Source organism: Suncus etruscus, chromosome 1 (assembly GCF_024139225.1).
Source record: "Suncus etruscus isolate mSunEtr1 chromosome 1, mSunEtr1.pri.cur, whole genome shotgun sequence".
Lineage (NCBI taxonomy): Eukaryota > Metazoa > Chordata > Mammalia > Eulipotyphla > Soricidae > Suncus > Suncus etruscus.
This window is the reverse complement of record NC_064848.1, coordinates 138,055,604-138,178,227: the sequence shown is the minus strand read 5'-3', so window position 1 is coordinate 138,178,227 and position 122,624 is coordinate 138,055,604. Positions and strand designations below refer to the sequence as shown.

At 43.7% G+C, this 122,624-nt stretch overlaps 2 protein-coding genes across 3 annotated transcripts in view; one reads left to right on the top strand and one right to left on the bottom strand.

Annotated features, from left to right (window-relative positions):
- Nucleotides 1-1,396: 1,396 nt before the first annotated feature.
- TNPO3 (transportin 3) lies at nt 1,397-111,839 on the top strand. 2 transcript variants are annotated; one of them, XM_049774308.1, is made up of 23 exons: nt 1,397-1,793; nt 35,300-35,500; nt 36,453-36,526; nt 38,446-38,602; nt 51,735-51,878; nt 53,462-53,637; nt 55,012-55,150; nt 57,419-57,565; nt 62,766-62,873; nt 64,885-64,976; nt 68,943-69,082; nt 71,042-71,233; nt 75,930-76,021; nt 79,291-79,367; nt 81,490-81,550; nt 85,209-85,349; nt 88,736-88,852; nt 89,719-89,813; nt 93,381-93,537; nt 95,722-95,889; nt 100,844-100,956; nt 108,527-108,618; nt 110,725-111,839. In XM_049774308.1, exons 1-22 carry the CDS (start codon nt 1,674-1,676, stop codon nt 108,585-108,587), a joined length of 2,772 nt encoding a protein of 923 aa, XP_049630265.1. In that variant the 5' UTR covers nt 1,397-1,673; the 3' UTR covers nt 108,588-108,618; nt 110,725-111,839. The 2 variants fall into 2 exon arrangements, with proteins under 2 accessions (XP_049630265.1, XP_049630266.1); XM_049774309.1 differs by lacking the exons at nt 1,397-1,793; nt 35,300-35,500 and adding an exon at nt 35,970-36,143.
- Nucleotides 111,840-118,105: 6,266 nt separating this feature from the next.
- Nucleotides 118,106-122,624, bottom strand: part of IRF5 (interferon regulatory factor 5) — a 22,382-nt gene continuing 17,863 nt past the window's right edge. The window contains exons 3-9 of the mRNA XM_049774790.1: nt 121,748-121,937; nt 121,144-121,211; nt 120,348-120,381; nt 119,949-120,218; nt 119,387-119,779; nt 118,998-119,116; nt 118,106-118,445 (exon numbers count right to left, since the gene is read on the bottom strand). Coding sequence (XP_049630747.1) covers nt 118,194-118,445; nt 118,998-119,116; nt 119,387-119,779; nt 119,949-120,218; nt 120,348-120,381; nt 121,144-121,211; nt 121,748-121,937 — 1,326 coding nt within the window. The 3' untranslated portion in view covers nt 118,106-118,193. The remainder of the gene's footprint in view (nt 118,446-118,997; nt 119,117-119,386; nt 119,780-119,948; nt 120,219-120,347; nt 120,382-121,143; nt 121,212-121,747; nt 121,938-122,624) is intronic.

The following is a 122,624-nucleotide window of genomic DNA, read 5'->3' as shown; positions in this document are numbered from 1 at the left end:
ACCTTGGGAAAATTATATTATTTATTTTTTATTCCATAAAATGGTGATTTATTTGAGAGGATTAATAAGATGTCAAAACTAGAGTGCTTTTACAACATGAAATAGTAGCAGTTATTTATTATTGTCAGGATAGCAACAACATTGGGAAATCCTTTTAACATTTTTCTATCTTTTGACCAAATTTCTCCATAGTACGAATTCCCGAATTCCAAGATTTTTCTTTTCTTTATTTGGGGGGGGGGCACATCCAGAGGTGCTCAGGGGTTACTACTGCTCTGCACTCAGGAATCACTACTGGCAGGATGGGGGTGGTGGTAGTGAGAGACTAGATGGAATGCTGTGGGATCAAACCCAAGTCAGCCATGTGCAAGGCAAGTGCCCTACCGTATGCTGGGCTATCTTTCGGGCCCCCAAGATTTTAATTTTCTTTTGTGAACTGAGAATTGTTAAGAGTACTTATTCTCTTATTGGATAGGAAAGATCTATACAAAACTCAAAAGCATAGAAAAATGACTGAAGTTCAGCGTATTTTGAGCAACAGAATGTTTGTGCAACCCTTTGAAATATAAGTAAGACCTTAGTCTTTTTTATGACTGAAACCACAAACATGCTTATAATCATGGTACTTAAATATATTATATATCTATATATCTTTATATATATGTATATATTAATATTTATTTTTATGCATCATTATAAGCATGTTTGTAGTTGTGTGTATATATATATATATATATATATATATATATATATATATATATATATATATATATATATACCTTAGTGAAAGGGTGGGTGCAAAAGGGGAACTGATTAGTGATACCAAGCAGTGCTTTGCTTTATTTCAACCTGACACAGACATCAATGTTGTCAACATAGCAGTTTAATCGCATGCTGTCTCCTTCACTTTAATGGGGACTGAAGCTGTCCTCAGATTTCCAGTGTCGCGAGCTGGGCCCTCCACGGAGAGTTGAATCGACGCCCTCTGTTGAGTCAAAAAGGGAAGGACGCAGAAGTAAGAGGGAAGGGACGGAAGCACTCGACTCTCTTGCTAAAGAGCGCGGACTCGGCCTTGCTCCGGCAGCTCAGGCACGGACTAAGCTCAGCGTTCACTCCAGCAGCTCCAGTTGGGCAGCGAGCAAACCACCACGCAAAACTCCACCAGCGGCGGCCTCCACCCTCTTCCGCGGCTCCGGGCTCGGCAGGAGCACTTCCTGGAGGGGCGGGACCACGGCGCAAGGCATGCCGGGAAGGCGGAAGTTGGCGCGGCGCCGGGCGGAAGCCTGTCCACGGCATCGGTGCAGCCGCTTCCGGTCCGGGTCAACGTGGTTCCGGGACGCAGCGCGCGTCGCGTAGTGTGGGGCCAGGCGGCGGGAGCGGGCTGGTGCGTGGGTGGGTGGGTGAAGGAAGAGCGGCGCCCCTTCGGACTCAGAACCCCGGAGTCTCCGGAGAGGCTCGTGGGAGGAGCCGAAAGAGCCAGGAACCCGAAGCTCCGCCCCCCTCCGTTTCCGAGGGGCCCATTTGCGCGGGGAACCCCGGGGCCCCGGTAACGGCCAAAGAGGAGATGGCGCCAGTCCGGGAGCGGCCGTGGCCGAGCCAGTGAGGAGCGCGCAGGCAGAGCGCCGCCGGAGCAGCCTCGGGACCGGAGCCGCCGCCGCCGCCGCCGCAGCAGCATGGAAGGCACCAAGCCCACCTTGCAGCTCGTGTACCAGGCGGTGCAGGCGCTGTACCACGACCCCGACCCCAGCGGCAAGGAGCGCGCCTCGTTCTGGCTGGGGGAGCTGCAGCGTTCGGTGAGGAGGGCCCGGGAGCCCGGGTCGGGGCTGGGGGACCGAGAGGCTCGAGCCGGCCCCGAGCCCCGGCTGCTGCCGCCGCCGCCTCGTGAGGGCCTGCTTCCTCGGGGCGGGGCTGCGCGCGGGGATCGCAGCCGCCGCTCGCGGGCAACTCGGCGTTGCGCCGACCCGGCGCGGACTGACCCTCTCCGCGCCCCGTAGGAGCGCATTTGCAGGTCCCGCAGCTGCACTCGTGCCTAATGCTGCTGCTGCTCCTCCCGCCCGGGTCGGCTTTGCAAGTTTCTGCCCTTGCTCCTTAGGCGGTGCCTGCTGGCTAGTGGACGGGCCGGTGGGTTTTGTCCTCTTTCCTTCCCAAATCCAGGCTTCCTCTCCTCACTTTGGGGACCATGCTCTTTACCTTTTACCTCCCTCGCAGTCCTTGGAGTCCTTGGGGCTGTGTCGGGCAGTTCTTCCCAGTCGTACCTTAACCCCCCCACGCGGTGGTTTTTTTTTTTTCTCTTGCACTCTTAATTCTAGAGTTCATTATTCTCGAAACTTCTCGGCTTTCTCAAGTCTTACGGACAACTGACGTTTCCCTGGTGTTTTGCAATGCAGCATGAAATGAATTCAGCAAACCCACCTTTCGCCAGCCCCCTCCTCCACTTTCATTCCCCCCCCCCCAATCCAGAAATCATTCGGATTTCAGAAAAATCTTGGCATTTGATGGCTTCTCCAGCGTTGTGATTTTCCCCACCCTTCAGGTTTTGGAGGTTCTTGATAAGCTCTCAGTTGCTCGATTAGTCCAGATAGTTGTGTGAGCATCTAGTGAGGGATTTAGTTTTGGGGCCCACACCCGGCGGCACTCAGGGGTGGGTGACTGACTCGTGGCACTTGTGCTCAGAAATCACATCTGCCGTGTCCGGGGACCATATGGGATGCCGGGGATCGAACCGGCCGGGTTCGTTCTGGTTGGCTGCCTGTAAGGCAGACACCTACTGCTGCGCTTATCTTTCGCTCCAGCCCAAGTGAGGGTTTTTCTTTTTCTTTTTCTTTTTCTTTTTTTTTTTTTGGTTTTTGGGCCACACCCGGCAGTGCTCAGGGATGACTCCTGGCTGTCTGCTCAGAAATAGCTCCTGGCAGGCACGGGGGACCATAAGGGACACCGGGATTCGAACCAACCACCTTTGGTCCTGGATCGGCTGCTTGCAAGGCAAACGCCGCTACTTCTCGGGCCCCTTCAAATTTTCGTGCTCACCTGTGCTGTACTTTCAGTTCTGTGTGATTGTGATGTGCTGGATGAACATGCTGACTTTGCCTGATTTCGTGTTTTATGCTCCCAAGCAAATCATCTTCTTTTTTTTGTTTGTTTCTTTTTTTGGTGGGGGCGGGTTTTGGGCCACACCCGGCAGCGCTCAGGGGCTACTCTTTACTCTTCCGCTCAGAAATCACTCCTGGTAGGCCTTGGGGACCATATGGGATGCCGGAATTCGAACCACCATCCGATCCAAGGCAAATGCCCTAGTTCTGTGCTATCTCTCCGACTCTGTTTCTTGTTTTTAACTCATAATTGACCTTAAATGTGTCTTCTGGCCTTTAAATTAGCTTCTTTGCATATTCTTTATATTTGTAATTTGGGAGGCCGGAGGAATAGTTCACTGCATACCAGGTAGGGAAAACGCATGCTTTGCACGTGGCCCGCTCTGGTTTGATCCTCTGCTCTGGTTTGATCCTCTGCATCCATTATGGTCCCCAGATCAACTGCAGGAGTAATTTCTGAGCCATGAGTAAACCTTGAGTTTCAGTATCAGTGTGGCCCCAAAATAAAGGCAGGAAAAGAAAGCTGAGAATCTGGATAACCTCATGGGAAGTTAAGTGTTCAGCTTTTGTAGTTTGGGAAGTTCCTAGTACTTTGAAGTGTAAATAGAAGAAATGTTTCATCATATGGAAAGTTAACTCTTTTTGGACTAAACTGCTTATTGTCATGCTATTTTATTTTTTAGTTTTGGACCACGCCCAAGGGCTACTCCTACCTTAGCCTAGTCGGTGGAGATTCAGTCAGGTCTGTTGCATATAAATCTGGCACTCTAGCTCCTGAACCATCATCTCTCGGTTTTTTGTTTTTTTTTTTGGGTTTGGGTCATATCCGGCAGCACTCAGGGGTTACTCCTGGCTCTATGCTCAGAAATCACCCCTGGAAGGCTCTGGGGGCCATATGGAATGTTGGCATTCAAACCACCGTCCTTCTGCATGAAAAGCAAACGCCTTACCCCCATGCTAACTCTCCGGCCCCTGTTCTTTTTGTTTTTAGGCCACACCTGGCAGCACTCAGGACTTACTCCTGGCTCTGTCCTCAGAAATCACTCCTGGCAGGCGCTGGGAGCCATATGGGATGCTGGGATTTGAACCACCATCCTTTCTGTTTTGGCTACATGCAAGGCAAACGCCCTACGGCTGTGCTATTGCTCAGGCCCCCAGTGTGTGTTGTATTTTAAATCAGTATTGGAGTTCTTACCATTTACAAGTAACTGTTCTAGGCATTGGCTTATAGAATGAATCAGGCAATAACTTTGCTTGTGACAGAGGGAATTTCTGATAATGTAGAGCTTAAGGCATTGTTATTTTGCTGGGAGTCTCTTGTAACTTGCTACAATTTTCTGTTACAACCTTGTATAATCTTCACTTTTCTATCAAGGTCACTGAAGAAACAAATAGCACACTTGAGATAGTGACTCTGTGAGGGCTTAACTTTAGAATGAGACTATTAAAATTAAAATGTGGGGGCTGGAGAGATAGCATGGAGGTAGGGTGTTTGCCTTGCATGCAGAGGGTTGGTGGTTTGAGTCCCGGCATCCCATATGGTCTCCTGAGCTTACCAGCAGCGATTTCTGAGCTTGGAGCCAGGAGTAACCCCTGAGCACTGCCGGGTGTGACCCAGAAACCAAAAATAGGGGCCGGGCAGTGGCGCTAGAGGTAAGGTGCCTGCTTGCCTGCGCTAGCCTAGGACGGACTGTGGTTCGATCCCCTGTGTCCCATATGGTCTTCCAAGCCAGGAGCGACTTCTGAGCGCATAGCCAGGAGTAACCCCTGAGCGTCACCAAAAACCAAAACAAACAAACAAACAAAAAACAACAAAAAAAACCCCCCAAAACAAAAATAAATTAATAAATAAAGTTAAATTAAAATGTGGTAATATGGTGGCTTCAGAAGGCACAGTAACGGGGCTTGAGCCATAGCACAGCAGGTAGGGCACTTGATTGCCTTGCATGCAGCTGACTGAGGTTCATTGTGGCATCCCATATGGTCCCCTGAGCCTGCCTGGAGTGATTCCTGAGAGCAGAGCCAGGAATCTGAGCACCTTCGAATGTGTCCCAACCCCTCCCCAATTATATATATTTAAATATACATAATATATAAATATATTATTTAAAATATTTATATTTAAAGTGGCCAAATTGTTAACATCCCTAGCTTGGGAGAGAGTTAGTTACTCTAACACTTAAGTGAACTTTGGAGTTGTCTTGAGTGGAGTTTCCTGTTGAAGGGATATAGTTGGAAGACAAAGATCTGGACCATAGTCTCCTGAGTCCCCCTGGGATTCTACATTGGACAAAAATACTCAATAGTTCTTACATGTTAACCTACTAGGGCAGATAACTTGTTTCAGGGAGTTGGAAAAGGGAGTGGGACTTAAACATGGTCACTTTTTTTTGTTTGTTTGTTTTTGGGCCACACCCAGCAGAGCTGGATGTGCTTGGGGCTGGGGAATCACATAGGTTGTATGAGTGTGATGTTTGGTACTAGGGCAACCAGTATTTGATACAAAAGTGTTGGACATGAGGTATGGGGGAGAGAAGTGCAATTGTATATTCCAGCATGGGCTCTTGGATATGAAAGGTATGTGTTCCCACTTTATATACCCTGTACAAATTGTTAAACCTTAATTTTGGTGTAGCTGAGTGGGTTGCCCTTTAGCGTGCTAGGGGCCTCAGAGTCTACGTCCAGTTACACTTAGCCTGACTCTGGGCATGGTGGTCTCGTGTCCTGGCCAGGCATTGCAGAGCCACTGGCCAGTGAGCCAGGAGGTGATACCAAGCACTGAGTTCAGGGTTTTCACATGCCAAGTAGGTGCACCTTTTAGGTAGAGAGGGCTTATACCTGGCTGTTTTTAGAGCTGACTCCTGCCTCTATCTCAGGCATTGCCCTAGTGAGGCTTGGGAGACCATATGGGCTATTGGGAATTGAACAAGGCAAATCTCTGTCCACCATACTGTCACTCTGACCACAAGACTTAAAAACTTCTAAGAAAAGTTATAAAATAAGGGCCAGAGACATAGCACAGCAGTAGCAGATAGCACGGCACTGACCCAGGACTGACCTGAGTTCAATTCCTGGCATCCCATGTGGTCCCCTGAGCCTACCAGGAGCAGTTTTTTGAGCATAGAGCCAGGAGTGACTCCTGAGCACTTCTGTTTCTTTTTTTTTTTTTTTTTTGGTTTTTGGGTCACACTCGGTGGCTCTCAGGAATTACTCTTGACTCTACGTTCAGAAATCGCTCCTGGCAGGCTCGGGACCATATGGGATACCGGATTTGAACCACAGTCCTTCTGCATGCAAGGCAAATGCCTTACCACTATGCTATCTCTCCAGCCCCATTTGAGCACTTCTGGGTGTCACCCAAAAACCAAAAAATAAAAGTTTACATAGCCTGGGCCCGGAGAGATAGCACAGCGGCGTTTGCCTTGCAAGCAGCCGATCCAGGACCAAAGGTGGTTGGTTCGAATCCCGGTGTCCCATATGGTCCCCCGTGTTTGCCAGGAGCTATTTCTGAGCAGACAGCCAGGAGTAACCCCTGAGCACCGCCGGGTGTGACCCAAAAACTAAAAAAAAAAAAAAAAAAGTTTACATAGCCTAGGATGAAAAAAAATATATAGTGTATATTATGCATACCAGTTGTGTATGTAGACATCACATGAAAGATGAGAATCACTTGTCTCACCATTTATTTATTTATTTTTTTTGAGCCACAATCGGTGACACTCAAGTTATTCCTGACTCTGTACTCAGAAATTATTCCTGTCAGGCATGGGGGATCATATGGGGTACTTCGGATAGAAGCTGGTTTGGCTGCATGCAAGGGAAATGCCCTACTTGCTGTGTTATTGCTTTGGCTCATCACCTAACCTTTCTGACAGTTATATAATGTCCTTTTGTTTTGGTTTTGGGACAAACCCAGCAGTGCGCAGGGCTTACTCTTAGCAGAGTGCTCAGGGATTACTCCTGAGGAGGAGGGCCATGGGGGATCATATTGATGCTGGAGATTGAACCCAGGTCTGCCACTTGCAAGGTAAATGCCTTTTCCATTGTACTATTATTCTAGCTCCAGTATATATATATATATATATGTTTTGGTTTTTGGGCCACACCCGGCAGTGCTCAGAGGTTACTCCTGGCTATGCGCTCAGAAATCGCTCCTGGCAGGCTCAAGGGACCAGATGGGATGCTGGGATTCGAACCACAGTCCTTCTGCATGTCAGGCAAACACTCCCTCCATGCCATCTCTTTGACCCCTTATATATATGTATATATGTGTATATATATATATATATATTTTTTTTTTGTTAAATTAGTATACAGTATGAACCTTATAGTAAACCCTCTCCCCCAGTTTTGGTTTTGGACCACACCCGGAAGTGCTCAGGGGTTACTCCTGTGCTCAGAAATCACTCTTGGCAGGCTTGGGAGACTAAATGGGATGCCAGAAATCGAAGCCGGGTCTGTTCCAGGTCAGCCGCATGCAAGGCAAACACTATCTCTCAGGCCCATAAATTTTCCTTTTTAAGCAACTTTTCTGGTGATAATCATTATTTTTAAAACAACATTTTCTGGGGCCAGAGAGATAGCATGGAGGTAAGGTGTTTGCCTTGCATGCAGAAGGTCGGTGGTTCGAATCCCAGCATCCCATATGGTCCCCTGAGCCTGCCAAGAGCTATTTCTGAGCATAGAGCCAGGAGTAACCCCTGAGTGCTGCCTGGTGTGACCAAAACAACAACAACAACAACAACAACAACAACTTCTTTATTTTCTGTATATTTATAGTAATTCATCTGAAAGTATCAATACACGTTTTTTTGGGGGGCACATCTGGTGACGCTCAGGGGTTACTCCTGACTATGCGCTCAGAAATCACTCCTGGCATGGGGGACCATATGGGACGCTGGGAGATAGAACTGTGATTCGTCCTAGGTCAGTGTATGCAAGGCAAATAGCCTACCGCTTGCACTACTGCTCTGGCCCCTAATACACTTTTTTTTTTTTTTTTTTTTTTGGTTTTTGGTTTTTGGGCCACACCCGGTGGTCCTCAGGGGTTACTCCTGGCTGTCTGCTCAGAAATAGCTAGCTCCTGGCAGGCACGGGGGACCATATGGGACACCGGGATTCGAACCAACCACCTTTGGTCCTGGATCGGCTGCTTGCAAGGCAAACGCCACTGTGCTATCTCTCTGGACCCCTAATACACATTTTTTGTTGGTTGTTTTTTTTGTTTTTGTTTTGGGGCCCACCCTGCTGTACTTAGGATTTACTCATGCCTTTATACGTAAGGGTTTTTGGTTTTTAAGGGTTATTTATTTGGTATTTAGGAGTTTTTTAGGGGTTATTCCTGGTTCTGCACTTAGAAATCGCTCCTGGTAGGCTCGGGGGACCATATGGAATGCTGGGATTCAAACCGCCTTTTGTCCTGGGTCAGCTGTGTGCAAGGCAAATGCCCTACTGCTGTGCTATCTCTCTGACCCTTGAACTCAAGGTTTATTCCTGGTGGTGTTGGGGAGAAATTTGGTGTACAGCACACATCCTTTTTTCTCCCAGTCCCCTAAATGCAGAGAGTTCAGACCCTGTTAATTTCTTAAACTAACAAAGCTTATATCCTACTTTGCCCTAAGCTGATTGGCTGAGGTACATTATAAATAGTCCATTCCCACTACTCTCCCTGAAGTGGCTTGTGGATGGCTTGAAACTGAGTGCTCTACTCGCCGAGGAACTGACATCACTGACCTCATCTGCATCTGGTGCCTGAATAGGGACCTGAGAACAGGGACCTCAGCACAGAGATAAAAACAGTGAGTTGGGTAACAGGTTTCTGAGGTACTGGAGAGATAATAAAACTGGGGTATGGGACAAGTCTGTCTGCCAGGCAGGATGACACACATGGTCTCCCCTACTGAATCATTGCTAAGGTGATCTTCTCATATCAGACTGAATATGCTGTATCCTTTATTAGAGTATATATGGCCCTCCTGAGTTGCTTCATGCTGCTCTGGCACATTTACCAGCATTTCTCACACTGGACTGAATGTGCCATTCCTTTATTGATTGGATTCTGCTTTTTTTTTTTTTAAATGTAGACCTGGAGATAATATTTCCTGGAAGCAGCTCCAGCCCTACCATAAAATTGTCTTTGAGATTCTTGGTGCTCCCATGAGGGTACCTTGGAGACCAAAATTTGGAAAAGGATTAAGGACAATATTTATAGGGTATATAAGGGGATTCTTTTGGGGTACTTGGGATATTGCTAAATCTGTCACCTAACTTTTGGATTGTACTGTTAGAGAAGAGGATCCAACTGAGAATACTACCCCTCAGCTCCTCCCTTGCCCACACCCCCAAAAAGGAAGGATTCTCCTTGGCACATACCCTGAGAGGGGAGGGATGTCTTCTCAATCTAAAGGCTTTCTTAAAGCCAATAATTTACTATTCACTAGTGGCATTAAATGGGAGAGACCCCCCATCTCCCAAGTATAATTTAATATCTGTACATCAGATGAGGAATATATATATGATGAGCCAGCTACTCTCTTCAGACTCAGAGTCTGAATATGGCTCAATAGAAATGCTTCCCAATAGAGACTATCCTAGACATAGTTTCAAACAAAGCTGATGGTTAAAAAACCCTTATGGATCCAAAAATAGGTCTATTTCATCTATTCCTCATGAGCTTTGCCTCTTCTTCCCCATCCATGTGGAGGAAAATCAGCCTCCACCTTATGAAGGCTTGAGAATGAACTCAGTCACTTTAAAAAAGGTCTGTGCTCGGGTTGGAGAGACAGCACAGCAGTAGGGCATTTTCCTTGCATGTGGCTGATGCGGGGCAAACCCAGTTCGATTCCTGGCATCTTATATGGTTCCCCGAGCTTGCCAGGAGTGATTTCTGAGCACAGAGCCAGGAGTAACCCCTGAGCTTTGCCGTGTGTGGCCCAAAAACCAATCAATTAATAAATAAACTGCTTTTAAAAATAAAGGCCTGTGCTTCATACAGACCTACGTCTTTCTACTGCAATGCATACCTTATTGGTTGCATTGGAATGAAAGTGCACTTTGGACCATCCCCATGATTTTTATATGGTTGCTAAAACCTGTCTAAGCCTTTCTCAATATATATAATGGAAAATGACAGGACCAAGACAAAATTCCATGCCTTAGCTTGTTCTGGGAGAAAATTTTCAGGGGTTCGATTGACTTATGAAATGCTAATAGTTGAGGGAGAATGGAAGAACACAGACGAAAAAGCAAGCTGCCTTGCCTTGTGCTGTTTTATTTTATTTTATTTATTTTTGGTTTTGGGTCACAGCCAGCAGCGCTCAGGGGCTTCTCCTAGTTCTACACACAGAAATCGCTCCTGGCAGGCTTGGGGGACCATGTGGGATGCTGGTATTCGAACCACTGGTCCCTTCTGCATGCAAGGCAAACGCCCTACCTCCATGCTATCTCTCTGCCTCCTGCTTTGTACTGCTTTAGCTCAAGTCCATAAGGTAGCATTGTGGACTTGGGAGATTGATACAGATGCTAAATTCAAAACAGAAACTATTCAGCGAGTCTCTGAGTGATGTGCAGAATTTGTTGGGAATCTGACAGGTGCAATTCAGAGACAGGTTATGTGTAAAGAGACTGAACAACATTTATTGAAACAATTGGCTTTAGTGAATGCTAATGAAGATTGTCAGGTTATCTTGTTGCCCTATCAGTGAAAAGGAGGATGTTATGGGATACTTTGAGACATGTTGGACTGTTAGTTCTGTTGAACCATCAGGTGCATGTGGACGCTATGCAGTGCAGAGTCAAGCTCAGGATAAATGTTTCAATTGTGGTAAACCAGGCCATCTCTAGAGGGAATGCAGGGCCCCTCCCAGCTTAGCCCCTTTGAGAGCACCCCCTGGACCTTGTGCAAGGTGCAGCAGGGGAAACTACTGGGCAAGAGATTGCCCCAATAATCCAGTCTTGGGAAACTAGAGAAGGGGCCAATCTCAGGCCCCACAGATTGATCGGGACACTCCCAATTTCACCCCCCACCCCCCAACCTGGATTTATAGAGCCTCTGATCAATAGATTCACTGCAACCCAACATCAAGAGTGCTGCCTTGGATATTCCTGGGCCTGACATCTTTAAGATAGCACTGGTCCTGTGCCCCTTCAAATTAAAATCTGGCATAAAAGGGCCAATTCCACCAGGCACTGTAGGCCTACTCCTAGGGGAGAAGTAATCTGACTCTTAGGGAATCATCCACGTTAGAGTAATTTCTCTGATTATACTGGGGAAGTACAATTTCTTCCTTTTTTTTTTTGGAAGTAAAATTTCTGTACCAACTGTTGGACCTTTGAAAAGGGAGAGTACATTGCCCAATTCTTCCTCCTTTTTGTTATCCCTGGCCAATCCACTTACCCCAGGATTGGAGGTTTTGGTAGCACTTAATCCCTTGGTAGTCTGTATCTCTGATCTTAGAGGACGAGCACCTACTCAGAATTCTTGATATCCATGGGAAGGAGTTTAAGAGAATGAATGACACAGTCAATATTTATATCATCTCTTCCCAATACTGGTCCCACAACTGGGCCTTGTAGGCAATAACTTACGGCACAGAGTAGGCACATGCTGCCTTCTGTCCAACAGAGTGCCAGGTGGCTTTAATTCTTTGGTCCAGAGTATCATTTGATGTCTTTCATACCCCTCTCATGTTTCTCTAGCTCTCTGTTAACGTATAATGTACTTAGTGTGCATTATATTAATATACTTTTATATTAATATACCTTTATATTAATATTAAGTATATATACTTTTATATTGATATATTTATTAATACATTATATTAATATACTTAATACTTTATGTAGTATGTAATATCCTTTAATTTATGTAATATGCTTATGGCAGAAAGTATAAACCATGAGTAAGAGAGAAATGAACAGATGCCAAAAATATAGGATCTTAAAATTGTTGAATGAATTTTTTGCTGTAGGCATCTCTGGTGGGACATTTGGAAAACTCAAGATTTGTTTTTATCTAGGAATTTCATTTGTTTTTGTGGCTTCTCTTACATATCCATAGTTATTCAAAAATAAGTAGTATTAGCTTACAAGATGCAGTTTTCAGTCTTTTTTTTAAAAACGTAAAATTGGGGCCGGGTAGGTGGCGCTGGAGGTAAGGTGTCTGCCTTGCAAGCGCTAGCCAAGGAAGGACCGCGGTTAGATCCCCCGGTGTCCCATATGGTCCACCCAAGCCAGGGGCGATTTCTGAGCACATAGCCAGGAGTAACCCCTGAGCGTCAAACGGGTGTGGCCCAAAAACCAAAAAAAAAAAAAAAAAAAACGTAAAATTAATAAAATTTTAGGTCTACACTCAGTGATACTGGGGCTTACTCCTAGCTCTCTGGTGGAGGGTGGTGGGTGGAGCTCTGAGGATTATCTGGTGTGGAACCTGGGTCAGCCACTTGAAAAGTATGTGCCCTGCGTACTCTATCTCTCTAGCCCCTAGGGGATTACTGTTAGAATATGTATAAGTTAGAGATGCAGCTGACCTGGAATGGACTCCACATCCCATAGCCCCTGAGCCTGCCAGGAGTGATTTCTGAGTATGGAGCCGGGAGCAATCCCTGAGCACCTCTGGGTGTGTCCCTAAAACCAAAAAAAAAAAAAAAAAGAAAAAGAAAAAAAATTCCTCTGCTACTCTTAATTCTTTTATTTTGTTTGTTTGTTTGTTTGTTTATTGCGACACCCAGTGAGGTTTAGGGGTTATTTCTGGTTCTGTGCTCCTGGTTTGGGGGAACCATATGGGACACTGGGGGATTGAACTGCAGCCTGTCCTAGGTCAGTTGCACGCAAAGCAAATGCCCTACCACTGCGCCACTGCTCTGGCCCCTCTTGATTCTTTTATTTTGGGCCATACCCAGTGGTGCTCAGGGGTAAAATCCTGACTCTGCAATCAGGAATCACTCTTAGTGAGCTCAGGGACCCATCTGGGATGTTGGGAATCAAACCTGAGTCTGTCATGTGTAAGGCTATGTGCAAGGCAAATGCCCTATCTACTGTGCTCTTGCTCTAGCCCCTATTCTTGATTCTTTTAGTCTAGTTTTAAAAATCATATTTTTTTAAATTTGGGCCATACCCAGTAGTACTCAAGGGATCATTCTAGGCTTTAAGCTCAAGGTGACCCCTGGCAGTTCTGGGGGGATCATGATATATATATAGTAAGCACTTCTTATGCTGTTTTTATTTTAGTCGAGGGGTCATACTTAGAGTGCTCCGGGGTTCCTCCTGCCTGTATACTCAGGAATTACTCCTGGTGGTTGGTACTCAGGAGACCAAAGAGGATGCCAGCGATCAAACCGAGGCTAGCCAGGTGCAAAGCAGTTTCTCTACCTGCTATACTATCATTTTTTTTTCTTCTTTGTTTGTACTATTATTTTTAACACAATTTCAGTCATTGACTTGATTATCTGAATATCTAGGCTTAAAAAAAAGCACTATAGGGGCTGTAGAGATAGCATGGAGGTAGGGCATTTGCCTTGCATGCAGAAGGTCATTGGTTCTAATCCCAGCATCCCATTTGGTCCCCTGAGCGCTGCAGGTGTGACCCCCCCAAAACAAACAAACAAAAGTACTATGTTCACATTATTTTTGGTCAAGTGACTCTTAAAACAATCCTCTTTTTTTTTGTTTGTTTGTTTTTGGGCCATACCCAGTGATGCTCAGGGGTTACTCCTGGCTCCACGCTCAGAATTTGCTCCTGGCTAGAGGAACCATATGGGATGCCTGGGGATCAAACTGCAGTTTCGTCCTAGGTTAACTGTGCAAGGTAGATGCCCTACTGCTTGTGCCACCTCACTGGCCCCAACAATCCTCTTTTGAAAGGAAAGTCTTCTAGAACATAGAAAATACTTTTATTTTTTGGTTTTGGTTACACCCAGCAGTCCTCAGGATTTAGTTCTGGCTCTGCTCAAGGATAATTTCAGACAGGTCTCGGGACCATATGGAGTGCCAATGATTGAACCCAAGTCATTCTCATGCAAGACAAAAACCTTACCCACTGTAGTGTTGTTTTGGTTCCAGAAAATATTTTTTAAACTTTCTGTGGATCAGATTATTGAACATAGGAATATTGTATACCCAGGGCCAGAGAGATAGCATGGAGGTAAAGCCATTTACCTTGCATGCAGAAGGTCGGTGGTTCAAATCCCGACATCCCATATGGTCCCCTGAGCCTACCAGAAGCGATTTCTGAGAGTAGAGCCTGGAGTAACCCTTGAGCGCTGTCGGGTGTGACCCAAAAACCACAATCGGAAAAAAAAAAAAAAGGAATATTGTATACCTGAACTATTGGAAGTTGGTATTATATAAGTAAATGACAACAACAACAACAAAAAACACTTTTCCTCTGCAAGGTAAACGCCTTACCCTCTGTGCTATCACTCAGGCCCCTGGATCATCTATTAGGGTTAGGGTAACAGTGTCCTGATGATCATTGTGACAAATAGTATGGCTATCTAATTATAGATAAAGTCACTTATTTGCATGGCTACATTCTAATTTGGACAGAGCATATATAGATAGCTTTGTGGCCTTAGAATATCATACCCTACGAATAAGAATTTGTGATGATGTTTCTTTTGTCATGGTGATCTGTTATCTGGTTAGTAGTCAATATTCATTTTGGGGTTAGTTTGTTTCTTGTTAGGCCCTGGATCAGAATTGATGGTCTGATACTGTCAGGGTTGGAGTGATAACATCACGGTAGGGCATTTGCCTTCCACACATGGTCAACCTGGGACAGACCCAGGTTCGATCTCCGGCATCCTTAAGCCTGCCAGGAGCGACTTCTGAGCACTACTAGGTGTGGCACAAAAACTAAAAAAAAAAAAATGTCAATACACTGGTACTATTTTCCTTTTTCTTTTTTTTTTATGCCACACCAAGCACTCTCTGGTTATTTAATGGCTCTGCATTCAGGAATCACTCCTGGTGGGCTCAGAGGGCCATGTGGGATACTGGGGATTGAACTCCCATTGGCTACGTACAAGACAAATGCCCTACCTACTGTGCTATTGACTCCAGCCCCTATATCTTTGTTTTTTTTGGATCACACCCAATGATGCTTAGGGGTTACTATTGGCTCTGCACTTAGTAATTATTTCAGCAGTGCTCAGGGGACCATATGGGATGCTGGGAATTGATTGAACCCAGTTGGGAACATGCAAGGCAAATGCCTTACCTGCTGTACTATCTCCAGCTCCCTGCTTTTTTTTCTTTTTTTTTTTTTTTTTTTTTTTGGTTTTTGGGCCACACCCAGTAACGCTCAGGGGTTACTCCTGGCTATGTGCTCAGAAGTTGCTCCTGGCTTGGGGGACCATATGGGACACCGGGGGATCGAACCGCGGTCCGTCCAAGGTTAGCGCAGGCAAGGCAGGCACCTTACCTTTAGCGCCACTGCCCGGCCCCCTGCTTTATTTTCTAATAACACTTTTCTAGTATTTTCCAGATAATTTTTCATTTTACTAATACTGATTAGTATATGGGAAAATTTTTTTTGTAGGGGGCATATGGTGGTGCTCAGGGCTTATTCTTGCCTTTTGAGCTCAGGGATCACTCCTGACAGGCTTTTGGGGGCCTTATGGGGTGACAGGGATTGAACCCACTTGTTTACAAGGCAAATACCCTACCTCTCCAGCCTCCAGAAATAGAATTTGAGGGCGGGGCACACCTGGTGACTCTTAGGGGTTACTTCCTGGCTATTCACTCAGAAATCGCTCCTGGCTCGGGGACCATATGGGATGCTGGGGATTGAACCAAGGTCCGTCCTGGATTGGCCGCATGCAAGGCAAATGCCCTACAGTGCTGTGCTATATCGCTCTGGCTCCCAGAGATAGCATTTTATGGAAATTTTTTGGTACCCATACACAGTGGTGCTTAATGTTTAATCCTGGCTCTGAGTGAGCTCAGGGATCATTCTTGGTGGTGCCTGGGATACCATATAGGGTATTAGGATCAAACTCAGGTTGACTGTATGCAAGGCAAACTGAGGTTTTTAAAAATTGTTAAATTAGTCACCATAGAAAGTCTACCATTTTGGGGCAGGAGAGACAGCATGGAGGTAGGGTGTTTGCCTTGTATGCAAAAGAACAGTGGTTTGAATCCCGGCATCCCATATGGTCCCCTGAGCTTGCCAGGAGCGATTTCTGAGCGTAGAGCCATAGTAAACCCTGAGTGCTGCCGGATGTGACCCAAAAAACAAAAAAAGAAAAAGTCTTCCATTTTAACTTCAAGGATACAATTATTGGGGCCAGAGTGATAGTATGATAGGTAAGGTGCTTATATGCAGTCAACTCATATTAAATCCCTGGCATCCACATGGTCCCCCAAATCCACCGGGAATGACTGCTGAGCACCACCGATGGGTGTGGTCTCAACCCAAAAAATATGACAATAATGATGATGGTGTCTAAGTCACACTCTGCAGTGCTCAAGGATCACTCCTCAAAGTACACAGAGACTAAATGTGGCATCAGGAATGAACTTGGGTTGGCTGGTTGCATGAGGCAAATGCCTATCTCCTGTACTATTTCTCCAGCTTTTACCATTTAAACTCTTTTATGGACTGCAATTTCTTGGTAGTAAGTATATCACATTGTTGTGCAGAACTTTTCATCTTCTCAAACTAAAATTTAATCACCATTTGCTACATGAGTGGAATCACTTGTCTTTTTGTGACTGGATTATTTCTCTTAGCATTTGGCTTTATCCATAGTATACCATGTGTCAGAAATTCATCTCTTTTTGAGGTGGAATAATAATATACTGAATGCACCAGATTTTAAAACAAAATCTCTTGTGGTGCTCCCACACTTAATCACAATCACTATTACTATCTCGAATTTGACAGAACAGAAAAGAGGGGAGCTAACACAACTGAAGAAAGTACTAATCTAAGCCCTTTGTTTTCTTTCATTTTTACATTTTAAAGAAAATGCATCATGTAGTTGACATAGTTGATCATAATACATTTGTTTCCAGATAAGTGAAAGCAAAGTTGTTGGGAAAAGGAAATAAAAATAAAAAGGAAGAGAAGAAAGTAAAAAATAAAAAGAACAGGGGCCGGGTAGGTGGCGCTGGAGGTAAGGTGTCTGCCTTGCAAGCGCTAGCCAAGGAAGGACCTCGGTTCGATCCCCCTGCGTCCCATATGGTCCACCCAAGCCAGGGGCGATTTCTGAGCACATAGCCAGGAGTAACCCCTGAGCGTCAAACGGGTGTGGCCCAAAAACCAAAAAAAAAAATAAAAAAATAAAAAAATAAAAAAAAATAAAAAGAACAGTAGCAAGCACATTAGTGAAAATTATTGTATCTCCAATTAAGTCATTAATATAATGGCAAAAGGTTTATTAAGCTCTTTTGTTAAATGTCCAGTCTGTTAAATATGGGGTGTTCCTACAGGGTTGATAGAGATTCACAACACTGTTAACTGATACCACAAACTTTAGGGACATGTGCTTAGCTGCCAAGGACCATACGGGAGAGGATGCCCACACGCGTTCCAAAAAGCCTTGGGGATAAGAACCCCCAAACCAGTGTACCTGATGTTTGGTCAGAGGGTCAGTGATGAGGCAAGGCCTTCTGGAAAAAGGCAGTTTTGGGTAATGGAAGCAGCAGGGTGGCTTCAGTGGGGCGGGGTGGGGGGTTGGCCCACCCTCCTCTCCCATCCCTTCTGGAGATGCCAGCTTACTGCTTCTTGGGCTTGTGTACCAGTGATCATTCATGGCTTGGTTTACATCTCGGAGAAAATAGTGTTTCTGTGGAACTGTCCTGGTTTGAACATGGCGACTCAAAATAAGTTATTTTGAAAAATAGGGTTTTTTTGGTTTATTTATTTATTTTTGTTTTTTTGGGTCACACCTGCAGTGCTCGGGGTTACTCCTGACTCTATGCTAAGAAATCACTCCTGGCAGGCTTGGGGGACCCTATGAGATGCCAGGATTCAAACCACCGTCCTTCTGCATGCAAGGCAAATGACCTACTACTTCCATGGTATCTCTCTGGTCCCAGAAAAATATGTTTGAGGACTGTTAATGTGGCTCAGTGTCAGAATACATGACACTTGTTAAGGACTTGAGTACAGTCCCCACACTACAAAAATAAATAAGTTAGGTAGTGATAGTTTATCTTAGAAATCCCAGATCTTATATATTTCTTAATACCCCTCAATTAAGCTGTCCATGAAAACTGTCATAAAGAATCTTGGTGTAGGGACAGTAGTGATAGAACCAAAGGATGGCTGGCTCTGGATTCAATCCTCAGCACCACATAAAGTTCCTGAGCCCTGACAGACGTGATCCCTGAGCTCAGAGCCAGGAATAAACCCTGAACACCATTAATAGTGGCTTCTCCTGCCCATCCTTTCCCTCCCCAAAAAAGTCTCTTAAAAATTCTTGGTGTGGGGGGCCAGAGAGATAGCACAGTGTAGGGCATTTGCCTTGCACATGGCCGACGTGGGATGGACCTGGTTTCTATTCCCGGCATCCCATATGGTCTCTCGAGCCTGCCAGAAGCGATTTCTGAGTGTAGGGCCAGGAGTAACCCCTGAGTGATGCTGGGTGTTGCCCAAAAACCAAATCAAACAAAAAATTCTTGGTGTGGGGGCCAGAGCAATAATGCAGTGGGTAGTGTGCTTTTGCCTTGCACATAACTGATCCTGGTTTGATCCCCTGCATTCCAAATGGCCCCTCTAAGCCCCACCAGAAGTAAGCCTTGAGCATCACTGGTTGTGATACCCCCCCTCCAAAACTTTAGTGTGCTATCTAGCAGTTTGTTTCAAATTGGTAAAATACTTATGAAGGACTAGAAGAAAATTTAACAAAGTAGTTGACCAACTTTACATTTTACTTTTTCGGGGCCGGAGAGATAGCATGGAGATAAGGCATTTGCCTTGCATGCAGAAGGATGGTGGTTTGAATCTCAGCATCCCATATGGTCCCCCGAGCCTGCCAGGAGTGATTTCTGAGCATAGAGCCCAGGAGTAACCCCTGAGCGCTGCCGGGTGTGGCCCCCTCCAAATTTATTTTTACTTTTTCTATACCTATTTCATCAAAGTGGTATTTAAAAAAAATCACTTAGATGAAATAAGGGTATTTAGAACATTTCTTTTAATTTCTTTTTTTTCTTTGTTTCTATTTATTTATTTATTTATTTATTTAGGTTTTTGGGCCACATCCGTTTGACGCTCAGGGGTTACTCCTGGCTATGCGCTCAGAAGTCGCCCCTGGCTTGGGGGGACCATATGGGATGCCGGGGGATCGAACCGTGGTCCTTCCTATGCTAGCGCTTGCAAGGCAGACACCTTACCTCTAGCGCCACCTTCCCGGCCCCCGTTTCTATTTATTTTTATTTTATTTTGGTTTTTGGTACTACTCAGGGATTACTACAGGCTTTGCACTCAGGAATTCTGGTGGACGATAGGGACAATCTGGAATGACAGGGATCGAATCCGGATCAGCCGTAATCAGGTAGAACCCGGTTCTATCTCTTGCTATCAATCCTATTTTGATTTTTCTAGTTATATTACTATAGGATATTTATTTTAAATATTGGAACTTTTACGTGTAGGTTTTTTAATTTTACTCAAGTTTTTTTTTTTCTTTTTTTGGTTGATGGATTATACCAGCTGTGCTCGGGGCATACTCCTTCCTGGCGCTCAGAGATCACTCCTAACAGGCTTGGGAGATCATATGAAATGCTGGGTAATCTGCATGCCAGGCAAGCACCCCACTACTGCACTATCACTCTATCCATCTATGTCATTTTCAGATCTTACTGAAATATTTTTATTTCCAGAACGTTGTTTTGTCTTTGCTAGAGTTCTTCTGTGAAGTATTTAAAGTAATTCTGCTTTTAATTTGAGTTTTTGTATAGGATTAACTAGCAGCCCTAATCCTCTTCTAATTCTTCATTCAGCTAATGAATCCTTATACTCCTTTCTATCTGGCTGTGTGATTACAGTGTTGAGTGCCTGCTCTGTGATTTCACTCGATTCAATGGTTTTAGAACTGTTGATGTAGACTTGAGTCTTGGAGCAACAGTGCACCATTAAAGCAAAAAAGGAACAACTGCTTTTAAGCTCTGCTGTGAGGTATAATGAACAACTTAGCGCCTATTAGTGAAAGGAGTGCTGGGCCATGGACTGCTTCATATTCATTATTTTATAGTCATGGAAATACCTTTTGAAAAGACTGATAAAAAGGCTGTTCTGCTATTGCTTTGTGAAATGGAAGATTGGAATTAGATGTTTAAATGGAAAATGTTCTCTTGTTGCATTGCAGCCTCTTTGAAATGTGCTGCTAGTGGGAGCTGCAGCTTCCTCCTGCTGACTCTGAGCCCCAGGCTTCGGTTGAGATGGTCCTTTGAGAATGTGGAGCTTAGTCCAAGCCTGGATTTCAGTGGGTAGCACCTGGCATCTGTGGCTAGAAAGTCCTATGAAGTGTAAGTGCTTTATTCTCTCCTTGTAAAGAATTCTTTCTCTTCAACCTTCTTTCTGTAGCATAGCAGAGGGAAGAACAGTTAGTGAGCAAGACGCTATAGTATACAGGATATAGGCATTTGTATTTTCCTTATGATGAAGTGAAAATTCAAACCAGTTTGTTGTTTTGGGATGCCAAGGATTCTTAGAACTAAAAATGAAGTGGAAAAATTTGACTTCTTTACAAAACACTGGCACTGTTATCCTGGGTAATATTTTTTTGTTTGTTTTGGTTTTGTTTTTTGGGTCACATCCGGCAGTGCTCAGTGGTTACTCCTGGCTCTACACTCAGAAATCACTCCCGGCAGGCTCGGGGGACCATGTGGGGTGCTGGGATTCAAACCCCACTGTCCTTCAGCATGCAAGGCAAATGCCTTACTTCCATGCTATCTCTCTGGCCCTATCCTGGGTAATTTTTAATTAATAATTCACCTAATTGCTATGATATTCAAGTTTGCCAGGGTTTCCTTTTGCCTTTTTTTTAGGCCACATCTGGTGATGCTCAGGGATTACTCCTGGCAGCGCCTGGGGACCATATGGGATATGGGAGATTGACCCAGGTTGGTCAAGTGCAAGGAAACACCCTATCTGCTGTACAGTTGTTTGGCTCCCTACCAGAGTTCTTTAGGAATCACACTTATATTCTTTTTGTTTGTTTATTTTGTTTTTGTTTGGGGGCCATATTGGTCAGTGCTCAGGGATTACTCCTGGTTCTGCACTCAGAAAATCTCTCCTTTGAGGCTTAGAGAATCATATGGGATGCCAAGGATCAAACCTGGGTCAGTGGTGTGCAAAGCAAACACCCTTCCCTCAGTGCCACTCCAGGCTTTGTATTGTGTTCTTATTCAAATAGACAAATATTTGAAAAGTAAGACACATTTGACCAGTGTCTTCTGTGCTGCTTCTTGGAGACTAGAAGACAACTTCCTAAAAGACAAGGCAACTCTTGTTTTACTTAATACTTGCATAAGGAACAATTTGGAAATTTTTTTTTAGCTTCCCATAGAATTGTCCTAGGAAGTTCAGATAACACACAAGTTATTTGATTTGAGTGTGCAAAGTTAAATTTTCCTACTTTAGAAGATTTGGTAACTTTTTTTTTTTTGTTTTTGTTTTTGGGCCACACCCGGCGTTGCTCAGGGGTTACTCCTGGCTGTCTGCTCAGAAATAGCTCCTGGCAGGCTTGGGGGACCATATGGGACACTGGGATTCGAACCAACCACCTTTGGTCCTGGATCGGCTGCTCGCAAGGCAAATGCCCAGATTTGGTAACATTTAAAGTAAGCGGATTCCTTTAAAGTAGGTAGATATTCCTTTAAATTTCTCACATTTTAGGGCTGGAGAGATTGTATGAATGAGAAGGGTACTTGCCTTACAAGCAGCTGACCTGGATTCAATTTCTGGGACCTCATATAAGTCATCCAGTCATGCTAGGAATGATCCCTGAACTCAGAGCCAGGAGTAGGCACTGAGGCTCATAACAAAACCACTCCTATTTTTGGGGGTGAGTCTTAATTTTTTACCTCCACTAAAGTTTTTCTGAAAATTTATAATCAGATTTTTGCTAGGCAGATGTCAAACTTAACACTCAAACAAAAACTGTCTCCAAACTCCCAAAGTACCAGTTCTTTTGTTTGTTTTGTTTTTGGGCCACATCCAGTTACGCTCTGGGGTTACTCCTGGCTATGTGCTAAAATATATCACTCCTGGCTTGGGGGACCATATGGGACGCTGGGGGATCAAACTGCGCCCCGTCCTAGGTTAGCCATGTGCAAGGCAAACGCCTTAACTGACCCACCAAAGTACCAATTCTTAAAGCGAACAAAATCTTCATTCTGGGCAAGGCAAGTGAAATTTTACAAGTGGAGAATGTTTCATCCTCTCAGAGGCTGTTTTCTTTATTCTAAAGAACATATTAACTCTCTTGTTCTCAGAACATTCTGGATTCTATTGTTAGTGCTGATCCTTAGTTCTTCAACTAGTGAGAAGATAGACTTCTTGTTTAGGAGAGTGAAGAGGTGGGGTTTTGTTTCTTTGTTATTTAGAGATGATGTCCTTTTGTCATTTCAATTCATATTATTATTATAATTATTAATACTACTATTTTTTTTTTTTGTTTTTGGGCCACACCCAGCAGTGTTCAGGGGTTACTGCTGGCTCTATGCTCAGAGGCACCTTTCTTGAAGGTGCTTAGGGAACCATAAGGGATGCCAGGAATTGAACCCGGTTGGCCAAGTACTATTGCTCTGGCCTCATATTTATTTACCGTATTTTCCGGCGTATAAGACGACTTTTGAAACAAAAAAAAAAAAGTCAACCGCCGAGTATATCCCGAAAAATGTTTCAATACACCGCTAAATGAAAATTGTCTGAATATTGCCACAAAACGAATTTTCCAACTCGATCCTGCACCAATCACTGCAAGGTTGCTCCTATCGCCTCTAACTCAGCCAATCCAAGCAGGCTTTTTATGCATGCAAATTAGACAATGTTCTGTACTGAATCTACATTGTAAAAAGCCTGCTCAGATTGGCCAGAGTCAGAGAGGAAGTCTATTACAGTATAACCTTTGAACCTTTGCTTGTTGTGATTGGCTCACTGTGTGGTACATCAGCACAGGAACACATGCAGCACAGGAACGTTCTGTCTGATACAGACAAGGGGGATCAGATGGGATGCCAGGGATTGAACCCTGGTTAGCCACAGCTTTGAACTTTCCTTTATACTCCCAACCCATTCGACCACCCATCTCTCTGGCCTCTCTGAGGAAATATTGACATTTAAGGCAATGAATAGAATGAACTTTCTGCTCTTGAAGTGAACATGGTACCCCTTTCCCTTTGAGGAATTTTATTTTATTTATTTAGATTTTGGGACACACCTGGCGATGCTCAGGGGTTACTCAGGAATTACACTCAGGAATTACTCCTGGTGATGCTGAGGATCAAACCTGGATCAAACTGTGTGCTAGGAAAGTGTCTTGCCCACTGTACTATTACTTTTTATTGTAACTATTCCTAGAGATTTACTCACATATCTTTCATTACTCTTTATACCCTCCTTATTTCCACCCAGAATTAGTTTTCATTTGAGGAAGTGCTTAGTTTTTCCTTTGTCAGTGACTACGTCCATCCCATGGGACAATGGTGTCAAGCGGAGGGGCCACATGTTTTGGCTGTGGTTACAATGCCTGTAATCTCAAACAGCAGAATTTGGGGACTGTGTTCTGGGGGTTGAACCTCAGCCTCTGTTGCAGGGTTGGTGGTTTTGCCTCAGGACCCAGCAATGTAATTGGAATGCCTGGGTATGATCTTTGTTATTTTGTCCTGAAGGGTCACACCTGGCAGCGCTTAGGGGTTATGCCTGGCTTTACATTCAGAAATTGCTCCTGGCAGGCTTGGGGGACTGAACTGAACCATCGTCCTTCAGCATGTGAGGCAAACGCCCTACCTCCATGTTAACTCTCCGGCCCTGTAACTTGATGTTTTTTTACTTTGAAATTTCTCAGTCATTATCTTTTCTCCTTTATTTTCTAGGAATTAACTTATGAATGACAGACTTTTCCACCTTTCCACCATATGTTATTTGCACTCTTCCCATTCATACCTTTTATTTTATTTATTTATTTATTCATTTATTATGGTTTTGGGGTCATACCCAGCAGCGCTCAGGAGTTACTCCTGGCTCTGTGCTCAGAAATTGCCCCTGGCAGGCATGGGGGACCATATGGGATGCCAGGATTCGAACCACCGTCCTTCCACATGCCAGGCAAACGTCTTACCACTGTGTTATCTCTCTGGCTCCTATTTATTTATTTTTGGTTTTTGAGTCACACCCGGCAGTGCTCAGGGGCTCTATGCTCAAAAATCGCCCCTGGCTGGCTCTGGGGACAATATGGGGCTCTGGAATTCGAACCACAGGTCTAATGTTGCAAGACAAACGTCGTACCACCATACTATCTCTCCGGCCCCCATACCTTTTATTTTTGACCTTCTATTTTGTTTTTGTTTTTGTTTTTGGGCCACATCCAATGATGCTCAGGGGTTACTCCTGGTTATGCGTTCAGAAATCACTCTTGGCTCAGAGGACCATATGGGACGCTGGGGATCGAACCCAAGGTCCTTCCTGGGTCAGCCATATACAAGGCAAACACCCTACCATTGTGCAATCACTCCAACCTTCTATTTTTTGAACTTGTGATTCATCTTATTTCCTGTTGATCTTTTTTCTATCAAGCATGGCAATCTTGGTGCTATTTTTGAGGGAGGCACACCTTGCTGTGCTCAAGGGTTACTCCTGGCTCATCACTTCTGGCAGGCTTGGCACCATATGGGAATGCTGGGGATCAAACCCAGGTCTTGTTTGCTACTTAACCCTTAGGTTTTGATTTTGATTTTTTAGGTTTTGATTTATTTGATTTTGTTTTTATGCCACACCTAGCTGTTCTCTGTTCAGGGTTTACTTTCTGGTTTTGTGCTCAGGAATACTCAGGGCAGACCCTGGATACAATATGGAATTTCAGATCAGATCAGATAGCCCACATGCAAGGCAAGTAAAGTACCTTGTCCTTTGTATTATGGCTTTGGCCCAGTCCCATTTGATTCTTAATTAATTTTGGTTACTGTAGTTTTCCATTCAAAATGGGGCTGGGGTGGGGACTACGGCAGGGCAGAGCACACCACACCTACCATTGCCCAGGGTTTGTTTTGATTCTCTTGTATGAGCCATTTAACTTTCCCCCACTATTTATTTAGAAAAAATTATAACTTGGAAGAACTGGCATGAGCACTGATTTGTCCTTTTTAATTTGGCAGTACCCAATTTTTTCTCTTTTTTTCTCCTTTTTTTATTGTATTTTTGGCCCACACCCAGTGGTGCTCAAGGGTTACTTCTGACTCTGTATTCAGAAATCACGCCTGGCAGGCTCAGCAGGCTACATGGGATGCCAGGGATTGAACCCAGGTTGGCTGCATGCAAGGCAAATACCCTACCCACTGTGCTATTGCTCCGGCCCGTGAACTGCAGAACTTTATAATGTGAGGGTGTGTGTGTGTGTGTGTGTGTGTGTGTGTGTGTGTGTGTGTGTGTGTGTGTGTGTGTGTGTGTGTGTGAACTTTATAATGTGAGGGTGTGTGTTTGTGTGTCTATGTATGCTGTCTTACCCAGTAGTGCTCAGGGCTCAGGGGTTTATTTCAGGCTGGTGGGGATTGAACCTGGGTCAGCCACATTCATCTTAGGTAAGAGCCTTCTGGCTATCCTAACTCTCTTGGACCCTAATGGGTAGTGTTTTTAAACATTTTTACATCATTTGTAAGAACACCTTAGAATTTTTTTCTAAACTAAAAATGGTCTTACTCTAGTGGTCGTTCTCTTAGTCTGCCAGGAGTGGTTTCTGAGGCAGAGATAGGAGTAACCCCTGAGCACTGTCAGGTGTGGTCAGAAACAAACAAACGAAAAAACTGTCTTATTTACAATAAATTGAACATTGATATTGTAATGCATTAGCGTAGCTGGTAGAATTTCAGGTTCAGTTATAGATTTCTAGTGTGCTTTTTTTTTTTCCTTTTTGATGGGGATCCTCAAGGTGCTCAGGGATCTGAGACTATTCCCAGCTAATATTTGGCCTGAACTCAGGCCTTGCAGTCTGCAGCTTGAGGATGCAGCAGATTTTGGGGCCTAAGGATTGCTCAGTCTCCTGTCCTCAGACAGTCAAGATGGAAAGAACAGCCAATTTAGTGGAAACTTTATTTGTAGAAGGGAAGGTTAAGGAAAATGGGACTTGGAGTTTTCTAAAGGAAAGGTGAAAAGTTTTTATCTTCATAACTAAGGTATTGGGTGTGTAGGTATGTATTTTACTTGGGTTTAAGGCTTGCAAGATGGCAAGCCAAGGGTTTTTAAAGATGGAGAGACCAGGATGTTAAGAGAATTATCTTTTGCATATAGCCCTGCACTCATTGCTGAGGTTTCATATTGGACAATTTTTTTTTTTTTTTTGGTTTTTGGGTCACACCCAGTGGTGCTCAGGGGTTACTCCTAGCTGTCTGCTCAGAAATAGCTCCTGGCAGGCACGGGGGACCATATGGGATACCGGGATTCGAACCAACCACCTTTGGTCCTGGATCGGCTGCTTGCAAAGCAAACGCTGCTGTGCTATCTCTCCGGGCCCAACACATAAGCATTTTTAACTTCTATATACTTGGCCTCTAGATGACTAGCTTTTAAAAATTGTATTTTTTTTATTTTTAATTTTTTATTTTTAATTATGAGAACAAAGATGCATAGAAAGAGGACAAGGTAAAGTTACAGTGGAAGGACAATCACCCATAAACAGAATTCTCAGAAGAAGTTCCCATGCTGATATCTTAACTTTGAACTTTCAGCCAAAGAACATTAAGATAAATAAAACAGAACCCATGTACTATTACTTTATCCTTCAAATCCCCAGATTGTAATTATAATATTTCTTAGCAGCACAGAAAGCAATATAAAGCCATAAAACTTATGTAACTCGTTAAACTTTAAACGCATAGAATTTTTGGGGGGGGGGTTTGGGCCACACCCATTTGATGCTCAGGGGTTACTCCTAGCTATGCACTCAGAAAGTGCCCCTGGCTTGGGGTGACCATATGGGATGCTGGGGGATCGAACCGAGGTCCTTCCTTGGCTAGCGCTTGCAAGGCAGACACCTTACCTCTAGCACCACCTTCCCGGCCCCGGCATAGAATTTTTTTACATTTCCATGCACATGCATATTAGTTTAAGTTAACCTTGAAAGTTTAAGTGGGTTTTTTATTTTATTTTATTTTTTTTGGATTAGAGTCAAAGGAGCACAGTAAAAACGGTGTTAGAGTGGCAATTATTGTTTGCATAGGCCTACCAAAATATGAGGGACATGGAAAGGAAAAACCTTGGCCTAAATATAAGGAGACCCTACCGCTGAAGTTTCCTGGCATAAGACCAACTTTAGGCTCTAGGTAAGCTAGTTTGTCCAATCCAAGACATTGTCTGTAGTGCCAACACACTTTTATTTTTCACACAGTCTCTGTTTTTGGTTTCATGTTTCTGTATTAAAGATCCTGGAATCTGCATATTCTACATTGAAATCAGGATGTGGAGCGTCCTCTAGCTTGCCACAAAGAGCAGTGAGTGCAGTTCAGTAGAGAAGGGTCCACTATGACAATGATAGTTGAAACTGATCACTCTTGACAAGAACTGGGTGCTGAAAAGGGATAAAAGTGATATGTGTGGTACCCCTTCATTAACATTGGTGCAAACTACAGTGTGAAAAAGGAGAGGAGGGAGAAGGGGAGAGAGATCAAATAAGACTGCCCCATGCAGCAGGTTTGGGAGGGAAAGTGAGAGTGAGAGTGGGGGAGAGAGGAGAGAGCAAGGAGAGAGAGGAGAGAGATAGAAGATTATGAGAGCCAAGAACACCTTTGGGTGTGATATCCCCCAATTGCATTTTACCTAATCAGGATTTACCCAAGGATTATGCATTTGTTTTTATTTGTTTTGGGGCCACACCAGTGGTGCTCAGGGATTACTTCTGGCTCTGCAGGAATTCTGGAAGTGCTTGGGGGATGCCAGTGATCTAATTTGGGTTGGCTCTGGGTTATGCACTTCTTTGAGTTATATCTCTCTAGTTGCCCAAGGTATTTTATTTTCTTCTCTGATTGTAACATTAAGACAGTTTTGCAGGGAGAAGCCAAAGATATGGCTCAGGATAAAGAATGAACTAATGGAGACTGGAGAGGTGGTGTGTTTGTCTTACATGTGGCTGACCCAGGAGGGACCCTGTTTGATTCCTAGCATCCCATATGGTCCCCCAGCCTGCCAGGGGCGATTTCTGAGTGTGGAGCCAGGAGTAACCCCTGAGCGTTGCTGGGTGTGACCTAGAAACCAATCAATCAATAAAGTTTAAAAAAAAAAAGAATGAACTAATGAATGAAATACTGAATGAGGGTTGGGACAGTCACTTAGGGTCTACCAAGTCCCTAGTCTACACACCTAGTACTGCCTACCTCCACCCTTCCAACACTGATGATACAAATTTTAAATTGAGGTGGTTCAATTTCTTTTTTTTTTTTGTTACTTGTGTATTTGGTACAAAAAATTATTGTGGAAAAAATAAAAACATATACATTTAAAAGTCTAAGAGAGCAGTCTGTTTTTTTTTATTTTTTATTTTTTTATTTTTGGGTCACACCTGGCAGCGCTCAGGGTTACTCCTGGCTCTATGCTCAGAAATCCCTCCTGGCAGTTTAAAGGGACCATATGGGATGCCGGAATTCGAACCACCATCCTTTTGCATGCAAGGCAAACGCACTACCTCCATGCTATTTCTCTGACCCCTCATTTTTTTTTTTTAAAATATCTGTGGATCAACTCTGATCTGTGAAACAGTCCTGGTTTGCAAACTGGCACTGATCTATAGATCTATTGCATTATTGTATAACACCTGAAATTCTACATTCATTGAACAAGTCTCTCATCACTCTCTCTTCCCAGCCACAGAGACTGCTTTAGCCTACTTCATATAAGTTGTTTTTGGAGGAGTGGGAGCTCACATTGATAGGTGTGCAGAAGTTACTACTGGTGGTGCCTTAGGGACCTGTGTCAGAACCCAGGGCATAAGCTTCAAATTGTCAAAGCTTGCACACTAGTCCCTTGTAAAATCTCCTTGGCTCCTAGGTTTTAATGACTATTGGGAAAGGGTATTAAGTCTGGTCAAGCACTTTTCCTGCATTAATTGAGTTCTGTTATTCCTCCTTTATTTATCAGTTGGTGAGGTACTGCTAGGGTTAGTTTTTTTTTGGGGGGGAGGGGCATTCTTAGTCCTAAGAGATATTTATTAGTCTATAGTTTTCTTGTATTTTTGACTTTGATGTCAGGATAATGCTTACCTTACGGGATGAATTAGGAAGTGTTCCTCTTTTTTTTTTTTGGGCCACACCCGGTAACGCTCAGGGGTTACTCCTGGTTATGTGATCAGAAATTGCTCCTGGCTTGGGGGACCATATGGGACACCGGGGGATTGAACCGCGGTCCGTCCAAGGTTAGCGCAGGCAAGGCAGGCACCTTACCTTTAGCGCCACCACCCGGCCCCGGAAGTGTTCCTCTTAACACAATATTTGAAAAACTTTAAGAAAGGTTGGTTTTAATCTTTAATGTTTGGTAGGACTTGGGATGGGAGCAGTGCTGCAGTAGTGGGGCATTTGCCTTGCACGAGGCTGACTAGGATGGGCTGCGGTTGGTCCCCCAAGCCAGGAGTGATTTCTGAGCACATAACCAGGAGTAACCCCTGAGCGTCACCTGGTGTGGTCCAAAAACCATATATATATATATATACACACACACACATATATTTGGTAGGACTAACTCGTAAAGCCATCCATCTGGTCTTGCATTTTCTTCATTGTACAGTTTTGGTTACAGTTTGGGCTTCCTTACTTAGAATTATAATTTACTCAGGTTTTATGTTTTATTGATTCAGACCTTTCTTTTTTTTCTTTTCCTTTTTGGTTTTTGGGCCACACCCGGCGGTGCTCAGGGGCTACTCCTGGCTATCTGCTCAGAAATAGCTCCTGGCAGGCATGGGGGTGGGGTGGGGGTGGGGGACCACATGGGACGCCGGGATTCGAACCAACCACCTTAGGTCCTGGATCGGCTGCTTGCAAGGCAAACGCTGCTGTGCTATCTCTTTGGCCCTTCTTTTCTTTTCTTTTTTTTTTTAAATGTAATAGTCCATGGCCTCATACATTCAAGGGAAAGTTTGCTTCACAGAGCTTGATCCTGGCCTTACCCACTGTGCTCTTACTCCAGCCCCCTGATAGTTGTTTGACTAAACAGCATGCTCCACTAAGTTGTTCATAATACAGTTGTTCCCGGCATTCTGGGTTCTAACACCAATCCCATCACCAGTGTAACATTCCCATTGTACCCAGTTTCCCACCCATTCACAAATTTGCCCCCTGGACAGGAAAAAATAATTTACTTTATACTGTTACAACTAAATGGCTAATCAGATTATCGGAAATGACCAATAAAAGAAAATTAGTGAAAGTTAGTGAAAAAGTTAGTGGAAGTTGCTACATCCTACATTAGGGTCATTAAGACATTGCCTGAGGTTTTTATTTATTGAGATTTGTTGGTTTCTGTGTTACTTTCTCTTATTTTTGTGCTCCCACTGGAGTGTCAGTATATGAAAATTTGGCATGTCTTGTGTGGCTACATATGTGGCCTCATGCTCCAGGAACTCCAGGATCTGGTGAACTGGACCAAAGAGCTTATCTGAGGCAGTGAGGTTGGGTCATTGGCACAGGGACAGCTACGGGTGTGGATGCAGCTGCCAGGGCTTTGGCAGGGTTGGGAGTTGGCCCACCCCTTTCCTGAGAGCCCCCCAGAAAAACTTAATGTTCAGTACAGTCTCAAGATAGTTCTTGCATTCTTTTGAACACTTACTTCATCTTGATTTCTTGTCACACTTGCTCAGAGCTTCCTCCTGCCTCTGTGCTTAATTTTTTTTTTTTTTTTTTGGTTTTTGGGTCACACCCGGTGACGCTCAGGGGTTACTCCTGGCTATGCGCTCAGAAGTCGCTCCTGGCTTGGGGGACCATATGGGACGCCGGGGGATCGAACCGCGGTCCATCCAAGGCTAGCGCAGGCAAGGCAGGCACCTTACCTCTAGCGCCACCGCCCGGCCCCTGTGCTTAATTTTTAAGGAGACTCCTGGTGGTGCTCAGGGAACTATGTAGTGTCACTAACTAGTGTCTAGTGTTGGGAACCCTACCCTCTTGTATGCAAAGCATTGAACATTCTCTCCAGCTCCTGGTAGTGCTTTGGTGCCCTCACCTTAGATTCATTAGCTGTCCCCATTGTTTCTCTATGCTTTTGCTTTTACTGAAACTTTAATTATTCAGGTCTACTAGATGTCACTAATCTACTTACATTTTGAGGTTCTTCAGATAACTTCTTTTTTTTTTTTTTTTTGGTTTTTGGGCCACACCCGGTAACGCTCAGGGGTTACTCCTGGCTATGCGCTCAGAAGTCGCTCCTGGCTTGGGGGACCATATGGGACGCCGGGGGATCGAACCGCGGTCCGTCTCCTAGGCTAGCGCAGGTAAGGCAGGCACCTTACCTCCAGCGCCACCGCCCGGCCCCAGATAACTTCTTAATACCCAGTTTTGTTATATTCATTAGTACTTAGGTTTTGTTAATGATCCTTTATGAGGTAATTAGGAAGAGTCAAACTATGTTTAAATATCAGTATGAGCAAAATATATTTTGATGGCATATGAAATCATAGCTTTGCTTGTATTAACCAGTTAGATAGTAACTAAAAACTGGAGCTTGATGACATTTTTTTACGAAGACAGAAAAATTGGCATTATAGTACATTAATTAATTAAGTACATATATCTATTTTTGTTAGTTTTTGTGTTTTTATTCTATACTCAACAGTGCTCAGGGGCTACTCCTGGGAGGCATGGGTAACCATATGGATGACACTTTTTGAACCCAGCTCAACCACATGCAAAGCAAACACTACACACTGCACCATCATTTTGGCTCTCCCATAAGCGTTTATTGAAGCATCTTGAGGTACTGTGCCCAGAGTAAAGTATTTCTTAATATAATAAATATAATAAAGTATCTCTTTTTTTTTTTTTTTTTGGTTTTTGGGTTACACCTGGCAGTGCTCAGGAGTTACTCCTGGCTGTCTGCTCAGAAATAGCTCCTGGCAGGCATGGGGGACCATATGGGACGCCGGGTTTTGAACTGATGACCTCCTGCATGAAAGGCAAACGCCTTACCTCCATGCTATCTCTCTGGCCCCATAAAGTATTTCTTAAAATACATTATACATTACCGTATTTTCCAGCATATAAGATGACCGGGCGAATAAGATGACCCCCTAATTTTACAGTTGAAACATAGGGTTAGGCCTATATTCGCCGTATAAGACAGAACATTCCTGTGCTGCAGCTGTATATAGCACAGTGAGCCAATCACAACAAGCAAAGGTTCAAAGGTTATACTGTCATAGACTTCCTCTCTGACTCTGTCAAATCTGAGCAGACTTTTGACAGTGTAGATTCCTTACAGAACATTGTCTAATTTGCATGCATCAAAAGCCTGCTTGGATTGGCTGAGTTAGAAAGGTGGTTCCAGCAGCCTTGCAGTGATTGGTGCAGGATCGAGTTGGAAAATCGTTTGATGGCAATATCCAGACGATTTTTGTTTAGTGGCTTATTGAAACATTTTTTGGGATATACTCGGCGTATAAGACGACCCCCGATTTTTGGCTGACTTTTTTTCGTTTCAAAAGTCGTCTTATACGCCGGAAAATACGGTATATAAGATGAAAGTTTATGTTGTATATAAGATGAAAGTTTACTGTAGAATTTGTACTGGTCATTTTCTTCTGTCTTTTTTTCTTCCTTGACTTTCTGTTTATCTGTGAAAAGATCTTGAAGAATTATGTGTTGTGAAGTACTCAACCTAGCATCATGAAAAATTGATTAGGTAGGGGGTGGAGAGATAGCATGGAGGTAAAGCATTTGCCTTGCATGCAGAAGGACAGTGGTTTGAATCCCGGCATCCCATATGGTCCCCCGAGCTGCCGGGTGTGACCCAAAAACCAAAAAAAAAAAAATTGATTAGGTAAATCTACATGATCTCTTTATAGTTTACTTTTACCCCTGAAATGAGATGAAATGGAGTTCCCACTTTAGCTTACTTTATTCTCCCATGAAGAGGCAGGTGTAGAATTGAAAAATTGATCAGTTGTTACTTGCTTTCAGTGTACTGCATAATTTTGCTTTTATAAGTTACTGTTCAAAATAAGACTCCTAACTAGTCAGATGTTATGCGCTGCTTTTCTATTTATTGTTTGTTTGTTTGTTTTGGGGTTACACCCAGCAGCGCTCAGGGATTACTCCTGGCTCTATGCTCAGAAATCACTCCTGGCAGGCTCAGGGGACCGACCGGTCATATGGGATGCCAGGATTCAAATCACTGTCCTTTTTGCATGCAAGGCAAACACCTTACCTCCATGCTATCTCTCCGGCCCTATTTTCCTATTTATTATTGCTATAGATAACATTTTGTTTTTCTGTAAAGTTATTGTTTGGTGGAGGACACTCCGAAACAATCATCAAAAGTTCTTAGGGGGCTGGAATGATACAGCATGTCAGCCTTGCATATGGCTGACCAGGGTTTAATCAGCATCCCATAATGTCTCCCAGCACTGCCAGGAGTAATTCTTGAGCACAGAACCAGGAGTAATCCCTAAGCATCTCCAGGTATGACCTCCCCTCCAAAAACAAAACAAAAAATATATATACAATTTTGATAAAGGTCTCCAGGGCTGTGCTGATGATACTCAGAGGACCATGTTCTTTGGAAATCAGATGGGTTGGCTGAGTGCAAGTCATGTAACTTAATCCATGTACTATCTCTGACTCCTAATCTGAAAATAATGTTAGTTTTCTTTTACTTTTGGGCTATACCTATAAGGTGCTCAGGATTTTCTCCTTACTGTACTTGGGTCACTCCTTGATGGGGTTCATGGACCTTATGTGGTGCAAGTATGTATATTTCAGAAAATAATTGAATATGTGCAATTCATTTGATGACATAGCTTAAGATGAAAATGTGGGGCTGGAGAGATAGCACAGAGGTAAGGTGCTTGCCTTGCATGCAGAAGGTTGGTGGTTTGAATCCCGGCATCCCATATGGTCCCCCAAGCCTGCCAGGAGAAATTTCTGAGCATAGAGCCAGGAGTAACCCCTGAGCGCTGCCAGGTGTGACCCCAAAACCAAAAATAAATAAATAAGTAAATACAATTGCATAGAGAAATGTGAGGAGAGATAAAGAGAAAGATTTATAGTGATATGTTTTCAAAAGAGAACACAGACTTTTCCAAAAAAGGGGAAATTCCATTAAAGCTTTTAAAGCACATTAAAACCCAACAACAACAAAAAAAGATGAAAATGTAAGCTTATTGAAACCAATATAAACCAAATGAAACCAATATAAAATGTTTAATTATAGATATATTTAAATATCTTCCAATCTCAGTTCTTAAAATGTGTTTGGTGGGACTGTATGGGATGTTGGGGGTCGACTCTGGGTCAGCTGTGTACAAGGCAAGCACCTTATCTATACTGTTGCTCTGGTCCTAGAAGCCTTCTTTTTTTGGTTGTTGTTTTGGGGCTACACTCCTGGCTCTGCTGTCTCTGTGCTCAGAAATCGCTCCTGGCAGGCTCGGGGGACCATTTGGGATGCTGGGGATCAAACCAGAGTCTATCCTGGATCACCCATGTGCAAAGCAGACGCCCTACCTCTGTGCTACCACTTCGACCCCTAGAAACTTTCTGTTAAGTTTTTTTTCTAGATGGCCTTCCTCTGTACTCCTATTAATAATTCTAAGTAGTCAATAGAGTAGACTTACTGATTTAATTGACAAACTAGTAGAATGAGTTGGAAGCATTGATAATGCTTTTGTTAAACAGGAACTACAGTTACATAATTTGAAGTACAGTACTGGCTGAATTACTAAGTAATTTAGCTTGTCAGTTTTTTTTTTTCATTGTATTTTGGTGAAAACATGATGTTATGGGTATATTGGAGTTGGGTGGCATCAATGTTGTTTAGAAAAGTAATCTTATTCAAAACATTTTTCTTCCTCTGCTTTTAGGTTCATGCGTGGGAGATCTCTGACCAATTGTTACAGATTCGTCAGGATGTGGAATCATGCTATTTTGCTGCCCAGACCATGAAAATGAAGATTCAGACCTCATTTTATGAGCTCCCCACAGATTCTCATGCCTCTTTACGGGACTCATTACTAACTCATATCCAGAACTTGAAAGACTTGTCACCTGTCATTGTAACACAGGTAAATCCTGTGCGTTTCTGTGAAATATTAAGTCTATTTGGATTTATGAAGTTTATTTTAATTGATAAATTTGGTAGGCCATGTGAGATTTTCTTAGCACTTTATTATAGACTTCTTGCTATATTTTTATTAGAATAGAAAGTGAAGATTTAAGTGATTTTTGTTAGTCTTAGCATTCATTTGGTTTTAAACTAAAATACTAAAAATAGAGAAGATAAGTATAGCCCCCTCAAGATAGACATGTGCACCTCTCCTTTCCCCAACCCTTAAAATTACAGATGGTGCTGTATTATTAATCTTGGTCGGAGGGCTGTATAGTTGCCTTTTTTCAGGTCTGATTGGCTAGTAAAAGTCTCATTAATGAAACCATGAACTAGAGCATCTGGCCTTTCCCCCATAGGCAGGGGAATTCATTACAAAGGAAAACTGGAAGCTTCAGTGAATACAAACCCACATATTCTCTGCCTGGCACAGAAGTGCCCTTGAAGAGGAAGGAGGCTTTTGCATAAGGCTTCATTCAAGATGAGAAATGGAAAGAGAAGGGAAATGGCAATCCATTACTTGAGGAGTGAGTCAGTAGCTTTGGCCTTTGGCAAAGTGTAATTTATCTGCCCATGAAATTCTATGATATTGTCAAATAAAAGTAAGTATATGTTTTGAGCTGAAACTATAGTTGTTCTAACATTTTTGTTTTTAAATTTTAAAGGTTAACTTTTAAATCTCAGCAATTTATTGCTAGCCCAAGAGGATTTATGTGAATTATATATAAATTTATTTATTATATATATGTATATATACACACACTAGACGCAGGGGTGAGGAGAAGGAGGTATTAGACATAGATATCATTGTTTGGCAGGAATTTAGTTTCTTCGCTGTCTGTTTGATATTGAGGGCAACCCTATTTTGTCCATCTGTTCTATTCATTCGTTTTATGTCTCCTCTTATTCAGCTGGCTTTAGCAATAGCAGACCTTGCCCTACAGATGCCTTCCTGGAAAGGATGTGTACAAACTTTGGTGGAAAAGTAAGTGCCTTGTTTGCTAATACTGGGATGGCCATTAATCAACACAGAGAAGTTGCTTATAGGAGCTGACATTTGGACAAAAAGTATTTTATAAACCTTTGGTAGATTTAAAGGAAACTATTTAAAACAAATTGGTGGGACACAAAGACTCTTTCACACACACGTTATGAATTAACTGTAGTAAAGTTATTATCATGTGGATCATTCCTGTGTGTATATAAGCAGTGCTATAAAATATTTTCAGAATGTTAAAGATTCAAGTTGAAAGCTGTTACTAATTGCTTTTGTTTCATGTCTGTCAGGGGATAGTATTATATTTGACTACCTGGAGACTCCATCCCCCCTTTCAGGTCATACCTGATGATCTTCGGGGTTAGGTCTATCCCTGGGTCATTTGTGATGGTAATTAGGGGAACAAGTGGGATGGAGAGAATAGAACCTGGATCTGCCTCATGCAAGGCAAACTCATTACCTGTTGTACTATCACTCCTGGCCCCTACCTGGAGTTTTCTACTTTGAATAGAACATTTTTCACCTGAACCTTGACAAGATAACACTATTTACTTTTAGCCTTTTTACTACAAGCCTTTTTTTGGGGGGAGGGTTGACAAAATGGATGACCTTTTTTTCTCCCCCTCAAAATGTAATGTGTTAAAGACTTGGTTTCTTTCTTTCTTTTTTTTTTTTTTTTTTTTGGGTGGGGGAAAATACACCCTTTGGTGCTCAGGGGTTTCTCCTGGCTCTGCACTCAGAATTTGCTCCTGGCAGGCTAGGGGGACGGTGTTCGTTGGGTTGGCCTCATGCAGGGTAAATGCCCTGCATGATGTTGTTGCTCGAGCCCCAAAAACTTGTATTTTTTTTAATTTTTTATTTTTTTATTTATTTTTTTGTGGTACTCAGGGCTTACTCCTGGCTCTGGACTCCTGAGGGGCCTCAAGGAACCATATCCATGTTGGGGATAGAATGAGGGTTGTACAAGGCAAATGCCCTTCTCACTGTATTATTACTCTGGCCCCAAGGCTCAGGGGACTATATGGATTGCTGGGAATCAAGCCACTGTCCATCCTGGGTTGGCTGTGTGCAAGGCAAATACCTTACCACTGTGCTATCTCTGTGGCCCCCTCCAAAAATTGTTTTAAGAGGAAAAGTTACTTATTACTACTACTGCTGTTACTACCCCCACCCCTTGTTCAACCCCTTTTTAGTTTTTGAGCAGTGCTCCGCTTTGCTCATGGCTCTGTTCTCAGGAATCACTGATGATGGTGCTCAGGGAGATATACAAGTTACCTGGGATATGTGTGTGTGTTTTTGTAATCTTTTATATCCTGTCTGTGAAGGAACATATGAATGGATGCCTAGGATCATGTGTGTATGTGTTTCACTCTGTAGCATTTTATAACCTATTTATGAAGGAACTTTATATTTCTTAACAGTTTTGCTCTTATGAAAGAGTGCTGCATTACTCATCGTTGTATCCTTTACATGTCTATATAAGATTTTTCTAAGCAGTAAATTTTTTGTTTGTTCCTTTTGGTTTTTGGATCACACACATTGGTGCTCAGGGTTTACTCTTGTTTGTGCACTTAGGGATCACTCTCAACAGGGCTTAAGGTACAATATGGGATGCTGAGCATTGAGCCAGGGCTGGACGCGGTCAAGGCAAAGCACCTTAGCCCCTGTACTAGCTCTCCATCCTCTAAGCAGTCAATTTTTGGAAGTGGAATTATACCTTTAAAATTTTTTTTTCTAATCTTTATTTTTCAAAATAATATCTTTAAGCACCAGGATTACAAACATGATACCTTTTAAAATTGTGTATAATTCTTCAACACTAGTGAGAGTACTGCTTTTGTTGCCATGACTTATTCTGATAATTATTTTATGGGACTCTAAAAACCTATGTATCTCTTCTTTTTCAGATATAGCAATGATGTAACTTCCCTGCCTTTTCTTCTGGAGATCCTTACAGTGTTACCTGAAGAAGTACATAGTCGTTCTTTACGTATTGGAGCTAACCGGCGTACAGAAATTATAGAAGACTTGGCCTTCTACTCTAGTACAGTGGTGTCTCTATTGGTAAGTAGGTTAGAAAAACAAAGTTGCTGCCTAGAGGCAAAAAGTCATGATGGTAGTTTTGTAATCAGTTACATCATTGTGAAATAGCCTTTTTGGGTAAATCTGGCAATAATGTTCTTGCATATATATTTCAAAATATTTTTATAAATTATATTTTGTGGCTTCTAAAGTAACATATTGAAGTGGATATTATCTCCATTTTATGAATGAGAAACATACTTTAGAATTATGCAGCTACTGATTTCAGTATTTGAATTTTTGTTAAGAGGTCACACTCACTGTTACTCAGTTTCATGTTATTTCCACCTCGATGCTTGGGATGGAGGTGGGGAGTCAGTGCTCTGGTGGTGATAAGGTTCCAGGGATCAAGTCTTGACGTCATACAGGCAAGGAATGCACTCTAGTTCATAGAGCCATTTCTGCTCCTACTCCCCTTTAAACAATTTTTTTTTCCAGACCTCTAATCCCATTTTCTTATTTTTTTTAATACTTTATTCTGAAAACTTATTTTTAGTGATGGAAAATATAGTGAAAAGAGGGGCCTGGAGAGATAACACAGTGTTAGGGTATTTGCCTTGCATGCAGCCAATCCAGGACAGATGATGGTTTGAATCCCAGCATCCTATATAGTCCCCTGAGCCTGCCAGGAGCAATTTCTGAGCGCAGAGCAGGAGTAACCCAAAAGGCAAACAAAAAGAAATAGAGTGAAAAGAGTAGAGAAGAGAATATATATGTTCAAAGAGAGCATGGGCTTCTTCAGAGAGGAAAATGCTTGCTGTAAACTCACCCTTTAGCAAAAGAACCTGCTAAGGAAAGCATGTAAAATTTACTAAGGTGTGGCCAAAGAGATAGTATAGGACTTTTTTTTTTTTAACCACACCTGGTGATACTCAGGAGTTATTCCTGGCTACGCACTCAAAAATCTCTCCTGGCTTGGGGGACCATATGAGATGCCGGGGGATCGATCCCATGGTCCATTCTAGGCTAGCGCTGGCAAGGCAGACGCCTTACCGCTCTGCACCACTGCTTTGGCTCCAGTACAGGACTTTTGTTTATTCTCTGGATTACAATATTTTGTTTGTTTTCTTTGGGCCACACTTGGTGGCTCTCAGGCATTATTCTGGCTCTGCTTAGAAATTACTCCTGACAGGCTTGGAGGACTATATAGGATGTCAGGGATTGAACCTGGGTCGGCTGCGTGCAAGGCAAATGCCCTACCCACTGTGCTATAGCTTGAACCCCAGGATTCCAATTTTGTTAGATAAAATTTTGTTGGAACCCACAGTCATGACACTCATACATAGGTACAGTTCATTAAATGGCAAAGTGAGTGGGGCTCCATTGGACCGCAGGCTTTCAGTGTCAGTAAACCAAATCACAGTAGAACTTTCATGACTAGACTATCTTCTGTGGGAATGACTGTCTGGCTCTCTTGTTAGGAGATTCTGCAGTAGGTGACTCTAAGCCAGTATTTTACCATTCTGTAATTTCCAGTATTCTTTTTTGGGGGGGAGGGTGTTTTTCTGATATTTGGGCTATACCTAACCCAGTATTCTTTTTTGGGGTAGGGTGTTTTTCTGATATTTAGGCTATACCTATCAGTGCTTAAGGCTTACCCCTGGCTCTGCACTAAGGAATCAATCCTGGTGGGCTTAGGAGATCATATGCAGTGACTGGAATAGAGCCCAGGTTGGCCGCATGCAAGGCAAACTTCCTACCCACTGTGTGATGGCTCTAGCCCTGAAAATCCCAGTATTAAAGAAATCAGATAAATCTACTCTGTGTTCTATGAATGAAATAGCAATCTTTTTGACAGCATATATATTCACAGCATTGTTTAGAGTATTTTAAGTCCACTGTTGAGAAACCTACTGCAAGTGCTACTCTTTGCTCTTAACAATTGCTCCTCTTTGACAGTGCACTTGACTACCCAGGAGCTCTGATGGAGAAAAAGGGGTAAATACCTTAGGTACCTGCTAATACAACATGCATTCTGCAGTCCATGTATCAGTAATTTAGCTTTAAGGATATGTTATTAAGAAAAGCATTATTTATGAAACACAATTTCTTTATTTTATTTACTTATTTTATTTTGGTGCCACATCCAGAAGTATTCAGGTTACTCTTGTTTCTGTGCTCAGAAATTATTCCTAGTAGGCTTGGGAAACCACATGGGATGCCAGGGATCAAACCCAGGTTGGCCTCATGCCCTACATGCTGTGCTTTCATTCTGGCTTAGCTCAAATCACTTTTTTTTGTGGGGGAGGGGGGGGAGTCACACCCAGCAGTGCTCAGGAGTTACTCCTGGCTCTACACTCAGAAATCACTCCTGGCAGGCACAGGAGACCATAGGGATGCTGGGATTCGAATCACCGTATTTCTGTCCTTCTGCATGCAAGGAGCAGATAGCTCCTTGCAGATAGCCTTACTTCCATGCTATCTCTCTAGCCCAAATCACATTTTCTTAATATTTGACTATAAATTCTTAAAAATTGACTTTATAAACCACAATGATTTAAATTAGAAGAAAATTAAAGAAACCTATTTCTTAAGGCTATAGCTGCTGTAGATACAGATTTTCTTGATGAAATTGGGCCAAATAGAAAAGCTTCTAGAAAGCATTTATACGCATTTGTACGCTAATGTCATTAAGGCCATCTGTGATTCATGACAGAAAGTCTGAATCTCTGCATTAACAAGAGTTTGGATCCAGCCTTCATGGATGACCTTGAGGGGCTTCAGGACAATTCTGAGGAAGTAGCTGCAGAAGGGATGAAGTAAGGTAGATAACTAAAACTAGAAGAGCTGGAACTTGTTCAGAAACCTGTAGTCTCAGGATCAAACTTCAGGTATTGGAATAAACCTGGGTTCAATTCCAAGCATCCAATATGGTCCCCGAGCATGCCAGGAGTGATTTCTGAGCATAGAGTCAGAAGCACTGCCAGATGTGGCCCAAAATAATAAATAAATTTAAAAAAAAAACCTTCAGGTATTGCTTCTTATGAAAAGGCAGAGAAAATGGATTTTTTTTGGTTTTTTTTTGGTCACACCTGGCAGCGCTCAGGGGTCACTCCTGGCTCCACACTCAGAAATCGCTCTTAGCAGGCTCGGGACCATATGGGACACCAGGATTCGAACCACTATCCTTCTGCGTGCAAGGCAAACGCCTTACTTCTGTGCTATCTCTTTGGCCCCGTCTTTTTTGGTTTTTGGTTTTTGGGTCACACCCACCTGCACTCAGGGGTTACTCCTGGCTCTGTGCTCAGAAATCACTCTGGCAGGCACTGGGACCTTATGAGATGCCAGGATTCCATCCACTGTTCGTCCTGAATTGGCTGTGTGCAAGACAAATGTCCTACCGCTGTGCTATCTCTACTGCCCCAAGTAAATGGTTTCTTGAGGGGGTTAGGCAATAGCTCAGAGGGTGAAACAGGTTCCCCACATGTGATCACTGGCACTGCGTGGACTACCAAGCACCACTGGTATAGCCCTGGCAGTCTAACTGCTTGGATGCCCAACAAACAAAAAGAAAGAAGATGGTTTCTCAAGAAAATCTGTTGCTGATGAAGATGACTGTGATAATGGTGAACTGGGTCTGAGGAAGGTTGGGTAGCTGCAAAGGATTAATAAACAAAGCCAGTCAAGAGTCATGGAGTCAGTTCGCTTTTCAGCTAGTGGTATCTCTGAGCGCACCAAATCAAAACTGCTGTTTCTTTTTATTAAACCAATACACATTCACCAGTGGTGGTGGGGGAGAATGAGAGAATATGAGAGAGAGAGGGAGGGAGGGGGAGAGAGGAGAGAGAGAGGGAGGGAGGAGAGAGAGGGAGGGAGGGAGAGAGGAGAGAGGGAGGGAGGGAGAGAGAGAGGGAGGGAGAGAGAGAGGGAGGGAGGGAGAGAGAGAGAGGGGAGAGAGGGAGAGGACACACTATCCAAGTGGGCTTTTACATATCAAAGGAAGAGCTTTAAGGGAAAGAGGAAGGTGAGGCCTTTGTTTTGGGTTAATAGCTGGGTATCATCTTACATAAAAGAGTAGTATAGAAAATATAGACAGGCAAATTATATTCTCCTGCATCATCTGTTGGAGGCTTTGTACTTACCTTTTATGAATATCTCCCTCCCTCTCTCTCTTCTTCCTTCTCCCTCTCTCTTTCTCCCTTTCCTTTCCTCTCCCCACATAAACCCAGCAGTGTTCAGGGCTCTGCCCTCAAGAATCACTTCTGGTGGTGCTCTAGTGACCATATGTGATATCGAGGATTGAACTTGGGTTGGCTGCGTGAAAGATAAATGCCCTACCTTTTTATTATTGCTCTAGCCCCAAAATATTCCTCTATATGCAAATTTTCTTAAGTCCAGATGAGATGATATTCTACCTAACCTTCTATAGCCCTCTTTCAAATTATCTAGCTTCATCTTTCTACTTTACTGTTTCATAGCATATAAAAATCCAGATTATATTTACAATGCTCAAGTTGGACCTTGATAGCATTTTTGTTTGTGTTCTGGGCCACACCCAGTGACGGTCAGAGGGTTGCTTCCAACTATGGGCTCAGAAATTGCTCCTGGCTCAGGGAATTAAATGGGATGCCGGGATCGAACCCAGGTCCCAGGTCCGTCCTGAGTTAGCCGCGTGCAAGGCAAACACCCTTCCGCTGTGCTACCACTTTGGCCCCCCTTGATAGCGTTTTTCCAAATTATCATCCAGGCTGGAACTAGGTCCAGTTATTTATCAAGGTGTCAAGACCTTGAATCACAATCTATCCTCCTCACTCTCTTTTTTTTTTTTTTTTTTTTTTTTTTTTTTTTGGTTTTTGGGCCACACCCTGTGACGCTCAGGGGTTACTCCTGGCTATGCGCTCAGAAGTTGCTCCTGGCTTCTTGGGGGACCATATGGGGCACCGGGGGATCGAACCGCGGTCCGTCCTAGGCTAGCGCAGGCAAGGCAGGCACCTTACCTCCAGCGCCACCGCCCGGCCCCCATCCTCCTCACTTTCTTTTACTGATTCTTTGAAGAGATTGGAACTGTTGTCTTATAGAATATCATACTTGCTTGGTTTTTTTTTTGTTTGTTTGTTTTGTTTTGTTTTTTGGGTCACACCCAGCAGCGCTCAGGGCTTACTCCTGGCTCTATGCTCAGCCCCCGGCAGGTTCGGTGACCATATGGGATGCCGGGATTCGAGCCACCGAACTTCTGCATGCAAGGCAAACACCTTACCGCTGTGCTATCTCTTCGGCCCACTTGCTTGTTTTTCTAGTGTCCTGCCTTGGTTTCTTTTGGCTGGCTTTTCTGTTGACTGTAATTTCTCTAATTGGAAGTTCTATCTAAAGTAACCCTTCTCTGTAGGGATTCCTTTAGAGAATTAAGCCTTAATAATGCCTTAAGGCATTCATTGCATGTAATGAACTCTGTTTTAATAAAGAATCTAGTTGTATGCCATCCTTAGGATAACTGAGGAAATAGTTACTCAATTCATTTTCTTTAGTACTGAATTCTTTTCCAGACTCTTGGTTAAAGAAGACCAAAAGGCTTGCTACGTTAATTTGAAAAGGTCAAACATTTGGCTGTAATTCATACAGTTTATGCAAGTACTCCATGGTGCTTTTATCAGAAGTTACTTTATTTTAGGAGCCAGTTAGCCACACCCATTAATGTTCAGGCCTCTGGCTTTGTACTCAGTGATCTTTGTACTTTGTACACAATTTGGGGCCCATATGTGGTGCTCAAAATTAAACTCAGGGCCAAAGATGAGGCAAATGCTTTACCTAGTGTAATATCTCCCTGGCCTGATAATTGCTTTTTATTTTTGTTGCCCTTCTATTAGTGATGAGGATCGACTGTATTAAAATGAGACAGTATGATTCCAGTATCACGCAACATGCTTTAATGCTTAATTCCATGACCTTGATGCTTTCCACCCTTCAGTATACTCACTATATTTTTTCATGTATTTTTTTTCTTACAGGATCTAAGGTTTTTTTAATGATTCTAGGATTACACAAAACTTCTGTTTACTATTTAAAAATGGCTTTAAGGGCCCAGAGTGGTGGCACAAGTGGTAGGGCATTTTCCTTGCACGCAGCTAACCTAGGACAGACCTCGGTTCGACCCCCCCCTGGCGTCCCATATGGTCCCCCAAGCCAGGGGCAATTTCTGAGCACATAGCCGGGAATAATCCATGATCGTCACTGAGTGTGTGGCCCAGAAACCATTAAAAAATAAAGGCTTTAAGATACTGAAACACTTCTGCTTCTAATAGCACTGAGATTCACAGTTAATCATCTTCTTACCTCCTCGTATATCTCGGTTTTGTTTAGTCCAGGGGTCTCAAACTTGCGGTCCACGGGCCATTTGCAGCCCTCCATACAACATTTGGTGGCCCGCAGCGGCCTTCAAATATCGCAGTGTTTGTTATTAGCTTTCTGAATAATCGCAATAAAAATCGCATTAGTAAGAAAAAAATCGCATTAAACATTCGCATACCCCAGCAGTTCCTTTCGGGGTATGCAAATGTTTAATGCGATATTTTGCGATTTTTTTCTTACTAATGCAATTTTTTATTGCGAATATTCAGTAAGCAAATAATCGCGAATATTTTGCGCCTAGCACAGACGTCATTTCTGCTGTTTCTGCCCGCTCTCCCTTGCATTATCAGAGGCCTAAGGGAGAGAAGGGAAAGAAGTTTATTACAGAATTAGATTTTGTCATACCTTCATTATGACTTCATCAAAGCCTGAAGTGAAGAGAAAGATTGATGACGAGCACAGACATTTCAGAAAAAGTGGGAAACACTGTTTGTTTTTTTTTTTTGAGCACAGGGACATCCTCACATGTCTTATTTGCTCAGAGAAAGTTGCAGTACACAAGGAATACAACTTGAAATGCCATTATTCAACTAAATATGCTGAGGAATGTGCAAAATATCAAGGAAATGAGAGAGCCAAGCAGGTTGCCAGTCTTAAAGTCTTAATGAAGCAACAAGATTTCTTCAAGAAAGCAACCAAAGAGAATGTTTCATCAGTCGAAGCTAGTTACATGGTTAGTGAGATGATTGCTAAGTCAGGGAAACCATTCACAGAAGGAGAGTTTGTTAAAAAATGCATGTTATAGGCTGCAAGTATTATCTGTCCGGAAAAGAAAGGTTAGGTTAGCCTTTCTGCCAACACTGTGGCAGAGCGCATTTCTGACATGTCAAGTGACATTTATCATCAACTGTGTGAGAAAGCCAAATGTTTTGATGCATACTCAGTTGCTCTTGACGAGGGCACAGATATAACAGACACTGCGCAGCTCACAATTTATGTCCATGGTGTTGATTGCAATTTTGAATTGACAGAGGAGCTGCTCACAATAATTCCAATGCATGGCCAGACCACTGCTAATGAGATATTTTGGCATTTGTGTGATGCCATTGAGAATGCAGGTTTGCCACAGAAGAGGTTTGTTGGAATAATAACCGATGGAACGCCATCGATGACAGGGAGGAAAAATGGACTGGTGGCACTTGTTCAAAAAAAAAAACTTGAAGAGGATGGTGTAGAAAAGGCCATTGCTCTTCATGCATTATACATCAGCAGGCCCTTTGAAGTAGATGCCTGCCGTGTGACAATGTGATGTCTATTGTTGTAAAATGCATCAACCAAATCAGATCCAGGGGCTTAAAGCACAGGAGGTTCCATGCTTTTTTAGAGGAAATGGAGTCAGAATATGGAGATGTGCTCTATTTCACTGAGGTACGTTGGCTCAGCAGGGGAAATGTTCTGAAAAGATTTTTCGAGTTGAGAGAAGAAGTGAATGCCTTCATGGAGAAGGATGGGAAATCTGTTTCTGAGTTGAGTGATCACAAATGGCTCATGAACTTAGCTTTTCTTGTTGACATCACACATAAGCTGAATGTACTAAACAAGATGTTACAAGGCCCGGGGCAGCTTATCAGTGCTGCCTATGACAATGTGAGAGCATTCTCCATAAAACTTGTGTTATGGAAATCCCAGCTCTCTCAAACCTTTGCCATTTCCCAGCATGCGAGGAACTTGTGGATGCAGGCATATCATTGAGTGAGAAATATGTTGATGCTATTTTTTTTTTTTTTTTGGTTTTTTGGGCCACACCTGTTTGATGCTCAGGGGTTACTCCTGGCTAAGGCTCAGAAATTGCCCCTGGCTTGGGGGGACCATATGGGACGCCGGGGGATCGAACCTTGGTCCTTCCTTGGCTAGCGCTTGCAAGGCAGATACCTTACGTCTAGCACCACCTCGCCGGCCCCTGTTGATGCTATTTTTAAGCTAGAGAAGGAATTTGATCACAGATTTGCAGACTTCAAAAAGCACAGAGCCACTTTCCAAATTTTTATGGACCCCTTTTCCTTTGATGTGCAAGATGCCCCTCCTGTGCTTCAAATGGAACTCATTGATCTGCAATGCAACTCTGATGTCAAAGCCAAGTTCAGGGAGATTAGTGGAAAAGCAGGCATGCATGGGCAAGTTTTGAGAGAATTGCCCCCTAGCTTCCCTGAGCTTTCCCGAATGTTGAAGCGCACCATGTGCCTCTTTGGGAGCACATATTTGTGTGAAAAGTTATTCTCCACATTGAACTTCAATAAGTCAAAGTACAGGTCTAGACTTAATGATGATCATCTTCAAGCCATACTCAGGGTCTCAACTGCTTCCTCTCTAAAGCCAAATGTGGTTCAGATTTGTGAGAAGAAGCGCTGTCAAGTCTCTGGCAGCAAGGAATAGGCAAAAGATGCCATGTTCAGAAGAACTGTTCATGATCTTCACTCAATGTTCTATTCATGTTCAGAAAAAATAATTAAAACTCTTAGTAATGATGTTTGAGGACTATTTTTTTTTTTTTTGTGAAATCCCTTATGTGGCCCTGCCTCACCTCAACTTTGTCTCCTGCGGCCCCCAGGTTAATTAAGTTTGAGACCCTGGCTTAGTCTCTTTACTAAAGATACTAATCTTAGGGATTTTTTTTGTTTTGTTTTTAGTTTTTGGGCCACATCCAGTGGCACTCGGGGTTACTCCTGGCTCTGCACTCAGAAATCGCTCCTGACAGATTCGGGGGATCATATGGGATGCCTCTAATTGAACCCACATCTGTCCCAGGTCAACAGCGTGCAAGGCAAATGCCCTACTGCTGTGCTATCACTCTGGCCCCTCTAGAAACCTTTTTTTTTTTTGGTTTTTGGGTCATACCTGGTGGCGCTCAGGAGTTACTTCTGGCTCTGCGCTCAGAAATTGCTCCTGGCATGCATGGGGGACTGAACAATATGGGATGCCACTGTCCATCCTGGATCAGTTGCTTGCAAGGCAAATGCCCTACCACTATGCTATCTCTCTGGCTCCACCTCTAAATACCTTTTTTTTTTTTGTGGTTTTTGGGTCACACCCGGCAGTGCTCAGGGGTTACTCCTGGCTCCATGCTCAGAAATTGCTCCTGGCAGGCACGGGGGACCATATGGGACACCGGGATTCGAACCGATGACCTTCTGCATGAAAGGCAAACGCCTTACCTCCATGCTATCTCTCCGGCCCCCTAGATACCTTTTTAAAACAAAAGTGAGTAAATTGGGACTGGAGCGATCATACATTGGGGAGGTCGCTTGCCTTGTATAAGGCCAACAAACAATGACATCTGAGTTTCATTCCTGACATTTCATATGGTCCCCAGAGCACCACTGCCCCCCAAAACAAAACTAAAAACTTTAAAAGTAAGAAAACTAGGAGCTGGAGAGTGAGCATGGACGTAAGGCGTTTGCCTTGCGTGCAGAAGGATGGTGGTTCCAATCCCGGCATCCCATATGGCATCCCTGTGCCTGCCGGGAGCGATTTCTGAGCTTAGAGTCAGGAGTGGCCCCTGAGTGCTGCCAGGTGTGACCCCAAAACCAAAAAAAAAAAAGTAAGAAAACTAATGAAACTCCACAACAGAAATTTATAATAATGAGGTATTATATAATAAGAAAAAAAATCTTTTTTTCTTTTTTACTCAGAGCTTACTCCTGGTTCTGCAGTCAGAAACAACTCCATATGGGATTCTAGGATTGAATGTAGGCCGGCCACTTGTAGGACTAGTGCCCTACTCATGGTACTACCGTTTCAGTTCCCAAAAGTGTAGAATTAAAATAGGTTTAAAGGATGGTTATTCTCAAAGCTGAGCTAGTTTTGAAGGAAGAACTTGCCTCCTCCTCCTCGGTTCAAGGCCCAAACACTGATAGGAAGGTTGTAGCCTTGGGAGAGAAAACATGTTGCTGAAATTGTGGCTTCTTTAACTTTGCTGGATATCCAGGAAGCCCAAGGCAAAGTTCACCAGAGGTTCTCTGCCTCAGAATTGCTGGGTGTGGGAGGAAGCTGCTGAGTACAACCAGTCTAGAGAAGTTACATTTCTCTAGAGCAGCAGTGCCTTGATTGGGACCCTCAGGTTGGGGGAGTGCTGGGCAAACTGCTGGCTTATGCTGGCCAGTGTGTGTGAGCTTCAAAGCTGCTTAGCACCTGCCCCTGGGAAAATTTGCACTTTTTTTTTTTTTGCTGAAGGTGATTAAGCACTTCCGAATCTGGAAGAAAAACCTCTTGGGGTTTCTATTCAGCATCCCTGGATTGATATATCTCCTAACCACTGACTGTTACCTTGAACTAATGCATTCTCTATGTCTGGTCCTCTTTCACTCTAAACAGCCAAATTGCTTAGCATTCTGCCCAGTGAAAGGATGTCAGCACTGCCCACTTTCATTGCAGTCCTAAGTAGGACTTATCATGCCAGAGTCTGCATTCAGATGCACTAGCGGACTATGCAAATCTATTGTTATCCAGTTTACATTTTTCTCTGGCTGTCTCGTCATGAGGAACAATCTTGACCAATAGTAAAGGTTAATGAAAACCACAGCACAGGGCCGGAGAGTTAGCATGGAGGTAAAGGCATTTGCCTTGCATGCAGACGGCCGGTGGTTTGAATCCCGGCATCCCATATGGTCCCCTCAGCCTGCCAGAAGCGATTTCTGAGTGTAGAGCCAGGAGTAACCCCTGAACACTGCCAAGTGTGACCCCCCCCCCAAAAAAAAAGATGCGTTGGCGCCAGAGGGATAGCATGGAGGTAAGGTGTTTGCCTTTCATGCAGGTCATTGGTTCGAATCCCAGCATCCCATATGGTCCCTGGAGCCTGCCAGGAGTGATTTCTGAGCGTAGAGTCAGGAGTAACCCCTGAGTGCTGCTGGGTTTGACCCAAAAAACCAAAAAGAAAAAACCACAGAACAGCCAATGAGAGCTTAATGCAAGAGTAATAGACGGAATTGGAATCCTTTTAGAGGGAATGCCCACATTCAGTAGTTCTTAGAGATCATTCCTGGTGGTGCTTGGGACCATATGTGGTGTGGGGGATTGATCCTGGGTCAGTTGCCTGACGCCAGGTGCCTTATATTCTTGTCACCTTGAACTGTGAGCCTTTCATGTAGCTTTATTGCATTTTTCTGTGGAGGTCAACACCACTTTCACACTGAGGGGCACTTGTCAGACACTAGAAGAAAGCTTACTTTCACTCTGTTTGGGGAGCTCAAGATCCTAGTTTCATTAGACTAAAGTAGATGTCTCTATTTCTAGTTTTAGTTTCCCATTCTTAACCAGTTTTATTGGCATCTGGGAACTTGGTGAAATTGGATTTAGTTGTTTGTTGGGTTTTGTATGAGATTTTAGCAGTGTCAGCCAGATAGTTGTAAACAAGGCAGAGCTGCAGTTAGAGTTGTCATGGAAGCACTCTGGTTTTCAGACTGATATAAGCTGAGAATTAATGGACCTGTTTCCTTAAGGGGTGGGGTTGCAGAGGGAGGAAGAAAGGGAGTGTTGAGTCACACCAGGTGATTCTTGGAGATCACTCTTGGGTTCAGGAGATAACAGTCCTGACAAGAATTCCCAGAGATTGAACTAGGCTGCATCCCAGATGTGTGCCTTAACCCCTGTATCATCTCTCCAGCCCATGATTTTTTTTCTTCAGCACTCAGGTGACCTCAGAAGGACTGCTAATACTGTGATAGTCCCTAGAATCATCATTACTGCCACTGCAACTAAGTGCAGCTGCCAATTGGCCTTTCAAGTCATGTAGGATATTGACTTGGTACTTGATTGTTATTGGTAGTTGACAGTAGCCTCCTTGGTTGTGATAAAATCTGAAAGACATCCCCTGTAGTGTCTATAAACCTGTGATATAACATGTCCTGGTAAAGAAATTAGAAGAATTAGGTACTTTGCTGTAATATTCTGTACTAAAAATCTCTTAGAACCTTTTTTATTCAATTCTCCCCCTTTTCTCTTTAATGATTTCTTTTCCTTATTTGTTTCATATTTTTCTGGTTTATTCAAGTGAACTAATTTATTTTTTTTTTAATTTGTTTTGGGGTAGTACTCAGGGGTTACTCCTGGCTCTGCTCAGAAATCGCTCCTGGCAGGCTCAGGGGACCATATGGGATGCCGGGAATCGAACCTGGATCTGTCCCAAGTAGGCCGCGTGCAAGGCCCCTACCACTGTGCTATTTCTTTGGCCCCTAGTGAACTGATTTCTAAGTAGGATATTTTATTTTTTTAAGTATTAAATTTTATTGTGGGTGTTACATAGCTAAACTGAGCCTGACTTGTAATATTTCCCTTTTATTATTCTCCATTTTGTTAGGTTCTTATTCGCCACTGGTCAACTCTTTCCTAGCATTTATCTAGCCTCTTTGGGAGAGTCTTGAAAGAAAATTTTTGATGTTCTTTTTAAAAACTTGTTTTAATAATAATAGTAATATTTATTTAATTATAAAGGGAATTACCCCCCCCCCAATAAATGGGGCCGGAGAGATAGCATGGAGGTAAGGCGTTTGCCTTGCATGCAGAAGGACAGTGGTTCGAATCCCGGCATCCCATATGGTCCCCTGAGCCTGCCGGGGACAATTTCTGAGCGTTGAACCATAAGTAGCCCCTGAGTGATGCTGGGTGTGACCCAAAATCAAAAAAACAAAACGAAGTGTTTGTTACTTAAAAAGCACTTTGAGCTATTAACAATAATTATTTCATCTTCAGTTTCAAGTGGGGTAATTGAAATAGTGGTCTAAATATGATTGATGATGATGATTGATGATGTACTATTTAATTTTTTTCTTTTCAGATGACCTGTGTAGAAAAAGCAGGAAATGATGAGAAAATGCTTATGAAGGTCTTTCGCTGTTTGGGAAGTTGGTTTAACTTAGGAGTTTTAGACAGTAACTTTATGGCTAATAATAAGTTACTAGTACTTCTTTTTGAGGTTTTGGTAAGTAACAATTTTAATCATTTTTTTTCTGACACATTATAGCTGACCTGTGCTATTTTCTCTGGTTTTCAGTTCACTGTATTGTGATTACAAGGTATTGAATAGTAATAAGAAAGTAACAGTGGGGCCCGGAGAGATAGCACAGCGGCGTTTGCCTTGCAAGCAGCCGATTCAGGACCAAAGGTAGTTGGTTCGAATCCTGGTGTCCCATGTGGTCCCCCGTGCCTGGCAGGAGCTATTTCTGAGCAGACAGCCAGGAGTAACCCCTGAGCACTGCCGGGTGTGACCCAAAAACTAAAAAAAAAGAAAAGAAAGCAACAGTGTCAGTTGCCAGTTATCAAAGTAGAGGTCTTCCCTTTCAGAGTGTTGTTGATGGGTTTAAAGGAAAAACAGTCTTCTGTTCCTGCTTGTAGTTGAAAATCCCATTTACAAAATAGCTGTTGGTCTCTTTTTCTCCTTGTTTAAAAAAATATGATTTTAATAATGTTCACTGAATCTTTGAAACCATTACATATTAAGGTTTTATCATGTAATTCAAATAGTTTACTCGAGTAGAAGGATATGTATAGAATAGATTTGAATTTTGTGAGATTAACGAAGTAGGCTACATCTTTTTATATAATTGTGAACTTGTTCCTTAAATTTGAAAATAATGTTTAGTATACTTTCTGCCTTGGAATAAAAGAGTGATTAAATTAAAATTCTTTAGGGCTAGAGAGGTAGATTAAAGAGATGAGCACATGATTTTTCTGTGAGAGACTCAGATTGGGGTTCAATCTCTGGTACTACATGGTTCTTTGACAGATGCATTCACATAAACACACATATAAACAGTTACACATCAGAGAGTACAGCATCCTTGGACCTAACCAGTTTGCTGAGAATTTGAGAATTGCCAGGAAGCTATGTTGGGGGAGCAGAGGGTTGTGGAGAGAGAGGTAAAAGAGAAGAGATAGAGAAAACCTCTGTATAACTTTGATGGTGTAGAATCTCTCGATGTGTTTAGTTATGAGTTGTTGGGACTTTCATTTTGGATAGTATTTGCAATTTAGTTGGGAGGAGGAATGATTTCTGTAGACTAAAATTGGGCAGAGAACATGGTGATCTGTTTTGGAAGAATTGGTAGTTTGAAAAAATACCTGTGGATTTTAGAGGTGATGTGGCATTGATTGAGATAAAAAAACACTTGACAGCGCCCCCCCCCCCCAATCAATCAGGAATTGTTTGGGGCCAGAGGCATAGTATAGGGGCAGGTAAGGTGCTTTTTTTGCATACTGCTGACCCAGGTTCATTCCTGGCATCCATCCCACATGGACCCTGAGTGCAGAGCCAAAAGTATCTCCTGAGTATTGTCAGGCATGCCCCCAAAACAATGCAAAAAACCCACATGATTTGCTTGGCATGCAGGAATGAGTCAAAATCTAACCTGGAAAGTGAGGGGTACTGTGTCCTTCAAGGCCATGACCATCTGACTGTTAGGCTTATAGAGTACATGTTCAGAAATAGACTAGAATTGCTTTCTAATATTTGAGTTACAAAGCTGTGTTCAGACTTCTTACTTCCCTATTCCCATTAATGTTCAGCAACAGGATAAAACCTCATCGAACCTTCATGAAGCTGCCTCAGATTGTGTGTGCTCAGCTCTCTATGCGATTGAGAATGTGGAAACGAATTTGCCATTAGCCATGCAACTTTTCCAAGGAGTTCTGACTTTGGAGACTGCCTATCACATGGCTGTGGCACGGGAAGATTTAGATAAGTGAGTATTTAAGGCAGTGCTGGATTTGGTCTGTTTCTTTTCTTTCTTTTCCTTTTTTTTTTTTTTTTTGGTGGGGGTGGGGGGGGGGGTAACACCCAGCAGCTCTCAGGGCTACTCCTGGCTCTACTCTCAGAAATCGCTCCTGGCAGGCTCGGGGGACCATATGGGATGTCGGGATTTTAACTACTGTCCTGCATGCAAGGCAAACTCTTACCTCCATGCTATCTCTCCGGCCCCTCCTTTTTTCATTTCTTTTCTTTTCTTTTCTTTTCTTTTTTTTTTTTTTTTTTTTTTTTTGTTTTGGTTTTGGTTTTTGGGTCACACCCAGCTGCGCTCAGGGGTCACTGCTGGCTCTACGCTTAGAAATCGCTCCTGGCAGGCTCGGGGGACCATATGGGATGTCGGTATTCGAACCACCATCCTTCTGCATGTAAGGCCTTTTATCTTTTTTGTTTGAACTGTTGTTGCCAAGTGACACAGCTGGCTGTGTGGTTGGGGGTCGAGGTCTCCATTCTGGGCTTCCTACAAGTGTGTTAAGTGTTCCAGCTCTTTGAGACATCTCCCTGACCCTACATCTGGTATTCTTTGTTGTTGTTTTGGTTTTGGTTTAGTTTGGGGTCATATTCAGCAATGCTCAGGTGTTACTCCTGGCTCTGCACTAAGGAGTTACTCTGGCAGACCTCAGGAAGCCATCTAGGATAACCAGGTATTAAACCCAGTTCAGCTCTTTGCAAGACAAGCATCCTATATGCTATATTACCTTTCACACCCCTTTCTGATGTTCTTTTGAGTTCCTTTTTATTACAATATCATTTAGGCTTTGTGATTTGTTGTGACTATGTAAATACACAGCTACATCCTGAAGATGTCTTGTTATTTTCATTTGAGTTTAGGATGACAAAGTAGATGTAGAATGAGACCATAATTGTGGGAAGAAAACATGTTTATTTTGTGCTTACAGAGGGTGAGACTCTGAATTACGGGTGATGAACTTTGAAATATCAGTTGTGATTTGATGAGACTTGAGCTAAGACATTTGTGGGGTCTTTTTTTTGTTTGGTTTTGGTATTTGGGGGTCATACTTGGCAATTATTTCCATTCTGCACTCGGGGATCACTTTGGTGGAACCATTGGGTATCAAGGATCAAACCTGGTTTAGTTTAGATAGTTATACTATCTCTCCTGTTATTCAGATATTTTAGTAATTGAGAATTTTAGGTAATTTATTTGTATATGTGATGTATGGAAAGATTGTCGTAGCAATTATAATTTAATGTAAATAATGACTATTCCTTTATTTTCTTTGATTTTTATTAGCTTATTTATAAAATAACAGGATTTCTAATTGGTGTTTTCATTTTTCTTTATCTACAGAGTTTTGAATTACTGTCGTATTTTCACTGAACTATGTGAAACTTTTCTTGAAAAAATCGTTTGTACTCCAGGTCAAGGTCTTGGGGACCTTCGGACTCTGGAACTGCTTCTTATTTGTGCAGGACATCCACAATATGAGGTAGTGTTTTTATACTGTGCTAAAGCCATTGTTCTCCAAGTTTAGTGGCGTTTTAGTGATGTTACATATAATTTCTTTGTCTCTTTCTTGTCCAGATTTTATTTTTGGGAAATTATCATCTCATTTTGTAATGTAATGTGGGCAATGCCTCTGCTAGATTTTGCATGTGCATACATGGATGTGTTTGTGTATATGTGTTGCAGTGCCAGGGATTAAACCTCAAACCTTACACATTCAGGGCAAGCCCTGCCCTCTACCACAGAACTATATCACCATCCCTGAATTAGGAAATCGTTTGTTTTGTTTTGGGGCTATACCTTACTGTGATTAGTGATTACTCTTGGCAGTGATCCTGGACTATATATGGAACCCAGATTGACCTTTTGCAAGACTAGTGTCATCTAAAACTATTATAGACTTCAGCTTTATATTCTTTTTTTGGGGGGGGGGGGGGGGTTACCTGGAATCTAACCTAGGTCTTTCCTGTGTTGGCTGGGCGCAAGGCAAATGTCCTATTGCTAGGCTATCTCTCTGGCCCAATATATTCTCTTTTCTTTCTTAAAATTCTTTTTTTTTTTTTTTTTGGTTTTTGGGCCACACCCGGCGATGCTCAGGGGTTACTCCTGGCTGTCTGCTCAGAAATAGCTCCTGGCAGGCACGGGGGACCATATGGGACACCATATGGGACACCGGGATTCGAACCAATCACCTTTGGTCCTGGATCGGCTGCTTGCATGTCGATAATCACCTTTGGTCCTGGACGGCTGCTTGCAAGGCAAACACCGCTGTGCTATCTCTCCGGGCCCTTCTTAAAATTCTTTAAATAACCTTTGTTTTTTGTTTTTTTTTTTTTGGTTTTTGGGCCACACCCGGCATTGCTCAGGGGTTACTCCTGGCTGTCTGCTCAGAAATAGCTCCTGGTAGGCACGGGGGACCATATGGGACACCGGGATTCGAACCAACCACCTTTGGTCCTGGATCGGCTGCTTGCAAGGCAAACACCGCTGTGCTATCTCGCCGGGCCCTAAATAACCTTTTTATAAATTGTATAACACCCTTAAGTTTTTTTTATTAAAAATATTAATTGTATATCACTTGGCAGTGCTTTTTTTTTTTTTTTTTTCCTATTTCAGTGGGCTTTTTGTGAGGAGGTATCACCTGGCAATGCTCAGGAAAGACACTGAATTTGTGTTAGCCACATTGCAAGGCAACCCTCCCTTCTGTGTTATCGCTCTGGCCAGTGCTTGAGGCTATGTACGGCCAGTGATTGAATCTTGCATATGCAGGCATTGATTGGTCTGAGCACTTCTGCACCCCTAGTTCTCATTTCTCTTTTCTCTGATTGCCCGAACCGACTAAGCACCATAAAGAACTCTTTAGAAAGAAAGACTACTCCCTTTCTACTCTGCTCTCTCACAGACTTTTTTTTTGGGGGTGGTGGTGTGTTTGTTGTTGTTTTGGTTATGGGCCATACCAAGTACTCAGGAATCACAGAAACTGGTTTTAGTCTTTTATCTTATTTTCTAGCGAGAGTGACAACATCTGGTGTTTGTCCTTCTGACAGACTTTGCTTGACATGATAAGTCCTGGTTCCATCCTTGTTACAGCAAACTGCATGGCTTCATCTTTTCTTATATCTGCATGTTATTCCATTTTGTATTGATAGCACAGCTTCTATACCCACTTATGTCATTACTCCTTTTACCTCACAAAAGAGAAATGCTTAACATCTTATTGGCATATACTGAATTGGACGAGAACACTTGGGTTGGAAGTATATATATACTATAATCATTACTTTTAACAGTGTCTTATATAAGTGGACAAAATTCGAGATTCTTTTCTCTTTCACTCTCATTCAAGTGGGGCAAATAAAGCTTCCGCAAAGTTGATGTATGCAGGGATTTGTAGATGGTTTTTGCGGTAAGCAGTGTTCTAATCTCCAACCTAACTGATTTCAGAATGGGAAAAGATTTTTTAAAAGACATTCATATCTGTATCTATTTCTCTAAATTTTAAATCCAATATATTGTTGAAGAAATTATTTTAGAATGTAAAGCCTGTCATCCTAAATGGAATTTGGGGCCTAATGTGGGAAGATAATTGGAGAGGGGATGATAATAATAAATCTTTAGAGAAAAGCTAGATTTTTAATTGGTTCCACTTTATTTTTTTTAGTCTTTCTTTATGGCCCCATAATAAAGCTGTCTTATTGCGCTACTTTTCTGAGTCAAATAAGCCATATTTTTTTTCTCTTATATTTTACAGGTAGTGGAAATTTCCTTTAACTTTTGGTACCGACTAGGGGAACATTTATACAAGACTAATGATGAAGTTATTCATGGTATCTTCAAAGCTTACATTCAGAGGCTGCTTCATGCCTTGGCTCGACATTGCCAGCTGGAACCAGACCATGTAAGATCCCTTCTCTGCTTCTTCACTTTTTTTTTCAAGGTTCTTGGTTTTTGGGCTACATCCTGTGGTGCTTAAGGGTTCTGCGCACAGAAGCTACTCTTGGTAAGATGGTGGGGGAGGGACGACTATATGGGATGCCAGGTATCAAACCTAGGTCACCTGCATGCTGGGCAAACTCCCACCCACTGTGCTATCACTCTGGTCTCCTCTTCACTCCTTAATTTTATCTTCTTCAGTACTAATTAGAAAAGCAAACGGAAAAGTAGAGAGTAAAGATAATGGAATTTGAAGGCTTTTGGTCACCCTACGGCTTACATTGAATGAGTTAACATCAATAGAATGAAGATTTATTAGGTCTTTATAGAAAAAAGCCAGTCTTGCAGAGCCAGTAATTTTTTTCTCCCTCAGAATTTACCTTAGTGGGTCCAGAGAGATAGCATGGATGTAAGGCATTTGCCTTGCATGCAAAAGGTCGGTGTTTCGAATCCCAGTATCCCATATGGTCCCCCAGCCTTCCAGGAGCGATTTCTGAGCGTGGAGCCAGGAGTAACCCCTGAGCGCTGCCAGGTGTGACCCCCCCCAAAAAAAAGAATTTACCTCAGTAATTTTGTATTTAGAGGGTGAAAAAGTAGGCACAAAACACTCACTACGTGTAAAAGTAGAAATTGGTGCATTCTTGTATGATAGTTTAAAAAGAGTTGTGTAAAATAGAGATTTAGTTATAATGCAGCAGGTTTTTTTTTTTTTTTTTTTGGTTTTTGGGCCACACCCTGTGAGGCTCAGGGGTTACTCCTGGCTATGCGCTCAGAAGTTGCTCCTGGCTTCTTGGGGGACCATATGGGACGCCGGGGGATCGAACCGCGGTCCGTCCTAGGCTAGCGCAGGCAAGGCAGGCACCTTACCTCCAGCGCCACCGCCCGGCCCCATATAATGCAGCAGTTTAAAATAATAGCTATTGGGGAATTGGAGAGAAAGATCAGGAGACCCTGGATTTGATCCCTAACACCATATATGCCTGCTCCCTGCCCTCTGCCCCTACATCCCAGCACTGGATGGCCCTCAAGCACCTCTCACATCAGGCTTAGCATTCTTTGGATTGGCCATTCCCCAGCAATAATGGAAGTAACTTCACTATTATAAAAGCAAAAGTAAATACGGACTACTGAAATTGCTATAATTGATCTGCTATGTAAAAAAAATTCAAGTGATAAAATTTTATACTGTTTTCAATAGTGTGAAAAAGATGCTTTTGTTAAGCAGTGAAATATTTGTGTGAGACGCACATATAATCATCCCCAGTCCCACATGCATGCATTTTTCTGTATAATATTTATGCTGATGTAATTATTTATGAATCATATATAACCTTTTAATAGGAAATTTGCTAGAAAAAAATACATTGAAAAACTCTTCAACCTCCTGCTCTGCTTCAAATTCTTTTGATTGGTGGACTCCCTATATTTTACTAACCGCATCCTTTTTGTGTGTGTGGGGGGCTCACACCTGGTGGTGCTCGGGTTACTCCTGGTTTTGCACTCAGAAATTGTTCTTAGCAGGCTCAGGCTACCATATGGGATTCGGGATTCAAATCACTGTCTGTCTTGGGTCGGTTGCATACAAAGCAAAGGCCCTACCACTGTGCTATCTCTCTGGCCCCCCAACGACATCTTATTTAATATTTTTACTATTGCTTACAGAGTTTGACACAAACACTTACTATCTTCATTTGATTGTTAATATTGATGTTTGAGTTGATATATTTTTATGTCCAGCGGAACCTTAATGATCTAGTCTGCATGGTTTTTAGAACTTTTTCATTTAAAATTGGAGTGTTCCTGGGACCTGAGCAAGAGGAGATAGTATAAACAGGGGGCCCGGATGGTGGCACAGCGGTAGTAGGGCGTATTGCCTTGCAGTTGGCTGACCCTACAGATGGACCACAGTGGATCCCAAGCATCCTATTTGTTGTGTATGTAAACCTTTCCTGGAATGATTATGTTATTGATCCTACCCTAGGATGTGGACCTGGGCATTCTGATTTCCCACCCTAGGGTGGTACCTGATTCTGATTCTATAAAAGCAAGGGGTCTGTGGAAGGCAAGGGCTTTTTCCTGGGGTGATTCTGGACTTTTGGCTTCAGCCATGTCCACGGAATAAAGCTGACATCTTCTGAAGCCTGACTGCCTGTTAACTTTATACCCGCCACATTCACCTCAGAACCGCTGGCTGAATGGGGTGACAGATGCGTGCTCCGAGCTGGAGGAGAAAGACCTCATCCTCCACCCCTCCATCAGTCAGCCCCATCAAGGGTCTAACACCATATGGTATGGTTCCCTAGGAGCAATTTCTTTCTTTCTTTCTTTTTTTTTTTGTTTTGTTTTTGGGCCACACCCGGCAGTGCTCAGGGGTTACTCCTGGCTGTCTGCTCAGAAATAGCTCCTGGCTGGCACGGGGGACCATATGGGACACCGGGATTTGAACCAACCACCTTTGGTCCTGGATCGGCTGCTTGCAAGGCAAATGCCGCTGTGCTATCTCTCCGGGCCCAGGAGCAATTTCTGAGCACAGAGCCAGGAGAAACCCCTGAGCATCACTGGGGTTCCCCCCACCCCCGAAAAAAAAAAAAACACCAAAGAAAAATAGTACAACAGATGAGGCCTTACCTTGTATTTGGCCTACTTGGTTTTAATCTCCAGTCCCCCATCTGGTCCCATGAGCACTTCCATGTATGGGTCCCCCCTTTCCCTACTAAAAAAAACCCACAACAGCCCAACCATCTGAGCACTCATGTCTTTAATTACTACTTTTTTTTTTGGGGGGGGGGGCTATATCCAGTGATCCTCAGGGTAACTCCTGTCTCTGCTCTGGGGACCACATGGAGTATAAGAGATCAATATTGGGTCAGCCACGTGACAGCACTCTAACATTGTACTATCTTTCTAGCCCCCAACTATTTCTTACTTAGAAGTCTGATAATACCAGTTACACAGACCTTTTCTAGTTTTATATGGTTCTTCTGCTTGATTGCCTCCTTATTCCTTTTGCTAGTTTCACTGCAGCATTTCCCTTAAGAAAATAGACTTGTAATTGTGTCTATAATTTATTGTCTCATCTAAGAGATCATTTCCCCTCAGTCCTGACTTCAATTTCTTTATCTTTTTTTTTTTTTTTGGTTTTTCGGGCCACACTCGTTTGATGCTCAGGGGTTACTCCTGGCTAAGCGCTCAGAAATTGCCCCTGGCTGGGGGGGGTCATGTGGGATGCCGGGGGATCGAACCGTGGTCCTTCCTTGGCTAGCACTTGCAAGGCAGGACACCTTACCTCTAGCACCACCCTCATTTCTTTATCTTGAACAAGGAAGTTGATCTGGGTTTTTTTGTTTTAGTTTTTTGTCTATGAGGGGGACACTTTGCTGAGGAACCTCATTCCTGACTGTACTTAGGGGACCATACGGAGTACTAGAATTTGAAGTTAGGCTAGATACATGCAAAGCAAACACCCTACCCTTTTCACTGTCTCTCCAATCTAGGGAAGTTGAGACAGGTCAACAGTTATCAGTAGTGCTAAATATTTCGGAAGTTTCATAGTCCTAGGTTATTATTCATATTCTTAAACCATGTTGGGGCCGAGGCGTGGTGGTGCAAACGGTAAAGCGTCTGCTTGCTGCTCTAGCCTAGGCCAGACCTCGGTTCAATCTCCTGGCCATTCCATATGGTCCCTCAAGCCAGGATGTGATTGTCTGAGTGCATAGCCAGGAGAAACCCTGAGCATCACTGGGAATGGCCCCCCCAAAAAAAAATTAAAAAAAACATGTTATAACTGGAGATTTATATTTATTTATAAAAGTGTTAGACTAGGAATGCTTTAAAGGTATGAAATAGAAATGATCTGTATCTTAAAGTGTTTCAAATAGAAGCTGAAGTTATCATACAGCTTACCTTTAATCGGCTGTTCAGTCCTCTGTCCTTTTTGACCCCCTCCCCCATTTCATCAGGACTGATCTCTTTAGCACAACCAAGTGTAAAACCTGAGTACTGCTGGCTATGGCCCAGATAAAAACAATAAATACTTCAATATAAAGCAAAGGTGAAATTGCTTCGCTAGTGGAATATCTGTATCTCCTATATTCATAGCATTAAGATTATAATGTATTTTGTTATGTATCTCCAATTTAATATAAAATTCTTTTTTTCACAACAAAAAACCTGAAGTTTCGTTATATTCTTCCTGCAAAGCCTCGATCATTGCACAGTGCAACCCCACAAAGGAATTTCAACCAAGTGACTGTGTGGTCACCTCCAGGGCTGCAGATTCTTGCCAAGGCTTTGAGAGAGAGGGGACAGGATAAGTGAGGGACATAGGGAACAGGAAAGATTCTTTAAGTCTAAAATTCTATATATATATTTATTCATTATGTTCTGTTTTGGAGCCACACCATGTGGTACACAGAGTACCTCCTGGCTCTATGCTCAGAAATCACTCCTGGCAATGCTTCAGGGATCATATCGGAATGCTGGGGATCGAACCCTGGTCTGCCATGTGCAAGACAAACAACCACCTTATATGCTATACTATTGCTCCATTCCCTTAGTAATGCTTGTTTTTGATAGATCTCTGGTAGAGCTATGAAGTTTCAGAAGTTTTTATGGAACTTTAAAAATTATATCTAGAAAATTACATAGTTTAAAATTAATTCTTCCTATCTCACCTCTCAAGCTATTGCAGTTTTTTCCAACAGTGCAAAGTATAGCTTGGAAATGCCAAAAATGAGGGGTGGGATGGGGTAGAGGCACAGCATATTGAATATTTAATAGACAGTATGCCTTGTTGGCAAAAATACCCTTAGGATTTAGACTTCTTATCTTTCTTTCATTGCAGCTAGATTGTTCAACTTTTTCTTTATTCTTTATTTTATTGAGGGGTGATGGTGGCTCCCATGATGAAGTCAGTGAGTCTCAACCTGCTGGGCTGTTCATTGCTAGGGTTCGAGCAAAAAGTGTCAGGGATTACCCACGTTCCCCAGGCCTGAACATCCAGTGACATTGAAGGGTCCTCATGATGACAAGTATCAAACATAGGTTGACCACATCCAGGGCATGTGCCTTAAGCCCAGTACTTGTCTCTATGACCCCTTTCTTCGGGGATCAGTGACAGCCATAGTAAGTTTAAAATTAATGAAAATTTTCATTTGAAATTTCAGGAGGGGGTTCCTGAAGAGACTGATGACTTTGGGGAATTTCGGATGAGAGTATCAGACTTGGTGAAAGACCTGATTTTCTTAATAGGGTCTATGGAGTGTTTTGCTCAGGTAAGGCCATTAGAGATTCTTAGCACTTTCATGATCCCCTTAATCAGGTTGTGTCTTGGCTTAACATTTCTGCTTTTTCTTTGATATGTAGGTGCCCAGCACACTGTCTGGTATATAGTAATTGTGTTTATTTGTATCTCACAAGTCATTAATTGCAGGCTATGTCTTATTCCCTTCCAATTTACACTGTTATTGTAACTGTCCCAGTTGTTCAGTTGAAATAGAAAATCAGAAATAAATGCCTTATATCCTCCCGATACTTAAAGAGGAATTTGGACCTACCCAGGAAAAATAAGCAGATCTTTCTTTTGCTTATTAAGTGTCCATTCCTGGGAACCCTTTTAGTTATTTAACATTATCTACACTCTGGTTAGGTTTTTGTGCAGTTTAATCCCAGAGATACTAAAATAGAAGATTGATGGTTCTGTCTGTTTTTCCTAACCATTAGTAACAAGTCATCACCATTCCACTGCCACTTGGCATTTGCACAATTGCTTGTGGTTTTCATGTTTCTAGATCATGGACTGAGTGCTGAAAAATTAGTTTTGATATTGTCAAGTATACTCCACTATTCTGGGTTTTTGTTTTGTTTTCTTTTGTTTGTACTTGGAGTTTCATTCAGTCATTCTTCCTACTTGGGGGTGGGCATAGTCTAGAAGTCATAGGAGGCATTAAAACATCGTTATGTATTTGTATCTATATTAAGCAATTGGCTTATTGGCTGCTTTTAAGGGTTGAGGTTTTGTAGAAATAAGATTCAGTGAAATCTCTAGATCGAAGGTGATCAGTACTCAGATTTGAATTCCTCTCTGTGACTCGTCACTTGCTTTTTTGCTTAGTAGACAATGCATAATGTGCTGAGGGTTTTTGTTTGTTTGTTTTTGGTTTTGTTTTGGGTCACACCTGACAGTACCCAGGAGTTACTCCTAGTTCTGTACTGAGAAATCACTCCCACAGGCTTGGGGGACCATGTGGGAAGGTGGGGGCTTGAACCTGGTTCGACAATTTGCAAGACAAAAGCCCTACCTGCTATGCTATGGTTCCACTCCCAATCAAAAGATATTTTTTATACCCACACCCTCCATCCCCAAACTAAAATTAAAAGTTTTAGCAGCTAAAGTTGGGAGATTACTCAAGTAGTATTTGAATGACTTCAAGAGGTCTTAGGATAAGAAAATTAACTTTGTCTTATCTAGCATTTTATTATTTGAAGATGCCTTATTCTGACCAACATGTGGTTACATTCCACAAATGGACCTAGGAAGTTTCTAGACTTGAATACCTCTGTTTATTTTTTCTCTTTTTCCCCTGCTTTGATATGGTATTGTAAGAGGTGTTTCTAACACCTTTTTTTTTTTTTTTTAGGAATTTAATTTAGATAATTAGTTTTAACCCAGACAAATCATTAAAATGATAGAATACATATATGGAAAATTTACTTGTCTTTCAATTTTAGTGTTTGTTTTTATCAATTATTATTTGAACCAGTGAAAGAAACTTTTACGTGGTTTGTTGTTTCTATTGCACTCGTTTTGTGGGGACAGATGATAATATTGATATACTCTCAGAGAACCAAGAGGTTGTTTTATTTTTTTTCAGACGTTAAAATAGTATTTGCTTATATGTGGAGATGTGAATATTAAAATATTTCTTCTTGGGCAGAGCGATAGAATAGTGGGTAGGAAAAAAATAATAATTAAATAAAAAAAGAATAGTGGTTAGGGCATTTGCCTTTCATGTGGTTGACTTGGGCTCAATCCCTGGCATTCCACAATAGTCTCCTGGGCCTACCAGGAATAATTTCTGATTAGAGCCAGGAGTAACTCCTGAGTGCTGCCAGGTTTGGCAAAATAAAATAAAATAAAATATTTCTTCTGACTCTTAAAAGATAATTAGATTTAGAAAGAAGGAATTGTAGTTCAATTCAATCCAAGATTTTTAAATTTTGTTTATTGTGGAATTCTGTTGTGTTTTCCTTTTAATGGATCCATCATCCACATCTTTTCTCTAGTTATATTCAACTCTGAAAGAAGGCAACCCACCTTGGGAGGTGACAGAAGCAGTACTCTTCATCATGGCTGCTATAGCAAAGAGTGTTGATCCGTGAGTGTCTTAATAAGTCTTTTGCTGGGAACATTGTCAAAGGAAGGAAAGTCATACCAGTTTTTTCTTAAGTATGTCTGAGAGTTCTTAGGTCTTACACTTTTAGAGGCTATTTTAGAGTAGCATGCATAGCTGATATCCATGCTTTAATTATATTTTCTACATGGTTGAAATTATCTTTAATGTGAATATATATTTAAGAAACAGGATTTAGGGGCCGGGCGGTGGCGCTAAAGGTAAGGTGCCTGCCTTGCCTGCGCTAGCCTTGGATGGACAGCGGTTCGATCCCCCGGTGTCCCATATGGTCCCCCAAGCCAGGAGCAACTTCTGAGCGCATAACCAGGAGTAACCCCTGAGCGTTACCGGGTGTGGCCCAAAAACCAAAAAAAAAAAAAAAAGAAACAGGATTTATTATGATAGTAGGGATAGGGTGGGGAGTTTTGAGACTTTCAAGAGTGCAAGGTCTAGGGGCTGGTGAAGTGGTGCTACAGGTAAGGTGTCTGCCTTGCAAGCGCTAGCCAAGGAAAGACCGCGGTTCAATCCCCCAGCGTCTTATATGGTCCCCCCCAAGCCAGGGGCGATTTCTGAGCGCTTAGCCAGGAGTAATCCCTGAGCATCAAATGGTTGTGGCCCAAAAAACTAAAAAAAAAAAAAAAACAAAGAGAGAGAGAGAGTGCAAGGTCTGCCATTTGTCAGGGGCCCACAATTTGGAATGTGTTTGACACCACAGCTATCAGAGATAAAGTGCATTTCAGCCATCACCTTCAAACTCATCCACATTGAATTTGGTAAAGACACAAATATTGGAAACTATTTTGTTCATAAGCTTGGGGATACAGGGCAATTGCACATTGCCTTGCACATGTGAAGCCCTAGGTTTGAATCTTGGTGGTGACACACACATACACTCGATACTAGGAAAAGTATCCTTATTTTTCCAGTTGAGACTTCCTTGTGAACATTTGGTCTGATAACATTTCATTTAGCTGTTATATTAGGTGTACTTACTTAAAAAGCTATGGGATAGGATCCGGGAAGGTGGCGCTAGAGGTAAGGTGTCTGCCTTGCAAGCGCTAGCATAGGACGGATCACGGTTCAATCCCCCGGCGTCCCATATGGTCCCCCCAAGCCAGGGGCGATTTCTGAGTGCATAGCCAGGAGTAACCCCTGAGCGTCAAACGGGTGTGGCCCAAAAACCAAAAAAAAAAAAAAAAAAAAAAAAAAAAGCTGTGGGATAGATACTAACTTGATTTATTTGCAAGTAAGTATTCTTAAGTATCTTTAAGTTATCCTTACAAATATTTAATTTTGTTATTTTTTTCTACTTCAGGAAATCACTTGTGGGTTTCAGAGAGGCAAAGCACTGGCATCATTTCACCTAAAAGTATAGCAAAATCAATGGGGCTGGAGCAGCCCCTGCTGGAGCAGTGGATAGGACACTTGGATTACAAGCCAATTGAGGTTCAATCCTCATCATTACATTTGGTCCCTGCAAGTCTGCCAGGAGTGATCCCTAAGTAGAGCCAGGAATAAGCCCTAAGTACCTCCAGGTGTGGCCTAATTCCACTTTGTCGCCCCCCCCCCAAAAAAAAAAGAACAGCAAAATCTAAAGAATAGTTATTTTTGTCATTGCATTGGAAAATTTTTAATTATTAGAATGTGACTTCCAATTTCTTAACATAACAGTTAGATTTATGATTTTAATGAAATTTTTAAAAATCTAATTTGCTTTGTGTATAAGTTAATAAATTGATGTTAACATTTTTCAGGGCTTTTTGGTTTGTTTTGTCTTTGGGCCACACCTGGCAGTGCTCAGGGCTTACTCCTGGCTCAGGAATTACTCCTGGTATATGGGGAGCATATAGAATACCTGGGATTGAACCCAGGTCAGCCGCATGCAAGGTAAATGCCCTACCCACTATGCTATAGCTCCAGCCCTATTGTTACATTACTTCTTACCCACCAAATACCCATAGAGTAGGTTTGTTTTTCTCTATTAAAATATTGTCATCTGGGGCTGGAGCAATAATACAGCAGGTAGATGTTTGCCTTGCACATGCAACCTAGTTTTGATGCCTGGTATCCTCTCTGGTCCTCTGACCCCACCAGGAGTGATTTCTAAGTGTAGAGCCAGGAGTAATCTCTGAACACCACTGGGTATGGGTCCCCCCTTCAACAAAATAAAATAAAATATTCTCATACTGAATTACACTGTTTTGGTCTCAGAGTCATCATGACAATCGAAAAGTGTTAAAAATACTCTAACCAGGGCTGTAGCGGTGGCACAGCAGTGGGGCACTTGAATTGCACCATGGTTCGATCCCCCTGTGTTCCATATAGTCCCCAAAGCAAGGAGTGGTTTCTGAGTGCATAGCAAGGAGTAACCCCTGAGCCACCCCTGTGACCCAAGAAGCAAAGAAAAAAAAATTTCTCACTGGTGGTATGTGTTAGTTTGAAAAGAGTGGTAGATACTTTCAATAATTAGCTTAACACCCCAGGAAATGTGAGGCATCATGAGAGACTTCGTATTTTTTGTTTATTAGCACTTGGGCAAACTGAATGGTTGTGTGTTTTGTTTTGGTGTACACAAAGGGCTTGATAGAATTAATTTATCTCAGGTAGCCTACTTGCTTTTAGTTCAGGATATTACTTTTATTTAAACATTTTTACTTCCGGATAAAATGTCACCACTCAGGAAGTATGCTTTACATTTTTCAATGATGTTTAGCCAGTATACTTATGAGTAGGGACAAAAAAGGAATAGGAAAAATTAATTTATGGAGCTATGAAAGTATTTAGTTCACTTTCATTTTCATCCATGTTTTAAGCAGGGCACCCTTTTTTATTCTGCAGCTTGAGTCCATTTTTCTTTAGTAAGCCTATCCATTCTTTGCTGGTCTTAAATTTTCCAATATCGGGATCAGAGAGCACAGCGGTAGGGCTTTTGCCATGCATGCAGCCAAATCCCGGTATCCCATATGGTCCCCATGCCTGCCAGGAGTAAGTTCTGAGCGCAGAGCCAGGAGTAGCCCCTGAGCGCTGCTAGGTGTGACCCCAAAACAAACAAAAAAATTCAATATCTCGCTCTTCAGTATTTTGTAGAAGTGATAGGACAGCAGAGCAAGTAGGGCATTTACCTTGTCTGTGGCTGGCCCTGGTTTGATCCCTGGCATCTCATTTAGTCCCTTTAGTTTGTCAGTAATAATTTCTGAGTGCAAGAGAAACCTTTGAGTATCGCTAGGTTTGGCCCCAAACAAACAAACAAACAAACAAAAAACCTTGTGAAGAATAACAACTAAGAGAATGTTATTTCTGAGAATTATCCATATATTGTATTTAGCCATTCAGCAGTATTTCTTGAGTGCCCACCACATACTAGATACCATTAGAAATAAATTGATTCTTAAAAAAAAAACAGCATTCATTGACAGAAAATGCATACTCCAATTTGAAGAGCCTGATAGCAGGATGTGTCTTCAGTCTTTTGACTAGCAGAAGATTAAGCAATCTACACTTGCAATAATGATTTCTTCCTTTTTTCCTTTTTTTTTAGTAGGATGTAGAATGACTTTTATGTGAATGATAAACATTTTTGCCCACATATTTTATTTAGTTAGAAGGAAATTCTTTAGTGATGAGATGTCTTTGCAACCTGTACACTGGCCAGAAACTTGCCTTAGAAATTATAACACAGGGCCCAAGAGGTAGATAATACAGTGCATAAGGCATTTGCCTTCCACAGAGCTGACTTATTTGATCCTGGCATCCCATCCTGGATCCCTGAGCACTACCAAGAGTGATTTCTAAGGGCACAGCCAGGAGTAACCTTGAGCATTGCCAGGTGGGGCCCAAAGACCAAACCAAAACAACATACTGATAACTAGATACAGCAAAATTTTAGACTTTAAGAAGAATGATTTTGTTTCTTATGTACCTCCTTTACCCTGTATTCCCTTGTGTTTTCAGGGAGAACAATCCAACACTTGTGGAGGTCCTGGAAGGCGTGGTCCGCCTCCCAGAGAGCGTACACACTGCTGTGCGGTACACCAGCATCGAGTTGGTTGGTGAGATGAGTGAAGTAGTTGATCGGAACCCTCAGTTCCTTGGTATGTGTGAGCCCTCCCCATTGCCACCACAGTATCTTGATGTTCTCATTTTCTTTTTTCTCTCCTCTACTTTTCCCCTTGCTTTTTATTTTATAGATGGCCTTTATACACAAAGAATAAATAGTATATGCTATTTATTGGATAAAATATTTATATTCTGGTCAGATAGTAGACAATTAAATCTCTAGATAAAGAAGCAATTTGCTTCTAGAACTTTGCTTCATTATGAATGTTTCTGTCTTTGTTAAGTCTTTGGCATAAGCTTTAGCTCATTAAAACTTTTCTGCAGTTCTAACTAGGAGCTATTAAAAGACTAATGCAAAGGAGAGGGTATTTAAAAGTATTTAAAACTTACTCCATTTAAAGAATGAAAATTGGGGCCGGAGAGATAGCATGAAGGTAAGGCGTTTGCCTTGCATGCAGAAGGTCAGTGGTTCAAATCCCAGCATCCCATATGGTCCCCTGAGCCTGCCAGGAGGGATTTCTGAGCATAGAGCCAGGAGTAACCTCTGAGTGCTGCCAGTGTGACCTAAAAACCAAAAAAAGAAAGAATGAAAATTATTTGAAACTAAGTATAAATGAAGAGGCTTGACTTATGTAACCTCTAGTTGTCTTTAACTTGAAAAATTAGCTAAAGATGATATAAAATAACATTAAAAATAAAAATAGAGGGGCCAGGGAGATAGCATGGAGGAAAGGCATTTGCCTTGCATGCAGAAGGACGGTGGTTCGAATCCCGGCATCCCATATGGTCCCCCAAGCCTGCCAGGAGCAATTTCTGAACCAGGAGTAACCCTGAGCACTGCCGGGTGTGACCCAAAAACCAAAAATAAATAAATAAAAGATAATGGGGCTGGAGAGATAACACAGTGGTAGGGCATTTGCCTTGTATGAGGCTCAGTTTAGCTATGGTAATACCCACAATAAAACTTAAGACCTGAAAAAAAATACAATGTCTTACTTAGAAATCAGTTCACTTGGGGCTGAACAGATAGTACAGTGGTAGGGCCTTGAACGCAGAACCTGGGACAGACCCGGGTTTAATTCCTGGCATTCCAGATGGTCCCCTGAGCCTACCAGGATCGATTTCTGAGTGCAGAGTTAGGAACCCCTGAACACCGCTGGGTATGGCCCAAAAACAAACAAAAAAAGGTGGGTGGGTGATTTGAAAATAAAAAAAAATAAAAAAAAAACAATGGTAGAAATCTTCTAACCCCCTAATTTTGCAAATGACATTAAAATCCAAATCAAACTTATTCAAGGTAGAACTCAGAGCAATGGGATACGGTATTTACTTTATACATAGCCAACCCTGGTTCAATTCCTGGTACCTTATATATTCTTCTAGCTTGCCAGGAGTAAACTTTGAGCACTGCCAAGGTGGACCGCACCCAGGTTTAATCACCCATATGGCTCCCAAGTATGTCAGGAATAATTCTTGAGTGCAAAGTGGTGAATAACCCCTGAGTATCACTGGTGGGTGTGACTCAAAGACAGATAAAAGTGTGGTAAGTTTTCCTTTTTTTCTAGTTGCTACTTACAGAGCACATCATAGACATGCTTATAGCATTTTTAATTTTTTTGTGTTTTTGGGCCACGCCCAATGGTTCTATGCTTAGGGATTAGTCTTGATAGTACTTGCTTGGGGAACCTTATGTGATACTGGCAATCAATCCAGTCATTTAGTGCAGGACAAGTACTGTTACTCCTCGTTATCTTTCTGACCTTTTAATATATTTCTATCCTTCCAGAAAGAGATGAATTAATTGATAGGACTTAGGTTTTCTTACAGTGTCAATGACACCATCTTGTTGTATTGTAGTTTGAATATATTTTATTTTTTAATGAACCGACTTTTTTTTTTTTTACCAAAATGATAAATAGACCTAGTTTAATAAATTAGAAATTTTTCTTTACCTTTAAATTATGTAATCTCTGCTCTATGACTATTCTCCCTAGACCCTGTGTTGGGCTATTTGATGAAAGGCCTATGTGAAAAGCCTCTGGGTTCTGCTGCAGCCAAAGCCATTCATAATATTTGTTCTGTTTGCCGTGATCACATGGCTCAACACTTCAGTGGACTCTTGGAGATTGCCCGTTCCCTTGATTCCTTCATGTTGTCTCCAGAAGCTGCTGTAGGCTTGTTAAAAGGTATGTATGGCTTTAACCAGAAGCAAACTCCTCTAAGCCACTCTCAATGATCTTTTTTTTTTTGGTTTTTGGGCCACACCCGGTAACGCTCAGGGGTTACTCCTGGCTATGCGCTCAGAAGTCGCTCCTGGCTTGGGGGACCATATGGGACGCCAGGGGATCGAACCGAGGTCCATCCTAGGCTAGTGCAGGCAAGGCAGGCACCTTACCTCTAGCGCCACCGCCCGGCCCGCTCTCAATGATCTTAAGTCACTCATAACTCACTTTTTCAGAGAGTGTACTCACTGTGGGGAAGTGACTTTTTCACAGTAGTGGGTGTACATAATTATTTTTATAGAAGGAAAAGAAAGATAGAGCTTTGTATTACTATTCAAAAAGATAAGTAGTATACACATATCAGTTCCCTAAATAGGAAGCAAGGATCCTACCTAGTCTATTATCTTTACCATTACTTCTCAGTTTACACCAAGTGAAAGCCTATTTAAAGACATACAGCCAAAGTGGTGATGGAACTCAGAATAATAGAAGAGCTAAAATTAGCAAGGCTGGGATATCAAATGCCTAAAGGCAATAGAAACTAGACCAGGAGAGCTGTGTTCTGTAGGAAGATTGCCACTGGGCAGGGGCACTGGGGATAGTTAGAGAAGAGAACACAGAACGCAGTCATGGAGGGGAAAATATGTGACTACCAGAGTCAGGCTGGGGGGTGGGAAAGAAACGTTGACATTGGTGGTGGGAAGTGATCCTGGTCAATGGATTGGTTGTTAGAACATTGTATGCCTGAAGATCACAAATATCTTTTTAACTTTGTAATTCATGATGATTTCATAAAAAATAATTTTAAGAGGCTGGAGAGATAGCACAGTGGTAGGATATTTGCTTTACACGTGCTTACTTGGACCAGACCCGGGTTTGATTCCTGGCATTTCATATTGTCCCGAGTCTGCCAGGAGTGATTTCTGAGCACAAAGCCAGGAGTAAAGTCTGAGCAATGCCAAGTGTGGCCCAAAGACCAAAAAAGTAAATAAATGAAATAAAACATAGGAACGTTGGAAACGGATCCATAGTACAATGGGTAAGGCATTTGCCTTGCACATGGCCAACCTAAGTTCGGTCCCTGGCATCCCACGTGATCCCTCAATCCTGCCAGGAGTAAATTCTGAACTCATCCAGGACCCTGAATACTGCTTTGTGTGACCCCCAAACAAAGGAAAACAAAATAAAAGTTGTAGGAAAGCTAGGGAAAATAATTAACCAAGTATATGTTTAGGTATTTGGAAGGTTATAAAAAGTAGAAAATTGGGGCTGGAAAGTTAGCATGGAGGTAAAGCATTTGCCTTTTATGTAGAAGGTCATTGGTTCGAATTCCGGCATCCCATATGGTCCCCCGAACCAGCCAGTAGTGATTTCTGAGCATGGAGCCAGGAGGAACCCCTAAGCACTGCCGGGTGTAAGCCCCCCCCCCCCAAAAAAAATAAGTAGAAAATTGCATTATTGGTAGTTTACTGGCTCCTAGAAAGAAATTGCCTTTTTCTTTTTTTGGTGTGGGGCGGGGGGCGGTTTGGGCCATACCCAGCAGGCTCAGAGGACCATATGGGATGCTGAGGATCAAACCTGTATTAGCTGCTTGCAAGGCAAATTTCCTATCCACTGTACTAACGCTCTGGCCCCCACAATGCTTTTTTTTTTTAACTTTATTGATTCATAGATTGATTGGTTTCTGGGTCACACCCAGCAGCGCTTAGGGGTTACTCCTGGCTCTGCACTGGCAGACTGGAGGACCATATGGGATGCTGGAAACCAAACTGGTTTCCTCCTGGGTCGGCCATATGCAAGGCAAATGCCCCACCTCTGCTATCTCTCCAGCTCCCCCCACAATGCTTTCTAATCAGAATTGCTGAAAATAGACTTGGGTGTCTATTAAGTAATAAAATCCTTAGAGGTGGTAGTTTAGAGGATTATTAAAAGAAAAGGAGCCGGAGAGATAGCATGGAGGTAAGGCATTTGCCTTTCATGCAGAAGGTTGGTGAATCGAATCCCGGCATCCCCTATGGTCCCCTGAGCGCTGCCAGGTGTGACCCAAACACCAAAGAAAAAAAGAAAAGAATTACTAAAAGAATTTTATTAAAATTATTAAAATATTTTATTAATTATTAAAAGTTTTAAGTTATATAATCTTATTTTTTCAGTCTTACCACTAACTGGCAGGTCTGGTCGAATTAGATGATACATATATGGAGGCGAGTCTTCTCATTGTTTTTTAGGGGCCACACCTGCTGGTGCTCTGTTATTATTCCTGGTTCTTCACTCAGGAATCACTCTTGGTGTGTTTGGGGACCATGTGGAATGCCAGTAGGCAGTATGCAGGGCAAGTGCCCCATCCACTGTGCTATTACTCTGGCCTAGTATTACTCATTTATGTGATCAGCTTCTTTACTAACCAATGTGACCATAAATTTTTCAAGAAAGATTTTCTTTTTGCAGTATGAAATTTTGTTAATTTACTTTATTAGCATAAATGATGACATTAACATCAGTGACAATTACTACTTGAATCTGTGCTATTTGATCATTGTTTCTGGTGAATCTTGGGTTGTTTTGGGTCCACACCTGGCTTTGCATTCAATGGTCCACTCTTCGGTTTACTCCAGGGATTACTTGGGGTTTACTCCTGGATCTGCATTCAGATATCACTTCTGGTAGTGATCAGGGGATCATATGAGGTGCCAGGGATCAAACCCAGGTTAGACATATATGCAAGACAAGCACTTTTATTTACTGTGCTCTTTCCAGTTTCTCTGGTGAAATTTAACCTTGGCATTGTGAAATGACATCTAACCTATAATAAAATGCTGCCCCATTAGTACCATACCATACCATTGTCTTACCTGTACTGTCATTTAGATATTGAAAATCTTTTAAGGAAACATTGTTTTCTGTAGGAATGAATTAAGAAAAGATCATAGGGCCAGAGAGATAACACAGGGGTAAGGCATTTGCCTTGCACGCAGCCAATCCGAGTTTGATTCCAGGTATCCTATATGTCCTCTGAGCCTGCTGGGTCGATTTCTGAGTGCAGAGCCAGGAGTAACCAACCCCTGAGCACCACTGGGTGTGGCCCCAAAACAAACAAAAAAATCATGTTTATGTTAAATTTTCTTTGATCGTACACACTAGTTTTAAGTAAAAGTTAACCATTACTTGTAGGTGGTCAGAGGGGAAATCTGGATTTATGGGTTGATTATACTGTTCCAGTAAATGAAATTTTAAGAAATGAGAGAAAATAATGACAGTTAAAGATATTCTACTTAGGAACATAGGCTGATGTGTAATGCTTCAAATCTGTTGACATTTACATTTTATTGGGGGGGAAAGAGAAAACTTTTGATACCATTTAAAAATGAAAAGCAAACTTTGCACTTACTCTCCTGTAAGAGTAACAGATCCAGAGAGAATGACCTTTTCTCAATTCAGATGGTAGAGTTAGAAATAAATCTCTAGTTTTGTTTTACAGAACAACATTATGTCTGTATTTTGGGGGCTGGGAAATTACTCAAAGGGCTAGAACATCTACTTTTCATGCAGCAGCCCCAGGTTTGACCCCACCACTTCATGGTTCCCCAAGCTTTGCAGGAAACCGTCTCTCTACTCCTGTACTCTAAAAACTCAAAAAAGAGTTACCTGGTGTACTTAAGAGAAATTTAAGGATTTCTGACCCAATAAATCAGAATCTCTGGGGCCGGGCGGTGGCGCTGGAGGTAAGGTGCCTGCCTTGCCTGCGCTAGCCTAGGACGGACCGCGGTTCGATCCCCCCGGCATCCCATATGGTCCCCCAAGAAGCCAGGAGCAACTTCTGAGCGCATAGCCAGGAGTAACCCCTGAGCGTCACAGGGTGTGGCCCAAAAAAAAAAAACCAAAAAAAAAAAAAAAAAAAAAAAAAATCAGAATCTCTGGGGATTTTGAGAATCATTGTACTATACTGTATAAAGAATAACTTTGCTTTCTGAAGAATGTTTTTAAAGTCTGAAGAATCTGTGAGGGATGTTGAAAACAGTGTGCTGCTGAAGAGAAGTAATATTTAAACTTTAGTTGTAAAAATAATCAGTTCAGCTGGGTAAGCCAAGTAAAAAAAATTTATCAAAAGTTATAAATAAATAAAAAAGATTATAAATAAAAAAAACCCTGTTACATAAAAAATAATGCATTTCAGCAATAAAATTTAGCAGTAGAACATGTGTGATCAGGCACTGGGTTCTTACTGCCCCCCCCCCAAGTATACTTGATGGTATATGTGTGTGTCCCCAATATATATATATATGTATAGGAGGATATGGGAGTGGGGGGTGCATGCTTGCATCACATTCCTTTGAGCATTGCCTTGTGTGGCCCAAAAGCAAAATCAGATTAATTGCTGATCATGGGGCTGATGTGATAGTGTAAGAGTTAAGGCACTTGACCCCAGTTTGAATTCCTGTACCATTTATGGTCCCCTGAGCAGTCTCCAGTGGTTACTCCTGAACACAGAATCAGGAATAGTGTCTGAACACTGAGATGTGGCCCCAACAATATTCTCTTTTTTTTTTTTTAAGTGTTGTTCTTTCTGAAACATAGAACTGATTTTTACCGTTTTTGTTAACTATGTTGTAGATGAATGTTTTGCCTATTTCTGCTATTATATTCTTCCTTTGTCTTTTAGGAACAGCACTTGTCCTAGCCAGGTTACCTTTGGATAAAATTACTGAATGTCTTAGTGAACTGTGTTCTGTTCAGGTTATGGCATTGAAAAAGGTGAGTTTAAGTAATGGGTGAAACAGATGTAAGGTGTTTATATGTTAGGGGAAAAAAAAGACAAAATTATTTACAGGTCATCTTTTATCTACCTAGAAAAGCCAAAGGAATGAATCTGAATGAATTGTTATTCAAAGCAACAAGTGAGCCCAAGTAACTCCGTACATAGAATAAGCATTCCAGGATTAGTAAATTGTCACACTATCAGTAATAAGCTATGGATAAGGAAAGACACCTTTTGAGTTTGGAACCCAAATAATCTATTGGAAAGATTATAGTTAAATATCAGTTAAAGCATCATGGAAATTTTTAGGAGAACTTGATTTAAAATTCCAAAGTTTTATCTTCAGTGATATACTGGTAGATGCAGCCAATAAATTTTAGGGGGCCCAGAGAGATAGCACAGCGGCGTTTGCCTTGCAAGCAGCCAATCCAGGACCAAAGGTGGTTGGTTCGAATCTCGGTGTCCCATATGGTCCCCCGTGCCTGCCAGGAGCTATTTCTGAGCAGACAGCCAGGAGTAACACCTGAGCACCGCTGAATGTGGCCCAAAAACCAAAAATAAATAAATAAATAAATAAATAAATAAATAAATAAATAAATAAAATTTAGGGTAGAATAAAAGGTAAAATTATCTTTTAAAAATATATTCTAAAGAAAATGAAGAAGAAAAAAGAAAAGGAAAAAATATATTCTAAAACCACGTTTTTTAGATTCAAAGTTTTAAAAATTAATTTGAAAATTGTAATCTAGTTGTATTCTTATAATAAATATTTGCCAGCTTACTGTGGAAATGAAAGCAGACAGTTTTTAGCAGCTAATAGTATATAAGAATGTGGGAGAGGTCAAAACAGGTTTATGACCAGATTTGGGAATCCAAGTTAATTAATTTGCAGGAGTGGGAGGCTTCCACGTGTGCTCAGGGGTTCTGTGGGGGCCTCCCTGTAGTTTCTCCAAATGGGATGAAAATTCAGTTATTGGGTTTTTTTTTTGTTTGTTTGTTTTGGTCTTTCGGGTCACACCCGTTTGATGCTCAGGGGTTACTCCTGGCTAAGAAAGCGCTTAGAAATTGCCTCTGGCTTGGGGGGACCAATGGGACACGGGGTGGGGGGGGGGGAGGGTGGATCCAACCGCGGTCCTTCCTTGGCTAGCGCTTGCAAGGCAGACACCTTACCTCTAGTGCCACCTCGCTGACCCCAACAATTCAGTTTTAAGGCCAAGGATATGGTGCTCAGGTCCTGTGTTGCCAGGACCACCTTGTCTACACCCAGTGATGCTCAGGACACAGTGTGGTTGTCTAGGGATTGAACCCAGGTTAGGTATGTGCAAGGCAGGTGCCCCAACTAAATTCCTGGCCTAGGCATTCTTTTTTTTTTTTTTTTTTTTTTGGGCCACACCCAGCAGTGCTCAGGGGTTCCTCCTGGCTGTCTGCTCAGAAATAGCTCCTGGCAGGCACGGGGGACCATATGGGACACCGGGATTCGAACCAACCACCTTAGGTCCTGGATCGACTGCTTGCAAGGCAAACACCACTGTGCTATCTCTCCAGGCTGTGGCCTAGGCATTCTTAAGCTCCCATCTCTTAAGCACTCTTTTATTTCTTTTGGCATTCTTAAGCTCCCATCTCTTAAGCACTCTTTTATTTCTTTTATGTTCCCTTATTTATTTGTTTGTTTATTTAACCACAGCTTTGGAAGAAAAGATTTCTATATAAATGGGAACCTGTAGAGTATTGAAATAAAGTACCTGGAGTTGGACATGTGGCTCAAATGATGTAAACCACGTATCTCTGGCTTTCATCTCATATACTCTTTGGCCTTTGTCTCATATACTCTTTATGTCTTTTATTTCCTCTCCACAATCCTGCAGCATCACTAAGCCGGAGCACCTGAAAGAGTGGTCCCCATAGCAATTTTAAAATGTCTGTATGAATCTCTGCAGCGAGTTATAAAACTCATGCTGCTTAAGATACCGTATTTTTCGGTGTATAAAACGACCCCCTAATTTTGCAGTTAAAACAGGTTTAGGCCTATATTTGCCATATCAGAAGAACGTTCCTGTGCTGCAACTTTATGTACCATAGTGAACCAATCACAACAAGCAAAAGTTCAAAGGTTATACTGTAATAGACTTCTCTGACTCTGGCCAATCTGAGCAGGCTTTTTACAGTGTAGATTCGGGTCCAGAACATTGTCTAATTTGCATGCATAAAAAGCCTGCTTGGATTGGCTGAGTTAGAGAGGTGGTCCAAACAGCCTTGCAGTGATTGGTCCCTTATCATAGGCACCTTTTCTGGCAATTCCCTGGTGAAGTTAGTTAATCTCCCCCACTACATGAACCAAACAACACCCCATCCTCGGACCCTAGCACTGAACCACCAACACGGTTAGCTGAGTTTTGCCAGAAGTGGCCCCAGATCTCCTGAGTACTGTTTGGGAGCCCCCAAGAAAGAGATTTGGAAACTCTGCGGCCTGGTTTTTTTTGTTTGTTTGTTTCATTTAGCGGCATATTGAAACATTTTTCGGGATATACTCGGCATATAAGACGACCCCCGATTTTCGGTTGACTTTTTTTTGTTTCAAAAGTCGTCTTATACGCCGGAAAATACAGTAATCATTTTATCTTAGAGTTCTCAGGGATCTTAGGGATCTGTCTCCTCCAAAGCCAGAAAAATTCACATCATTGCCTATCTAAGGTATGAGCTAGGGCAGATATGTGATGAGGGAAGCTTTTTATAAAAGGGGATGTTGAGTGGCACTCAAATCTGGTTCAGTCCTAAGTGTCCCATATAGTCCCCCAAGGATTCCAGAAGTGATCCCTGAGTACAAAACTAGGAGTAAGGTTTGAGCATTACCTGGTATGGCTCAAAAAAACAACCCCCCCCCCCCCAAATCCCTTTTCTGTGATAAAGTGGAGTGTTGGTATAGCTTCTTTTTTAATACATTTTTGTCAAAGTAGCATTGGTTCTAAATTTTAGGTAAACTTTGTGTGTCACATCTTAATTATAAAGTAAATTACAAAAATTAAACTTTCTATTTCCCACTGACTATGATACAGTAGAATGGAGTATGAACAGGATACAAGAAGGTAGAAGAAAGTAATTTAATAATATGAATTTAAATGTTTGTACTATTTAGATAAGTTTCAGGAATTTATTATAAGGAAATTAACAGATTGAGGTAGACGTTGATGCATAAAAACTTATGTTGGCAATATTTGCTGGCAGTTTGTATATGTAATGGTGGGTGTTCATGTCTGTCTCTCTTCAGCTGTTGTCTCAGGAGCCCAGCAATGGCATATCATCAGACCCCACTGTGTTCTTAGATCGCCTTGCAGTAATATTTAGGTAAGGACACTGAATGCCTGCCTTGGATTGTTAAAAGCTCATGTGAAATTGTTATGTATTGAAATAAGTATGGGGACTGGAGAGATAGCACAGTGGTAGTGTTTGCCTTGCAGTCGATCCAGGACAGCTGGTGGTTCCAATCCCAGCATCCCATATGGTCCCCCAAGCCTGCCAGGAGCGATTTCTGAGCAGTTAGGAGTAACCCTTGAGCACCGCCGGGTGTTACCCAAAAACCAGGAAATAAAAGAAAAGAATAAGTATGAAGTTTTTTTGTTTTTTGTTTTTTGTTTTTTTTTTTGGTTTTTGGGCCACACCCGGTAACGCTCAGGGGTTACTCCTGGCTATGTGCTCAGAAGTTGCTCCTGGCTTGGGGGACCATATGGGACACCGGGGGATCGAACCTCGGTCCGTCCAAGGCTAGCGCCGGCAAGGCAGGCACCTTACCTTCAGCGCCACCGCCCGGCCCAGTATGAAGTTTTTGGTTGGTTGGTTTTCCTTAAACTTCCAGCTGTCAGAATGCTAGTTAATTCTATTAGCTGGGGATAGGGGTTACAAAGCCGTGTTCTTTATATGTTCATAGTAGACCTTTGCCCAAACCCCTTAGAAGAGATCAATCTGATTCTCTCTTTTTTTGACATGCATCAGTCAGTTGGGCTTAGCAGAAGACAGGAGTTGGGCTTCCATGTGCAGAGTGATAAATTAGGTCTTGAATAGGGCCCAAGAACATGCATTTCTAGTCATTCCCTGATGAAGCTGAAACTTGCTGAAGCATTAACCATTGCTGTGTAGTATATGGGTACAAAAAAGTGAATTCTTTAATTTACCCTTTTGAAATTATTCTGGGACCTCTGGGGTGACCCAAGTATCCCAGACCCTTGAACTGTTGACCAGGTTGGGCAAGAAATGCTATTGGTATCTTCATTCCACTCCTGGACTCTTAAGCAACATTTAGGAGACTCAAAATAAACAATTCTGAAACTAGACAAATGATTGGGTTTGGCATATTGGGGGATGATGCATGTTGTATTTCTTGGGTTCAGCCTCAAATCAATAGAAATACTTTGGGTAAATTAGAATTCTTGAAGCTTTGTCTTTTAGTACTACTAAGAATGGTGCAATAGGGGCCGGAGAGATAGCACAGTGGCGTTTGCCCTGTAAGCAGCCGACCCAGGACCTAAGATGGTTGGTTCGAATCCTGGTGTCCCATATGGTCCCCCGTGCCTTCCAGGAGCGATTTCTGAGCAGATGGCCAGGAGTAACCCCTGAGCACCGCTGGGTGTGGCCCAAAAACAAACAAAAAAGGAATGGTACAATATATGGCTTACTATAGTAGATTTACATAATTATATATTAAAAACACACGCGCGGGCTGGTGAGGTGGCGCTAGAGGTAAGGTGTCTGCCTTGCAAGCTCTAGCCAAGGAAGGACCGCGGTTCAATCCCTCGGCTTCCCATATGGTCCCCCCAAGCCAGGGGCAATTTCTGAGCACTTAGTCAGGAGCAACCCCTGAGCATCAAACGAGTGTGGCCTGAAAAACCACACACACACACACACACACACACACACACACACACACACACACACACACACACACATTTGAGGGGAGTTGTATCACACCTGGCAGTGCTCAGGGTTACTCTTATCTCTGCACTTAGAAATTCCTCCTGTCTGGTCCAGGAGACTGTGTGTGAAGCTTAGGATTTAACCCGGGTTGGCTGTGAATAAGACAAATACCTACCTGCTGTGCTATCCAGTCAAGATTAGTGTGTGTGTGTGTGTGTGTGTGTGTGTGTGTGTGTGTGTGTGTGTGTGTGTGTGTGTGTGTGTGTGAATAAGACAAATACCCTACCTGCTGTGCTATCCAGTCAAGATTAGTGTGTGTGTGTGTGTGTGTGTGTGTGTGTGTGTGTGTGTGTGTGTGTGTGTGTGTATCCCGGGAAAACCTGAGATTAGTATTTTTTTTAACATGGGAAGAGACTACCTATTGAGAAAGTAGTTGTGGTACTTCCCAACCCACGTTCCCAGGTTAGTTTGAATTTACATGTTCTATCAAAAGTGACCAAGATTCTGGGTTCTTGATGACAATGCTTTTTCAGTATTTTGGGCTGTTGTTTCTCTCCAGACACACCAATCCTGATGTGGAGAATGGACAGACTCATCCATGCCAAAAAGTAATACAAGAAGTAAGTACTTTGATTGCTTATGAACCAAGCTTGCTTGCTTTTCTATAGGAGGCTTTGGGTAACCAAAGTGAAAAGGAACTGTTTCTAGCTACATAGAAAGATTAAGCCTTGTCAGTCACCAAAATGCTTCGAATTTTTATTTGGTTGGAATTAAGTATTTTTATTTTCAGATTTGACAAGAAAGAATATGGGCTGTAGGATATAGTAGTCTGAAGGGTCTGAGAAATGATAGGCCTTTTAATCATAAAATTGCTAGAAGGCCTGTTCAATACTAACAAAGTTGTTTTAACGGAATCAGTTAAAATCGTATGACTTTAGTTCTTACATTGATGACATACATTCCTCTCTCTTCTTTTGATAACATTTCTCTCTCTCTCCTCTCTCTCTCTCTCTCACCTTCCCTCTCCTTATTTCCCCCTCCCCCAAGTAGGGTGGCATGAGGAACAAAAAACATGCTTAGAGGGTTACAGCGATAGTACAGCAAGTAGGACACTTACATGCAGCGGACCTGGGTGTAATTTCTGACACTGCTTATATGCCCCCAAGCCTTTCCAGGAGTAAGCCCTGAGCACTGTGGAGTGTGGCCCCAAACACCTTTAAATGTTCAACATAGTCAAAATGATGCTATTTCTATAGTTCTAGACTATGGTCTTAAGCCGATGGCACTGAAAAAAATTTCCACCCCTGCTTAAGAACCGATCGTGTTTTAGTGATAAATTATATATTGAACCATATTTATGCACACAGAATCAAGTACATTTGTTCCTGTAAAGAGTTTTTGTTTGTTTTGTTTTTGGGTCACACCTGTCATCACTCAGGGGTTACTCCTGGCTCTACGCTCAGAAATCTCTCTTGGCAGGCTTGGGGGACCATATAGGGTGCCGGGATTCAAACCACCATCCTTCTGCATACAAGGCAAGTGCCCTACCTCCATGCTATCTCTCTGGCCCAAGAGTTTTTATTTTTAAAAGCATGTAATATGAAAAATATGTTACCAGCACAGAGCATTTTTTTTTCTTTTTTGGTTTTCACACCACACTCGGTTATGCTCAGGGGTTACTTCTGACTCTAAGCTCAGAATCTCTCCTGGATCAGGGGATCAAACCGTACTCCGTCCTAGTCTAGCTCAGTCAAGGTAGATGCCTTACTGTTTGCGCTCCCACAAAGCACTGTGTGTGTGTGTGTGTGTGTGTGTGTGTGTGTGTGTGTGTGTGTGTGTGTGTGAAGGTAGATGCCTTACTGTTTGCGCTCCCACAAAGCAGTGTGTGTGTGTGTGTGTGTGGTTTTTTGGGTCACACCCGGCAGTGCTCAGGCACTGGGGACCATATAGGACGCCGGGATTCGAACTGATGACCTTCTTCATGAAAGGCAAACGCCTTACCTCCATGCTATCTCTCCGGCCCCCAAAGCATTTTTCAGGTCAATTTGTTCCTCTACAGAATTAATTTTGTAGGCCAAAGCAATAGCAGCTAGTAAGGTGTTTGTTTTGCACATGGCCGCTCTGGATTCAATCCTCGGTATCCCATGTGATCCTCGAAGCCTGCCAGGAGCGATTTCTGAGCACAGTGCCAGGGGTAACCCCTGAGCCCTGCCAGGTTTGGCCCCCAAACCAAAACAAAAAAAAAATTTTTTTTTTTTTACTTAAAAGCAAGAAACAGGAAGAATATGGTACCAGCATAGATAAAGCATTTTTTTCCTTTTATTTTCTCTATTTTTTTTTAAATTTTATTTTATTGAAACCATTGTGATTTACAAAGCCCTTCATAGTTTGGTTTCAGACCTACAGTGAATCAGAGCCAAGCTCACAACCATTGTCAACCTCTCTCTACCATGTTCTCAGAGTTTTCATTATCCCATACCATCATCCTTTGCCCCCAGCCTGTCAGTATAACAGTATATCAGGTCCATTTAGTTTAGATTTAGGTTGCTTGATTCTGTTGTTGACTTTGGCTTGGATATTTAGTTATGTCTTTCTTCTTGTTTGTTTCTTGTTTTGGGGTCATACCTGTGACACTCAGGGGTTACACCTACTCCTGGCTATGTGCTCACAAATTGCTCCTGGCTTTGGAGACCATATGGGACACCGGGGATTGAATCACGGTTCGACCTATGGTAGGGCTTGCAAGTAAAACCCCCTACCACTTGCGCCACCTTCGGCCCCTGTCTTTCTTTCCTTTTTTTTTTTTTTGTTTTTGTTTTTGTTTTTGTTTTTGGGTCACACCTGGCGGCGCACAGGGGTTACTCCTGGCTATTTGCTCAGAAATTACTCCTGGCAGGCACGGGGGACCACATGGGACGCCGGGATTCGAACCGACCACCTTAGGTCCTGGGATCTGCTGCTTGCAAGGCAAACGCTACTGTGCTGTCTCTCTGGCCCCGTTTTTTGTGTTTTTTGTTTTTTTTTTTTTTGGTTTTTGGGCCACACCCGGCGGTGCTCAGGGGTTACTCCTGGCTGTCTGCTCAGAAATAGCTCCTGGCAGGCATGGGGGACCATGTGGGACACCAGGATTTTAATCTCCACTAATAAATCCAAGACCTCTTGGCCCCTGGCCACCGTTCTTTTATATTTCTATTTCTCTGCCTACACTCAGTTTCTTTCCTTCTTGCTATACTCTGTGGCCAAAGGTATTCGAGACAACTGCCATTCAGACCATTGCATTTCTTCATGGAGTTATTCTAAATACCACATATAAGTGATATCATTCTGTATTCATCTTCCTTCTGACTCTATTTAACAAAATCTTCCAGTTTCAGGGCCGGAGAGATAGCATGGAGGTAGGGCATTTGCCTTGCATATAGAAGGACAGTGGTTCGAATCCCAGCATCCCATATGGTCCCCTGAGCATTGCTGGGTGTGACCCAAACATCAAAAAAAACAAACAAACAAAAAACCCAAAAAATCTTCCAGTTTCATCCATGTTGCAGAAACTTGATTGATTTCATCTTTGGGGGGAGGGGACACAAACCCTACAGGACTCAGAGGTACTTCTTGGCTCTGCGCTCAGAAATAGTTCCTGGCAGATTCAGGGAATCATACCAGATGCTGAGAATCAAACCTGCACCTACTGTATGAAAGGCAAATGCCACCCACTGTGCTATTGCTCTGGCCCCTAATCTTTTGTTGGTTTTGGTTTTGTTTGGTTTGGTTTTGGGGCCACACCCAAAATCGCTCCTGGCTTGGTGGACCATATCGAACAACAGGGATTGAACCCAGGTCTATCCTGGATCACCTGCGTGCAAGGCAAATGCCTTACCACTGTGCAGTTGCTCTGGCCCATCTGGCCCCTAATCTTTTTGTTTGTTTGGTTTTGGTTTTGGAGCCACACCCAGTGATGCTCAGGGGTTACTCCTGGCTATGCACTTAAAAATTGCTCCTGGCTTGGGGGACTATATGGGATGCCAGGGGATCAAACTGAGGTTTGTCCTAGGTTAGTCGTGTACAAGGCAAACTCCCTACCTCTGCACCACCACTCCTGCCCCATCCGGACCCTAATCTTGATGATAACTTGGTTCATTACTACTGAGATGTTAATATTAAAAAATTTGGAGGTGCTGCATGCTTGTTTATGCAGCTATGCATCATGGAGCATTTTTTTTTCATGGGGCATTTTTGAGTCTTTCATTCATCCTGTTCTTATGACTTCCCCTTTACACCCAGATATGGCCAGTGTTATCTGAAACTCTGAATAAGCACCGGGCTGATAATCGAATTGTGGAACGTTGCTGCAGGTGCCTCCGCTTTGCTGTTCGCTGTGTTGGCAAAGGCTCTGCTGCCCTCCTGCAACCGCTTGTTACACAGGTGAGTTTTCCCAAGGGAGGAGCAAGTGTGCAAAGTCCTGAGAAAGGAGCTTTTAGAGCAAAACTCCGCTGAGAAAATGAAACATAATTGTACTTACTAAATAGAATTTTGAAAGAGGTTGCAAAAAAAGAAAGAAAGAAATTTTGAAAGAGGTGACTGGTTTCTGCAATAAATATGTTGTTTCTAAGACAAACTATTGTAATCTTGTGTAATGAGTCTCAGTAACACTAGATTCCTAAGCGAAATTAGTGTGATCCAGAATTTGGCTATTTTTTGTCCTGAGAGATTTCTTCCCTCTTTTTGACTCATTTAATCATTCTCAAAATTGATAATAGGGCCGGAGCAGTAGCACAGCATTAGGGCATATTTGCCTTGCATGCAGATGACCCAGGACAGACACTGTTTTGATCCAGGGCATTTCATATGGTTCCCTGAGCCTGCCAGGAGTGATATCTGAGCACAGAGCCAGGAGTAACCCCTAAGCACTGCCCGGTGTGACCCAGAAAACCAAGAAAAGAAAATCAAAATTAATCATTATGATGGTGTAACTGAAGGTAAGAATAAGAAGTCAGTTTTGAGGTGCCTATGACTAGTGACTTAGGTCACTGAGTGGTATGTCTGTGTTGCTAACATAATGGCAGGACCGGCACTACCTTTAGGCAAAGGAGAGATACCTGGGCACAAAATGAAGGGAGGTATTCTATTCTAATCTCTTGTTCCTGTGCTGTGAGCAAAACTACTGCACAGCTGTAGGCAGGATCATAACCACCTTGTTTAAAAGACTTTCCCTGGGTACAGTCTCCCTCAAGTACAGTTTTGAGGAGGCCCACTGAGTGCTTCTTTAAATTCTTTCCTCTTCATATTTTATTCTTAGAGCAAGAACTCAACCTCAGGCTTAGTGCATTCACACCTATACTCACTAAAATTGTTGACTTGGTTAATAATTTATATGTTGATATAGGCAGAAACTTCAGTTTTGGGGGTTGGGCCAAACTCAGTAATGCTCAGGGGTTATCCTAGTCTGCAGTTGGGATCCTGGTGGTTATGAGGGAACCATATGGGATGCTGGGGATCAGTTCTGGGTCGTTTGCATGAAAGGTAAGTGCTTACCCACTGTGCTATCACTCTGGCCCCACTAACTTGTTTTTTGTTTTTGTTTTTTGTTTTTGTTTTTGTTTTTGGGCCACACCCAATTATGCTCAGGGGTTACTCATGGCTATGTGCTCAGAAATCGCTCCTGGCTTGGGGACTGAGGAATCGAACCGAGGCTTGTCCTATGTGAGCTACATGCAAGTCAAACGCCCTACTGCTGCTGCCACCGCTATAACCCCAACATTAACATTTATTAAGTTTTTTTTTTTCTATGATACTACCTTTATTAGAACAGTCTGAGTTTGCATTTAGGCTGTACCTACATCTCTCTGCCAGTGCATTTCCTAGATCAATGCATTCTGGTTTAATGTCCCTCTGGTGGTGGAAAACACCTTTATAACTTTGATATTCTTTTTTTTTTTTGGCGGTGGGGTGGGCACACCCAGCAGTGCTCAGGGGTTACTCCTGGCTCTGGGCTCAGAAATCGCTCCTGGCAGGTTCAGGGGACCATATAGGATGCTGGGAATCAAACCTGGGTCGCCTGTGTGCAAGGCAAACTCTGCTGCTATACTATCATTCTCGGAGCCCTTGATACTCTTTTTTAAATTTTTATTGCTGAGGGCCAGAATGCTGTACAGGTATGACTCATAAACGAAAAATAAATTATTACTATTAGTATTAATATGTGGGGCTGGAGAGATAGCATGGAGGTAAGGCATTTGCCTTGCATGCAGAAGGACGGTGGTTCAAATCCCAGCATCCCATATATATGGTCCCTGAGCACCTCTGGGTGTGACCCACAAACAGAAAAAAAATTTTGAGGCTTGAATCTATACAACAAACTTGGGGGGGGGCCAAACTCGGCAGTGCTCAGGGGTTACTCCTGGCTCTATGCTTCGAATGTGGTCCCACAAATGCTGTAGTAGTAATTGCTTGAGCTGGTATGGCCCAAAATCAAAAAAAAACTTTTTTGTTGTTTTTTATGACTATACAGAATTCTCTTTAATTTAGAGAAGATAAAGATAATAAAAATGTATATATATGAAGGTTTTGTCCAGGTAAAATTCAGCTATCATAACTACACTTTTTTTTTTTTTTTTTTTTTTGGTTTTTGGGCCACACCCGGCGGTGCTCAGGGGTTACTCCTGGCTGTCTGCTCAGAAATAGCTCCTGGCAGGCACGGGGGACCATATGGGACACCGGGATTCGAACCAACCACTTTTGGTCCTGGATCGGCTGCTTGCAAGGCAAACACCGCTGTGCTATCTCTCAGGGCCCATAATTACACTTTTTTGAGTGTAGGAATGTGTTTGAGGGTGGGCTTCTCTTTTTTCTCCTGTTTTGAATAGCACCTAGTGATAGTTCAGGGTATTCCTGCCTCCTGAATCACGTTGATGACTGCTCAGTAGATCAGACCTGGGCCTCTTGCATGTAAAACGTGTGTTCCAATCTTTGAGCAAATCTCCCTCGTTCTCTTTATTATTTTTGCTTGTTTGGTTGGTTGGTTGCTTTGGGACCACAACCAGCAGCGCTGAGGGGTTACTCCTGACTCTGCGCTCAGAAATCACTCCTGGCAGGCTTGGGGGACCATATAGGCTGCCGGATTAAACCTGGATCACCCATGTGCAAAAGGCAAAAAACACTATCCACAGTGTTATCACTCCAGCCCCTGTTGGTTTTGCATAAATATTAAATAGATAGGAATAGATAGGTTAGAGACTTTCTGAAGTATAACAATGCTTTCATAATCTCTAAGGTAAGTATTTGATTTTTGTTTGTTTGTTTGTTTTTGGGCCACACCCGGCAGTGCTCAGGGGTTACTCCTGGCTGTCTGCTCAGAAATAGCTCCTGGCAGGCACGGGGGACCATATGGGACACCGGGATTCGAACCAACCACCTTTGGTCCTAGATCCGCTGCTTGCAAGGCAAACGCCACTGTGCTATCTCTCCGGGCCCAAGTATTTGATTTTTTTAATACTATGATCGTGTGTGTATGTGAGTTTTTTGAGGGGTTGTGGGCCCACACCTGGTGACGCTCAGGGATTACTCCTGGCCATGCGTGCTCCGGCCTCTGTGTGTATGTGTTTTAAAAGTTCTCAGTGTTGGTTTATTTTGAAAAGTGAAAGGTCTAAGTCTTAAAAATTATGTAAGGATCCAGTCCTATATTTCAAAAATGTTGCCAAAATGTTTCGCTATCTTTCTTATCCCAAAGAAAAGAGGCCGGTCTATACAGTACTTCCACACAGCTTCCTAGGCTAAAATTAAACCAGTTGTCCTTTTTTTCCCTTTGGCAGATGGTGAATGTGTACCACGTACATCAGCATTCCTGTTTTCTCTACCTGGGTAGTATCCTTGTGGATGAGTATGGCATGGAAGAGGGCTGTCGGCAGGGACTACTGGACATGCTCCAGGTGTGTTTTTCTTGAGGAGCACAGATGCATGGAGAATTGCAGGGCCTGACAGTGTCTGATCCTCATTTCCCTCCCCTGTGAGTCCTCTTGCTTGTGTCCTCTCCCACTCTGAGATGATTTCCTAATAACTGAGAAATAGAAATGCCTAATTGTTCTCTGCACAGGTCTGCTTGAGAGAGAGGTAACCTGTCTCATTAATTCCTGATCTCTGGCTATAGTTTGGGGGGAAGTAGGCAAATGGGTTTAAGTAAAGGCTCTCTAAGCTCAGGTTGATTCTACTTTTCATTTCTTGACTGGAAAACACTGAGCCAGTTTCCTTAGCAAAGATGGTCTTGAGTTAAATAGCAGATATGGGAAAAGACTACTCCTGTACTACTTCTCTTCCCTGGCTATATCAGGTAGTTACAGTTTGATGCTCCTTTTTTTGTAAGTTGCCTTTCCCTCTAAGGTACTACTTCATTACTAGAACTAAACCGGCAAAAACAAAACAATACAAATAAACTAAACCTGCAATTTTGAGATCCAATTTTGTTCACTAAAATCTGCTACCTTCAACCCTTTCAGAAATGGGGAGTTCATATATAAAAACTGAGAAAATTTTCTATCTTCCCTTTATTTTTAGATTTTGGGTCTCACACCCGGTGGTGCTCAGAACCACACAGTGCTGAATACAAATCCAGACTTCTGCCCTTGTCCTATGAGTTCTCTCTGGCCCTATCTTTTCTTGACATGATTCTTATGATAGTCTTTCTTGACCCCTGTGTGTCTCTTAAATTCCTTCATATTTGTCATAATATTTAGCACATGTGAATGGGCGTATCATTTCCATAGGAATATTTGTCTTAACCTCACTCTTCTATTTCTAGGCACTTTGCATCCCCACTTTTCAGCTCTTGGAACAGCAGAATGGGCTGCAGAATCACCCAGATACCGTGGATGACCTGTTCAGGCTAGCCACCAGGTCAGTGCTTCTTGAGCAGCAGTTAATGCTTACCTTCTGTCACATACTTCTTTCTCTTCTATAGAGTAAGGTCAGTGAAGCAGCGTTTTAAAGCCTGCTGTTTAATTATGAGCCAGAATTTTCTGTTAAGTGAGGAAGAGGAGTTGTGTGGGGCCAGGCAGTGCTGTGTCCTGTTACTCCAGTGGGGGGAGTGGGGGAAGCATGCACAGAGCAGTAAATACAATTGACTGACTCTCTGAAATCTCCTGAGATTTTGTTTTCTCTTCCCTAATTTAACTCTTTATTTCCTTTTATATTCCTGTACAATAAAGAAAATTACCTACTTTTTCACTAGAAATGTAACAATATTGGTTTGTGGGGAGTCACAAGGGGGTATAAACAAGAGCAAACAGTTTCCTGTTGTTCTAACTTAACCACAATTATTACATTTGTGTTCCCTTGAATCTCTCACATACACAAAAATAAAACATAGCACATACATACTGGTCATACAATTTTATGTCCACATATATGTTTTCTTACACTAAGCATAGAATCCTCTTCAGCTTTTTTTTACTATCACATACTTCTCCTGGTTTTTTTGTTCAGACATTTTGTATTATTCGATTAACCCCTGAACATTGGCAGGTGTGACACTAAGGAAAGATTTTGTCTTGGTGGGGAGCTCAACTCCTACTTCCATACTCAGAGCTTAGGGGTCAACTGTGATGTGATGTTCAGGGGCTCATATGGTTTTGCAATAAAAGCCAGACCTCCTGCATGCAAACCATGTAGTCCAGCCATTGAACTATCTCTCTGGCTCAAAAACCTTTTACAAATTGCTCTGAGGAAACTAAAGTGGCTATTTTTATCCACATAATGTGCCTTGAACAGCTAACTCTACTCTACGGGGATGGTCGACAAGAGAAATAATTTTGGAAAATGATCTGAGGAATCTTGTGGTTTTTAAGATAGAGCAAATAAATAAGCAACAACCCCCTATTTGGAGGTTGCTTGGAGGTGGCTACACCTGCTGGTACTTAAGGCCTATTTCCAGCTTTGTGCTCGGGAGGGGGCCATGCCTTGTCAGCCAGCACTCCTTTCTATCCCCAGCTTTTTTTTGATTGGGAGCCACATCTGGCAATTCTCAGGGCTCACCGCTGTCTCTGCTCAGGGCTCTCTCATGGTGGTGCTAGGGGGACCATATAGGATTCCATACATCAAACATGGCACAGCTGCTTGCATAACAAGTGCCTGCCCTTTGTATGATCATTCCAACCCCTCTACCCGCCTCTTTAAAAGTACAAAGCTTTGTGGCCTAGCAATAGTCCAGCCTTGGGTAGAAAAGTATCCCCTTACCTCTATCCCCCAGAAAAGCAAACAAAAAACAAAAAAGCTCTTTTGTTTGTTTTTGGTCTTTTGCGTTATATCTAGTGGAGCTCAGGCATTACTCCTGGCAGACTTGTGGACCATATAGGATGCTGGGGTTAAACCGGGGTTGGCTATTTGCAAGGCTAACATCCTCCCTACTGGCTTAAGTTCAGCTTTGGAACAAGGCTATGACTCAAGTAATAAAGTGCTTGCTTTATATATGCAAGACCCTGAGTTTGGTCCTTGCCATGGACTGCATCATTCCCCCAGCACTACAACAACAAACAAAAATAAATAAAAAATTTGAGAAAATCCTCTAGAAATATCTTGGAAACTGGTAGCCTGTAGTATATAGTTGGGAAATGCTACTCTTGAGCTTTCAGGAACTGACTTTGGAGGGGTGCAAGCTTCCAAAGCAGTGCTTTTTGGGCCTGGGGGCCACATCTGGCCCACCCAAATGGTTCCTTGTGTAGGCCTAGCAACGAGGGCCAGGAGGGGCCACTTGGGAATGGTGGCAGTGAAGGAAGGAAAGAAGGAAGGAGGGAGGGAGGGAGGGAAGGAAGGAAGGAAGGAAGGAAGGAAGGAAGGAAGGAAGGAAGGAAGGAAGGAAGGAAGGAAGGAAGGAGGGAGGGAGGGAGGGAGGGAGGGAGGGAGGGAGGGAGGGAGGGAGGGAGGGAGGGAAGGAGAACCAACCATCAGAATTGGGATCCATATTTCCCTGACCCCTGAACTGTTTGACTTAATTTTTGTTTGTTTGCGGGCCACAACCAGGCTTATTCCTGGCTCTGCACTCACGCATCTTCCTGGCATTGCTTGGTGCAGGGAATCAAACCTGAGCCACTAGGTTTGGTAGCATGCTCTATTATTGCTCTAGCACTGTGACATGGTTATATAAGCCAGAAGAGTTTCTATTTGTAAGACATTTTGGACAATCTTCCTGAGTCTACCTACCTGATGTGGTTTATGTGATTTTAGGTGAAAATTTAGTCAAGGGTCCGAGAGATAGCATGGAGGTAAGGTGTTTGCCTTGCGTGCAGAAGGATGGTGGTTCGAATCCCAGCATCCCATATGATCCAAAAAAAAACAAAAACAAAGAAAATTTAGTCAAGGGACACATCTTTTCATATGCTTATCTTTTTTTGTTGTTGTTTGTTTTTGGGGGGGGGTCACACCCAGCAGTGCTCAGAGGTTACTCCTGGCTCTATGCTCAGAAATTGCTCCTGGCAGGCTTGGGGGACCACATGGGATGCCTTCTGCATGAAGACAAACGGCCCACCTCCATGCTATCTCTCTGGCCCCTCATATGCTTATCTTTTTTTGTGTGTGTGTGTGGTTTTTGGGTCACATCGGCAGTGCTCAGGGGTTATTCCTGGCTCCAGGCTCAGAAATTGCTCCTGGCAGGCACGGGGGACCATATGGGGCTCCAGGATTCGAACCGATGACCTCCTGCATGAAAGGCAAATGCCTTACCTCCATGCTATCTCTCCGGCCCCATATGCTTATCTTATACGATTGATTTCTTACCCTAGCTGTATGCTTTTATTTATTACTTCTTTTTTTTCATAGACTTTTTAAAAAATAAACACCACTTTTAGATTTTCTAAAAACTGAGTGGGAAGTTTGCCAAATGCCTCAGCTTCTCCCATTTGAATCAATGAGTCCTGATACAGCGTTGTCATCCAAAGTTCATAGTTTATAGTAAATTCTTGGTATTACATATTGAATTGGTTTGGGGCCCGGAGAGATAGCACAGTGGCGTTTGCCTTGCAAGCAGCTGATCCAGGACCAAAGGTGGTTGGTTCGAATCCCGGTGTCCCATATGGTCCCCCGTGCCTGCCAGGAGCTATTTCTGAGCAGACAGCCAGGAGGAACCCCTGAGCACTGCCAGGTGTGGCCCAAAAACAAAAAAAAAAAAACATATTGAATTGGTTTGTGCAGAGTTGTCAAGCACTGCCGGGTGTGGCCCAAAAAGAAAAAAAAAAAAAACATATTGAATTGGTTTGTGCAGAGTTGTCAAGCAATCAATCAGCAATTACAGTTTCATTCTGAATAGTTTGCTAGAAATAGCTGGGCTCTTCCTATTTCTCTTTCCTTTTCTTCTAACTTCCCTCCATTCCTAGCAACTACTGCTGCTCTTTTTCCTGTCATCATGTTGCCTTTTTTTCTGGCTGCTCTGGTCTAATCTTGTTACTCACACTGCTTGTCTTTTTGTACCAGGTTTATTCAGCGTAGCCCTGTCACCTTGCTGAGGAGCCAAGTGGTCATTCCTATTTTACAGTGGGCCATTGCCTCTACTACTGTGGACCACCGGGATGCCAATAGTAGTGTCATGAGATTCCTACGAGACCTCATCCACACAGGAGTAGCCAACGATGTAAGTATTAACATCCTGCTAGTCTGTTTTGCAGTTGATTATCTTCTCATGGCACTCCATCACTTCTCTAGTGAAAATGAACATTTCCTTATTTGAACTATAATGTAGGCATAGTAGAAAAGTCAAGGCGTGGGGCTGGAGAGATAGCATGGAGGTAAGGCATTTGCCTTTCATACAGGAGGTCATCGGTTCGAATCCTGGCATCCCATATGGTCCCCCCCGTCCTGTCCCCACTATTCCCCCCCCCCCCCCCCCCCGTGCCTACCAAGAGCAATTTCTGAGCCTGGAGCCAGGAATAACCCCTGAGCACTGCCGGGTGTGACCCAAAAACCACACACACACACACAAGTGTCAAGGCACTAAACTAGTAATATAAGCAGTGTTTGTCTGGTAAGTGATGATTAAAGGCATTACTATGAGGGCCAGAGGGATAGATACTATAGCAGGTAGGGCACTTACCTTTCACATATCAGACCTAGGTTCAATCCCCAGTATCATCTGAGCCCACTAGCAATGATCCCTGCACACAGAGTCAGCAGTAAGTCCTGAGCACTGTTTAGTGTGGCCTAAAAGACCGCATGCAAGGCAAATGCCCTACCACTGTGCTATCACTCTGGCCCCTAGAAGGGAAAGTTCTTGGACAGAGTGGCTTGGGGTTTTCTGGAAGAGCAAAGCCCTTTTGGGGGCATGATCTAGTTAGGATATAAATCATGACTGGAAAAGATCAAGCTACCACTAAAGTGTTAGTTGAAACCTTCAACATTAAGATGTCTATTTGGCACAATTTTGGTTCACAACATTTTCAGAGATAGAGTTCCTCCTGGCTGTCTGCTCAGAAATAGCTCCTGGCAGGCACGGGGGACCATATGGGACACCGGGATTCGAACCAGCCACCTTTGGTCCTGGATTGGCTGCTTGCAAGGCAAACGCCGCTGTGCTATCTCTCCGGGCCCAAAGATAGAGATTTTCAAAGGGAGGGCATTTGCCTTGGCATGTGAGAGGCATTGGGTTCAGTTCCCAACAGAGCTACCTGGACCACCCTTGGTGCATGCAGCCTGCCAGAGATCTATCTCAAGGCTTCACACTTGCAAAGAGAAGATCTTTTGATAGGAAATTGAGGGATTTTTTATTTTGTTTTGTTTTTCCAGTGGCTTTTAAAAAGAAAATAGGGACTAGAGCAATAGCTCAGCAGTAGGACATTTGGCTTGCATGCTGCTTATCTAGGACAAACCTTGGTTCAATCCCTGGTGTCCCTTGTGGTCCCCTGAACCAGGAGCAATTTCTGAGAGCATAGCCAGCAGTAACTCCCTGAGCATCACAGAATGTGGCCCAAAAATGTGGGGCGGGGGGGGGGGGGGAGAAGAAAATAGGACCAGACATATAGTATAGAGGGCAATGCCCTTGCCTTCTATGCAGTCAACCCAAATTCAATACCCAGAGCCCACTCAGTCCTGCCAGGAGTGGTGCCTGAGCACCATCAGGCATAACCCAAAGCCAATAAAAAAAAAGAGAGGCTGGAGTGATGGCACAGCAGTAGGGCATTTGCCTTGCATGTGACCAACCCCAGACTCTCTGGAGAGAGCCAGGAGTAACCCCTGAGCACCTCCGGTGTGGCCCAAAAACCAAAAAAATAAATAAATAAATAAAAAGGAAAGACATTTTAATGCCCAGAGATGAGGGCCAGAAGACTGCCTCACGATATGAAGCTCACCATAAAGAGTGGTGAGTGTAGTTAGAAAAATAACTACACTGACTACCATGACAATGTTTAATGAGTGAGAGAAGTAGAATGCCTGTCTCAAATACAGACAGGGGATGAGGGAGGAGGGAGGAGGGAGATCGGGGGCATTGGTGATGGGGATGTTGCACTGGTGAAGGGGGTTTTCTGTTTATAACTGAAACCCAACTACAATCATGTTTGTAATCATGGTGTTTAAATAAAGACATTATTAAAAAATTATAAAAATAAGAAAAAAATTTTTTCTTTTTAATAATTGTTTCTTTATGAAAAAAACAACATAAGGTAATGCCATTTTTTCCCCTAATTTGCTATACTCTGAATCTACGTGTTATAGAGTATATATAGCTTCCTCCCCCCTCAACAAAATTACTTAAGGAGGTAGGATTACTTGGTCTTTAACAAACTGAGATTAGTTTATCTCCATCGATCCTGTTTTCTTGTAGCATGAAGATGACTTTGAATTACGGAAAGAACTGATTGGACAGGTGATGAATCAGCTTGGACAGCAGCTCGTAAGCCAGCTGCTCCACACGTGCTGCTTCTGCCTCCCCCCCTATACGTTACCAGATGTGGCTGAAGTGCTCTGGGAGATCATGCAGGTTGACAGGCCGGTAAGACATTTCCATAAGAATTTATTCTCTATCCCTTTCAGTTCTTTCTCATAGTCCCTAAATTTCTGTTTCTTTCTCTCCCCCTCCCCCTTTCCTCCTTTAAAGTAATTGTAACAAAATTTAATGTTGGTTCTTTTAGGTAGCTTCAGGCTACCAGTACACTGCCCTCTCCCACTTCTGTAATCATCTCAGCTCTCTGCTAAAGAATGTGGTTCTCACAGATTTCTTCCTGAACTTCCCCTTTTCCAAAACTTTAGTAGCCCAGTCGCAACACAGTTAGTCCAGATTGACAATAGGGCAGGAGCCTTGGTTTCTCTCTAAGTAATAATGCCTCATACACACTTTTCCAAGTAATTTGGTTGATATTTGTCAAAATTAATCCTGTGGTAATGCCACCAGCTTACCCCAACCTCCTGGGTGCTGCTGGTGATTGTGATGTGGCTGTAGCCTACATGGCCCTTAAGTTTTGGGATTTTCCTCAGTCTGGACGGCATGTTGGCTAGAGAGATAAAAGAACAATTTCGGGCCCGGAGAGATAGCACAGTGGCGTTTGCCTTGCAAGCAGCCGATCCAGGACCAAAGGTGGTTGGTTCGAATCCCGGTGTCCCATATGGTCCCCCGTGCCTGCCAGGAGCTATTTCTGAGCAGACAGCCAGGAGTAACCCCTGAGCACCGCCGAGTGTGGCCCAAAAAAAAAAAAAAAGGCAATTTCAATTTCTTGAAGTTGATCATTACTTTTATCCAGTCCTACCTGATACGTTTCCTGGAAACTAAATTTAGGCAAATAGCTAAATTGATTAGAGATGAGGACTTCATAGAATAGCAGTTTGTCATTGGCATCTTAAAAATACATCATTGTCACAGGGTTTACATGTTATTAGGAATGAAGACTACCCATGGAATTCAGCTGCTTGGGTGCTATGAAAAACTTAATGCACATATTAGAGATGTTCAGATGTTAGTTAGATGGTATTATAGGTTATTCAAGGAAAAAATTGTTTATCTGAAATGCTACATGGAGCACAGAGTTACACCTTTTGGATTTGTTTGCACACCATTTCAGGGTTTTTTGGATGGCAGGGGCAATTTGACTTTTTGATCAGATTTTTTGTTTGGTTGGTTTTGGACCACACCTGATGATATTCTGAGTTTTTCCTGGTTCTGCACTCAGGAATCACTCCTGTGGTGCTTGTGGGTGCCATATGGCTTGTGAGGGGTCGAACCTGGGTCATTTGTATGCAAGGCAAGTGCCCTACCTACTGTATTGTTGCTCCTGTTTTAGCCCTTTGAGTGGGGGCAAACCTCAGCCGTTATCAGGGGTCATGTAGTACCGTGGATCAAGCTGGACTCTGCCACATGTCAGGCAAGTGCTTCAATCCCTATCCTATCTTTCCACTCCCTCACCCTGGCATTGGGCAAGTTCTAAATGGTCATGTAATTTGTTTAGGGAAGTAGCATATCTGGTGAAGCTCAGGGGTCACTCCTGGCTCTGTCTGTACTTGGGAATTGCTCTTGGTTTGCTTGGGGGACCATTTGGGTTATTGTGGATCAAACATAGGTCAGCCACATGCAAAGCAAGCTGCTTAACCTCTTCTTTTTTTTTTTTTTTTTTTTTTTTTTTTTTTTTTTTTTTTTTTTTTTGGCTTTTGGGTCACACACGGCACTGCTCAGAGGTTATTCCTGGCTCCATGCTCAGAAATTGCTCCTGGCAGGCACGGGGGACCATATGGGACACCGGGATTCGAACTGATGACCTCCTGCATGAAAGGCAAATGCCTTACCTCCATGCTATCTCTCCGGCCCCTGCTTAACCTCTTCTATCTCCAGCGCCCAGTCCTAAAAGTTTGAACCAGACCCCTTTATCATTTTGTACATCCAACGTCAAGTAGTTTCATTACTGAGCCTAATGAATAGAAACAAGCTACTGCCTGCTATGTGAAAATGTGAGGATAAGGCTCAGAGAGGTTATATATGAGTGAAGCTGCTTTGCCTTGTATACAGCTTATCCAAGTTCAGTCTTCGACACAGCATATAGTCCCTGTGCACTGCCAGGAGTGGCAACCACCGAGCTGAATTTAGTCTCCCAAGTATCATGGAGTGTAGCTCAAAACAAAAGAAAAAGAAAAAGTGCAACCTAAGCAAGAGTACAGCTGGAGGAATATATTTTGCACTCAGCCAGTGAGTTCAGTCAACAGCACCTCATGTGATGGGCCATATTTGTGGCTACTTAGTGTGGCCTTTGTGAAAGCAAACAAAAAATAGGACCTATGTTATTGTTTTTTTTTTTTTTTTTTAAAGAATGATTTTTTTTTTTTTTTGGTTTTGTTTTGTTTTTGGGCCACACCCTGCGGTGCTCAGGGGCTACTCCTGGCTGTCTGCTCAGAAGTAGCTCCTGGCAGGCACGGGGGACCATATGGGACACCGGGATTCGAACCAACCACCTTTGGTCCTGGATTGGCTGCTTGCAAGGCAAACACCGCTGTGCTATCTCTCTGGGCCCTTAAAGAATGATTTAATTGGGTTAAAGTTCTTTGGCCTCACCTAAATATGTTGGGGAGTTCTCCTGGTTTGATATTCCGGAATTACTCCTGGTAGTGCCTGGGCAGCCACATAGTACCCAAGGACCAAACCAACCTCCATCATGCAAAGCATGTACTTGATCAGGCTCTCTTTCTGGACCTAGCACCTATTGCTTCATATAGGAGCTGTTCATAGGATGCACAGGCTAATATAGTTAAAGTGTGCTGATCCACAGTTACTCCAGAGACAAGTATAATTTGCTGCCTCTATTGGAGGGTGGGTATGCATAATGCCACACTCAGGTGCTCAGGGCTTACTTCTGCCTATATTCAGGGGATTACTCCTGGTATTACAGGGGACCATAAATTGTGCTAGAGGTTGAACCAGGTCTGCTGCATACAAGGCTCGTGTATGGCCTCACCCTTCTCTCCAACCCTAGCCAGTCTATATCTTAATTTCGCCTCCCACTTCGATTCATTGATGGCAATTCTCTAGCCCCAGATTCAGCATTTTCACAAAAGACTCTTACTCTTACTCTTAGACTGGTATTTGGGAAGATAAGTTTGCCATGTCTTGGATCTGTGTATCAATCTCAAATCCAATGCTTAGTTTGTATTTTCTTTTTTTTTTTTTTTTTTTGTTTTTTTTTGTTTTTTGGGCCACACCCAGTAACGTTCAGGGGTTACTCCTGGCTATGTGCTCAGAAGTTGCTCCTGGCTTGGGGGACCATATGGGACACCGGGGGATCGAACCGAGGTCCATCCAAGGCTAGCGCAGGCAAGGCAGGCACCTTACCTTTAGCGCCACCGCCCGGCCCTAGTTTGTATTTTCTTAATGATAATGTACTCTACTGGATTACATATAGAGTGCAAACATGTTAGTTTTTAACATATTCTATAGGTTTATACTTCAGAAAGTCTCATGAACTTTATCATTCTTTTTTTTTTTTTTTTTTGAACTTATCATTATCATTCTTATACATCACAGTCCACGAGATTTCTGTTAAACTCTGGCTTCTCCTATATAAGCTCAACTCTTCAATTAGGAGGAATGAATTTCTCCAGTAGTTTCCTCTGCTGGTTTTCAACACACATGTCCCATTTTAATTGAATACAGTATTATTTTTTATTTTCTAAAGTATTCTGAGCTACTTGGTACCAACAAATTTTGCCTCAAAAGTCCTTGACCTGGGGCCGGGCGGTGGCGCTGGAGGTAAGGTGCCTGCCTTGCCTGCGCTAACCTAGGACGGACCGCGGTTCGATCCCCCGGCGTCCCATATGGTCCCCCAAGAAGCCAGGAGCAACTTCTGAGCGCATAGCCAGGAGTAACCCCTGAGCGTCACAGGGTGTGGCCCAAAAACCAAAAAAAAAAAAAAAAAAAAAAAAAAAAAAAAAAAGTCCTTGACCTGAGAAATTTCTGTATTCTTCCATTATTTTACATATACACTTGGTTTCCAGGTAACTAAAGGTTGGTGGTAGAAATCTGATTTTTTTTTTTACCAGCTTTGATTTGTAAGCACATAGTTCAGTGATAATGGAAGACAATAGGAACAGCAATTAGATAGAAGCACACCAGGTAGCCATTGTGCTCTTTTTTTTTGTTTGTTTTTTTGTTTTGTTTTTGGGTTTTTTGGGTCACACCCGGCAGTGCTCAGGGGTTATTCCTGGCTCTACCCTCAGAAATGCCATTTTAGGGGCCAGAGAGATAGCATGGAGGTAAGGCATTTGCCTTTTATGCAGAAGGTCATTGGTTTGAATCCTGGCATCCCATATGGTCCCCCGAGCCTGCCAGGAGCCATTTTTGAGCAGGGAGCCAGAAGTAACCCCTGAGAGTTGCCGGGTGTAACCCAAAAAACAAAACAAAACAAAAAAATGCCATTGTACTCTTTGTGGGGGGGGGGTCACACCTGGCATCGCTCAGGGGTTATTCCTGGCTCTACACTCAGAAATCGCCCCTGGCAGGTTTGGGGGACAGTATGGGATGCCGGGATTCGAACAACCGTCGCTCTGCATGCAAGGCAAACACTTTACCTCCATGCTATCTCTCCGGTCCCGCCATTGAACTCTTAAAGGTACAAAACACTTTCATTTTGAATTGTATTTGACTTTTATGCCCAAGACATTTATGGCTTCTCTTTAATATTTAAAATATTGCGTACATTAATGCTAGGAACAGAACAAGAACCTCATTGAGGAGAGATGAGTTCCAGAGTAGAAGGGCACCATAGACATAATGATTGTTGCCTTTTGAAAAGCAGTTCATGTAGTTTGTTCAAACCCCAAAGGTCGGTAAACCTAAGAAAGTCCTCTGGTTCCAATCTTTCCTTCTAAATCAGGAGCAGCTGGTCTGCAAAGGGCATCCTATAGGTAATATTGTTTTTGGTAGAATCTCAGCTGAGTAATAATCCATTCATTAACTCTTCTTTTTTATGCAGACGTTTTGTCGATGGTTAGAGAATTCCTTGAAAGGTTTGCCAAAGGAGACACCGGTGGGAGCTGTGACGGTGACACACAAACAGCTCACAGACTTCCACAAGCAAGTCACTAGGTGAGTGGCATGTGAACAGCAGCAGGGGTGGGTAGAAATAGCTTAGTTTCACCCTCTGTGCTCTTCAACCACTGCCTTGCTTAGAACTGCCAAGAGTGGAGGGTCCATGGGGCCGGAGAGATAGCACAACGGTGTTTGCCTTGCAAGCAGCCGATCCAGGACCTAAGGTGGTTGGTTCGAATCCCGGTGTCCCATATGGTCCCCCGTGCCTGCCAGGAGCTATTTCTGAGTAGACAGCCAGGAGTAACCCCTGAGCAATGCCGGGTGTGGCCCAAAAACAAAACAAAAATAAAAGAGTGGAGGGTCCAGAGCAATAGCAGCTGACCCAGCGTCAAACCCATATGACTTCCGGAGCCTGCCAGGTGTGAAATCTGAGCACAGCTAAATATGATCCAAGCTCCTCTCTGCCCCCCCCCCCAATATGGGTGCCTAGATGTGGTCAAATATTGTTGTAAAACATTAGACAGGTGAATCTGAAATTTTTATTATACCTAAAAGATATTCAAATTCTAACTTGAAATAAATCCAAATAGGACATCTCTAGTGTATATTATGCTCATGAACCCTTTGCTTACAGCTTACTTAAAACAGGATGTATGGGGGCCTGAGTGGTAGTATAGTGGTAGGGAGTCTGCCTTGCACATGGCTGACCCTGGATGGACGTGGGTTTGATCCCCGTTATACCATATGGTCCACCTGGGTTTGATCCCCGGTATACCATATGGTCCACCGAGCCAGAAGCGATTTCGAGTGTAGAGCCAGGAATGACCCCCGAGTGCCGCCGGGTGTTCCCCTCCCCCCAAGAAAAAGCCATGATGTATGTGAATATGAACATTGTGGGAATGGAAAATGTTTGGTGGTGCTCAGGGGCCCATTCTGGTTCTGTGCTCAGGAATGACCCTTAGTGTTATATAGAGGTCATATGTGGTGCCAGGGATTTGAATAGGACCAGAGGGATGCAAGGCAAGCACCTTACATCCTGTTTGTCTCCCAAAAATGTCTTCTTTTTTTTTTATATATAATTTTTATTTTGATCATAGTGGCTTACATATTGTTGACAATAATATTTTAGGTACAAATCAACATAATATCAGGGGGATTCCCATCACCGAATTATCTTCCCTACACCTCCGTTCCCATCCTACTTCCCATATCCTCCTCCCTCACCCCCGGGGCTGCTAGAATACATGGTCCCCTCTGAGCCTAGCTTACTACTTAGTGGTCCTACACCTGTTTTGGTCTTGGTACCTCCCTTGTTTCCTCCTCTAACTGAGTGGCGGTAAATGTGTCTTCTTAATTAAAGCTACAATGTTATTATATGCATTCTTTAAATTGCCACTATTAAAAAGACATTCCAAATTTTTATTATTATGGATAGTACCAAGTCTGATTTTTTCCTTTTGAAAATATAGTCATTGGAAGGGACAGAGTAATAGCTCTATTAGTAGAAGACATGCTTTGTATGCTGAAGGCTCGGGTTTGATCCTAAGAATTCCCTGTAGCAATGTTTGGAGATGGCACAAACAAAATGCTGTCTGAGGTGGGAGGTAACTCAGAAGGCTAGAGTGAATGCTTCATGGGTTAAAGCCCTGTGACACAAGAGCCATGTGAACCCCAGCACCACCAGGAATGTTCCAGGGACCTTGTAGGGAGTAATAACAACCCACTCTCCCTGTAGTATTACTGGGTTTGTCTCCCCAGACAATATGCTATCATTGAATCAACAAAAACGAGACATTTTGATATGAGGCATGCGATATTTCTTTAATAGTGAGTTTGGTTTGGTTTGGTTTGGTTTGGTTGGGAGCTACACCTGGCAATGCGCAGAGCTAATTCTTATAAGAAATCAATCTTGGCAGTGCTCAAGGAACTGACCATATGCAATGCTGGGAATTGAACTACGTTGACCACATGCAAGGCCACTGAACTATATCACCCAAGCCCCTGTAATAGTATTGACGACAAAATTTGCTAATTTATTTTTAGTTTTGCACTGCCGAGTACTAAGCTCCAATCTCAAGCATTCATGACATGTGCTTTGTCACTGAGCCACGTCTCCCAACCCAGTGACATCACTATGGATTGTATTTTGTAGGGCCCAGAATGATATCACAGCATCAGAACGTTTGCCTTGCAAGCAGCCAACCCAGAATGGACCTGGTTTAGTTCCCAGCATCCCATATGGTCCCCAGAGCCTGTCAGGAGTAATTTCTGAGTATAGAACCAAGAGTAACTCCTGTGAACCTCTGGGTGTGGCCCCTCCAAAAAATTATGTTTACTAATTGTATGTTACTTCCCCTGAAACTTTGTATTTGGGGGGGGTTGGGCCACACCCAGTGGTGCTGCATTCAGAAATGCTCCTGGCAGGCTGGGGGTTGGTATCCAACCTAGGTCTGTCCCGGGTTGTCTTAGTGCAAGACAAATGCCCTGCTTGCTGTGCTATCGCTCTAGCCACTCCCCTGATCAAGGGTCTTTAGAATTTTTGCTAAATTTGAGGGAGTAGGTTATATTCATCAACTGTGGAAAGGTTTTATAGATCTAAGAATGAGTGTTATAGTGAGGTTGACTAATTGTGAAAAGAAAACTGAAAATAGTTTCTGTTTGCCTATCAATAGAGAATGGTTAAAAATTAACAGTTATGGGGCAGGAGCAATAACACAGCAAGTTATTGCTTGTGGCTTACTTGTGGCTGACCTGGGTTCTATCCCCAGCATCCCATCTGGTCTCCTAAGTCTGCCAGAAGTTCATTTCTAAGCGCCAATAGGTGTGGCCTAAAACCAAAAAAACTTTTTTTGACAGTATGTATACTAGGAAATAAGCACTCAAAGAAGGGGAAAAACATGCACGCTGCTACAGAAATATGTGTTAAGTATGAAGGTAAAAAATAATATTGTCAGGGCCGGAGAGATAGCATGGAGGTAAGGCATTTACCTTTCATGCAGAAGGTCAGTGGTTCAAATCCTGGCATCCCATATGGTCCCTGAGCACGGCCGGGTGTGACCCAAAAACCAAAATAATAATAATAATAATAATAATAATAATAATAATAATAATAATAATATTGTCGGGGCCGAAGCGATAGCACAGTGGTAAGGCATTTGCCTTGCATACATCCAACACAGGGTGGACCCCAGTTTGAATTCTGGCATCCCATATGGTCCCCTGAGCACTACTGGGCTTGACCCAAAAACAAAGTAAGTTTGCAGGCCCGGGAGATAACATGGAGGTTAGGGCATTTGCCTTGCATGCATAAGGATGGTGGTTTGAATCCCAGCACCCCATATGGTCCCCTGAGTCTGCCAGGAATGATTTCTGAGCATAGAGCCAGGAGTAATTCCTGAGCGCTGCCAAGTGTGCACCTCCCCCCCCTCCAAAAAAAAGTATGTTTGCTTTTAGGATCACATCCTAAAACCCTGTTATGCTCAGGGTTTACTCCTGTCTCTGTGTTGGAGGGATTACCCTGGGTGGGGCTCAGGGCTACTGGGGATCAAAACTAGGTGGTGTACAAGGACGGAAGGACCCTATGAGCTCCAGCCCCATCTTAGCCCTTTTGATTTGGGAGCTGCATCCAGCTATGCCCAGAGGCTATTTCTGTCTCTCTGCATCTATCTGCAAAACTTAGATGATTCCTTGTCTGCCCAAGGCCATGGATATTTCCCTGTTTGCCTACTCTCTTCCTCTACCTCACAATCCCTGTGCACTGCCAGGATGCTGTAAACAAACAACTTGCGCTTCAGAGAGAGAAATACATAGAAAGTGTTTAGAAAGATAAAAGTTATACAGCCAAGGAACAGGATGAGGAAAGAAGGACTTGTGCTTTTTCATTTATGACTTTTCCTGTTTGCCTTTTTCCGTGAGCACACATGGTGTGTATGTGTTAAGGTGCCAGGGATCCAGCCCAGGTTTCATGTATGCAAAATGTATGCTTTTAGCAATGCGGCCACCTCCCCTGCCCAAGAGGTTACCAAGTGTGGTTTGGAGGCCACACCCAGTGGTGTCAGTGGCCACTTCCAGCCTGTTGCTAAGTTTTCTCCTGGGGTGCTCCTTAGAGAGCCATGTTGCTCCCCTCTGCTTCTGGCTTGCTTAATTTCATGTAGTGATGGTCAGAACAAAGGCACCATCTTTGCTGCTGATTCCCCTAGAGCAGGCTGGAGCTTGAGGAAAGTTCTCTTTCTCACCACTGTTTGTTTTTTGTCTTTTGTTTTGCTTTTGTTTGGGGGGGGTCACGCCTTGTGATGCTCAGGAGTTACTCCTGGCTCTGCACTCAGAAATCATTCCTGACGGTACTTCGAGGGACGGTAATTGGCAAGGTTGGCTGTGTGAAAGGCCAGGGCCTTACCCTCTGTACTATCTCTCCAGCCCCTCCGTTGGTTAGTCCTATCAATTAGGACTAATGATGCCTGTCTCATATAGTTAATATGAGAGAGCAGAGGAAATTTAGATTTGGCGTGTGTAGTATATGATCAGTGAATGTTTATTTTCTCCTTGGAAAATAAATTGTCAGAATGTCATTATGTACTAGCAAAACTGGCTGAAACATGTTCCTGCCAGTTCTAAGGCAGCCACCCACACATCCGAGAATAAGTCTCTGCCAGGTCCATGTTCCCACAATAGGGAGAATAGAGAAAGGTAGAACAATAGAATAAGTTTGAGTTGAGGTCAGGGATATTCTCAGATTTGAGGAAAGTTGTGGAGCAAGGAAAGAGACCCAAATAATGCAAATGTATTTGCACAAAAATGATTTATGAGAGTAAGATACTCTTATTTATGAATTTTGGTCTATGGTATGGGAAATGAAGTGCAGTGCCTGCCCGGCCTGCTTGATCATTCATTGCTAAACGAGTTTTGCAGCTCCTCCTTAGTAGGTAACACTCTGACCTAATGGTGGGAAAGGAATAGAAAGAAGAGGTGGCATTGAGGGTGCTAAAGAAAAACTGGAAATTGCTCACCCTCTTCTTAATAATTCTCTTTTTCTATATTCATGTCACTCTGGAGCCTCTGTTCCTTGCATGACTCAGTCTCCCTTTCATTTTAAAGTCCTGGACTTCTTGTCTCAACATGCAATTTTGTTTGTCATCCTTGCAAGGAGGGTGAACTGGTTCAGTTTCATTTCAGCAAGTCCAAGCCTGTTTGTCAAATAGTCTGCTAATTAATTCAGTCCCTGGTGCCTAGAGTTGATCAGCTTGAAGAAAGCTGTAACTTCGTTCTAAAATCGAATTTTTGCTTTCCAAATACCATAAGCTGCGATCAGACAAAATCTCGTGCCTTACTTGCATGTTGGCTTCATATCATAAAAGAGAGTAAAGGGAGACCAGAGTGATAGCATGGAGGTAAGGCATTTGCCTTGCATGCAGAATGACAGTGGTTCAAATCCTGGCATCCCATATGGTCCCCCGAGCCTGCCAGGAGAGATTTCTGAGGGTAGAGCTAGGAGTAAACTCCTGAGCACCTCTGGGTGTGACCCAAACACACACACCCCAAAGAAAGAAAGGGGCAGGGAGGGAGGGAGGGAGGGAGGGAGGGAGGGAGGGAGGGAGGGAGGTAGAGCACAATAGTACAGCGGACAGTGCATTTGCCTTGCACACAGCCATCCCAGGTTTGATTCCTGGCATCAGTATGGTCCCCAGCACCACCAGGAGTGGTGAACACAGGAGCACAGAACCAGGAATTAGCCCTGAGCACCGCTGGGTGTGGTCCAACCCTGACTCCCTCTACCCCTAGTAAAGAAACTAATGGACCCAGAGACAGTACTGGGGTTAAGGCTTTGGCTTTGCATGTGACCACTCCTGGTTCACTTTCAGCACCTCATATTTTTGTTTAATTATGTAAAAGTCACAAAACCAAGTGAAAGAACTCAAGTAAAACTCAGAAGATTTTCCACATATTTATTACATTCGAGGATAGAGACTCAAAGTTTCTAGAATATTCTGTTTAACAAGTTATGGAGTCTTAATCAAGGTTCCTCATAACTTTATAATGGGTCAGAGATCCTGGTGGACTCAAGTCACTTCAGGGGATCATTTTTTATTCTATCTTCTTTTTTATTACAGTTGGAGGTTTTCTCCCTTGGTATTTAACCAGTGTGAGAGAAGGAATGTCACTCTAATCTATATCATGAGAGCTGCAGACTGTAGAATCCAAGAGGATGTCAGGAAAGTGAATTTATTTTAAGAGACACTCAGCTAATAATTCTTAGGAAAACAAAACCAAGAATGCCTTAGCAGTAAGAATATTTGTGGGAGGACCAACTCTTGCTGCTGCTTCTCTTCCTGTAAGCTTTAATTTTTTTCCTCCTTCTCTCCTCCCTCCTTGGGAAATCTTGAGCAGTGTGTCCCAGTGAGTGATAGAAACAGAGAGCTCAAATGGGCTTTGTACTGGCCTTTGGAGGAGAGTGAGGGAACCAGGGCACCTAATTTAGCTCAACTCAGAATTGTTGAATTCTGAGACTTGACTGGATATGTTTGCTTTTACTCTGGGAGTTCTAGATTATATTTATGTCAGGAACTCCAGGGAAGGAGCAGTGAAATAACTTAAGTAGCAAAACACATGCCTAGCATGTGCAGAGCCATGAGTTTGATCCCTACCACAGAATTGCCTCATGCACTGCCAGGTACAATTTCCAAAAAAGATGTTTTTAATGAAAACTTAAAAGACAGTGACCAATAAAGTGTTGTTTTAGCAACCTACATTTTTTTGGGGTGGGGGGGCCCACACCCGGTGGTACTCAGAGGTTACTCCTGGCTGTCTGCTCAGAAATAGCTCCTGGCAGGCACGGGGGACCATATGGGACACCGGGATTCGAACCAACCACCTTTGGTCCTGGATCAGCTGCTTGCAAGGCAAAAGCCACTGTGCTATCTCTCCGGGCCCATCAACCTACATTTATTGAATGTTCTTTGTATAGAGTTTTGCCATCTTTTTTTGTTTTATTGTTTTTGAGGCCACACCCATTTGATGCTCAGAGGGTTATTCCTGGTTAAGCGCTCAGAAATTGCCCCTGGCTTGGGGGGACCATGTGGGGTGCGCGTGTGTGCATGCGTGCGCGTGTGTGTGTGTGTGTGTGTACTGATCAGGTTAACAGAAAACGTTGATGTGAACAGCAGATGAAGAAAGGGGGAGTACGGGGCCGGGAAGGTGGCGCTAGAGGTAAGGTGTCTGCCTTACAAGCGCTAGCCAAGGAACGGACTGCGGTTCGATCCCCCGGCGTCCCATATGGTTCCCCAAGCCAGGGGCGATTTCTGAGCACATAGCCAGGAGTAACCCCTGAGCGTCAAACGGGTGTGGCCCAAAAACCAAAAAAAAAAAAAAAAAAAAGAAGAAAAGAAAAGAAAGGGGGAGTACATTAGGAGTGTGAGTGGATTCAAGAGTGGAATTTCAGGGATTTCTCTCCATGGCACACAATTTGTCACTATCCACATCTGCAGTAGTCAATGTCCACTCTCAAGTCACAGAAAGATCTGAGTGGTGTCAGGAGACTGTGGAGAGCTTCTAGCCACCAAGACCTTCAGTCCCTATGCATGTGGTGGTTCCTGTGTATTGAATGATCCAACCCACCTTTTCTCTCTCACAGTGCTGAGGAATGTAAACAAGTCTGCTGGGCCTTGCGAGACTTCACCAGGCTGTTTCGATAGCTCACACTCCTGCACTGTGCCTGTCACCCAGGTAAGTGATGCCTTGTACTCTGTGGGCTGCCAACAACTACTCCTCAGCTGTGGATGAGCCCTCCATGTTCTTTCCAAGAGCTTTGTATGCAGTCACTAAGTCGTGTACTTAGTTGGTTTGTACTACTGTACAGGTGAGGGAATGGAGATTAAACATTTGTTTAATGCCACCATCAACATTTGGTAGAGTCACAATTTATATCTATGCTTTCTGCTATTCAAGTCTTTGCTGGCTACTGCCTCCCTACTGCTCCACACGGCACCCCTACTATTGTATATGAATATACAGAGGGTAGATATGGCCCAAGTTGGTCAGCAGTGATTCCTGAGTGCAGAGCTAGGAATAAACCCCTGACCGTCACAGGTTGTGTCCCCCAAAACAAACAAAAATCATTATTTGCATAGCCCCCTTAACTGCTGTACACATCACTCTTAATGTTCTTACAACACTATTATAAATAACTACACAGCACTTTTTCCATAGAATTTTGGTGCACTGTGAAGTTTGGTTGAGTTTGGCAGAGCTTCTTTTGAAGAGAAATTGCAAGTGAGTCCCAGTATTTAAACACAGTGGAATTGTGATTCCTGATTGGTTGGGAGGAAATCGACCTTCACTGTCAGGGGACTGAGTCCACCCCCAACAAATGTTGGGGTTAAGCAATCCCCGGGTAAAAGGTCTGAGGCAGGTCTGTCAACATCTAAACCATCTAAACTTTTTTTTTGGGGGGGTGGGGGTTGGGTCACACCAGCAGTGCTCAGGGAACTCCTGGCTTTACATTCAGAAATCGCTCTTGGCAGCCTTGAGGGACCATATGGGATGCCGGGATTTAAACCAATTTACTTCCGCATGCAAGGCAAATGCCCTACCTCCATACTATCTCTCCGGCCCCAACATCTAAACTTTTTTTTGTGTGTGTGGTTTTGGGGTCACACCCAGCAGCGCTCAGGGGTTACTCCTGGCTCTATGCTCAGAAATCGCTCCTGGCAGGCTCGGGGGACCATATGGGATGCCGGGATTCGAACCACTGACCTGTACGCAAGGCAAACGCCTTACCTTCATGCTATCTCTCTGGCCCCCCAACATCTAAACATTTAATGTGAGGGAGTCTGGAGCAAGAGGCACTACACAACCCCGGGGCATAGGGGCAACAGCAACCACATTAGCATAGCTGAGCAGACATACAGGAAAGCAGGGAGGCAGGCTCTCTCTGGACTTGAGATTCGTTGCAGCTTCAGATTAGCAGATAGGCTGACCAGCAGGCTCCCTTTAGAAATTTCCCCCAGGCTTTACATAGGTTTGGTCCAGATGCCCTGTGGCAGCAATTCAAAGTTAGGGGAAGCTTGTTAACTGACAGACAGGCTTCAGTGAAAGGAGAAAGAGGTTTTGGCAGAAGGTCATGAGTCTGAATTTCTACACTTCACCTCCTACTCTCACCCCTAACTTTAACATGATGCTCTGAGTTGGGAGAATGCTGCAGATGTAGCACTGAAGTAATAGTGCCCTTAAAATCACAAATAAAGGGCCAGAGAAAAAGTACAGTAGGTAGGGCATTTACCTTACATATGGCTAATCAGGATTCAATCTCTGATATCCCATATGGTTCCCCCAAGCTGGCGCCGCAGCAATGATTCCTCAGTGCAGAGCAAGAGCATCACATGTTGTGGCCCCCAAACAAACAGAGATCATACATGAAAGCTCCCTGCTGCTTTTCCTGCCTGCCTGTCCTCTCTCTCTCCCCTTCCTTTCTTCCTTCTGTTTATTTTTTTTCCTTTACTCTTAAACTGCGTTTTTACAAGAGTCTGAATGAGGGATAAGCAGGGATAGAAACTGTTACCTGGGGCCGGGCGGTGGCGCTGGAGGTAAGGTGCCTGCCTTGCCTGCGCTAGCCTAAGACGGACCGCGGTTCGATCCCCCGGCGCCCCATATGGTCCCCCAAGAAGCCAGGAGCAACTTCTGAGCGCATAGCCAGGAGTAACCCCTGAGCGTCACAGGGTGTGGCCCAAAAACCAAAAAAAAAAAAAAGAAAATAAAGAAACTGTTACCTGCCTTGAGTTTAGTTTTCTCGAGTTCCCCTGCAACCATTGATGCTTGTGTTTCTTTTGTTAGGAATGTCTTTCTTAATTAGAAGACAGAAAGAAGACAAAAAAAAACCATACTGTGTCCCACAATCAGAAGCCTCCATTGTGGCAGAGCGGCCCTCACTGCCACCAGGGCATCCCGCAGAGAGGGAGAGACTCCAGCCTTCCAAGGCCAACCCGAGCACGGAGTTCCTGTTTTGAGGGCGTGGGGAATCAGTGGGTTGAAAGAAAGATGGCTGTGGCCTCAGTGTGATGGGAGGGGAGCTAGTTTCCTGGTGAACTTGTTTCTAAAAGGAAAAATAATTTTAAAGAAATAAAAAAGAAAAAAAGGAAAATTAAACAAACCAGAACTGACACATTCGCCTGGTAGCAAATGGCATGCACGCATACCTACACATGCCTGCCACGCATGTGCCACTGGTGTGAGCACAAAGGAAGCGAAGCTTTTCAGGAGGAAGTACCTCTTAAGAAGGGAAACGGAAAGTCACATGCCAAAATCAAAAGGCCGTCGTGAGTATCTGTTTGGTCCTTTCTCTCTCTCGCCTTCCCTAGTACCCCGTCCTATCCCCACCCCATTCACATTAAGGACGAGCAGCATAGAAACTGCTCCCACTCTCCCACCGAGCTCCCCACCTTGAGCGTTGCTCACACAAGGACGAGGAAGAAAGGAGTAGTTCTCCCTCCTGCTTGCTCAGGAGCACACTGGGGCCTGCCTGGGCCAGAACTCAGCCGCATCTCAGCCTGACCCGATTCAACCTCTCACCAGCTCCCAACTCATTGGACCCTCACTGGCCTTGGGGAGAAGAGCCAAACATTGGGGCAGGGGGGTGGGGTGGAAACGGGATATAAATGTATATTCTGTCTTAGGGTTTTTAAAAGATTTTTAATGTTTCACCCACAGATAGAAAAAGAGGGTGACAGTGGGGGGTGTTTACAGTGCTAGCTGTTTTTTTTACTAAAAAAAATGTGGAAATTACTTGATTTCATGGGGCATGAGGCAAGTCCACAGCAGATCTTAATGTTTGGAAGGAGATGCCACCCTTGCGGGCATTAGATAGAGGGCACCATTCTGGTTGGTGTTGTAGCCATCTCCAGAACAAATCCACAGCAACAAAAAGAAAAAAATAAATTTTTAAAATTAAATGTGTTTGTTTCGTTCTTACCTCATAGTTCTGTAAGGGTGCAGCGAGGCCACCCAAGGAAGCTGTCCTAGTTGTCTGGTAGCCTTTGGACTATGGAGTTTCAAAAGTTCCCTCCGCATTTCAGGGAAGTGGCTCATTGCACATCTTTTATGCACAGCCCCCCTAAACCTCTTAATTGTGTATATCTTACTCAATTACAAGCAAACCACATCTTCATTTGAGTATAGGAAAGTGGGTTCCAACAGAAACATGTTTCCTGCATACACAGGTAGATGGATAATTCCCTAATGTCCTGAGTATTTAGTATTTAAGTATTGAAGCATATTTAACATACAGCAGATTGTTCAGACTGAATAAGCTTTGACACTGAAAGATGAGTGCAGCTTATTAACACACATTAACAAGCCAGTCCCCTCTTACTCTGTGAAGTGCCAGCCTCTCACAATAGGATAGTGCCACCTACTGCAACTCACTCTCTGTGCTCAGGGATCACTCCTGGTCTTGCTAGGGGAATCTTCATTCAGTGAAGTTTAAAACCAGGTTATCTGAACAAGGTAAGATATGGTCTCCCCTGGGCCCTCAGTTGTGCGTTCATGGAACTTTGGTTTCTGCTGGTGTCAAAAGTGGAGCCCTGAGGCCATAGCGATAGCACAGCCTTGTACACAGGCCAACACAGGACAGATCACGGTTCGAATCCTCGCATCCCATATGGTGCCTCGACTGAGTCGCCAGGTGTGACGCAAAGAAAAAAGTTGGAGCTCCCAAAACACTGATGTTCATGACCTGTGGCGAACACTCCTCACCTACCACTTTCTCACTTTCACAAGGTCCTTCACCCCCATCAAGTTTATGCCACATCAATATTCTTTTTTAGTGCACGACTCCAACTTCTTACTGATGTGATGTGAATCAATTCTTTCTTTTTTTTTTTTTTTTGCACAGTAAAATGTTTCCCCCTTCTTAGATGGTGTTTTTGAAAGAAAGGCAACATCTCCTTTGCTAATAAAATGGGGTTTGTTTTGTTTTTATGTGCCAGAGCAATAGCAAAGGGTATAGGGAGTTTGCCTTGCATGCAGCTGACCCTGATTTGATCCGGCATCCAATATGACCCCTGAGCACCACCAGATGGCCCAAAAGCTATAAAAAAAAAATTTTTTTTGTTTTTTTGTTTTGTTTTTTTTTTTTTTTTTTTTTTTTGTTTTTGGGCCACACCCGGTGACGCTCAGGGTTACTCCTGGCTATGTGCTCAGAAGTCGCTCCTGGCTTGGGGGACCATATGGGACGCCGGGGGATCGAACCGCGGTCCATCCAAGGCTAGCGCAAGCAAGGCAGGCACCTTACCTCTAGCGCCACTGCCCAGCCCCTTTTGTTTTTTAATTCAGCTTACCTTGTCACACAATCTTAGTACTTCTGAACTCTGGATATGATCTTTCACCTTTTCCAAATGGCTATATTCAACTAGAGCTGGAATGGGCATATGGAGCATTTTGAGGTATTGGTAGGGCACTTGCCTTACACTCTATGCTAAACAAGATTTGATCCTGGCATCCTGTATGGTCCCTGAGCACTGCTGGCTGTGGTTCAAAGAACAAAATGTCCTAGTAAGTAGAGGTGCCTAGCACCATGCTTGGTACTCCAGTTTATAAGGTCATTGCTGTGGAGAATGTACATTCTACCCACTAGGCCCCTGAGGGATTTTGTTTCCTTTTTAGTCCTTTGAGGGTATTTGGGGACTATCAGGGATGCCAGGGATTGGGTGCATGCAAGGAAAGTATGCTATCTGCTGTACTACTATCTCTACAGCCCCAAAGTAATTTTTGTTTTGTTTTTGGGTCACCCCTGGCAGCACTCAGGATTACTCCTGGCTTTGCGCTCAGAAATCGCTCCTGGGGGGCCGGAGAGATAGCATGGAGGTAAGGTGTTTGCCTTGCGTGCAGAAGATTGGTGGTTTGAATCCCGGCATCCCATAAGGTCCCCCTAGCCTGCCAGGAGCGATTTAGTAGCCAGGAGTAACCACTGAGCGCTGCCGGGTGTGACCCAAAAACCAAAAGAAAAAAAAAGAAAGAAATCGCTCCTGGCAGCCTCGGGGGACCATATGGGATGCTGGGATTCAAACCACCGACCTGCATGCACCCTACCTCCATTCTATCTCTCTGGCCCCTGTTTGTTTGTTGTGTGTGTGTGTGTGTTTTTTTTGTTTTTGTTTTGGTTTTTGGTTTTTGGGCCACACCTGGCAATGCTCAGGGGTTACTCCTGGCTGTCTGCTCAGAAATAGCTCCTGGCAGGCACAGGGGACCATATGGGACACCGGGATTCGAACCAACCACCTTTGGTCCTGGATCGGCTGCTTGCAAGGCAAACGCCGCTGTGCTATCTCTCCGGGCCCGTTTGTTTTTTAAGACAAATCCAAGGAAGGTTTAACACAAATCCTGAATCCTGCAGTGTTGGAGGGACAGGTCACTCCCAAGTGGCCATTGTTGGCAAGAGTTATAAATCCTGGACAGGGTGAGCAATGGGAAGGATGCCAGTTGGCCACTACCATTAGGGAATGGAAACACTTGTCCATTTGCCAGTTTTTGAAGTGGATATTGGAAAGCAGATAGGTCACGTGTAATCAGAAGGTGTTGACATCTTTTCAACAGGAGGAGGGGACAGGCCAGCAGGCAGGAAAGGTGCTCACCTAAACAGGCCAGCGGGACAAGGCTGCTCCGCTCTCATTCTGTTTGGTGAGAGCATGGGGTAGTGGTTCCATAACATGTTAGGGATATGTGGACATGGTGTAAAAAGGAGAAGCGGGAGAGTCGCTTTTCAGGGGAGGACAGTGTGGAAACGGCCTGATCCAGGCCCAGGGCAAAACTTTATCAGTCTTGGAAATAGCACAGAGTCTCAGGAGGTACCCAGGTAACCACCTCTCATCTTCCTCCATCCAAACTTTGGGAGATTTCGGGGGGGGAAAAAAACATTCTCTTTTTTTTTTGTTGTTGTTGTTTGGTTTTTGGGCCACACCCGGCGGTGCTCAGGGGTTACTCCTGGCTGTCTGCTCAGAAATAGCTCCTGGCAGGCACGGGGGACCATATGGGACACCGGGATTTGAACCAACCACCTTTGGTCCTGGATCGGCTGCTTGCAAAGCAAACGCCGCTGTGCTATCTCTCCGGGCCTGGAAAAAACATTCTCGTACCATCAAGGTCACCAAAACATCAAAACCGAGAACTGCCAAGAGGGTCTGATGAGATCTTACAGCAAGTAAGGCTCTTGCTGGGCACACAGCTGACCCAGGTTTGATCTTCAGCATCCCATCTGGTCCGCTGAGCACCACCCAGAATGATCGCTGAATTAAGAGCCAGGAGTAACTTCTGAGTGCCACTGGGTGTGGCCCCAGAAACAAAAACATAAAAACAAAAACTTGCTTGGCAAGAATAAGTTTTGAATATGGAGACAAAATGTAATGTGATAACCAGGGTGGAATCCTGGAACGCAAAAACGGGGTATCAGATTAAAGCAGATGCAATCTGAATAAAGAATGGAGTTTAGTTTATAACGTGTTCCTATTGCCTTATGACCAAAGCATCACCACAGTGATGTTGGTTAGGGACATTGCATTGTCAGTTAGGACTCAGAAACCTAGAGTTGTAAATCTTGGATTAGTAAAGGTGTTTGTTTTAGAAACATCTGCAAAGACTTTCACCAAATGAAGATGCTCAGCCTTGCCCACACAGAAATGGCACTAAGACTCTCAGACCAGCCTATCAGCTTTGGCAAAATCCAAAACACTGGCACAAGGAGCAATTGGTGAAACTGGAGAAATGGGCATCCCCAGATTTATCGAGATTTTTGCCACTGTACACTAAATCATGCATTTACCCTTTGGGCATAAAGTCTTTGGGTGAGACACCTGGTGATATTCAGGTCTTAACTCTTGACTCTTTTAAGGAATCACTGCTGGTGGTGCTCAGAGGACCATATGGAAGGCCAGGGCTCAAACTTGAGTTGGCTGTTTGCAAAGCAAGAGCCCCTAACCACTGTACTATCTCTACTAGGCAGAAATTCTGTGGGGTCCATTCAAAGATAAACTATAAGAAATTATGATAGGGGCCGGAGAGATGGCATGGAGGTTAGGCATTTGCCTTTCATGCAGGACGGTTCAAATCCTGGCATCCCATATGGTCCCCTGTGCCTGCCAGGAGCGATTTCTGAGCGTAGAGCCAGGAGTAACCTCTGAGCACTGCTGGGTATGACCCAAAAACAAACAAAGGAAATTATGATACCAAAAAAAAAGGGGGGGGGAGATAGCATGGAGGTAAGGTGTCTGCCTTTCATGCAGAAAGACGGTGGTTCAAATCCTGGCATCCCATATGGTCCCCTGTCCTGCCAGGGGGGATTTCTAAGCATAGAACCAGGAGTAACCCCTAAGCGCTGCTGGGTGTGACCTAAAAACAAAGAAAAAAAAAGAAAAGAAAAAAATTATGATGAGGGGCCAAAGCAATAGCACAGTGATAGGGCATTTGCCTTGCATGCAGCCAATCCCAGACAGACCCCAGTTAGATTTCTGGCATCCCATATGGTCCCCTGAGCCTGCCAGGAGCGATTTCTGAGCGCAGAGCCAGGAGTAATCCCTGAGCGCTGCTGGGTGTGACCCAAAAAAAAAACAAAACAAAAAAGGAGCTCTTGGCAGAGTTGATGTATCTCAGCCTTTTCTTTGCTGTCATTTATTTATTATCATTTATTGTTTAAAAAATTGTTAAGAGGGGGCCGGGCGGTGGCGCTAAAGGTAAGGTGCCTGCCTTGCCTGCGCTAGCCTTGGACGGACCGAGGTTCGATCCCCCGGTGTCCCATATGGTCCCCCAAGCCAGGAGCAACTTCTGAGCACATAGCCAGGAGTAACCCCTGAGCATTACCGGGTGTGGCCCAAAAACCAAAAAAAAAAAAAAAAAAAATTGTTAAGTAAGCCAGGAATAAGTTCTGGGATAAGTTCAGGGATCACTCCAGGTAGTTCCTCAGGTTGGGATATATAAGGTGTCAGGGATTGAATCCAGGTTGGCTTCATGCAAAACATCCTACCCACTGTACTATCTTGCTGGCCCCTTCCCACTTTTTTTTTGTTTGGGGGATAGACACAGAGGTGCTCAGGGTTTACTTCTGGCTCTGCACTCAGGAATCACTCACTCCTGGTGGACTCAGAGGACCATAGGGTGTCGGGGATAGAGCCCTGGTAGTCCACATGCAAGACAAGTACCCTCCCAGTCCTCACTGTTTCTTTTTTTTTTTTTTTTTTTTTTTTTTTTTGGTTTTTGGGCCACACCCGTTTGACGCTCAGGGGTTACTCCTGGCTATGTGCTCAGAAATCGCCCCTGGCTTGGGGGGGACCATATGGGACGCCGGGGATCGAACCGCGGTCCGTTCCTTGGCTAGCGCTTGTAAGGCAGACACCTTACCTCTAGCGCCACCTTCCCGGCCCCCTCACTGTTTCTTAAGGGAAAAAAAGAATTCTAGACTGGTACTGTTTATTTGTTTGGCTTTTTGGGCCACACCCAGTGGGGCTCGGTTTAGTCCTGGCTCTACACTCAGAAATCACTCTTGGCATGCTTGGAACCCTGTGGGATGCCAGAGATTGAACCTGGATCTGCCATGTGCATGGCAAATGCCCTACCCACTGTGCTATCGCTCCGGCTCCTAAACTGGTACTTTAAACCCACATGTGCCTGCCCTCCATCTAGCTGTGTCCTGGTAAGTGAGACCTCACTACCTCCCAGAGCCAGGCCCCAAGAGAAAGGGCCAGCTGGTATCAAAAATGGGGTCTGGGAATCGCTGATGCTGAACAGGAAGAAAACAGAATCAGGTCAGTTTTTAACATTTATTCATCAAAAAATATATAACATTGCGCTTTCTACCCTAGGTTCTCAGATGCGCAGGGAGGGACGGGGATACGAGACCCCAATGGCTCAGACCCAAATGCTCATTTCCAGTTCAAGAGGGTACAGGGCTCAAACTAAGGAACCCCCACATGAGGTCCATGCTCTGCAGAGGCAGAGGCCTGTGCTTCTGAGGACATTGCACATAGCACTTGACTCCTGTTGCCAGAGAAAACGGGAACCCAACACCGGTTCCCGAAGGCCTGCAAGCAGGCCCCTGAACCTTGCTTCTTGGCCCTCTTGAGCACTGATGGCTGAGTTCCCCCAGTGCCTGCTGCTGTTTGACAAAGGAGAAGCTGGGGAAAAAAGATGCTCTAAGCCAAGTGGCTTCCAGCTTTACTCTGCTTCAGCCTCGGGCCCCTCCTCTCTCTTCTTGGTCCACTTCCAGAGACGTAGAGGAAAGTTGCTTGTCTACCACATGTGGTCCCCAGAGAGCCAGGGCCTCATTGCTGCATGCCCACAGCGTGCAGGGGCCAGGGGCCTGGATGTGTTCCCAGAGGCAGCCCCGGAGGGACCTGGGCAGCCGGAAGTGGCGGCTGCTGCTGGGCCTGCCAGAGGTGATGGAGCTCCTTGAACTGCTCCACCATGCGGTCTTTGAGGTCTGGGTGTGAGATCTGGAGCCGGATACTGTCAGCTGACCAGGAAAGCTCCCCTGAGAACATCTCCAGCAGCAACCGGGCTGCCACAGGCACCACCTGGGGGTGGAAAGGGAGGTTGGCCAGGAAGAACCTGAACATGGCTGCCTAGTCCAGTTGCACGAGCAAACATCCACCCAGGCGAGGGGCCCCACTGCCTAAACAGGAAGGCAGTGGACAGTGTGGGGTCTAGCCACCAGGTTCACGGTGCCCTCAGGGCCCTGTGTCTACACCCAGGCCAAAGGTCTAGCCCAGTTTCTCAACTGTGGGTCATATAGACCCGATGGGCCCCTAGCATATTCCAAGAATGAAAATCTCATAAATCAGGGGCTCGAGTGGTAGCACAGTGGTAGGGCATTTGCCTTGAATGCTACCAACCCCGGTTTGATCCCCAGCATGCCATATAGTCCCCGCGAGTCTGCCAGGAGCAATTTCTGAGTGCAGAGCCAGGAGTAACCCCTGAGCACTGCCCAGTATGGCCAAAACAAAAAAATCTGATAAATTAGAGGTTATGGCAAGAGACTAGAGGGCCACCTGTGACAGGAGGTCACAGAACAAAGGGTTGTGAGATTCCAAATGGCCCTCTGAGCCTCGGCACGGCCAAGGACTTACCTGTACTGTGATGAGTTTCTTCTCTCGGGGTTTGCGATCCGGCCACTCCTCCCCGAAGCAGAAGAAGATCTCAAAGGGTGGCGGGCTGTGGGTCTGGCCCTTCTGGAACAGGATAAGCTCTAGAAGAAGATCAAGACCCTGGTCAGTAGGTCTGGAGCAAAGAGGATTTTTCCTTGCATGCAGCTAACTTCCCTACATGGTCCCCTGAGCCCCTCCCAGAGTGATTCCAGAGTGCAGAGCACCTGGACACCGCCAGTTATCTGAACCGTCAGTTATCTGACCACCGCCAGGTGTGGCCCCAAAACAAAAGATAAATAAATGAGATTCCTGTCAGCATCCACAGAAACACACAGAGGCCTCCCAGCCGGGAGGCACAGTGTGGCCCTCACCATGGAGAAACTGCTCCAAACTGAAGAGCTTGGTCTGGACCTCGCGCTGGATGGGATTGGGCTGGGCACTCTGGGCGGTGGCACACGGGCCGCTCCAGAACACCTTGCACTGGCACAGGCGCACGGCGTACAGGTCCTGGCCCAGCAGTTGTAGGATGAGGCCGCGGTCCAGGACGTCCAGCAGCTGGTTGGTATAGAAACGCTGCTTGTCGCTGGGGATGTCCTCGGGGCTGGGGAAGCGCACTTGCTCCAGGCTCACAGGCCCAAAGAGCTCTTCCTGTGCCTGCGTGGCCTGCAGCTGACTGTAGAAGAGCCGGCAGCCATGGGGGTTGCTGATGGTGAGGGCACAGGGCGGCCGCCCGCGGTACTGGAACTTGATCTCCAGATCGGTCACTGCAGGGTAGAGGGGCAGGCAGGCCCGTCCATCCGTGAGCCTGAGTCCCTTTTTCTGCCACCACCCCTGGGGATGGACATTTCCTCCTTCCTTCACCATTCTCCCACTCACAGCAAAGTCCTCAGCACCCTCACCCGCTCTGCCACCCGCCTGCCCACTGGGCCTTACGTGGCAGCATGTGGGGGTTGATCAGCAGGTTGGGCAGCAGCTGTTCATCTACCAAGGGCAGGGTGGGAGTCAGAGGCCCAGCCCCCAGGTCTTGCAAGGCCTGAGGGGGCAGGTTCCCAAAGTCAGCAGCATTTCCAGGGACAGGCGGCAGGAGAGTGGGTTCTGTGGCAGGGGCGCCCAACACTGCAGGGGGCTGCAGATTGGGCACCCATTTGACGTCCTCTTTGGGCAAAGGGTAGGGTGCCATGCTGGGTGCTGGAGGAGCTGTTTCTGCGGTGGCGGAAGTGGGGAGCATGTAAGTACCTGTAGACCAACCTCCAGCCCCCCATCTCCTCCCAGCATGGAGCCTGCTGGCCTCCCTTCTTCCCTGCATTGACCCTCTCACCCCGTGGAACCCACCTGTAAGGCTCAGGCCTGGTAACATCCTCTGGAGCTGAGGGGAAGACACGGCAGAGAGGAGACCAGAGAGAAGAGAGGCAGGTTATTCACTGGGCTGAGGCTGAGGAAACAACCCAGAGTATCACAGACACTTCCCCCAGCTTGCAGGGGAGGCAGACCCCAGACAAGCCCAGCACTGCTGCCTAGGGAGGGTGGAAGGAACCGTTTCTGAGCTGCTGTGGAGACTGATACGTCTTGCAGTGGGGCTAATACCTCCCACAGGGGGTACTGATACTTCCTGTGGCGGGGATTAATACTTCCTTCAGTGAGTACTGATACCACCTACAGTGGACACTAATACCTCCTGCAGTGGATACTGATACTTCCTGTGGTGGGTATTAATGCTTCTCGCAGTGAGTACTGATACCTCCTGCAGTGAGCACTGATACCGCTGCAGTGGGAGCTTGCTTATACCTGTATCTCTGGACACTGATAGCTACTCCTGGGACTACTGATACTTCCGCAGTATCAGTATCTGACACCTACTTCCATGGGTACTGATGCCTACTTTTGTGGGTCACAACTTATTTCTGTAGATAGAAAGACTTACTAAGCCCCAAATGCTCTGAGTTCAGACAATGTGTGAGCCTGTTTTGTAACATCTGAGCCTTGGGGAGCTGCAGATGGGGCTAGTCTTCAGCCTCAAAATTCCCAACAAAGGCCTTCAATGAAGAGCTGCGGAGAAGTAGCGACTCATAGAAATGGACTGCTCCATCTTGAGCCATAAAAGATCCAGACAAGGCCTACCACTTCTTACCTCTTCCTCATCCTCCTCCTCCTCTTCCTCGCCTGCAGCGAATGTGTAATCCTCATTGGGCTGGGACTCTGCAGGGCCAGCACAGGAGAAAACACAGACAAGGACCAAGGATGTATCACCAGGAAGGGGAAGAGGGTAATACCAGGGCTCCCAAGGCCACTCAGTCTGTGGCTCTGGGATAGCAGGGGTCCCACCCACCAAACCAGCTACTTCCTGGCATGTGGAACCTCACTGGGACCAAGTCCAGTGGTCAAGCACATGCCACTCGGATCAGACCCCTGAGCTGCACACGGCCACCAAGTACTGAACTGTTAGCACACACCACCAGCTGGGCCCCATTATGAGTAAGAGTAAACAGAAGTCTCCCCAGCATTGCAGAGCCTGAGCATTGAGCTGTCTGATCTGGTAGCACGAGGAGAGGTCCTTTGGCCCCAAAAGAACTAGAACAAGGACTGGCTGAGAGCGATGGAACTGAGACCCTGGCAAGGGTCTGGTAATTCCTTTGACACCATAAATGCCCAGGCCAGGCCACTCCCAGGAACTCTGGTATTAGGCCCACAAAACAACCCTGAGCAGTGTGCATTGGAGGGGGCCAGCATGGTACCTGTGGAGGTGGGGCCATTGGAGCAGACCTCATAGATCTTGTAGGGCTGCGGTGGCATATCTCGGGGTCCATCATAGAAGAGGCGGAAGTCGCGGCTTTTGTTCAGAGCACAGCGCAGGTTGGCCTTCCACTTGGCTGGGTCTGCCTCATCCACCCCTTCCGTGTATTTCCCTGTCTCCTGGGCCCAAGCCTGTGGCAGGGAGGGAAGACAGATGACCCGAGAACCCACCAACTGCCCCTCCTGGCTGATGGAAGCCAGCGACCCCCTATCTGGAATGTGGGGGACAGACAAAGGCCCATCCCTGCCCTCTGGCTCTAGTGAGGTAAGTGACAGGTCAGTGGCCTGTGAGAGAAACAGAGCAATGTCTCTGTCAATGTTTCATATGGAGGTTCTAGCGTGGGAGCTCAGATCACTTTGAATCCATGGCCACTGGTCATCTATGAGTCAGGGGGGGGCGTGTCTCTGCCCACTTCATTTGCCTTTAATTTCTGCATCTCAGAATTCACTGAACAGGGTGGTTGAATTTAATGCCAGCCAAGACCCTTTCTCAACACAGAGCCAGCTTTCACATTGGGCCCCTTGTGTATTAGTTATTAGAAGGGCCATTTTGGTTGTAATTTAGAGATTGTGGAATTCTAGATGTTTAGAATAGGTTGAAACCTTTGAGCCCAGAAATTTCCATTTTCCTGTAGATACTAAAACACCCCCAGAAAAGTCACCACACTGAAGATTTTTCATTGCTGCAAATGCCAATCTAAAAGCAAAAGGCCAAAAGGGAATGAGAGAAAGTTCAGATGAACCTGTCTTGGCTAGGCCATAAGTTTACTCCCAGCACAACTGGGTTTGTACCTCATGGCTTCAAGGACTATGGAGTCT

Bases quoted from the DNA above. Each gene is read 5' to 3' on its own strand.
- TNPO3 (XM_049774308.1), top strand. From the start codon at position 1,674: ATGGAAGGCACCAAGCCCACCTTGCAGCTCGTGTACCAGGCGGTGCAG. The intron at 38,603-51,734 runs GTAAGTAGGTTA...TTTTCTTTTCAG, and splicing joins GTACAGTGGTGTCTCTATTG to ATGACCTGTGTAGAAAAAGC. The intron at 85,350-88,735 runs GTGAGTTTTCCC...TCCCTTTGGCAG, and splicing joins TGCAACCGCTTGTTACACAG to ATGGTGAATGTGTACCACGT.